Genomic DNA, 143,735 nt, shown 5'->3' with positions numbered 1-143,735 from the left:
CACATTCTCCTTACAGAAGAATTCTAAATAAGCTGTGTATACATCCTTTGGGGGTGTGCATTTCCCTCACTAAGTGTGGGCTCTATTTATTCCCCTGATAGGATCAGGACACAGTGAGCATACAGCCAAGAGGCACAGACACCAGCCAGCCATGTCATTGAGGTCAATGTTCCCTGCAGCAAGCCAAGTGTCCGCAGGAGAGCCTGAGAGCAGAGGACTAGGAGAACGCATTCCCTCTGATACTATTCTCTGGAGCCTGAAACTTTGATCACATCAGGAGAAAAACAACAGATACACCCAGAGATGCCTGAGCATCAGCAGATAGATCATTACCTTGCATATGACTGACCATGGTCTGAAAAAGACAGAAAAGTAGATGAAGGGAGCCAGACAGGGCCCAACCCAGAGGGAAAAGGAGACAATACCACTTTTTCCTGTCCTGACCCGAGCAGGGTACTGTCTGGTCTACAGAGGGGAGAGGAAGGCAAAGGCTCCATTAGGGCAGAGTGTGAAGAGGGGGCAGCTAACCAAGCCAGAGCTGCCCAGGTAGATTTGCCTCCCAGGCCAGAGAAAGGATTAGGGTGTGGGGGTCCTTAGTGACCAGGAGAGAAAGCAATGTGGGTCTCAAGAGTGAGGATTGGAGCAATTTATAGTGGGTAGGAGATTTGCCTTGCAAACAGATGAGCTGGTTTCCATTTCCAGCATCCCTGTGGATTCTGGAATTTGACTTAGTCATTTTTACAGTCCCCCATGCCCTGCCAGAGGCAATCCATGAGCACAGAGCAAGGAGTCAGCCCTAAGTACTGCAGGGTGTGACAAAAACAAAACCAGAACAGTCGAACCAGTACTGACTACAATTCCCCAACACTGTCAAGGTTGTGAAAAATAAAGGAAAGATGAGAAATACTCACAGATCAGAGGAGAGGGAGAAAACTAATTACTATATGCAATAAGGGGCCTGGGGTCTCTGGAAGAGAAAAAGGACAGTGGTGGGAAATTAGTGAAACTCTTATTCATGAACTAGTAATGACCAATTTTGTGTGTGTATGTGCTCTCACACCCCTTATTCTTGTTTGTTTTGGGGTCACACCCAGCTGTGCTCAGAATTTATTCCTGGCCCTATTCAGAGGGATCATTCCTGGTGGATGCTGAGGATTGAACCTAAGTCAGCTGCATGCAAGGCAAACATCCTACCCACTGAACTATCTCTTTGGCACCTCCCTTTTTTCCTTAGTGAAATAAAATCGTTTTATTTAGAGAAATCTGAGAGGAGGGAAAGGGACAGAAAGAGTAGGATGAGAGAGAGAAAGAGGCTTGCAGAGAAAACTTGTGGAGATGCAGATGAATATTCAGTATGGAAAATTCCATCACTTGCCATTACAGGTTAGTTTTATAGTTCTTCCAAGCTGCCTCTGCTTGGGTAAGAATCTGCTGCCAAGGAGTTGTTAAGGGGGAAAGTTTTGAATTCTTTTTTTTTTTTTTTTTGGCCACATCTGTTTGATGCTCAGGAATTACTCCTGGCTAAGCGCTCAGAAATTGCCCCTGGCTTGGGGGACCATATGGGACGCCAGGGGATTGAACCACGGTCCTTCCTTGGCTAGCGCTTGCAAGGCAGACACCTTACCTCTAGCGCCACCTCTCTGGACCCAATTTTGAATTCTTAATGTTCTTTGCATACCTTTTTCATGATCTTTAGATTCTCTTGCTGCTTTTTTTTTTTTTTTTCTGAGGGTTCCACCCTTCTCTAGGAGTGCCTCAGTATCTGCATCACATCTGGATGGAGTCTCATTTTCTCCATATCCAAAGTCAATAGTATCTGAATCTCAGAAAGGATGGGATCATCATAATTGGGTTGTTTTTTTGTTTTTGTTTTTGTTTTGTTTTGTATTAAAGAGTGATTTTCTTTAGGTTTACAGAAAAATTTAGTAGAAAGAATAGAATTTTAATATACCATCCCCATTCACATATTGTTTTTTTTGTTTTGTTTTGTTTTGTTTTGGGTCACACCCGGTAACACTCAGGGGTTACTCCTGGCTATGCGCTCAGAAGTTGCTCCTGGCTTGGGGGACCATATGGGACACCGGGGGATCAACCATGGTCCGTCCAAGGCTAGCACCACCGCCCAGCCCCCACATATTGTTTTCTTTTTGGTTTTGTTTTTGTTTTGGTGGGGGGAAGGTTGAGCCACACCTAGTGGAACTCACTCTTAGTTTTGCATTCAGAAATTACTCCTGACAGGCTGAGGAGGTGGTCATACTAGGGATCGAACCAATATCATCTGCATGCCAGGCAAAATGCCCTATCCACTCTGCTATTATTCCAACCTAGAGCCATCGTGTTTTGGGGTTGTAAAATAAACCCTCTTGTTGTGTAATCACCCTCCACAAACCCCCACACCATATCTCTAACCCCAGACAGATGGGTCTGCAGCAGGTAGGGTAGCCACAAAAAATTAATAAACCAAGCCAGCCAGGAAAGAATCATGGAGTCAGTTTGCTTCTCATGTTGTGGTATCTCTGTGCACCAAAGCCAGGCTGACTTTTCTTTATTAACCCAGTGTAAAATTCAACCAAGTTGGGGAAGGTGGAGTGAGATACAGGTGTCTTTTATATATCAAAGGGATAGGTTTAGAGGAAGATGGGTGACTGCCTTTGTTTTGGGTTAATAGCTGGTGTCATCTTACATGGGGTTATTTGAGGTCTAGTGACTAGACTGCCTCTTCTTTTTTCTTTCTGATTGTTTTTGGGCCACACCCAGTGGTGCTTAGGGGTGACTCCTGACTCTGCACTCAGAAATTGCTCCTGAGTTTGGAAGGTTCAACGTATGCAAATCAATCAACATCATGCATCACATCAACAACAAGAAAATCAAAAATCACATGATCATATCAATTGATGCAGAAAAGGTGTTTGACAAAATCTAACACCCTTTCATGTTGAAGACACTTAGCAAAATAGGGTTAGAAGGAACCTTCCTCAAGATAGTTACAGTAATCTATGAAAAGCCCACAGCCAACATTATCCTTAATGGTGAAAAACTAGAAGCATTTCCATTAAGGTCAGGAACTAGGCAAGGCTGTCCACTCTCTCCACTCTTATTCAATATAATCTTAGAAGTCCTTGCAATAGCAATCAGACAAGAGAAGAGAATCAAAGGGATCCAAATTGGGAAAGAGGAACTCAAACTATCTCTTTTTGCAGATGATATGATGATATACATGGAAAACCCTAAAGAGTCCACAGTAAAACTCCTAGAAACAATTAACCATTACAGCAAAGTGGCTGGTTACAAAGTCAATACACAAAAGACAGTAGCGTTTCTCTATACAAATAACGAAGCTGAGGAGAGAGAGATTAAAAATATAATTCCATTTAAAACAGTTTCAAAAAATATCAAGTACCTAGGAATCAAACTTACAAGGGAAGTGAAGGATTTATACCAGGGAAATTTCAAAACACTTAAGAAAGAAATTGAAGAGGATCTACGGAAATGGAAGAGCACCCCATGCTCATGGATAGGTAGAATCAACATAATCAAAATGATGATCCTACCCAAACTTCTATATAGATTTAATGCAATCCCCATCCAAATCCATGCATCATTCTTTCAAGACTTAGAACAATCAATCATAAAATTCATCTGGAACCACAAAAGACCCAGGATAGGCAAACAGATACTGAAAAACAAGAAGTTGGGTGGCATTTCTTTACCTAATCTGAAGCTATACTATTAAGTCATAGTGATCAAAACAGCATAGTACTGGAACAAAAACAGAGCCTCAAACCAGTGGGTTAGAACAGAATTTCCAGACATAAATCCCCAGATATACAGTCAACTAATATTTGACAATAGAGCCCAGAACTTGAAATGGAACAAAGAAAGTCTCTTCAACAAATGGTGTTGGTACAACTGGAAAACCATCTGTAAGAAACTGGAAATTGACCCATACCTCACTCCTTATACAAAAGTCAACTCAAAATGGATTAAAGACCTTGAACTTAGATCAGAATCTATAAAGTTTATTGACTAAAAAATAGGCAGAACACTCGAAGACCTATATATTAAAAAAGTCTTCGAGGATGGAACACCAATGGCAAGGATTCTAGCATCAAACATAAACAAATGGGATTACATCAAACTAAGAAGCTTCTGCATGGCGAAGGAAATCCAACTTAAGACAAGAAGACAGCTAACTGAATGGGAAAAAATTTTCGCACTCAACACATCAGATAAAGGGCTGATAACCAGAATATACAAAGCACTCAGAAAGCTGAGTCCCCCAAAACCAAATAAAGCCATAGAAAAATGGGGAGATGAAATGAATAGATACTTCTCCAAGGAAGACCAAAAGATGGCCAACAAACACATGAAAACATGCTCACCTTCACTCATCATTAGGAAAATCCAAATTAAGACAACAATGAGGTACCACCTTACACCAGTGAGAATGGCTCACATCAAAAATAATGGGAACAATCTGTGTTGGCAGGGATGTGGTATGAAAGGCACTCTCATCCACTGCTGGTGGGAATGCCCCCTAGTCCAACATCTATGGAGAACAGTCTGGAGAGTGCTCAAGGAACTCAGAATTGAGCTCCCATTTGACCCAGCAATCGCTCTCCTAGGTATCTACCCCCAAGTCGGAGGGACATTCATCCCATAGTATGTGTGCACCCCACTATTTATCGCAGCACTCAGTATAATAGCCAAGTCTTGGAATCAACCTCGATGTCCAACAACAGATGAGTGGATCATTAAGATGTGGTATCTGGGGCCGGAGAGATAGCATGGAGGTAAGGCATTTGCCTTTCATGCAGAAGGTCATCGGTTCGAATCCCGGCGTTCCATATGGTCCCCCGTGCCTGCCAGGAGCAATTTCTGAGCATGGAGCCAGGAATAACCCCTGAGCACTGTCGGGTGTGACCCAAAAACCACAAAAAAAAAAAAAAAAAAAAAAAAGAGGTGGTATCTATACACAATGGAATACTACATGGCAGTCAGAAATTATACAATCACAGAGTTTGCTGCAACGTGGATGGACCTAGAACATATTATGTTAAATGAAGCAAGCCAGAAGACGAAAGATAAACACAGAATGATAGCACTATTCTGAAGTACCTAGAATATATACCAGATATCCAATACCCCATGATTAAATAACAGTGTATAACAGGATAGGAACCTCAAACACAGTAATAATCACCATATCCTGGGGAGTATAGCCCAAAACAAAGGGAGAGAAACAACACAAAGCCTGACTACACATTATATCATAAAGAAACGAGCAACAACAGAAACAGCAGCATAGAGAGAACAGGTATGTAATTATCGTTTTACTACAAAGGCCCATAATAATTTACTAGGGTCATATACAGGATTACAGGTAAAGATTATGACGGGAACTTACTGAGTCCAATGGAAACACTTAAAAATATTATATTTGCGGGGCCGGGAAGGTGGTGCTAGAGGTAAGGTGTCTGCCTTGCAAGCGCTAGCGTAGGACGGACCGTGGTTCGATCCCCCGGCATCCCATATGGTCCCCCCAAGCCAGGCGCGACTTCTGAGCACATAGCCAGGAGTAGCCCCTGAGCATCAAACGGGTGTGGCCCAAAAACCAAAAAAAAAAAAAAATTATATTTGAATGCCTTAACCTTACCACATTTAAAATAACCTCTCAGTTTTTCTGTCCATAGGGGTTCCTGGATACAAAGTGTGAACATCCTATGGTGGTACCTCGGTGCTCAGTCATGCGAGGAACCATACTCTGCTTGAAGCATGAAAATGGCCAGATAAAACTCTTTTTTTTTGGTGGGGGGGCCACACCTGGCGGTGCTCAGGGGTTACTCCTGGCTGTCTGCTCAGAAATAGCTCCTGGCAGGCACAGGGGACCATATGGGACACCGGGATTCGAACCAACCACCTTTGGTCCTGAATCGGCTGCTTGCAAGGCAAACACCCCGCTGTGCTATCTCTTCAGGCCCCAGATAAAACTCTTTAACATATCTTTTATCTCTAGATTATGCCTTCTTTTAGGACCTGAAGCACAGGACTAGCCAGATCACCGAAGCAACAACGGAGACCTACAGATTTTTACCACAGGGCCCAAGCATCGAACCCTTTCAACCAAACTAACATGCCCTTGCTCTTATAGCCTCTCTTCTTATTACTTTGTATTTTTGTTGTTTTTGGTGTTTGATTGTTGGGTTGTTTTTTTTTGTCTTGTTTTTCCTATTCTCTCTTCTTGTCTCCCTCTTCTTCTTCCTCCTCACTATCATCAACTCAATCTATGTCAAATAAAAACCACATGGTTACCTCCTCTATAGGAAAGGAATGCTGACATATAGGGTGCTGTGGACAAAACTGAAAAGGGTAAACATCTATATAGATAGACCTCACTAACATAATGGTCAGTACTCAAGACACGAAACCTATACATACCCAAAAGTTGATCTATTAAATGTTTCCTTTCCTTACAAGTACTATACTTAGTATTCAGCGCACCTCTGCATTCCACACCTCTCTACATTAATATACACCTAAGCTAACTTCTAAATGTTTATATGTGTGCAGGAGCACACAGAGACAGGAATTCTCCTTAAGAGACAAACCTAAACCACAAACAACTCATACCTATACCCTATGTAACCCCTCCTATATACTATCCCCTCTCCCTCCTCCAGAAATCCAACTATTCCTTCACCCCTCAATCCCACCCCTGATAACCCCACCACACTCTAACTCTTCACCCTCAGCTCTTAATCCACTAGGCACCAAGAAAGACCTCCTACCACAACGAGCCAGTACTCACTACCCAAGTGAAGAGACACCCACTCAGGCTCTCACCTCTTTCCCGGCAAGAAAATATAACCAACACCCCAACAGACTCATGCAGTGTGGCCCTCCTAATCACTTCTCCCTAATGTGGACTATGGCTTGATACCGGAACTAGCTCCAAAGGACCCCCACTGCAAGAACTCTACCCAAGACCTCCCTGCCTGGACCCCACACCTCACAAGGAAATCTCAAAAGACAAAGGGGAACCCTATTCTTTCATCATAAGTATAGACCTATATAACACTACCTCTTATCCTGTTTCTTCCCAAATGTAAAGTGATCTCCTGTATCACTTTCTCCCCTTTTTCTTTTCTTTTTTATTCTTCTAAGTTTCTTTCGTTTGTTTGTTTTGTCTTGTTTTAAAGTTTTTTAATTTGATTTGATTTGTTTTTGCTTCTTTTGGGTCACTCCTGACAGCGCTCAGAGGGTGCTCCTGGCTCTATGCTTGGAGAATGTCCCTGGTGGGCATGGGGACCATATGGGATGCCGGGTTCTGAGCCACCGCCCTTCTACAGGAAGGACAGACACCTGATCTCCATGCTATCTCTCCTGGCCCCACTTTATCCCTTTAATTACATCTTTTATTTAATTTTCTTTTTTTTTTAAAGAAACTTTTTTTCTTTTAGATATGTGTGAGCATATATATTCTTAGTTTTTGTTGGGAGTCTGGTTTCTTTTCTCTCCACCCCCCAAATCCACCAGCAATATAATGTAGCACCACTTCCTTCTGCAAAGACATATTAAATAAAGGGGAAATTGTACGTATAAAAACAAGCTCTTATCTACTAGGGATAAGAACTTACACTTGTTTACAACACAGGGACAGCTCCTACCCTGAATGTATGTCATGTGGAAACAACTTAGGCTCCAGGGAACTAGACACTGACCATTCAGCCTTAAGTCCTGGATCCCAGGCATAGATACAACAGAGTTCTGCACAACAGCTCAAGGAACCAAATCCCCTCCAGGGCATTTACAACGCTGCTCTGACACCAACATGAGCCAGTTCTAAATTGATAACCTGACAAGGAGGAAATGGGAACAACTTGTCCTAAGAGCAAATTGTCCTTCCTCATCAGCTATCGATAAGACAAAATCAGAAAACATGTCACCCTTTGATCTGTGCAAATGCCAAGATCGCTATATACAGACGACTGGTTGTTGCAACCAAGACTGGACAGTATGCATCCAGGGACCAACAACAACAACAACAACAACAACAAAAAGCTCTAGCCTAGCTTTTGGTATACGATCTGTTCAACAAACAAGAGCTCCAATTCCAGAAGTCTGACCGAGACAACTGCAACTGAATGGGTCTTCCGGAAACATAACGAAAGACTTTATCCCAGGCTCCATTTAGGAGCAACATAACGACCAAGAACACCAACTACAGAAGATGGATTAAAACGACACTGAAGAAGCATAACTGCTAGAACCACAAAGAAAGACTTCATAAACTCTATTTCCTGAGCTGGACAGCCACCAAGATCTCTAGAAACAGAGGTCTGATTTTACCATCCAAGACAAAGCAGAAGTCTTCCACACACCACAAAAGCAGCAAGGGGAGAGTAAATGATCATTCAAGGAGTCTAGAGTTAATCCCATGACAATATACTTCAGGGGTGGAGAAACCCTGTATCTCCTAGGTCAAGGCAACTCCCTCTACAATATCCCCAATAGTTACTGTGCCTATGCAGGGGGATAAAGAAAAGGAGAAAAAAAAAGCACAAATCATTTTTCCACGTTTATTTATCAATTGATCAATTTTTTTGACGTCTTTATTTTGGTGTGGAGACTACGGTTGATGTCTCCAATATTAATTTATTTTATTTTGTCTTGACTTTCTCTTTCTTTTTGCACTCGAGCATGATTTAATTTCAGAACCGAGACTATTGTGTGGTGCCTGTCTTTATTGCTGTAGTGCTCACCGGTTATTTATTTATTTATTTATTTATTTATTTATTTATTTATTTTTGGTTTTTGGGCCACCCCGGCGGTGCTCAGGGGTTACTCCTGGCTGTCTGCTCAGAAATAGCTCCTGGCAGGCACGGGGGACCATATGGGACACCGGGATTCGAACCAACCACCTTTGGTCCTGGATCGGCTGCTTGCAAGGCAAACGCTGCTGTGCTATCTCTCCGGGCTCCTCACCAGTTATTTAATTCGATGTTTTTTGTTTTTTTTTTTCTGTATTGTTGTGGTATCTCAATTATCTTTTTCACATCCTCTCTCAAACTAAGGTTTGAAGCCTCTAGCAGGGGTCCTCAAACTTTTTAAACAGGGGGCCAGTTCACTGTCTTTCAGACTGTTGGAGGGCCAGATTATAGTAAAAACAAAAATTATGAACAAATTTCTATGCACACTGCATATATCTTATTTAGAAGTGAAGAAACAAAATGGGAATAAATACAATATGTGGCCTGAGGGCCATAGTTTGAAGACCCCTGCTAGGAACTCTGCCCATTTTCAGCGTATTTGACTTTTGACTTCTTTTTTTTTCCTCTTATTTTTTACCCCAATTTATTGCTTTTCTTTCCTTCAAACAAAACCTCGATTTTTCTAGCTCTGCCTCTTAAATAGAGGGGGAAACAAGGGAGGATTTCAGGACCAAACAGATATGTGATCACTAATAGTAAGTCAGACAAAGAGGGGTCCACCTACTCTAGCAGCCCAGGGGATGATGGTGGGGTATATGGGTTGTAGAAAGGGAACTGGAATGGGAGGAGGACATAGTTGGTGATGGGTATTCCCCTGATTCAATGTTACTATGTACCTAAAATACTACTGTGAAAGATATGTAAGCCATTATGGAAAAAAATTGTGTTTTTAATCAGAAACTTTCTTTGACTTACATGTATTATTATATCAATTATATTATATGTTATGTCACTATATTATTTTATGTTAGTTTACCTCATTATGTTAATCAATTTTGTCTCTTGAATAAATTCTTACAATAAAAAAAAAAAGAAAAGAAATTGCTCCTGGCAGGTTCAGGAGACTATATGGGATGCCAATGACTGAATTCAGATCTGTCCCATCTTGCATCTTGCATCCCATCCACATGCAGCTGCATGCAAGACAAATATCCTACTACTGTGCTATCATTCTGGCCCCTGTTTCTTCTTAGTGTTGCTTGTGGCTCAGTAAAGTGGGGATGGAGAGACGTAGACTAGAGAAAATGATGCCTCTACCTCTCTATTCGACTCACCTCAGCCAGCCTATGTCAGTACTAGTAGAGTCTGTTATGAGCTCCTAGTCAGTATGGACACTTATGTCCTGCTAGCCCCACGAAGCAGCTGTCAAGCTGTGCCTGAAACCCACTTGTTTTGCACAGTGTGGAAAATGATCCTGCTATCTAATTACGAGGGGAGTTATGGATTCAGGCAGGAGCAAGGAATTGCTCTTTGCAGGGAAGGAAAATCAGTCTTCACCTCCATTTATACAACCCAGGACATAGATTTCCCTCACTGGAAAGAATTTCAGCAGGAGGCAAAATGCTGAGGCAAAATAGTTTTATTGGGGATCAGAGTGATAGTACAACAGGTAGAGCACTTGCCTTGCATGCAGCTGACTTAGGTTCATTCCCAGCAACCCATATGGTCCCCCAAGCACTGCTAGGAATAATTTCTGGGTAAAGAACTAAGAGTAGAAACCCCTGAGCATCACCAGATATGGCCCCAGAACAAAAAAGAAAAGTTCTTATTAAAAAAAAGAAACTCATAGCCAGGAGTAACCCCTGAGCGTCAAACGGGTGTGGCCCAAAAACCAAAAAAAAAAAAAAAAAAAAAAAAAAAAAAAAAAAAAAAAGAAAAAAAGGGGCCGGGTAGGTGGCGCTGGAGGTAAGGTGTCTGCCTTGCAAGCGCTAGCCAAGGAAGGACCTCGGTTCGATCCCCCGGCGTCCCATATGGTCCACCCAAGCCAGGGGCGATTTCTGAGCACATAGCCAGGAGTAACCCCTGAGCGTCAAACGGGTGTGGCCCAAAAACCAAAAAAAAAAAAAAAAAAATAAAAATAAAAATAAAAAAAAAAATAAAAAAAAGAAACTTACTTAAAAAGATGTGACGGGAAAGAAGGAGGAAATACATGTTCAAGAGAGAACATGGGCTTCCCAGAATGGAAAACTTAAGATGCAGAGACAAGCAAGCGAGAAACATGTTCAAGGGAGAACACGAGCTTGACAAGCAAGCCTCTTTCCCTTTCTATTGTTGCATTGAAAAGACCATACACACTTGGTTGTGGTGCTCCCTAGAGATCCTATACTTTGTTATGACCCGGAGATTGCACTCAATATGTGAAGTGATGCCTGGGATTGAACTCATGACCTTACCAGTCTCAGGTCTGTAAAGCAGACACTTCTGCCACTGAACTATCCCTGACTTAACCCCAAGCCCCAGTTCCAATGTTGATTTTCTGAACCACAGAATGTTAACCGCAGAGACAATGGGGGTGGGGGATGTATGACATTTTCTGTTCAGTCTTTACAACTTCTCTCTAAAAACCTAAATGACTCCAAAGTAAAAGATATATGTGTGTATAGTATATATGTATATATATATACATATATATATATATAGTAATCATATGTCATAAACATGTGAACCAGAGTCAAATTCAAATGTGTGCCTAGCACACTCTATGCACCTTCTCTTACTAAAAAGTCACTCCCGGGGCCGGGCTGTGGCGCTAGAGGTAAGGTGCCTGCCTTGCCTGCACTAGCCTTGGACGGACGACAGTTCAATCCCCCGGTGTCCCATATGGTCCCCCAAGCCAGGAGCAACTTCTGAGTGCATAGCCAGGAGTAACCCCTGAGTGTCACCAGGTGTGGCCCAAAAAAACAAAAACAAAAACAAAAGTCACTCGGGCCCGGAGAGATAGCACAGCGGCGTTTGCCTTGCAAGCAGCTGATTCAGGACCAAAGGTGGTTGGTTCGAATCCCGGTGTCCCATATGGTCCCCCGTGCCTGCCAGGAGCTATTTCTGAGCAGACAGCCAGGAGTAACCCCTGAGCAATGCCGAGTGTGGCCCAAAAACCAAAAAAAAAAAAATTAAATAAATAATAATAATAATAATAATAATAATAATAATAAAAAAAAGTCACTCCCTAAGACTTCTTGTGGCTTGTCTCTCCCCAGATCCTCACACTTGCCCTGACTCTACCCCAACATATTTGTTTTCCTTGTCCCACACCCTCTTTTTGAGGGCTGAAGGATGTCTCTGGCCCCCCACAAGTGCTCCCATCTCCAAACTCATGACTTCCAGGCTCTTCTACTCTTTTGGGAAACTTAGATTTCTTTTTGGTTTTGGGGCCACACCCGGCGGTGTTCAGGGGTTACTCCTGGCTGTCTGCTCAGAAATAGCTCCTGGCAGGCACGGGGGACCACATGGGACACCGGGATTCGAACCAACCACCTTTGGTCCTGGTTCGGCTGCTTGCAAGGCAAACGCTGCTGTGCTATCTCTCCGGGCCCGAAACTTAGATTTCAATAATACTTCGTCTCTCTGCATCTACCCTTCATTTGCAGCAGCCACCATATTCCAATTGAGATTCTAGGAGAAATAACTCCTCAATCTGATCCCAGTGATTCTAGGTCCCAATGACTTCACCCATAGGTCTTGGTGATCACTCAGAGACTGTAAGATGATCCAAGTTAGTCCAATCAGAAAGAATCCTGGGATTCTGACTGAAACCAACTGGGACAATGAATTTCCTTCTTCCATGTTGGATATAAAGGAATAAGTCTCTGGAAGCCTTAGATTGAAGCCAACACCAAGGACATCAAATCATAAAAGCAAAGAGTTGGATCTGTAATGACACCTTGACTGTTGGGTTAAACCTAGCTTGAAGTCCAATCTGCTTCTATAATGAAGTTATGAGGACTGTGGAAGACTAAAAAATGGTCTCCTCGGGGCCGGGCGGTGGCGCTAAAGGTAAGGTGCCTGCCTTGCCTGCGCTAGCCTTGGACGGACCGCGGTTCGATCCCCCGGTGTCCCATATGGTCCCCCAAGCCAGGAGCAACTTCTGAGCACATAGCCAGGAGTAACCCCTGAGCGTTACTGGGTGTGGCCCAAAAACCAAAAAAAAAAAAAAAAAATAAATAAATAAATAAATAAATAAATAATTTAAAAAAAATGGTCTCCTCATAATTCATTCATACCCTAATCACTGGAACCTGTGAATATTTTCTCCCATGACAAAAGGGAAGTGCTTTGCATATAGGTTTAATTTAAGTAAATTATGAGAAGGGAAATTATTTAGGTAGACCCCCTACTGTGATCATTTGTTTCTTCAAAAGGGAGGCAGAAGATCTGACAGATGCATGGAAAAGACATTTCAACCAGGAAGCCATGGATGTGACTGTCACCCAAGGAGTAATCAAGTTGGTACCCTAACCAGAAGCTGAAGAGACAGGATGTAATCTTTCCCCCACATTTCATCTCCACTATAGGACACAGTAAGGCCTGGCAACACGTAGATTTGACCCAATAACAATCTTGGGTTTTGGGTCTCCAGAGCTGTGAAAGAATAACATTCCATTGTTTCAAATCATTTTGCGTCATTTGCTCCAGAAAGCATAAGAAATACCTACAAGCATGAATACATCTCTTTAATTATTAAGCTTATTTACATCTGGTGTTTATTGTCACAAAAAGCGTCTAACTTATGTACAGCCCCTCTCTCCTCCACTAGTTGAAAGGTATGAATGCTCCAGAAGGGCAAGTCCTCATTAGTATGCAGCTGGAAACTTTCTTGATCATTAGCTGGGGAAGGGAATCTGTAGTACAGGCCAATTTAGAGGGTCAAGGACACCGAATAAAGGCATGATGGGAGTTGACTCAAGGCAAGTCATGCAGGTTCTAGCTAGGAGACTATCTCCCAACCACACAGGGCCTACCCAATTAGGCACCTGCCAGAGGGAACCACAATCAGATAGGTTCAAGAACATGCAAGGGAGACAATGCCAGTGTTTGCCTGGTACCATAGGCCACTTGCTATGGCCCCTGTGCCAGAGGAAGACACTGTCCTCAGTCCATTAATAGAATATCGAGAAGTGGGAGGATAGGAGAGACCCTCCAGACCTCTGAAGGCACATCCCCTCCTGTTCCAGCCAGTCTTTTCAACACCCATAAAACAGATATCCAGCAATGCAGACTGTGGCGTGATGAAACAGCAGGCACCTTTAGGAATGTCCGGGAGTCAGGCATAGAACCAAGGTCCCAGACCAAGACTGTCCGTCAGGCAGGGGGCTCCCCACATTTGCTGGTGGCACTGGTGACCCGCTTATTCTCTCGCAGATTCCGAAGGCGTGCGCTAAGGCTGCTGATTTCTTCCACGTAGGCCTGGGGCACCCAGCCCTTCTCCCCATCTGCCAGGCGAACGCCCTCCAGCCAGCCTAGGAACACATAGGCCAGGCCAGGATACCATCAGTGGCATGAAAGGAACAGTAGCCCTGAGGTAACCCTGGCCTACACCCCTAAGACTGAGGTGACATCACCACAGCCTCTCCAGGCTCCAGGAAAGACTCCAGGCCCTCAGTCTTGTTCCACTTTTGAGTCTCAAAGAAGGGAACTTCCCACACACCCCCACCTCATTCCAAGCAGGAAGTTTTCCTTCTTGTCTAACTTGCTTCCTACATGCAACAGTGGAGTCACTTTGCATAACCTTTCCTGGGGATGTCGAAGTCATCCAGCCTTGTTCTGCCCCACCCTAACCCATTCTTTTGGGGAGGTATTCTGAGGAGGCCCCTCTCACCGTCACTGGTCCAGGACCTCACTGCCAAGATGTCTGTCTTCTCCAAGGTCAGCTCATCTGGCTGCAGTGCCTTATATGTCCTTACACACTGAACCTGAGGGCGATCTGACAGCCATGGAGAGGGTGAGGGAATCCCCTCCAGGGCTAGACAGGACAGGGTGAGGCAGAGAAAGGAGCTGAAGGAAGGAGGGGGAAGAAGGGCAGGAAGAGAGGGAAGCCTTGATTTCTTTTTCTCTGTCCTTTCCTCTTAGCCCTCTTCTTTGAGCAATAACACAAGACCTAGGAGAATTCAGCCCTCCTCACTTCAGTTACTGCCACTATATCCAGCACTCTCCTCCCTAGCTTCATGCTCCACCCATCACCTTGCACTAACCTCAGTTCAGTGTCCAACTACCCCAAATAGCCCCTCCAAAATAGCAACATGCCCCCTGACTCTATTCTGGGGCTGTCTCCAATCCCTCCTTTTCAACAGGAATTTAAGTCATACACAGTCTAAAACAAAGAGATCATACTCTCTGCAGGCAGGAGGCCAATTTTCATGTAGGACCCCTTTAAGTATGGTGCCAGGAGAAGTCCCTGAGCATGTACAACCTTTAGAGCACCTATGACCTATGACCCAGGGGATCAGGGAGAAGATTCAATGGGCTTATTCAATCCCTGGCAGCCCACGGCTTCTTTTTTTTTTTTTTTTTTTTTTTTTGGTTTTTGGGCCACACCTGGCGGTGCTCAGGGGTTACTCCTGGCTATCTGCTCAGAAATAGCTCCTGGCAGGCACGGGGGACCATATGGGACACCAGGATTCGAACCAACCACCTTTGGTCCTGGATCAGCTGCTTGCAAGGCAAACGCCGCTGTGCTATCTCTCCGGGCCCAGCCCACGGCTTCTTAAGACCACAGGGTATAGCCCTATTGAGGAGCCACTTCCTAGACTAGAGAAGATCCTCTGCTGTCACCCTATCCCCACTCCCTGGCTATTCCACTTCCTGTCCTTTTTGCAAAGGATACATAAGGCTCCAGGCTATGGCTCCTTTTCTGCTCCTAACAAGCTGAGTATATTTAGATGAGTTATTTCACTTCTCTGTGCCTGTTTTCTAACTTTAAAAGGGGACTTCTGAGGATGCGGGAATCAGAAGGAAATAAAAAGCTTTGTTGGGATTTTAATAATAGTGCAGCAGGTAGGGTAATTGCCTTGCAAGCAGTTGACACTTTCTCAAACCCTGGCATCCCATATGGTTCCACAGCACGATCAAGAGTAATTCCTGAGTACAGAATCAAGAGTAACCCCTGATCACTACTAAATGTGACCCCCCTAATTTTTTTGTCATCTACAGGTGTCCCTGCACTGCTCTACCCTGCCCTGCCCTGCATAAACTCCACCAGATTCTTCTGGGCTTCTGACTGCACCCACCTGTGTGATTTCTTCTCACTCTGCTGGCAACATGATCCCCAGGATAAAGGGAAGGTGGGGAGCAGAAGCTACCCAGACCCAGGAAACAGAGAGGCAGCCTTTACCTTCTCCCTCACTGATGATCTCCTGGTCTTCCTGAGGGCTCGAGGGACACAGGGCTGAAATCCATCGCTGCTTCTCACTTCTAGAAAGAGGGAGGCTGAGCCGTCACACTGCACAGTGCAGCAAGCAGGCTCTGATCCAGAGCCTGGCTTCCAGCTTTCCCAGACCTGCCCACAGCATTGTTCCCAAGCAGAAAGGAGCAGACCCCAAGCTCCTTGGATGCCAGCCCAGCCCAACTCCTGTCTTATGTCTCTGTTCTGAGGCCAAAGAGTAAAAGTGAGTGTCTGCTGGGGTACAGAGGGTTCCCCTCTCCCCAGACCCAGGCCCACTCACTCTGTGCGTGTCCTCAGCAGGAACTGGTGTTTTGCATGTTGCCCGTGGAGGAGCTGCAGGAGGAACACATGGCCAGGGATGCCCTGGAGCTTGAGACTTAGGTCTTTTACCTGCAGCTCTGCCATCTTGGCGTGGACAAACACAGCAAACTTCCCGAGCCTGCAGACCAAGCAGGGAAGGTCAGCCCGGCTCAATCCCTCCTCCCAAGGTAAATTCTGATTAGAGAAAAGATGAAGGGGCCAACTGACCTTTATAGCCTTCTCAAGGACACTTGGCTTCACATAACACTGGCTCTCTGGCAGCCAGAAAAGACCCAAAAGGAAGTGGGAATGAATTCCATCCCTGCCAGTTTACTGACAGGTGGGGGTAACAGAAAACAGTCCCTAAGGAATTCCACTGAAGAGATCTATGGGTTGTTTGGAATCTGGGCTGAACTTTGAATCTTTTCTTTTTTGTTTGTTTGTTTTTGGGTCACACCTGGCAGCACTCAGGTGTTACTCTTGGCTCTATGCTCAGAAATCGCTCCTGGCAGGCTCGGGGGACTATAGGGGATGCTGGGATTCAAACCACCGTCCTTCTGCATGCAATGCAAACACCCTACCTCCATGCTATCTCTCCGGCCCCTGAACTTTGAATCTTGTTGATTCCTGGAGTCCAGATGTTCCCGAGGATCCTTTATATTAGCCCATCAAATCAGAGCCCACTGTCTTCAGCTCCAAACCAGACCCCTTTCACTGTCCATACTCCCACGAGAGGCCCATAACATTCCCCAAAAGGAAACTCAGTGGTCATTCTCATTATTTCTTCCTTCTCCTTCACTCCCCTGGCTATAGCTATGTCCTATTTGTTAATCCCCTTATTGACCACAGAACTCACTTATTTCTGAGATTTTTACCACTTCTGCATCATCTAATTGCACCTGAACAACTGCAAGAACCTCTGACCTTTCCACCTTTCCACCATCTTCCAAACTGACCAAGAGTAAAATGTCACATTAATTCTCCATGTCACCTACTGACCTGCGAAAAAGCCCAAATCTCTACCATGACTTTCATTTTTCTTCCCTTATCCTTTGCAAATACAGATACTTTAGACTTCATCACCCCCAAACACGACTTTACCCTACTGTAACTTTGTTATACTTAACAAACTCTCAGATCCTCTACCTGGAAAACTACTACTCATGTTTCAAAACCCAGTCCAAATGTCCTTTTCTCTGTAAAAGCTCACGAATGTTTATCAAACTACAGAAGATGTTATGGAACCAATTTATCTTTCTATCAAAACCTAAAGAGGTGGTTATTTTTTGTTTGTTTGTTTGTTTGGTTGGTTTTTGGGCCACACCCAGTGTTGCTCAGGGGTTACTCCTGGCTGTCTGCTCAGAAATAGCTCCTGGCAGGCACAGGGGACCATATCGGACACCGGGATTCGAACCAACCACCTTTCGTCCTGGATCGGCTGCTTGCAAGGCAAACGCCGCTGTGCTATCTCTCCTGGCCCAAGAGGTGGTTATTAGGAGGTATATTTACTGGTTTAAGAGCTCCTAAGAACAAAGAACAATGCTCTTCATCACTATGTCCTCAGTACCTATCATAGGACCTGGTATAGAAAAGGAGTTCGGTCACACTTTAATTAGGAATGAAACCTATAGTGTATTCAACCTTTCCCATCAAGTCTAAGGTTTCCCACATACAGCAAATCTTGAAGTCTTTCCTTCATCCCAAATATCTAACAATCACAGCTAATACCGAGTGCTCATTGCCTGGCTCTCCTTTCATTTATTAATATCACACTGAATCTCTCTCCATGGATGTTTCTACTTTACAGACAGACGGTAGAGTAACTAAAAGCTGAAATCTGGCCTCAGACAGATGTGACCTCCTCCTTGCTCCTGTCCTTACTAACTCATTGATCATGAGAACAATGGAACTTATTTCAACAAAGAGTTGAGAGGATTAAAGGGGAGAATTCAGACCTAGGAGACAACTTCAAAGGGATAAGTGCATGCCAGGTATGTGGCAGACCCAGGTTCAATTCCTGGCCTTGCAGCCCCCAACACTGAGCCAGCTCAAACAACACTACTGGGCCAAGTATCATCAAGAGTAACCCCTGGAACCTCTAAGTGTTGCCTGGGAAACCCAAATTTCTTTTTAAAATAAATAAAATAAAGGGTATTGTTGTGTATGTAAATATTTTAGGGGATTACTATGTTACTCACCCTAAACTGATTGGTGATTGTGCCCTACCCTAGGGAGTGACCTGACATTCTGCCCCCACCCTAGGGTAGTACCTGATTCTGCTTCCACCATTGGTTGGTATCTGATCCCACCATTGGGTGGTACCTGATTCTGGGGAATAAAAACAAGGGTCTGTGGAAGGCCAGGGCTTTTTTTGGCTGGAACTGAAGCTGAGTCTTTGGACTTCAGTCTTGTCCACCGAATAAAGCAAATATTTCAACGAGCTGACTGTCTGCGAGCTGTTTACCTGCCGTTTCACCTCAGAACCGTCGGCTAGACAGGGTGGCAGACGCGTGCTCTGAGCTGGAAGGGAAAGACCTCATCCTCCATCCCTCCGTCAGTCAACCTCTTCAGGGGCTGACTTGCTACAGGGTATTAATGCACATAGCTTTCCTTCCAGGTACAGAATAGACACTCAGTAAATGTCCATAACCTTCCTGATCCAGGCCAGAGCTAGGCTCCTGAGTTGTGTTTTTTTGTTTGTTTGTTTGTTTTTTGTTTTGGGGGTTACTCCTGGCTCCACGCTCAGAAATCGCTCCTGGCAGGCTCAGGGACCATATGGGATGCTGGGATTCTTTTTTTTTTTTTTTTTTTTTTTTGGGCCACACCCGGCGCTGCTCAGGGGTTACTCCTGGCTGTCTGCTCAGAAATAGTTCCTGGCAGGCACGGGGGACCATATGGGACACCGGGATTCGAACCAACCACCTTTGGTCCTGGATCGGCTGCTTGCAAAGCAAACACCGCTGTGCTATCTCTCCCGGCCCCGGGATGCTGGGATTCTAACCGCTGACCTTCTGCATGAAAGGCCTTACCTCCATGCTATCTCTCCGGCCCCTGGGTTGTGTTCTTAAGCTCTATCCTGATTGACTTAATTAAGATCAAGAAGACTTTAAGGCCTTTGTACATTATGGCCCTTGAGTTTCAGGTCAGAAGATGAACTTGCCTTATCAGAGTTATCTCTATCTCTCCTTAGGAGCCTCCCAGGCTCATTTGCCCGAATGGGACCACCTGTTATACGCTGCAGCTCTCAGCCTAGGACCAGGTGTGAGCCTGGTAGGGAAGAGGGAGATCCTCTTTTGGGGGGCCATATCCACTAGTGCTCAGGGCTTTTACTCCTGGTTCTGTGCTCAGGGATCACTCCTGATGAGTCTCAGGGACTACGTGGGATGCTAAGTATTAAACCCAGGTCAGTCATAAGTGCCCTACATGCTGTGCTATTTTGCTCTGGCCCCAAGGGAGACCCTTTTCATCTGCCTCCCCCACCTTGCCTCAACTTACTCTTTCCGCCTCGAGAGCAGCAAGCAGTCGTTAAAGAGATGCAGGTATACTGCCTTGCTGGACAGCTTCAGCTTGGCAGGGGGTGCTGCAGGCAGTGGAGCCAGCTCCACCAGCTCCCCATGCCGAACCAGCCAGCGGGCCTGAGAGATCAGCGGAAAAATCTGGAGGACAAGACGAGGAGAATGGGAAGGATTGGTCAGGCCCAGAGGTACTAAAGAAAAGAACAACAGGCAGGGCCTGGAGGATGTGGACAGTGATGGACTAGCATGCAGCCCCAGGGAAGGTGGGGAGAAGAGCCCTTTTGGGTCCTGCCAGCGTGGACACACACCTTGCCCTCAAAGTGGATCTTTTTGCTCAGGTGGATGAGCTCCTCCGTCCTCTTCATGGATTGCACACTGGCGTTGCACTCTTGCACCAGCTGAGGAGGACACAGTGGGTCACCCTGTGACGCCCACCCTGGCCTCCCACAGATTCCCACCTGGGGGCCAGAGACTCCAAAGTGAGGTTCTTTTAGACCAGCTGGGTGGTGGGGTGACCCTTTTGGCCCAGGTGAACTCACCTCCTTGAGTGCATTAAAGGCCTTGGTGGCCATGTCTTCATCTTCAGAGCCCTGTGCTGTCCGCTTCAGAATGTTCTGGAAGATGGGATCAGCACAACGAGGTGGCTGTGGGTTCTACCTGTGACCCTGCCCACCCTGGGATAACTCAAAGTGGTTGTGGATGGCCCCCGGGGATACCTCCACTAGCATCTTGAGGCGGGTGATTCTCTGAAAAGGCAGGATGAGAAAGGAGGTTAGGGGCAGCCTCTGGCACACGGGAGACTCCTCAAGTCGAGCCAGGATGCCAGGAAACTTGGGATTCTCCAAGCTGCAATATAGACAGAGGTCTGGGGTCACAGGAGGGTTCAGGGATTCCCAGAGTTCCTGTCTGCTGGTTTCCTGTTCCCTGGTCCCAGATATTGCATTGAGTCCTGCCGTATATTCTCAGTGTCTCCTTCCCTTATGCTGGGCACAGCCCTTTTCTGTTCTCCCAGGTCCCCCAATGCTCTGTGCCCACTCCTGCCTAAGATCCCCTTTATGCTCTCCCCACTTCCAGGACCCGGCCCTACAGCAGACGCTGGTAGGTGCGCTCCTGGTAGGCCTGGTTGGTGACATAGGGCAGGTAGACTCGACGGAAGGCTGGGCAGTGGTACAGCACGACATCACACACGCTAAAACGCAGGACATCAGCCTCCAGACGCTGCTCCAGGTCCTGCAGGAACCTAGGGGAAGGGGATAAGAGGTCGACGAGGGGTCAGAATCCGGGTGTAGTCCCAGACCTGGACAACCCCTCCAATCACAGGTTCAGTCTTGACCCTGTCCACCCACCCACTCTCACCTCTTGTCCATGCCCTCACCTCTCACTGGTGCTCTTGACCTCGGGTAGTTTGGAAAAAAGCCACTGCTTGTCCTGCGCCCCCAAACACTCACTCAGCTCAGCGGAACCTAAGAAGTGGCCCACGGCCACCGACAGGCTGTGGATGTACGAGGCCTCGGAGGTGATCAGCTCAAACTTGGCCTAGGCAAGGGCAGATGCAGATGCTCAGCCAGCCATGGATTACTCTCGTGTTGCATGTCCTCCCTCCCCAAGCCCTGGACGAGATGTCTTCAGACAAGTCAACAGCCCTTCTTGGGCCCCACCCGTGATCAGGGCTGGGAGTCCCTGCAGCACAGTTCAGATCAGGATTTCACCCCTAGTCCGGCCCATTGTGCCCTACCTTTAACATGGGTGGCCCCCCCACTTGGTTGGTCAAAATCAACAAGGTGGTACCCCCTAACCCCTAAGACTCCACCCTTTCTAGACCTTACTTTTCTTGATTCCCATCTTAGAATCCAGGCTGATTCCCTCCTTTGGCCGGATTTCAACCTAGTCCTGGCCTTGTTGGCTATGCCCATAGCCCCACTCCATCCCCAGCCTCTCCTCGCTCCAGTCCTGCAGCCTGGGGGACCATGACAGATCTGAGCACCCAAGTCACAGATTGGCAGCCTGACATCTCCGCATCCCCCACTGGGTAGCTTGCCCTCGGGAGTTTCGTGATCCCACTTAATCAGGAGACTGGGGCACTTGCCCCGCCCCTTCTACGGCCCCGCCTACGCCAGGGTGGCTACGCCCATTTGGGGCGGTCCCTGTTCCCACCTCCTGCAGCTTGCAGCCCTATTGGTCCCGCCTCTCCTGTGGCCCCGCCCCTTGGATTCCCGAGTTCCTCTTCCCCGCCCACGCTCTGGTGGCCACGCCACTCTGGGGCGGTCCCTGCTCCCACCTCCTGCAGCTTGCAGCCCTATAGGCCCCGCCCCTCCTATGGCCCCTCCCTCAGCCCCACCCCCTTGAGTCTCTGGAACGCCTCCTCCCGCCCATTCCCCTGTGGCCACGCCCTTGGGGCGGTCCCGAGTCCCACCTCCTGCAGCTTGCAGCCCTATTGGCCCTGCCCTTCTTGTGGCCCCGCCCCTGGCTCCACCCTTCGAGTGTCCGGAACGCCTTCTCTCGCCCACTCCCACGTGGCCACGCCCCTCAGGGGCGGTCCCAGCTCCCACCTCCTGCAGCTTGCAGCCCTATTGGCCCGCCCCTCCTGTGCCCCGCCCCTGGCTCCACCCCCATGATTCTCCGCAGCTCCTCCCGCCCACGCCCCTGGGGGCGGTCTCTTCCCCCACCTCCTGCAGCTTGCAGTCGCGCAGGCTCAGCGTGTCGAGGACGCCGCTGCCGCGCACGTCGGGGATGTCCTGCCAGAGCGAGAAGGTGGAGCCCCGGGCCGAGCGCTGCGCGCGGAACGAGCTGCTCGGGGAGAGGTTGGTGCGCGGCGGGCCCGGCCCCTCCTCCGCGCCCTCCGCCTCGTCCGCCGGGCCCTCCTCCTCGCGCTGCTGCCGCCGCAGCTCCCGGGCGCTGGCCACGTCGCTGTACTCCTGGTAGAGGACGGCTGGGAGCGAGCGAGGGAGGGAGAGAAGGAAGAAGTCGCATGGAGCTGTGGGGCGCCTGCCAGCCGACTCACCCCGGGGCCCGCCCCACTTCTTCGCGAGCTTTCCGAAGGTTCCAGGTCGGGACACGTGGAAGTCAGTCATTCATTCACTCACTCACGTGGAAGTCATTCATTCACTCACTCACTGTTCCATCAGCAACCGCTGGAGCATCCTGTCGCATCCCACACCCTGAATTCCACACTGAGATGCAGTGCGCGCTCTCTTTCTCTCCTTCCCTCTCTCTCTCTCTCCTCTTCCCTCTCTCCCTCTCTCTTCTCTTCTCTCTATCTCTCTCACCCTCTCTCTTTTGTCTCTCCCTCTTCCTCTCTTGTCTCCATCTCCTCTCCTCTCCCTCTCCGCTCTTTCCTCTTTCTCCCTCCCCCTCTCTCCTCTCCTTTCCCTCTCCCTCTTTCTCCTATCTCTCTCTCCTGTCTCTCTTCTCTCCTCTCTTTCCTCTCTCCCTCTCCCTCTCTTCTTGCCCCCTCCCTCTTTCTCTTTCTCCTATCTCTCTCACCCTTTCTTCTGTCTCTCTCCTGTCTCTCTCTTCTCTTTCTCCCTCTCCTATCTTCATCTCCCTCCTCTCTTCTCTCTCCCTCTCCCTCTTATCTCTCTTCCTCTCTATCTCTCCTCTCTTCTTCTCTTTCCCTCTCCCTCTATCTCTCTCCCTCCCTCTCCTGTCTCTCTCCTATCTCTCTTATCTCTCCCTCTCTCCTCTCCTATCTCTCTCCCCCTCTCCCTCTCTTCTCTCTCTTTCTCCTATCTCTCTCCTCTCTCTTCTCTCTTTCCCTCTCTCCTCTCTTCTCTCTCTCCCCCCTCTCTCTCTCCACCCCTCTCTCCCACCTTTCCCCAGTGTTGCCCCATCCTCAACCCCAAATCCCCCGCCCCTCCCACCTACAGTTCAGTAGGAACCGGGACTGGCGTCGCTCACGGGCGCTCCTAGAACTCAGAGCCGGCTCTTCCTGCGTGTCCAACCTAGAAAAAAGAGAGTATTAGGGTCCTTCATCGGTGACCCTTCTCCCCCGAGCCTTGCTGGGCTTCATGGTACCTTGGCTCGGGCCAGCCACTGTGGCCCCCGCTCGGGTCAACGGGGACAGGCATTGCTGCACCATCCAGCCTCATGTCAGCACTGCGAGATTCCCTTCCAGATGCTTTTCCTAGGGAGGGAGAGCACTGAAGGTGGTCCCAGAAGTCTCAGAAATGGCCACTCTCCAGCTGACCAGCACCCAATGTGTATCGCTGTCCTTCCCCTCTACTGGCATGTGGGATGCTATGGGCCCAGGAGAGGGTCTGGTACCTTCCCGGGCAGCTCCCGTGCCACTGGCGGCCAGAACTCTGGCTGCTGAGCTTCGGCCCAGACGCAGGGAAGAATGCAGACGGGTCATCAGCTCCGAGGCTGAGAAGCGCCTCCGCTCAGACCCCTCGAGGCCCACTCGGGTGGCCCCGGACAGCTCCAATGGCCTGGGCTCCTCTGTGCTCAGGGCCTGCTGGGAGGCCTGACCCGGCTCGAGGAAAACCGACTGTGCCTCGGAGCTGCAAGGGCCCTCCTCGCGCTGGTACACCCGCATCTTGCGCCCTGCAGAGGATTGCGAGGAGAGCACAGGTTGCAACCTCTGGGGTCCCTCTCCTGCACTTGCCTTCAGCTGCCCTGAGGGTCTGAGCACTGGGCCACATTCCAGGGAAAGAGCTGTGATCTGCCAGGGCTCTGGTGCTTGGCAAAGGGAACAACACGAGGGGTAGAGAGGTCAGACCTGTCCATGGGATGAAAAGGCCCAAGAGAGCCCCTTACTGTGTGATCTTAGAATATTGTAGTCCTGTGTCTGCCATGAATCTTTTTTTTTTTTTTTTCCTTTTTGGATTTAGGGTTATACCTGGAGGTGCTCAGAGGTTTCTCCTGGCTCTGCATTCAGAAATTACTCTTGGTGGTCTCGGAGGACTATATAGGATGCCGAGGATCCAACCTAGGTTTTTGTTTTTGTTTTGTTTTGGTTTTGGTTTTTGGGCCACACCCGGCGGTGCTCAGGGGTTACTCCTGGCTGTCTGCTCAGAAATAGCTTAGCTCCTGGCAGGTACGGGGGACCATATGGGACACCGGGATTCGAACCAACCACCTTTGGTCCTGAATCGGCTGCTTGCAAGGCAAACGCCACTGTGCTATCTCTCCGGGCCCAATTCTTTTTGTTTTGTTTTGGGACCACACCCAGTGACACTCAGTAGTTACTCCAGCCTACGAACTCAGAAATCGCTCATGGCTTAGGGGACCATATAGGATGCTGGAGTTCGGAACCGTGGTCTATCTTAGGTCAGCACATGCAAGGCAACACCCTACCACTTGCGTCACCGCTCTGGCCCTAACATCTTGATCACTAACATTCAATACAAGTCCTGTCTCTTTGGAGAACTAAGAGTCCTGAAAGTCAACAGCCTCTCCCCTCTCCATCTTACTGTCCTTTCCCCCCATGACTTACAGGCTGACTTCTTCTCTGAACCGTGGCTGGCCCGGCGCTGAGGCGGTGGGTGCTGGCTGCTCCAGGGTCCCTCCAGTACTGTGGGCTGGGCGCTAGGGCAGTGCGGCCAGCTGCCAGCCCTGCTGGGCCGCATGCCCCCACTGGTGGTGATCTTAGGGTCTGGGGTTCCTGGGGGTGATGGCCATAGGAGAGGAGCAGGGGTCCCCAGAGACCAGCGGCCTTCGGGAGCCCGCAGCTCCTCTGAGGTGACAGGAAAGAGGTCCAGATGCACAGGGTGAGGGGGCTGCAGGGCAGGCAGCTCCAGAAAGGACAGACTCTCCTGCTGGCACACAGCAACCAAGGGGCAGGAAGCACCGGGTGGTCTTGCCAGGTGGGCCTGGAGGGTAGCAGGAGGGCCACAGTCCATTCCTCTTCCACTCTGCTAACCACTGGATCTGCAGGGAAAAAGAGTCAGAGATGGCATAAGACATCAGGTCTGGACAGTGAGCCATCATGTCTAGAAGCCTGGACGAGCTCTTGTCAATGTTTCTTTGCAAGCGCATACTCAGATCACAACTTATGCAGCACACACTAATTCACTAGATACTAGCTTGAAATCCTGCACATATCTGTCACTCCTCCCAGCATCCCTGACCTGACTTGATACTGATATTCTCCCCCATTGTATAGGTGAGGAAAGTGAGCCCCAGAGAGGTTGTTAGACAGCAAACAGTGGAGCCAAGATGCCAACCCAGGCCTCTAGCTTCAGAGCCTGCATCAGAAACCACTTTGGATATCCAGAATACTCCCAATATCTACCCTTTCACACAAAGCTAGTGACTTTTATTCCATGTACCTCCACATATATTTTCTCCCAAGTACACCCAGGGTCAAACACAGTTGCACAGATACACCCAGACCATTCACAAATTAAGCTCTAATTTGTTTTGTTTGTTTTTGTTTTGGGGCTACAGCTGGTGGTGCTCAGGAGACCTTATGGGATGCTGGGTTTTGAGCCTGGTTCAGCCATATGCAAGGCAAATGTTCTACCCACTATACTATCACTCTGGCCCACACAAGCTCTTTTATACAACTATTCTCTCTTTCTCTCTCTCTCTCTTGCTCTCTGTCTCTGTCTCTCGCTCTCTCTCACATACACACACACACAAACACACACACAAACTCACACTGACCCATCAGATACTGACTTCTCCTTTCAAGCTTCTCAGCCTCTGTCCTTCCACACTCACACACCAGCATGTAGACACAAACCCCAGGCACAGAAGTGCTTGCTTAGATATTACCCAACCTCCCCTCCTGTGGCCTGAGTTACAGCCTTCAGTGCTGAGCAGTGCCCACACCCATGCCAAGCTGGCTGGGAGGATCCCAGACTGGCAGGCAGGCCACACTCCAGATGCAATGGGGCCCTCCCAGGAGGACAGGGAGGTAGCCCAGCTGCCCGCTCCCCTCCTTCTAGGTTCTTGCCAACTCCTGCTCTCAGCCCCAGGCTCTGACCAAGCAGATCAGGTCCTCTTCCAGCAGGAAGTCATTCCCAAGAAGACTGTCAGAGTCTCTGATGGCCAAATAACATGGGGATCTGAACCCCACAGCCCTTGCCCCGGGAGCCCTCTATCAGCCTTCTTCCAGCCTCACCTCTCCAGCAAGCCAGAGGCCAGGCCGCTACTGCTGCTGCTGTTGTGCTGCTCGGTAGGCAGGGAAGCCCTCTCTGCCCAGCTGGCGGGGGAGATCCCACCCAGACAAAGAGTTTGATTCACCAAACCCTGTGGTGAGGCAAGCGGGCAGAGGGAGGGAGCAGGCAGCGGACTGGGCGGGGGCCTACCCTAGGCTGGCCTCGCTGTGGGCAGGCTGGGATCTGTGTGTTTGTGTGTGTGTGTGTCTGTTTGTCTGTGTGTGTCTGTGTCTGTGTGTCTGTGTGCCCAAGGACACCCCCAGCCTCCTCAAGCCAAAGGGGCAGCACTCAACCTGGCAGAACCAGGAGAGCTAAAGACATCAAGAAAAGAAGCCCCCTTTAGACAGCTACTCCAAAACAAGGCCCCAAATACTCAAAACCAGGAAACCACAGGCACGATCTGCCTAAAACTAAACTATCAATAATTTTATAAGCCACGCTTCTTTAATTAAAAATTTCAATTAAAATTAACTGAAAAACAAAACAAAAACAAAGAACACCACAGACCCTGAGACAGACAGAGACCCAAAAATGGAGACAGGAGACAATGGCTCAGAACATTTCAGACAGAGGTGAAACTTGAAACAGATGTGAAGCCCAGAGAAACCCAGGAGACAGGTGGGCATGGTGCCCCACAGGGTTCCCAGCCCAGCAGGGGAGCCAAAAATGAAAACATTTACAATCTAGGTTGGCAAGAGTCAAGCCAGAGGAGCTATCCAAGAATGGTGTGTGGCTCAACTCCACCTGGCATTCCAGAAAGGCTTCCTGGAGGAAGTAACTGCTTACTGTCCTTGACTCAAGGAATTCAAGGAGAAGGTCTTGGCTTGAGAGAGTCAGGGACTCTGAGAGAGGTCAGGTAGAGATATCCAGTGGGGAGCACTAGGTCTCTGCACACACCCCTCACTGTACAACCCCTCCTGCTCTCTTCATCCCTGTCTGGAAAGCTCCCTGCTGCTGATGGTCCCTACCAAGACAGCTTTATTTTGTCCCTTAAGCCCTTCTGTGCCCAGACTGTCCATCTCCAACTTTACTTAGTCTGTTTGCAGGGCCATCTTTACATGAAGACATCCACATACAGGGAGTGGGGAGGCTCTATTTGTAACAGTTACTATCAGGCTTTCTCTAATCAGGGAGAATGGGACTACCACAAAGATGGGGAACAAAGCTGCGAAGTGGCACACCTGCTGGCAGGAGTGCGTGACAGGAGACCCCCTGCCCCTTCTTTTTTGGTTTAGAGCCACCTTCATGATGCTCAGGGCTTACTCCTAGCTCTGTGCTCAGGAATCACTCCTGGTGGAGCTCAGGGGACTATATAGGATGCTAGAGATTGAACCAAGTTGGCTGTATGCAAGGCAAGAGGCCTACCCATTATACTGTTGCTCCTGTCCCTAGACTAGTGTTTTGTGCTTTAGGAATCCAAACACACAGGACTTATTTCTGTGGGCACACTAAACGCATACCATTTCCAGTTGCCTTGCATTCTGGGAAACTCTTCTCTGGAGTTCTAGAAGTTCCTGCAGGGCAGGGAGAGCCTCTTCTACCTGTCAGACTCACAAAAAACAAGCAAAACATGGAGCCCTTAGGGCAGGACACTTCCTGTTAAAGCCTGGAGGGAGAAGGCTGTGTGAATGAGAGGCAGGGGAGAGATGGTAGTGTTCCTGGGGACCGGAGGCAGGCTAGTTGGGGGTGGGGGTGGGCACTGTACTTGACCTGTCTAAGAAGCCAAGTATATAGCTCAAGGGCAGAGCACACACTTTGTATGTAGGAAGCTTGACTTTGATCCTTGGTCCAACAAAAATAAATAAATAAATAAGTGATTAAAAAGAGGAGGACTAGAGGCCAGAGCAATAGTACAGTGGGCACAGTGTTTGACTTACACACAGCTGACCCAGGTACAATCCCCAGTATCCCATATGGTCCCCTGAACACCACTATGAGTTATTCTTGAGTACAGAGTCAGGAGTAACCCTTGATCATCACCAGGTGTGACCCAAAACCCCCTCAAAAAATAAAAGAGAGAAGGTCTGTCTAGCTGGGATGCCAACTCTGTGGCCTTGAATCCTAGTATTGGGGAGCCAAGAAAAGCAGGGTGTATCCATGGTGTGTGTGTGTGTGGCTCATTTGCTAGGAAAAAAGGAAAGAAACTCGGGACAATATTAGCCCAGATCATAGGGACATCATCTGAACAAACATAATCACTGGCTACCCCAGTGCTTGCTAGGTCCTTCTGGAAGAACGCAGGGAAAAACCCAGCTGTGTGGCCATCGGCAAGTCCCAGGATATTTATTTCTGGACCTCAGTGCCCTCATTGGTTAAGTAACCCTTAAGAACCCTCTCTTGGTTTCCCCCTTTCAGAGATTTGGATCCTGCTGTCTCTGTAGACGAAAGAGAATGGTCTGGGAAAAGGGGGGAGGTCCAGTTTGGTGGACATTGCTAATCACAGGAGCAGTGAACCCACTTAATCAGGCTAGGGGGAAGGTCAGATTTAGGCTCCGGTGCCCCGCTCTGCCCTGCTCCCTCTCAAGAGGCCTCTGTCCTGAGAAGAGAAGTGGGGTCCTAGCAGGCCCCCTGAGCCCCTGGGTGGACTGGAAAGGCGTTCCAAGCCATATAGGTTGCAGGACCCACAGAGGCCATGAGTGGGTTGGACAAGTGGGTTGGACAAGTAGGGAGCCAGACAGCACAAAGGACTCCCCTAGAAGACTGTTGGGAGGAGGAGGGGGGGGGCATAGGCAGCCAGGTGGGGCCCTACCTCAGCCAGGGAGCTCAGTCCAGCCTCCAGCGCGATCCAGGGCTCCAAGGCACCCAGGAGGGTCTGGGGGTATATCCAGGTCCTCAGGGGGCCATGCTGACATGGCCCCTGCTCATAGCCAGGAAAACTCCTGGGTATTGTGTGGGGCGGGGAGAGGGGAGGTGAAGGCGGAGGGAGCTGCAGGCGGGCTGGTGGCTGTCTCAACGTGCCTGCTCCCCGCCCCCCCTTTCCCTGAACCGGTTTGGCCAGTCTGGGGTACAGAAGGGGGCTGGAACAATGGAAGTCCTATGCCCTGGAGAGACACTGAAGGACCCCAAAATGTAATCCTAAAGATGGAGGAGATCTGCTTTTCCACCCAAGGAACATGTCACACCCTGCTCCCAGAAGTTCCTCAGGAGCTCCACAGGGACCCTCCTGAACCCTAGGCTCTCCTTCGAGCACCTGAAAACTTGGAGGGGTCAGTTGGGATCCTTTCAGGGCCAACAGCATTGGCAAAGTGAGAACACATACATCTCTGGGGGGATGAGCTAGTGGTCTCTAATGTCATCCTAGCCAGCCCTTCTAGCATCCCATACGAATGGCTCATCCACCCCCTCACCATCTCCAGCAACCTTGTCTACCACGAAGCCTTCCTAGACTCATTGGCACCAAATACACATCAATAAGCCAATTCAAGAGCTCCAGCAGATCAGCCTTCCCCATATGATTGCTCTGTGCCCAGTAGGCAATCATCCCAGTCTGTGAAAGCTGCTTTCTTCCTAATGCTTACTGCCTGTCATTTAAGCTAGCACTCTATAATTGCCAGGTGCTGAGCATGAATACAGGAGTATGGATCCATCACACACTAATACTTCTGCTGCTAATAACTCTTATTGCACACAGATTATGTGCCAGGTGTGGTTCTAAGCACATCACGCCTAGATTCTTCATGTCACCTCCACCACAACCTGAGGCAGTGGCGACTATTGCTGCTCTCACTTAATAGATGAGGACACGGGGCCTGTACAGGTTAAGTCACGGGCATTATCCCATTTAAATCTCTCATCAACTCTATGAATTCCCTATTTTATAGATGATGAAATTGAAGTTCAAGGGATTAAATAACTTGCCTAAGGTGACACAGCTAATTAGAGTCAAGGCTAATATCCAAACCCAGCTCTGACTCCACCACAAACACGTATACTTAACCACTAGTACTGTCTCACCTTAATTTTTAGTATAGATTTTTTTTTTTTTGCCCAGATTTTATTTTTTTATCTTTCAGTTTGAGAGACAATCCTGGTAGTGCTCAAGGACTACTCCCAGCTTGGTCCCTGGTGAGTCACTCTTGGTGTTGTTTGGAGGACCATTACATGCTAGCAATCAAATCCAGACTCTAGCAAGAAAATTATACATTGAGCTATCCCTCCAGTCCATCTAATTTTTAAAGATTTGTTGTTGTTGTTATTGTTGCAGAAGAGGGTTGAGGAACCACATCCAGAGGTGCACTGGGCTTACTCCAGGCTCAGCACTCATGGATCACTCCTGGCAAGGCTTTGAGAGATAATATGTGGTGCCAGGGATCAAAGCTGGATCAGTTGTGTGCAGAGCAAGCGCCCTACCTTCTGTATTGTCACTTTGGCTCCATATATATATTTTGGTTTTTGGATCACACCCGGCGATGCTCAGGGGTTACTCCTGGCTCTGTGTTCAGAAGTCACTACTGGCAGGCTTGGGGAACCATATGGAATGCCAGGATTCAAACTGGGGTCTGTCCTGTATTAGTCATGTGCAAGGCCTTACGGCTGTGCTATTGCTTCTGCCCCTGGCTCCATATTTTTAAGATTTTAGTTTGGGGCCACACCTGGTGGGGCTGAAAGAGGGAAAAGGCAATTTTCAGGATTTCACAGCCAAAGATATGTACTCTAGCTCCTCTTTGAGACATGGCATCTTAACTGATATGGAAATTCATTGAGAGTGATCTCAGTTGACCTAAAGAGATGAAATAATTTTTATTATCTTTAAAATCCTAGCCCAATATGTTATTCTTCTCCTCTGTTTTATTGATATATAGTTGACATAGAGCACAATATACATTTCAGATGTATGGGCCAGAGAGATAGTACAGTGGGCAAAGTGTTTGCCTTGAAGAGGATCAACTTGAGTTTGGCACTCAACATGGTCCCCCAAGCACTGTCAGGAGTGATTATTTACTTATTTTTCTGTTGGGGTTTTGGTCACACCCAGTGACACTCAGGGGTTACTCCTGGCTATACTCTCAGAAATCACTCCTGGCTTGGGGGACTACATAGGACCCGAGAGATCAAACCTCGGTACATCCTAGGCTAGCGTGACACCTTACTGCTTGCGGCACCACTCCAGCCCCCAGGAGTGTTTTTGATTGTTTGTTTGTTTGTTTTGGTTTTTGGGTCACACCTGGCAGCACTCAGGAGTTACTCCTGGCTCTACACTCCAAAATCGCTCCTGGCAGGCTCAGGGGACCATATGGGATGCCGGGATTCCAACCACCGACCTTCTGCATGCAAGGCAAACACCTTACCTCCATGCTATCTCTCCGGCCCCAAGGAGTGTTTTGTTTTCGTTTTTGTTTTTGGGCCACACCCAGCAGTGCTCAGGGGTTACTCCTAGCTCTGCACTCAGAAATAGCTTTTGGGAGGCTCAGGAGACCATATGGGATAAGGGGAATCAAACCTGGGTCTATCCCAGATTGGTTGCATGCAAGACAAATGCCTTACCGCTGTGCTATCTCTCCAGCCCCAAGAGTGATTTCTGAGTGAAGAGAGTTTAGAGGAAGCCTTAAGCACTGCTAGGTGTGTACCCCCCCAAAAAAATTAAGATCTGTAAATAATTATTAACCACCTACATTGTGAAATGATTACCGCAATAAGCTTAACTAATATCCATTATTTCACATTGATAAAAAGAAATAGAAAAAAATAAGATAAACATGCTTGGCAAGTGTGAAACACTGGGTTTAATTCCCTGCCCGCCCCAATGGCTTTATCCTTGTATGATAAATTTTAGATCTACTGTCCCACCTAATAACTTTCAAAATTACCAGAGTAGGGGCCGGAGAGATAGCATGAAGGTAAAGCATTTGCCTTGCATGCAGAAGGACGGTGGTTTGAATCCCGGCATCCCATATGGTCCCCGGAGCCTGCCAGGAGCAATTTCTGAGCATAGAGCCAGGAGGAACCCCTGAGCGCTGCCAGGTGTGACCCAAAAACCAAAAAAAAAAAAAAGGGCCCGGAGAGATAGCACAGTGGCGTTTGCCTTGCAAGCAGCCAATCCAGGACCTAAGGTGGTTGGTTCAAATCCCGGTGTCCCATATGGTCCCCTGTGCCTGCCAGGAACTATTTCTGAGCAGACAGCCAGGAGTAACCCCTGAGCACCGCCGGGTGTGGCCCAAAAACCAAAAAAAAAAAAAAAAAAATTACCAGAGTGTATACCACTAGTATACATTTATCTTATAATTGTAAGTTTTTGCCTTTGTACTATTCTCACCTAATTCCTAGTCTCCTTTTAGCAACTCTGATCTTTTTTCTGAGTTTGCTTTTTCATTATATACTTTTCTTTGTTTGTTTTATTTTATTTTTTTTTTATTTTTATTTTTTTTGGTTTTTGGGCCACACCTGGCGGTGCTCAGGGGTTACTCCTGGCTGTCTGCTCAGAAGTAGCTCCTGGCAGGCACGGGGGACCATATGGGACACCGGGATTCGAACCAACCACCTTTGGTCCTGGATTGGCTGCTTGCAAGGCAAACGCTGCTGTGCTATCTCTCCGGGCCCTGTTTGTTTTATTTTTGGGGGCCACACCCATTTGATGCTCAGGGGTTACTCCTGGCTAAGCACTCAGAAATTGCCCCTGGCTTGGGGGACCATATGGGACGCCGGGGATCGAACCACGGTCCTTCCTTGGCTAGCACTTGCAAGGCAGACACCTTACCTCTAGCGCCACCTCACTGGCCACTTTTTCATTATATTCTCAAGGGGGACTGAGGATCAGAGTGATATGGTAGAGTAATGGGTAAAGCACTGCTTTGCTAGTGGCTGACATTGATTCAATCCTCAGCATCACATATGGTCGTCCCCTGAGCCCCAACAGGACAGATCTCAAGCACAGAACCAAGAGTAAGCTCTAAGCACTTTGGTGGTGGACTCCAAATAAATAAATGAGCTGGAGCAATGTAGGCCCTTTGCCTTGCATGTGGCCAACTTGGGTTCAACCCCAGCATCCCATCAACCCCAAGCACCACCAGATTTCCTTAGAGAAGAACCAGGAGTAACCATTGAGCATCGCCAGGTGTGGCTTTAAAACCAATAAATAGGGGCCGGGTGGTGGCGCTGGAGGTAAGGTGCCTGCCTTGCCTGTGCTAGCCTAGGACGGACCTCGGTTCTATCCCCCGGCGTCCCATATGGTCCCCCAAGAAGCCAGGAGCAACTTCTGAGCGCAGAGCCAGGAGTAACCCCTGAGTGTCACAGGGTGTGGCCCAAAAACCAAAAAAAAAAAAAAAATAATAAGAATAAGAATAAAACCAATAAATAAATAATATATAACAGTGACCCAAGATTGATCAATTTTGCTCTGAGTAGTAGCCTCTTGTTTTTTTTTTTTTCCACTATGAAGTAATATTCTGGTGTGTATACTCTATCTTCTTGTCCGTTCATCAGATAATGGCACCTGTGTTGTAATGAATGCAGTTATGAAGATGGGCGGACAGATATCTCTTTGACATGGTGTTTTTGCTGCTTTTGGATTTAGTCCCAGAGTAATCACACCACCAAAAAGAACCCTCAGCCATTCCTTTCCTTCTGATAACTACCACAGTGTTCTTTAAGCATCAGGGTTAGTTTCTTTTTTTATTTTTGCCAGTTCTTTTGCTTTAGTTATTGATATTCTGAGTGAAACCACCCAGAAATTGTCCAGTTTTGACTAATTTTTTCTTACTTTGCTTAGCATAATCACACATTTTATACATTATGTTCAAAATGGCACAATGCCTTTGTAATGACATAATATTATGTAGAAAATCTATACCATTGCTTTTGTATCCCAACATCTCTACACAAGCAGTTAAGTTGCTTGTATGTTTTAGCTATTGTGAAAAATGCTGCTTGAGCATAAATGTAAGTGGTCTTTGGAATTAATGTCATTTGTGTGCTGTTGAACTTAAAGTAATCCTTTAAATATTTGCCTAGGAGTGGTATGGCTAGATCATATGAAATCTCCACTTTTATATCGTTTTCATTTCTGTGGGAGGACACACCCAGCTGTACTCAGGGCTTACTCCTGGCAGGAATGTGATGCTGGGGATCAAACCTGGGTCAGCCAAGTACAAAGCAAGTGCCTTGCATACTGTACTGTTTCTCTCACCCCTCTATTAAAGGTACTTCATATAGAATTCCATAGAGGCTGAGCCAAATAACATCACCAATTGTATATCAGAGTTGCTTTTTCTCTACATCTTAGGTCATTCTTATTGGTGTTAGGTAATAAATCATTATAGTATTGATTTGAGTTTCTCTCATTATACATGATGCTGGCTTTTTTTTGGGGGGGTGTTTTGGTTTTTGGGTCACACCCAGCAGCAATCAGGGGTTACTCTCAATGCTCAGAAATTGCTCCTGGCAGGCTTGGGCGACCATATAAAATGCCGGGATTCGAAACATGGTCCTTCTGCATACACAGCAAATACCCTACCTCGATGCTATCTCTCAGGCCCATGTTGGCTTTTTTTTTTTTTTAAGGGGTGCACACCTGCGAATAAGCCCTGAGTAAGCACTTATTCTTGGCTCTACACTTAGCGATCAATTCTGGTGGCTCAGGGAACCATTTGGGGGTTGAACCCAGGTTGTGTATGTGCAAAGTAAATGCCCTACTCATTGTACTATCACTCTGGCATGTGTTGGGCATTTCGTTTATTATTGGGTCACATCATTTATACTCAGGGCTTACTTCTGACTCTGTGCTAGGGATCACTCCTAGCAGAACTCAGAAATTGACCCAGGTGGGCTGTATACAAGGTACAAGTCTTACCTCCTACTCTCTCTCTCTCTCTCTCTCTGGCCATGATATTGGGTAATTTTTTTCACGTGTCTGTGATCCATTTTAATGTCTCCTTTGGCAATATGTCTATTTTGATCTATATGTCTATCATGTCTATAATATGACCTGGGGCCGGGAAGGTGGCGTTAGAGGTAAGGTGCCTGCCTTGCAAGCGCTAGCATAGGACGGACTGCGGTTCTATCCCCTGGCGTCCCATATGGTCCCCCCAAGCCAGGGGCAATTTCTGAGTGCATAGCCAGGAGTAATCCCTAAGCATTAAACAAGTGTGGCCCAAACAAAAAAAAAATATGACCCATATTTTAAATTTTGGTTGTTGAGCTTTTTTGCGTGCATTTTAGATATTAACCCCTTATAGATGTAAGATGTACAAATATCCTAATGTGGGTTTTTTATTTGTTTGTTTGTGGTGGTGGGTAGCTACTTTCCACTGTTTAAAAGACTACTAATTTTTTTTTTTTTTTGGATTTTGGGCCACACCCATTTGATGCTCAGGGGTTACTCCTGGCTATGCGCTCAGAAGTCGCTCCTGGCTTGGGGGGACCATATGGGATGCCAGGGGATCAAACCTCAGTCTGTCTTACGATAGCGCTTGCAAGGCAGACACCTTACCTCTAGCGCCACCTTCCTGGCCCCAAGACTACTAATTTAGGGCCAAAGTGATAGCATGGTAGTTGGGCATTTGCCTTGCACGCTGCTGACCTGGGACAGACCAGGGTTCCCCGGCATGCCACATGGTTCCCCTGACCCTGCCAGGAATGATTTATGAGCACAGAGGTAGGAGTATCCCCTGAGCACCACTGGGTGTGGCCCAAAAAACCTAAGTAAACAAAAAACAAATAAATGAAAAATACATAAAAGACTGCTAATTTGATGACATCCCATTATTTTATTCTTCCTTTTTTACTTTTCTATTGGTGCTAAGGCTTCATAAATATCCCTAATATGGTTCTAACAAATTTCAGCTGCTTTCTACATATTTTATTATTTTAAATATAATGTTCAAGTCATTTATTTTGAATTGATATTTTGAATACACTGTTAAATAGTAATATAGAATGTAGTTTGTTTTTTTTTTTTTTTTTTTTTTGGTTTTTGGGCCACACCCAGCGGTGCTCAGGGATTACTCCTGGCTGTCTGCTCAGAAATAGCTCCTGGCAGGCACGGGGGACCATATGGGACACCGGGATTCGAACCAACCACTTTTGGTCCTGAATCGGCTGCTTGCAAGGCAAACACCGCTGTGCTATCTCTCCGGGCCCGTTTGTTTTGTTTTTTTTTTGTTTTGTTTGTTTGTTTGGTTTTGGTTTTTGGGCCACACCCAGCTGTCTGCTCAGAAATAGCTCCTGGCAGGCACGGGGGACCATATGGGACACCGGGATTCGAACCAACCACTTTAGGTCCTGGATCGGCTGCTTGCAAGGCAAATGCCACTGTGCTATCTCTCCGGGCCCTTTGATTCCTTTTTTAATGTAGCTCTACAGTTATCTCAGCTCCATCTGTAAAAAAAAAAAGCTTTTCTTTCTCCATTATATAGTCTTGACTCCTTCATCACAGATTAGTTGTCAAGATAATGCAGTAAAGCCTCATGTCCTTATTTCTACACTACAGACCTTAATGAGCATATCGGGCAGTGGGCCCAGGGCCCAATGTCCAATAGATTTTCCCCTACACTGAATTATATTCAATTCAGAATGATTAAATTCATTCTTTCCCCTGTAACTCCACCCTGGATTTAGGTGTACCTATCTGAGACCCTCCCATTTCTGGGAGGGGTCTTGGGAACTGAATATTAGGTGTGACCTTACCTGCAAGACCCCGCCCATTCCTGGGAGGGGTCTTGGAATAGGTAGATAAACCTTTGAGCCAGGGGATGAGGGCTCTGCCCTGCTAGGCTCTGGGGCTTTTGGGTCTCTGCGTTCTGGTCTTTTGATCAGCATGGAGCCCAAAGGAAAGATGGCTGAAAGGAATTAAGATGCAGGGCTGGGCCGGGCGGTGGCGCTAAAGGTAAGGTGCCTGCCTTGCCTGCTCTAGCCTTGGACAGACCGCGGTTCGATCCCCCGGTTTCCCATATGGTCCCCCAAGCCAGGAGCAACTTCTGAGCACATAGCCAGGAGTAATCCCTGAGCGTTACCGGGTGTGGCCCAAAAACAAAACAAAACAAAACAAAACAAAAAAAAATGCAGGGCTAGCGAAGTATGGCTGTGCTTGAAAGGTTATGAGTAGGCCACACACATGTGGTGAATAGGGCATGAATAAAGTTGATGCTTCCTGATGCCTGCCTGTGAGTGAGTCTTGATTACGCCGATCACCTGAGCCTGGGACCCGCCGGCTGGATGGGGGTTGCGAAGCCACGTGGCCTGAGATGGCATCCACTTCCATCCAGCCCCATCGTTAATTATTTGATTCTACATTCCCCTATATTCATTTTGGTTCCCACAGCGTCATCATATGAATCACTTGTTACACAGAGTAGGCAAGGACTGGTGGCCCATAGACTGGGCATGCTGGGGCACAAATATAGGTTTATTATATTTATTGTACTTTGGATAAAACTTGGAGTATAGGGAGAGAGAGGTAGTGCAGAGAAGTCAGCCTCTCATCTCAATTTCTAATCACTGTGTGGCTGCTGGCCATGGTACTGCCCAGACCCTTGACCAGAAGCAGAGAATCCCAAAGGAAGAAGCATCCAGAGAGATATGTTATTCTGGAAGGTCAGTGCCATCTCACTAGCTCTTTCACCCAGGATTCCAGGCACAGTGTCCCTGATGCAGTGTATAGAAAGTGTGAGTTGGTCAGTCTGGGCAAGCTAGATGGCACCTCTGAAGCAGAAAGGATTAAGAAAGAGAAGCTAAAACAAAACAAAACAAAACAAAAAACCAAAGAGCATGGCCTGGGCAGATTTTGGAGAGTTGCTGGAACCCGGTAGAAAAGAGAGAGAAACCAGTCAATCCTCTCCGTAAGTACAGCTAAGCTGGAGGACAGGGCAGAGAAGGGCTGAACAGGTGAGGGGTGGGTAGAACACAAGGTCAGGATCAAGGCCAGGGTTCAAGGGAATCCCAGTGGTCTGCTAGCACCTGATTGATCAAGTAGCACTTGTACTTTATCTTAGTATCCAGGCTGGGTAGCAGTCAGGCAAAAGCCACACAGTGAAATGCAGGAAGAACACCAGGTACTGGACCTAGATGGGGTCAAACAGAGAATGATTGCCTTCATAACTGTCATTTATAGAGCACTTATTAAGTGCAACACACTATTTTGAATGTTTTCATCACAAGAATTCCTGTAGGTGGGGAAATTCTCATTTTACAGGTGAACATTTAAAAAATATAAAGAAACAAGGGACCAGATAGATAGCATGCCTTGCATGCAGAAGGATGGTGGTTCATATCCTGGCATTCCATATGGTTCCCCAAGCCTGCCAGGAGCGATTTCTGAGTGTAGAGCCAGGAGAAACCCCTGAGTGCTGCCAGGTGTGACCCAAAAACAATAAAAAAATTAGAAAGAAAGAAAGAAAGAAAGAAAGAAAGAAAGAAAGAAAGAAAGAAAGAAAGAAAGAAAGAAAGAAGGAAGGAAGGAAGGAAGGAAGGAAGGAAGGAAGGAAGGAAGGAAGGAAGGAAGGAAGGAAAGAAAGAAAGAAAGAAAGAAAGAAAGAAAGAAAGAAAGAAAGAAAGAAAGAAAGAAAGAAAGAAAGAAAGAAAGAGGAAGGAAGGAGGAAGGAAGGAAGAAGAAAGAAAGAAAGAAAGAAAGAAAGAAAGAAAGAAAGAAAGAAAGAAAGAAAGAAGGATGAGAAAGAAAAGAAAGAAGAAGAAAGGAAAGAAAGAAAGAAAGAAAGAAAAAGAAAGAAAGAAAGAAAGAAAGAAAGAAAAAGAAAGAAGAAAGAGAAAGAAAGAAAGAAAGAAAGAAAGAAAGAAAGAAAGAAAGAAAGAAAGAAAGAAAGAAAGAAAGAAAGAAAGAAAGAAAGAAGGAAGGAAGGAAGGAAGGAAGGAGGAAGGATAAAGAAGAAAGAAGAAAGAAGAAAGAAAGAAAGAAAGAAAGAAAGAAAGAAAGAAAGAAAGAAAGAAAGAAGGAAGGAAGGAAGGAAGAAGAAAGAAAAAGAAAGAAGGAAGGAAGGAAGAAGGAAGAAAGAAGGAAGGAAGAAGAAAGAAAGAAAGAAAGAAAGAAAGAAAGAAAGAAAGAAAGAAAGAAAGAAAAGAAAAGAAAAGAAAGAAAGAAAGAAAGAAAGAAAGAAAGAAAGAAAGAAAGACACCAAGACAGAAAGAGAGAAAGAGAAACTATGAATAAAGAAAGAAGGCAGGACGGAGGAAGGAGGAAGGAAGAAGATAGAAAGAAAGAAAGAAAGAAAGAAAGAAAGAGAGAAAGAGAGAAAGAGAAAGAAAGAAGAAAGAAAGAAAGAAAGAAAGAAAGAAAGAAAAAGAAAGAAGGAAGGAAGGAAGGAAGGAAGAAGGAAGAAAGAAGGAAGAAGAAAGAAAGAAAGAAAGAAAGAAAGAAAGAAAGAAAGAAAGAAAGAAAGAAAGAAAGAAAGAAAGAAAGAAAGAAAGAAAGAAAGAAAGAAAGAAAGAAAGAAAGAAAGAAAGAAAGAAAGAAAGAAAGAAAGAAGACTGGAGTGATAGCACAGTGGGTAGGGCATTGGCCTGCATGTGTCGGACCCAGGTCTGATCTCTGGCATCCCATATGGTCCCTGGAGCCTGCCAGGAATGATTTCTGAGCACAGAGCACCACCAGAAACAAAGAAAAACATAAAGAAAGAAGTTATCATTTGTCAAAGACACAAAGATATCTAGCCCTCAATCCTGGAACCCTGTTTGAGGTAGGGCTGGAGAGAATATTGAACAAATCTAGACAAAAGCATCTTTCTTTCTCAGTCTATTGCCAATCGACAACGGTAATTGTTGTGATCTTATGAATTCATCGATGATCTATGCGTTGTGTGCAAGTGCTTGGCATTGAATTTTCATTAAAGACTCTGTGAAGTAAATCCTGATTTATAATATCACCATAAAATATATACAGTCAAAAGGCAGTAGAGCCAGCACTGTTACCCATGTGTATCCAACATAGATATTGTGCCTACCTTGAATATGCTGACAAAGCCCAAACGTACAGCTAGAAGTTTCCAATAGAAGAAGGTGAGGTTCATAGTATGAGAATAACACCCAAAGACAATAGAAATGGTGCATGGGAAATGCAGTTAAGACAGAAAGGACCTGGGGCTGGAGAGATAGCATGGAGGTAAGGCATTTGCCTTGCATGCAGAAGGATGGTAGTTCGAATCCTGGCATCCCATAAGGTCCCCCGAGTCTGCCAGGAGCAATTTCTGAGCATAGAGCCAGGAGTAACCCCTGAGCGCTGCCGGGTATGATCCCACTCCCCAAAAAAAGACAGGACCACGATGACAATAATAGTTGGAAATGATCACTCTGGACAAGAATTGGGAATTGAAAGCACGTAAAGTGATATGCATGATACTCCTTGAGTAGTAGTATTGCAAACCTGCAAACAAACCACAGTAGGCCGGAGAGATAGCATGAGGTAGGGCTTTGCCTTGCATGCAGAAGAACGGTGGTTCGAAACCCGGCATCCCATATGGTCCCCCGAGTCTGCCAGGGGCGATTTCTGAGCGCAGAGCCAGGAGTAAGCCCTGAGTGCTGCGAGGTATGACCCAAAAACAAAACAAAACAAAACACACAATGCTTAAAAGGAAGGATAAAACGGGAGAGAGGAGAAAAAAGAAGGGAGAGAGAGGGAAGAGAGAGGGAGAGAGAGGGAGGGAGAGAGAGAGAGAGAGAGAGAGAGAGAGAGAGAGAGAGAGCGAGCGAGAGAGAGAGAGCCTGCTGTAGGCTGCTAGAAGGTAGGGTGAGGGTGGCAGGAGAGGAAGGTAAATGGGGAAATTGGTGATGGAAAATGAACAGTGGTGAAGGGATGAGTGTTGAAGCATGGTCAAAACTCTTTAACTATTAACAACTTCTTAACTCTGTATTCACCATGATCTCATTTTTTAAAACATGAGGTTCTCCTGGTACCTGGGCTGTGAGGAGCGTAGGTTCTTAGGATCTCCACTCTGTTGGGGCCCTAGCTGCCCTCTGGCACATTTAGGATTTGCAAGCTTCTAACTGGGCCCCCAAACCCCGCCCAGACTCTGATTCCCGCCCTCCAACGAGGCTACGCCCACCGTAAACCACACCTCTTAGTGGGCGGGACCTTCTTTCACCAGGCCCAGCCATTCGCCCGCCAGTCTACGTCCCGCCCCCCGAGGGCCCTGAGCTTCCCCAGCAGACTTGGTCTCGGGGCCCACCCCGTCTCCCACCTGCTGGGTGTGTGGTTGCCCTGGGCAAGGTTGGCGGGAGGTGCTGGCGCCAGCGTGAAGTTGATGCCGCCTCTGGCTGGCTGGAGGTTCTGTTTGTACCGGTCCTAGAGCCTCCCTTGGCTGGAAGCCCGATGTGAAGGCCATAAGGAAAGCCTACAGATTCTTGGACACTAAACTAAGGCCTGCAGGGGCCAATCTCCTAACTCACCCCACCTGCTGCATCCAAAATTACTCTCCGAATTCCAAGCCCTCTCTCTCTGCCCCTGCTTCTTCGTCTTTGAGCCTAATTTTCTTTTTTTTTTTTTTTTTGGTTTTTGGGTCACACCTGGCAGTGCTCAGGGGTTATTCCTGGCTCCAGGCTCAGAAATTGCTCCTGGCAGGCACAGGGGACCATATGGGGCGCCGGGATTCGAACCGATGACCTCCTGCATGAAAGGCAAACGCCTTACCTCCATGCTATCTCTCCGGCCCCTGAGCCTAATTTTCAACGTTAGCCTTCTTGCATCTGTTCCTGAGCTCCCTTTTGCAGTCTCCAATTCTCCCTTTCGCCCTCCGACCTATACTCCTCTCTTTGGCCCCACACTCATATTCACAGTGATTGACAGGTGGGCTATGAGTTCAAGCAGGAGCCGCCAAATCCAATGCTCTATACCAGCTCAGCCACAGTCACTGGCACCCCAAGCCCCATAGGAACGTGTGGCCATCAGGAGAATTTCCATCCAGTTGTTGAACAGACCAAACATTTGGAGCATTTGGGAAGGCTGCCAGAAGATGTTGATACAGAAAATGCATTCCTGGGAGATGAAGAGCCTGGCCTAGTCACCTCCCCTGTGCTGTGTCAGGTCTCTCTTAAACCAAAAAAAAAAAAAAAAAAGATACTAGTTTCTACCCTATCCAATGTCCTTTACAGGTTGGTACTTTCGCGGTGCTCAGGGGTTACTCCTGGCTCTCTGCTCAGATAATAGCTCCTGCCAGGCACGGGGGACCATATGGGACACCGGGATTCAAACCAACCGATCAGCTGCTGTGCTATCTCTCCGGGCCCTACAGGTTGGTACTTATTCTCACTTCACAGATGAGCAAAACAGCATTTAGAGACCTTGCTTAAGGCAAGGTTCACCAAATGACCAGGGAAATTAGCCAGTAATACCATCTTTAGGAGTCCAGCCCTCTAGGACTTAGAAACTTCATTGAAAATTAGCAGCTTCTCAGGGCCAGAGAGAGAGCATAGCTGTAGGGCATTGACAGATTGTAATTCAATTTCTGGCATCCCATAAGGTCCCTGGTGTCTGCTAGGAGTGATTTTTGGGGAGGGGGGCACACCCTGTGACCCTCAGGCGTTACTCCTGGCTATTCACTCAGAAATCACTCCTATGGCTTAGGGGACCATATGGGAAGCCGGGAGATCATGTGCAAGGCAAACACCCTACCACTTGCGTCACTGCTCTGGCCCCCAGGAGTGATTTTTTTTTTTTTTTTTTGGTTTTTGGGTCACACCTGGCGGCACTCAGGGGCTACTCCTGGCTCTATGCTCAGAAATCGCTCCTGGCAGGCTCAGGGGGCCATATGGGATGCTGGGATTCAAATCCACAGTCCTTCTGCATGCAAGACAAATGCCCTAACTCCAACGCTATTTTTCCGCCCCTGGAGTGATTTCGGAGTGCAAAGCCAGGAGTAATCCAGAGCATCACCAGGTGTGACCCTTACGCCCCTCAGCAAAAAAAAAAAAAAAAAAAAAAAAAATTAGCAGCTTCTGAGGACAGATAGCAGAGCAGGCAATGCACCTGTCTTATGTAGCTGACCTAGGTTTGAATGACCCAATGCGGTTCCCTGAGCCCTGTCAGGAGTGACCCCTGAGTAAAGAGCCAGGATTAAGCCTCAAGCACTGCTGGCTTTTATTTCCATTTCCCTCTACAAGGAAAGAAAATTAGCATATACTGGGGTTGAAGAGGTAAGGTAGCTCAGCAGCGAGGAATCACTTGCCTTGCATGTGTGATACTTGGCAACAAACACACACACACACACACACACACACACACACACGATCTTCTGAAGAAAGGCTTCAACCTGCTTCATCTGTGGCCCCACTTAATACAAGATGCTCACTGTCCTCCACAAAGAGGGCAATGAACCCTAATTGCAGCACTGGGAGGTGGACATGCCTTGGCAACCCTCATAAGAGGCCATTGGCAAATGAATGCAGGTTTCACATCTTCCCTTTGAAGTGCAGAGGAATTACAGTTGAGAACACTGAAGACCGGGGACATCAGAGACCATCTCCAGATTGACAGCAAGACCTTGATGAACACAAATCTGGAGACTCAAATAGTTGCCCCTGTGATGAGTCACTTCCTTAAGAGGCAACCACTTGGGGCCTGAGAGATAGCATGGAGGTAAGGCATTTGCCTTGCATGCAGAAGGATGGTGGTTCAAATCTCGGCATCCCATATGGTCCCCTGCACCTGCCAGGAGTGATTTCTGAGTGTAGAGCCAGGAGTAATCCCTGAGCACTGCCGGGTGTGACCCCAAAACAAAAACAAAACAAAATAAAAAAAGGCAACCACTTTGTGCAGTGAGACACGAGGGGTCCTCACTCACCCTTGAAGAAGGCTACATAGAAGGGAGAGGAATAGAAATTAATAGACTGAAAGATGAAGATTGAGAGTGAAGGAACCTTTGTGGAGGATCTGAGTTCTGTGCATATTTGGGCAGAGGCAGAGCTAGTCATAGGTCTACTGCGTGTTGTGGAGGGCAGGTTAAACTCTTAGGTTTTTGCCTCTCCCCCATCTTCACCTAAGGTCAGTCACAAGTCCCTGGCCATCCTCCCAAGAAGATGGCTGAGCAGGCTGAGAATATCAAGTGAGAGATGCAGACTTGGAGGTGCAACAAGCATCTTTTTTTTTTGGTCACACCCGGCAGCACTCAGGGGTTCCTCCTGGCTCTACACTCAGAAATCGCTCCTGGCAGGCTCGGAGGACCATATGGGATGCTGGGATTCGAACCACCGTCTTTCTGCATGAAAGGCAAAAGCCTTACCTCCATGCTATCTCTCTGGCCCCAACAACAACAAGCATCTATTACAGGGCTCCCAGCTCCCAACTGATGCCAGGACACTCCCATACCCCCTTACCTTCACTCACTTTACTTGGTGAGTTGTTCAGTCAGAGAAACCAACACTTGGTCCAAGAGCAGATCAAAATCATGACTAAGTTAAGCATGGTTCTGCTGATATTGATGATGTTGCCAGTCCAAGTGGTGATAGAAACCATTGAGGCTGGCCCTAAGGAGGGCTGGAAGGAACCTGAGGATGGCTGGGCCTGGAGCAGTGTTTCTACTCTTCTTCCCTGAAGAGGTACTCACCTGGGTCACAAGAACAAGGTTCCCTGACAATGCCACAGTGAATGATAACAGATACCAAGAAGATTATCACCATTCAGAGCTGAAGGCCAGGTAGGGGAACTGTCAGAACTAGAAAAAAGGAACAGATCTCAGGCCACCCTGGAGGGGACAGTCCTGCCAGAGTAAGAGCCCAAAGCTGCCTCACCATGATGAGGATGGTAACAATCAGTGAGCAGGCAGGAGAGCAGGTATGGAGTGAAAAGTTGGGCTTATTCAGCACGGTTACTGTGTTCTGGGCCATCTGTGAAGCCAATATAACAAACTCTGGGCATGAGCATTCCTGTTAAGGGGTAACGGAAGTGTGCTTTCTAAAGTTGAAGTGTCAGACCAGTCAAATGAGAAAGCTCCCTGAGATTTTCTGCCTACGGAGTTCTAGAAGTACAGAAATGAGGGCAGATTCTCCAGTTCCCACCCCTATTGCCCACTATGGTGTCAGAGATTAAATCCAGATTAAATGTGCTCTACCTTTGGGCTTATTCTCATCTCCTGATTCATTTTTTTATTTTGTAGGCAAGGTTTGTTTAAAAGCCTTGAGTGGATAAATGCATAAATGAATGAATGAATGAATGAATGAATGAATGGGGGATAGATGAACAGGTAAAAAATAAAATTGATCTACAGAAGAAAGTTTCCTTTCTAATGGAGGTTCACATCCAGAGAGGAAAAACTGGCTGGGACATCGGGTACTTGGTAGGTCCCCATCAGGCTCAGGATCACCAGATCTCCCTTTTTTTTTTCTGCCTTGGTGAAGTAAGATCTATTAGAGCTAAAAACCAATGAACCAGGCGGATGCTAGCTGTCTAAAAGAAGAGCTGGGCATAGTATGGCACTACCTTGGCATCACATATGGGTCCTAAGCAACAGAGACAGAAGAAAGAAAAGAAAGAAAGGAAAGGAAGGAAGGAAGGAAGGAAGGAAGGAAGAAAGGAGGGAGGGAGGGAGGGAGGGAGGGGGGAGGGAAGGATGGAGGGAGGGAAGGAGGGAGGGAGGAAGGAAGAAAGAAAGAAAGAAAGAAAGAAAGAAAGAAAGAAAGAAAGAAAGAAAGAAAGAAAGAAAGAAAGAAAGAAAGAAAGAAAGAAAGAAAGAAAGAAAGAAAGAAAGAAAGAAAGAAAGAAAGAAAGAAAGAAAGAGGGGCCGGAGAGATAGCATGGAGGGTAAGGCGTTTGCCTTTCATGCAGAAAGTCATCGGTTCAAATCCCGGAGTCCCATATGGTCTCCTGAGCCTGCCAGGAGCGATATTCTGAGCATAGAGTCAGGAGTAACCCCTGAGCGATGCCGGGTGTGACCCAAAAAAAAACAAACAAAAAAAAAAACAAAAAAAGAAAGAAAGAGAGAGAGAGAGAGAGAGAGAGAGAGAGAGAGAGAGAGAGAGGGAGGGAGGAAGGGAGGGAGGAAAGAACGAAAAGAGAAAGAAGGAAGGAAAAGTTTAGCTAGTTAGTTGTTAAGGACACAGGCTGCCATAAGCTTAGTCCTTTGGGCCCTAAAAGGTTTGATGGAGCCTCAGGCTGAACTTAGTAGCCAATCAGGATTCAGGGATGTGAAACAAATTGGGCCCGTGTGTAAGAGCTCCTAGGGGTACCATATGGTACAATAATCTGGGGACACGTACTGGTGTGTGGAAACAGAGGGCTATGCCTAGGAGGTAGGGCAAGAGCTACTAGTGCAGTTTCTCAAGAGGGGTTCCATGGAATAGCTGTCTGTGGGGGGGGGTCTCTGTACCTGGGCTTTCAGAGCCTTTCAACTGGGTCAGACTCCAATCAAGCCGCAGGCTAGGCCTCCTCCTCTGGGGTCAAAGGAGTGTCATTAGAGAGATAGTAAGAGAAAGTACAAGAGGTCACTTTGTCAGCATCACCCCCTTGCTGCTATAGACTGAACTCACCAGTGTCTCCAACTGATGTGGGAGGGATGAAACCCAAGAACAAGCATCCTACTTCATGGCCCTACCCAATGCTGCTTTACAACTTCCCAGGAGGCAGGGTCCTTGTGCTGAGCCTGACAGCTTCAAGCATAGCACTGCAGAAAGAGGGGCTCCCTCTGGGTGGATGCATAGATGCACTACATATCCCAAACTTTCACTCAGCTCCCTATGACCATGTGACTAGCCAATGTTATATCAGGTAGAAATGAGGCCCACCTCCCTAGGCTAGGAGGTGAGAACTAGAGAACCAGCTGAGTGATCTGCCTCCAGTTCTCCCTGTGTGTGAGACGAATGGTGAAGGGTCACTACCAAGGATTGAAAGCCCGGAGAAGGGTCTCCATCCTGATTCTCTGAATGAGTTCTCAGAGTAATTCAATTGCTCTTTCTCTATCCACCTTCCCTTCACTTGAGCCAAGACATGAGTAAACAAAAACAAACAACCTGAGAAACCCAGGGGGGTTAGTTATGGACAATTCAAGATTTATTTGGTACAGCCAGCAGTTTGACTTTCAGTAACATGCAGGCTCTTGGTGGAAGTCACATAAGCTTGAGGGTACAGAAGAAGTACCATCTTCCTAGGTAGCACCTGCGACGTTGCAGAAGGGAGCTGGGAGATATTGAGACCTGGGGTCCTGCCCAATGAGATATGCAAATTCTAGAAGCTTGGCCCACCTAAGGTGAAGAGCCAAGTTCAGAGGGTGCTTAGATGCCCTCAGTTCTCTGCCAAAGAATCTGAGTCCCTGCTTCACAACCATAGACTCTGCCAGAAATATGCTTCTGGGCAGGGCCTTTCCATCTGGTTACACTACCAGACTAGGCCTCATGATAAAATCACTGCTTCTGTCCCAACCTTTGGAACTGGCTCTTGACTTCTGTGCTGGGTCTCCTGAGGGTCAGGAGTGGGGATCACAGGTGATCATTCATGACATCACCAACCCTCAACCAGGGGTGTCCTCCTCTGGGATACTGGGGAGCAGGCCAGCTGCCACTTGGTCCTGATGCCACAGATGCTCTGCAAGGCCATTGAGCACATGGGCAGCGTCGGCCAGCCCAGCCCGCCCATCCAGAGTCCGTCCATCGGCTAGTCGCCGTCCTGGCACGCTCTTCACCCGCAGGAGGGGCAGGTCCCAGGCTTGACGGAAGGCTGTGAGGTCCCGCTCTGGCACATCTGTGTGCATGTACTGGTCAAATCTGGGGGAGGGTCAAGGAACCTGAGAAGTACCATAGGCCAGAGAGGTAGTACAGCAGGTAAGGCACTTGCCTTGCACATGGCTGACTAGGGTTTTATCCACAGCATTCTATATGGTCCCCCAAGTACCACCAGGAGTGATTCTTTTTTTTTTTTTTTTTTTTTTTTAGTTTTTGGGCCACACCCAGCAGTGCTCAGGGGTTACTCCTGACTGTCTGCTCAGAAATAGCTCCTGGCAGGCACGGGGGACTATATGGGACACTGGGATTCGAACCAACCACCTTAGGTCCTGGATTAGCTGCTTGCAAGGCAAACACCACTGTGCTATCTCTCCGGGCCCCAGGAGTGATTCTTGAGTGCAGGTCTAGGAGTAACATCTGAGCATCACTGACCCAAAAACAAAATAAAAAAACTCAGTACCCCATTGAAACCAGCCTTTGATAGGGCCAGAGAACAGCACAGCTGGGAAAGTGTTTCCCTTGCACAAATCCAACCTTGATTCCATCCTGATACCACCACAATACCTGGGCCCTGCCAGGAGTGATGCCAGGAATCACACAGAACACAGAGCTAGGAATAAACCCTGAAAACAGCTGGATGTAGCCATCCCTTGACACATACCTCCATTCTCCACTCAAAAAGAGGAAAAAAAAAAACCAGGCTGCTTCTTCCCTGCAGTACCCCTAACCTCTTTGGTCCTTTTTGCAGCTGTAGTAATCAATCCTGTATGGTGGCTGGAACTCTGGTGGGCCAGAGACCTCCCTGTTCAGTGTGGCCTCTGTGTTCTCGAGGTCACCCAAAGGATACTTAGAGCCAATGACCATCCTGACCACAGCAGGGATTTCACCAGCCACACGGGCAAGCTGTCCAGGGAGGTCTTCAAAAGAGGCACGATCAGTAAAGGAGAAGAGGAAGAGGAAGGCATCGGCATTCTCCTTGCAAGCCTGGAAAGGGAGAACAGATATGAGTCCCTAACCAATGAGATATGTAGATTCTAGAAGCCTGGCCCACCCAAGGTGAAGAGCCAAGTTCAAAAGGCACTTAAGGGCCCAGAGAGATAGCACAGCGGTGTTTGCCTTGCAAGCAGCCGCTCCAGGACCAAAGGTGGTTGGTTCGAATCCCGGTGTCCCATATGGTCCCCCATGCCTAATAGGAGCTATTTCTGAGCAGACAGCCAGGAGTAACCCCTGAGCACCGCCGGGTGTGGCCCAAAAACCAAAAGGCACTTAAATGCCCTAAGTTCTCTGCCACAGAATCTGAGCCCCTACCTCACAACCATATATTCTGCCAGGAATATACTTCCGGGGCAGGGCCTTTCCATTTCATCACCCTCCCAGGCTAAACCTCAGGATAAAATCACTGCTTCTGCCCCAGTCTTTGACTCAGGCTCCTGACTTCTGTTTTGGGGTCAAAAGTGGGGATCACAGGTGCCTGTTCATGACATCATCACCCCTCAATTAGTGGTATCCTCCTCTGGGGAACTAAGGAGCAGACCAGCTGCCACATGGTCCTGATACCACAGATGCTCTGCAAGAGCACTGAGTAAGTACATGATCAGCGTTGACCAGCCCGGTCCACTCATTCAGGGTATGCCCATTGGCCAGTTGCCATCCTGGCATGCTCTTCACCCCAGGAGGGGCAGGTCTCAGGCTTGATGGAAGGCTGTGAGACTGCCCTCTGGGCAATCCTTGTGTCATCCATAGAACCTGAGAAATCTAAGTACCGTCCCTCCTACCTGGAAATGAGGTCCAGGAAGACTGTGGCTAGTCCTTCGGGAAAAGCTTGGGTTGGGTCACAGTCCCCACTGCCAATTCAAAGTGTGCTAATAACATTTGTCTTACATGGAGCCAATTTGGGTTCCATTTCCTGAATCCCATATGGCTCCTCCAAGCACCACCTGGAGTAATTCTTGAGTGCAGAGTCAGGAATAACTCCTGAGCATTACTGCATATGGCAAAAAATAATAAAGTATTCCCACACAAATCTTTTGGGTAACCATTCAATTTCCTGTCACTCAGAGGCCAGCTCGGAGAAGCAGCATCTCTGGACCCACCCAGGCCTTGGCCCTCCTCACCGGCAGCATGTGATCAAACTTTTTGAGGGCAGACTCTCCACAGTCCCAGAATTCAAAGCGGAACATGATGATACGGTCGCTGGCCTTCAGCTTGGCAGGCCAGAAGACCACAGTAGTCTGGATGCCTGGCGAGGGCAGAGGCAGAAAGAAAGAGTGGGACAGGGAAACAAGATGGGGAGAGACATGCCCTGCTGAGTGCCTGGAGTACTGGAGAAGGGACACTGGCTGAGTTGCAAAAATGTTCAGTGGGATGAGTGAACACACCTGTCTGGGAAGCCTCCAGCCTGCAAGAAAAGTATATTCCAGACCTTGACCAGGCAAAGCAGTTCCACTTGGACATCCTGAGTATACCAGATGTCCCAGGATACTATCTACATTCCCTTTAGGGATATGGCTTAAAGGTCTATAGCATAAACTTTGTATAGGGAAGACTCAGGCTACATCTTCTTCAATGCTAGACCCTGAGCATTATCAGAACAACCCCCAACTAACCAACATGCTCTGTGTTAGCATTTTCTGAAGATGGACTTTTGTGCCAGCCTGGTGCTCTGCATGTTACCGCCATATCCCTAGCACCAACTCACTATCATTCCTGGTGAACAAAAGAGCTACTAGAGGCTCAAAGAGGTGAAATGATTTTACAGGGTTGCGAAGTAAACAGGGAGGGTTGCTTACAAATGCCCCATTTGCAGGGTCCATAGCCAGAATCTTTTCTCTATTCTAGGGAAGGCCTCCAAAGACTGGCAAAGGGTTGGGTATCTACTTACCAGTAGTCTCATGGTGTATCACAGGCACCTCCAGACCAGCCAGCTTGGCCACCATCGCTGTCTTGCCCACGCCACTCTTCCCAGACACAAAGATCTTGTAGCTGGCCATGTCAACAGCCACAGATGGGGGCAGCACTGGACGCTCTAGCAGCCCTGAGACAAGGAGGATGTCAGGTAGTTTGGGGGAGCCTGTACATGGCCCCTTACACCTAAGTGGACAGTTTCACCTTTAGGGACTTTCAGTCAACATCTATGGTTCCTGATCCTCAGTACAAAGGTCTGGGACAAGCAGGTTCCCCTGATGAAGCACTGCTCTGTGATGTGAAGATAGGCCCATTCTAACACCAAAATTAGTTTTGTTGTTATATAATTACTATTATTATTTAGGTTTTAGGGCTACATTATCTGTGTGCATGGATTTCTCTTGGCTTTATGTTCAAGGATCACTTCAGGCAGAGGCTTGGGAGATCAAACCTAGGTTAACTATGTGTAATGAAAGTACGTTACATCTGTACTGTCTTTCTATTATTATTATTATTATTATTTTGCTTTTGGGGGCACACCCAACAGTGCTTATGGCTTACTTCTGTCTCTTTGCTCAAGGATCATTCCTGAGAGTGCTCAGAGGATTATATGGTATGCCAGGGATCGAACCAGGGCGTGCCACATGCAAGGCAAGTTCCTTACCTGCTATACTACCGTTTTGGCTCCTTTTTTTTTTTTTTTTTTAGTCACTGTGAATTTATGAAATTATTCATGATTGGGTTTCAGGCATACAATGCTTTACCAATGTCCACTTCTCTCCACCAATGCCCCTCTACCTCATTTGCCTCAATCTGCTTCTATAAGAGACACTCTCCTTTTTTTTCGGTTTTTGCACTGTGGTTCATAGTAGTACTGCTGATAGGGCTTCACATAAAATGCTTTAGCACCTTTTCATATCTCCTCTTTTTCGTCTTCCTCCTCTCTCCTGAGTGCAGATCCTGTGCTATGACTTCAGCCCCCTCTTTAGGAATATTAAAACTTGGGCCCGGAGAGATAGCACAGCGGCGTTTGCCTTGCAAGCAGCCGACCCAGGACCAAAGGTGGTTGGTTCGAATCCTGGTTTCCCATATGGTCCCCCGTGCCTGCCAGGAGCTATTTCTGAGCAGACATCCAGGAGTAACCCCTGAGCACCGCCGGGTGTGGCCCAAAAACCAAAAAAAAAAAAAAAAAAAGAATATTAAAACTTATAACACACACCACAACAATCTAGATGATGACATATCTATATGCTGAGGACATGAGAGTCCTCCTTCTCTGGCCCTAAACCTGTGAATATGTTTCTCCTGCCAGAATTGAACTCTCCCAACATGACCAGGTTTGTCTGTCCACCTGCTTGGGTCATACCTGGCACTGCTGGGGTAAGTTGGTTTCACTATAAGGAACACAGAGTGTCTTATTCTGAAGACAGCAGGGTATGGAAAAAACTTGCTTTCCAGAGCAGGGCCTGCAAGGTGTGTGTTAGGTTGAAAGTTGAAGGTGTTAAGTTGAAGGTGTGTGATTAGGTGAAAGGTGCGTGTGGTTGGTTGGATTAAAAATGTCAGTTGTGCAAGTGCTCAGTAGAGGGCATGTCATGGGGAGAGGCTCTGTGAAGGCATGTCAGCTGATAGAGAGAAGTTCCTGGCATGGCTTCGGGTGTTTCCATGTCCCTGGCTCTGTTGGTGGAATTAGTTCTAAAGTAATTTGGGGGTAGGGGCTGCAGGGATAGAATTGCCAGAGAACTCCAAGGTAGCAGAGTACAATGGAACAGCCCCTCATTCCTCACACCCCCTCATCTATTTGTCCCCCAGGATGTACCAATGACACTGTCCTCCCCAGAGTGGGTGGCGGGAGGGTACACTCACCGAATACTCGCCGTCGGTTCTTGCGCAGGATGCAGGCCAAATATTCCTTGCCTTCTGCGCTCTCGTGCCAATCTGGAACAATTACAGAGCCCGGAGCTGGTGGTCTGGCCATGGCTGGGGGTAGTAGCGCTGGGTAGCAGTACTACCTGACGATGCTCTGGGAATCATATAAGGTGCCTAGGATCAAACCTGGGTCAGTTCTATGCTGGGGTAGAGAGAAGGCAGAATGATAACCTAGGTAGGGGATGACAGAGGGAGGCTGAGGGTAACAGAGGGAAGAGAGAAGATGACTCTGTGGGGGTGGAAAGCAGTCAAGGAACCCTATCCTTCTTATAAACCTGATCAGCATTTGTTTTTTGGATGAGGGGGAAGCCAGGCTTCTTTTCACTGCTCTGGGGGATTACAATCTCATTTCTCCTCTTATTTGGGAGGCTCAATTCCATAGGACCCCCAACCCTTTCTACAAATTGCCCCAAAACATTGATTGGCACAGCCCCTTTCCCTGGGCACCCTGCGCATCTGGGGAAGCATCTGCTTCTCTCCTACCTCCTGGATTCCGACAGCTGGACTTGTCAGCTCTGTACAGTAGCAGCAACAGTAGCAGCAGCAGTAACGGGTTCCGGTGGAGACGGTGTCTTTAAAAGCCGAGCCGGCCTCGGGTTCCCGCCGCTTAGCCCGCCGGGCTCGCTTCCGCCCGAACAGGATCCGGCTTCCAAGTCGGGCGGAAGCGAGCCGAGCGGCGGGAGGCGCTGTGCGGAGGCTGTTGCCATGGAGACGCCGGGGGCGGAGTTGGGATGCAGGGATGGGGAGGGATGGGCGTGTCTTCCAGCTGCTGCTACCTCTGCGCTTGCAGAGGGAGACAGACCGCACATCTCTGTGGCTCCTTTTCTCCCTCCAAAATGTGACCCTTTCACCCCATTTTTAGGAACCTTTCTGGCCTTTCATCTGTCTGCTTGTCTGTCTATCTGTCTGTCTGTCTGTCTGTCTGTCTATCTATCTATCATTAATATATCTTTTTTCTTTCTTCTTTCCTTCCTTCTTCCTTTCTTTTCGTTCTTTCTTTTCCCTTCCTTCCTTTTTCCTTCTTTCTTTACTCTTTCTTTTCTTTCTTTCTTCTTTCTTTCTTTCTTTCTTTCTTTCTTTCTTTCTTTCTTTCTTCTCTTCCTTCTTTTATCCTTCCTTCCTCTCTTCTCTTTCTTCCTTTCTCTCTCCTTTCTCTCTTTCTTCTTTCTTTCTCTCTTTCTTCTTTCTTTCTCTCTTTCTTTTTCTTTCTCTCTTCCTTCCTTCCTTCCTTCCTTCCTTCCTTCCTTCCTTCCTTCCTTCCTTCCTTCCTTCCTTCCTTCCTTCCTTCCTTCCTTCCTTCCTTCTTTCCTTTCTTTCTTTCTTTCTATTCTTTCTTTCTTTTCTTTCTTTCTTTCTTTCTTTCTTTCTTTCTTTCTTTCTTGTATTTTAGGCCACACCCGGTGGTGCTCAGGGGCTACTCCTGGCTGTCTGCTCAGAAATAGCTCCTGGCAGGCACGGGGGACCATACGGGACACCGGGATTCGAACCAACCATCTTTGGTCCTGGATTGGCTGCTTGCAAGGCAAACGCCACTGTGCTTTCTCTCCAGGTATCTTTATTTAATTTTAATCAACGTCATAGACTCAACAAAAAGAATTTGGAGAAATGTGACTCAGGCCTTAAGAGGGCCCACAGACTTCACTAGAAAACTGAAGGAAAAAATTAAAAGAAAAAAGAAAGGGGCCGGAGAGATAGCACAATGGTAGGGCATTTGCCTTGTACATAACCGATTCAGGACGAACGGTGGGTGGTTTGAATCCTGGCATCCCATATGGTCCCCCCATGCCTGCCAGGAGCAATTTCTGAGCACAGCCAGGAATAACCCCTGAGCGCTGCCGGGTATGACCCAACAACCCCCACCCCCAAATCACTATGCTGGGGGCCAGCAGCAGCAGTAGTAACAGAAGTCTATAAATAACCAGTCAGGACTGCACTTTAGGAGAATGCCATGTGCCATCTTGGCCTAGTGAGCCTACTCTCTGTCCCTGTGTCCATAGCTGCCATGGCCCCTCAAGCCAACTGCCTGATCTTACCACTGTTTGTTCTTGGTTCAGCCTCCAGATTGACTGAGAGGCCTTTATCAAGGTGGGACAGTCAGAGCCACCAAATGTCCAGGTGGACAGCCACACACAGACTTGAGAGATAAAAGGACTGGGAGTCCCAGAGAGGATGAATGGAGGAGGTCAGAGTTCATCTGTGTTTCCTCCTTTTACCTGGTAGCTGCTTCCTGATGGATTTCCGTGTTTGTCCTCTGGATTGCTACCAAGGCACCAGAGTGGGCTTTTCTGCAACATAAATCCTATAATTTTGCACCTATGATTATAGTCCTCCAATTGCATTCAATGTTCAGGAAAAAAATCCCAATGCCATGCTTCTAAGGGCTTCTGTGACTGGTCCCTGACCACCTCTGGTTTGTCTTTCAACAGCTACTCACTTCAATTCTCCATCTTCCTGTATCCTGGGATCCTTTTTTTGTATGCCCTCCAAGGGCCTGTGCACTGCGAGTCTACTGGGCACCATTTCCAGCATTTCACAAGGTGACTGTTTCCCCTTAGCAGGTCTTGGGGTGCATGTAATTAGCAATAAAACTGTCCCCCTCCTACAATGCCCCTATACTTAGTCTTTCACATCATCACATTGATAGTGGTTGTGTTGGGCCATACCTGGTGTTTCTGAAAGTTTAGGAGTCACTCCTGGTGGGGCTCAGGGGATCATATTTGATATCAGAGATAGATTTGAGATTAACCACTTACAAAGCAAATACTTAACTCCTGTCCTATCTCTCTGGCGCCACCCCAGTTGATCCTGACATTTTCAGATGTTTAGTCTGCCTTGCCTAGGACGTGAGTTCCTTGAGGACAGTGGCTTTATCTTTTGTTCTTGGGCCACACACAGCTCAGAGCTTACTCCTAAGATCAGAGATATTCTTTTTTTTGTTTGTTTGTTTGTTTTTGAGTCACACCCGGCAATGCTCAGGGGTGATTCCTGGCTCTATGCTAAGGAATTGTTCCTGGCAGGCTCAGGGGACTATATGGAATGCTGGGATTTGAACCACCGACCTTCTGCATGCAAGGCAAACACCTTACCTCCATGCTATCTCTCCGGCCTCAATGATCTTGGGATCATTGAGGAACCACGTGAATTGCCAGGGTCAGCAAGGTACAAAGCAAGAACCTTAGCTACTGTACTGTCTCTCTGCTTCCTGGCCTTGCCTTTTTGTATCATTTCCCGAGATCAGTGTTTGTTGCTCAAGCTGTTGTATCACTTGGGGTGTGTGGCTTAGGTAACATGTGCTTTCTCTGTTCGGGAACTGAGTAAGAGCACTGGCAGGGCTGGTTTCTGCTTCTGGCCACGAGGGGGCGCTCCATTCCAGGCCTCTTTCCTTGGCTTTTCATAATAAAACCATTCAATTTAGACTGGAGCCTATATCCCCAGGCCCTCATTTCAGTGTACCCACCTACACATCCCCATAAAGTGCCTATTTCCAAATATGATACGTTCTGAGGTTTTGAGGGTTAGGACTTGGATATATATATATATAAATATATATAAATATATATATATAATAATGGATATATTATATAATGGATAAATATATATATAAATATATATAAATATATATATAAATTAAGGGGGCCGGAGAGATAGCATGGAGGTAAGGCGTTTGCCTTTCATGCAGGAGGTCATCGGTTCGAATCCCGGCGTCCCATATGGTCCCCTGTGCCTGCCAGGAACAATTTCTGAGCCTGGAGCCAGGAATAATCCCTGAGCACTTCCGGGTGTGACCCAAAAACCACAAAAAAAATAATAATAATGAGGCCAGAGCTATATAATACAGCAAGAAGGGAGCTTGCCTTGCATGCACCTGACTTGGGTTCCATTATTGGCATCCCATATGGTCCCCCAAGCACACCAGGAGTAGTTCCTGAGTGCAGAGCCAGAAGTAACCCATGAGCATCGCCAGATGTGGCTAAAGAAAATTTTTTTTTGGTTTTTGGGCCACACCCGGCGATGCTCAGGGGTTACTCCTGGCTGTCTGCTCAGAAACAGCTCCTGGCAGGCACGGGGGACCATATGGGATACCGGGATTCGAACCAACCACCTTTGGTCCTGGATCGGCTGCTTGTAAGGCAAACACCGCTGTGTTATCTCTCTGGGCCTGGCTAAAAATTTTTTTAAAAGGAAAAAGAAAGGGTCCAGAGAGATAGCATGGAGGTAGAGCATTTGCCTTGCATGCAGATGGACAGTGGTTCGTATCCTGGCGTCCCATATGGTCCCCCGAGCCTGCCAGGAGCAATTTCTGAGCGTAGAGCCAAAGGAGTAACCACTAAGCACTGCTGAGTGTGACCCAAAAAACAAAACAAAACAAAAAAAAATAGACAAATATATATTTAAATAATTACAGTGAGGAGAAAGAATTCATCCTACCACAATCCCTACTCCCTGGAATATGTCTAACCTGCAGTCACACACTGTGACGTGCTTAGACTTACCAACTGTGGCCTATGGCCTGATGCAAGGCCTGAACTGGAAGGAAAAATTAGGAAGCAGAAGTTGATGATGACACAAACTTCTCAAATATTAACAAGCGTCCCTATGCCAAGAGACACTTGGGAAGACAATAGTAAGAAGAGATACAGAACTTGCCCTTGTAGGAGCCAAAATCCCATTAACGTGGCAACTGCACTGATTATCAGGGTGGTTGGCTAGAGGAGCTGTTGATTTACAGACTCCGTTTAAATAGAGCATTGATACTCGAGCTGCCAATTATGCCTAGGGGGTTCATTTTGGCTTGGGAACCACACCAGGAATGCTCAGGGACAACTCCCTGCATGCACGGAACTCAGACGTTGCCCCCTAAGGTACTAGGGATCACAGCCCCTCAATACAAAACCTGTGTATTAGTCCTTTGAGCCCACTCTCCAGCCTACCAGGGGATTATATTTTTGGTTGTGAGGCAGGAGGGAGTTTGGGTCACACCTGGTGGCTCTGAGGGTTTACTTGTGGCTCTGTGCTCAGGGATCACTCCTGACAATGCCGGAGGACCACATATAGTACCAGGGATTGAACCCAGATTGGCAACATGAAAGGTAAATGCTATACGCCCTGGACTATCCAGCCACCTATTTAAATTTTCTTCAGGGTATTCATTTGGAATAATCTCAGTTAGATGTTCACACATTTGTCTGTCCCTTCTACCCCACCCCACAGAAATAAATCCTCCAAAGGGCATGAACAGTGGCTAGCATGGAAGGATTTATTTCCATTGCTTAATCCAGTGCTGGGAATGTAGGTCAGCAATAAAGCACTGTCTTCTACGTGTGAAGCCTTGAGTTTCATCCCTAAGCCTGCTAAAATAAATAAGAAGTAAAATCCTCCTCCCCCAGAGCCAGTGATCAGAGGCTGGATTTTCTTCCTCTACGCTCTGTCCTCTCTTCATTGTCACTGTCTTAGTTCCTGTTTGTGCCTCTAACCGTCTCACCTGCATTCACCAGCTTGGCCCTGTTCAGTCTAGTCACACTAATCTTCATGTAGTCCTGAAGATCCAGTCATATTTAGTTGTCTGTACCTTCTTCATAAAAACAGTGCACTAGAATCCAGAAGTTCTAGGGGGCTATGTGGTGCCCGGTGTTGATTAAACCAGGGGGCTCCGGCCTTTGAGCTAAATCCCCAATTCATAGATTCTTCCATCAACTGCTGTATCCCTTTCCTTCCTTCTTTTCATCCTTGCCATATCCCTCTCATCCTGGGCTCTTGATGTTCAACCACTGACTTCATCTGAGTTCTTTGATTCTAATTGGAGCGAGTACAAATTTGTACTTTCACTGACTCATGTTTGAGAAATAGAGCTTTCTTTCCTCTGACTCAATTTAATCTGTCTCTGCCATGCAGACATTTAATCCAATAATTTCCTGGTAAATTTAAATCAGCGATTTGGCTTTCTCTTCAGCTTCAACCCTCAAATCTCTTGAAGGCTGGTTCTTTTTTTACCTCCCCCCTTTGTGTCTTGGGCTCCAGTCCAGAAAGTCAGGAGGTGACTGGAGACATAGAGCCTGTGTGCCTGTTTTGCATCCAGAAGCCCCGAGTTTCATTCCAGCAAAGTGTGGTCTTCTGGGCATCACTGGGAATTGACCCCCAAGCACTAAGCCTGGAGTAGCCCCCACACAAAGAACTGTGGATATGGTGAGGAAATCTAAAAGAGGGGAGAACCAGGTCTTTGGAAGAGTTTTCCCTTGGCCTCTTTGGGTTCAGGCTCCAGAGAGCTGCTCTTCCTATGCTTGGTCCATCAGTGCTGGCCTCCGCCAGGGTTCTCCCCTTTTACAGTAGCTCATAAGCTTTTTGTTGAATCTGAAGGATGACTTCCAGTCACCAATCCACACAGACCACTTTGAATATGCCAGTCATCTCCCTACACTTTGCAACCTTCTTGAAGCCTGGCAGTCAAGCAGAGGCCTGCAAGGCTATCGTCCAGCATGACTAGCTGCTAGCTTCCAGGCCAGGAACCTATCTGGTTCCTATCCCCAGAAATCTCTCTCTTCATCAACCTGTTTCAAGCTTAATATGGTGAAGGAGGGGCCCAGAGATATAGCACAGCAGCGTTTGCCTTGCAAGCAGCCGATCCAGGACCAAAGGTGGTTGGTTCAAATCCCGGTGTCCCATATGGTCCCTCGTGCCTGCCAGGAGCTATTTTTGAGCAGACAGCCAGGAGTAACCCCAGAGCACTGCCGGGTGTGACCCAAAAACCAAAAACAAACAAACAAACAAACAAATACAAAAATATGGTGAAGGAGGCACAACAATCTACTTCTTAGGATTGGGGCTTTTACAACATCCCCTCTCAATAATTGTGCTAATGTCAGATTGTTCTATTGATTACATCTCTTTTCTCCTATTGAATGTGATACTGATGAGGAAAACAAACCATGTTCCCCCTGAGAATGAGGGAGCTAGACCCTTGTCCCTCCGCATCTATCATGAATAGCCAAACAGTTGAAAAATGAAAATCTGCCAGAAACTAACTGCTACAACGGGATGTATGCAGAACAACCTCGAGATGGTGTTATGAACACAGAATGGATAGAGCATCCTTGAAAATAGTACTGACCCTACTAAGTAAATAAATAACATGCTTAGGAATTTCTACCTCTGTGCTCTCCTCTCCCTGCTGCCTGCACATGCTCCAACCCCACTCCCTAAGATTTTTTTGTTTTTGTTTTTGGGCTGGTGATGCTCAGCGGTTACTTCTGGCTATGTGCTCAGAAATCGCTCCTGGTTTGGAGGACCATATGGAATGCCTGAGATTGAACCCAGGTCCGTCCTGGGCCAGCAGTGTGCAAGGCTAATGCCCTACTGCTGCACTATCACTCTGGCCCCTCCCTTAAGGTATTTTATAGAACTGAGCTCTTCTGGTGCCAGAGTGATAGCACATCTTGTTGTTTTGGGGCCACACCTGGCTGTGTTCAGTGCTTATTCCTCGCTCTGTGCTGGGAGACCATTCCCAATAGAGTTTAGGGGACCATCTGGGTGGGTGCTGGCGATTAAATCCAGCATAGCTGCATGCAAGGTAAGCATCTTCCCTGTTGTACTATCTCTCTGACCCAGGATTTGCCATCTTTGTGGAACTCAATGAAATACCCTATTACTGCCAGCGAGCTCCTTCAGGCTGGGCCTCTTTTTGAGTTGTTATGTTCCACTGCCTCAGGGGTTCAGTGTCTGCTCAGCAATATGGGCAAAGAATGGATATTCCCCAGCGCTGTCTGGGGCTCTCCTGGCCTTGCCAAGTCCCCCAGGCTCCAGGCAGCAGTTTGCTTTCTCCTCTCAGGCTTCTGAGAAGGCAGGCCCAAGTCCTCAGTCCTCCTCCTCCTTGCACAGGGAGGCAGACAGTCTCCTTGGTGGAGGTCTGGCACATTCTGCCAGGCCTCTTAGGCATTTACTTAAAACATTAGTCAGCTTTGTGCATGCTGACAGGGCCTGGGCCCAAAGCCCAGACCCATGGAGAAACATTGGCTTTCCCACAGCTGGGGGCTGGGGTAAAGAAGGCAGGTGGCCAGCCTGAGGATGGTGCTAAGTAGCATGGCAGATACTAGGGAATGGGGTATAACCAATAGAGGGGATAAAAAAGGGCATCTTGCCCCTCCAGTCCTCTGGTTTCCTTTTCAAGAATGCCTGAGAAGGCCCAGAACTCACATAGCCTTTCGCTGGGTGCCACCTGGTGGCTGCTCAGGAAATGACAGCCATCCGTAGATGAAAATATCACTGACTCCAGCTAAATTTGCCAATTTGTGAGGCTGACAATCAGCTTTGGAATCAATGTCCTTTCTGTTCAGACATGTGTGCCTCTGCCTCCAGCCTCTCTAGAAGTTCTTTGAGTCCATAGAACTCACCTTAAAGAGTTGAAGGGTGATGCAGAGGGGATATGATAGCAGAAAAGGCACTTGCATGTGGTTGACCTGGGTTCAATCCCTGGCACCCCATATAATCCCGAGCCCGCCAAGAGTGACATCTGAGTGCAGAGTCAGGAGTAAGCCCTAAGCATATCCATGTATGCTCCCCAAACCAAACCAAAATACAAACAAATCTCTAGCACCTCAACTGCCTGCTCCCTACCAGTATTGCCAAAGGTCACTCCTAGGTAGAATAGCCCCTGAGCACTACAGGGTGTGGCATAAAGAAAAGTTGAAAGGTGGATCAGGAAGATGGTTCAAAGGGCTGGAGTCCACCTTCCTGGAAACTCCAGAACCCTATGGCCCCCTGATTACTGTTGGGAGTGACCCTAGGGCCCAGTGCCAGGAATAACCTGTAAATACTCCTCGCGTAGTCCCATAACAAACAACAAAGAGTTGAGGCCAGAGAAATAATCCAATGGGCCAAGTACATGAATGAGGACTGAGCATAAAGGAAGGACTAGCTTTTCACCCCCCAGTAATGGTCCTGAAACAAAAAAAAGCCAAAAATAAAAAAGTGCTGAAAGGGGATGTAAAGATATGTTGGCCTTTTCTTGATCTGGTGCATAAATCAGCCCTGGCCCCATCTCTCATGCAGACGGTTAGTCTCTACTTAAATAATTTTTTGTTTTGGGTCATACCCAGCAGTACTCGGGTTACTCCTGGCTCTATGCTCAGAAATCACCCCCAGCAGGCTCTGGGGACCATATGGGATGCCGGGATTCGAACCATCAACCCTCTGCATGGAAGGCAAATGCCTTACCTCTATGCTATCTCTCCGGTCCCTACTTAAAAAATTTCAACAATGGCAAAAATCATTACTTCCCAAGCATTTGCAGTCATGCTGGACTGCTTCTACTGGTCACAAATTGTAGGGAAAAGGGAACAGTAATGACCACCAGCAGAGGGCAGAGAAACAAGGGTGAGCCCATCTTGTGAGACACTATTGTTAGCAGATTGCAGGATTTCAGAATGATATCCCCCTCTTGCCTAGACCTGAGGCTGCTGATGCTACTCAAAGACTGAACTTTGCCAGGTTCGTTAGAGGCAGTGAGGTAAGGCAAAGAACTGAGTTGAAGAGTTGGGCAGGATGGCAGCCTTGGTTTCTTCCTGAGTCAGTGATTCCTGCGCTACCATCCACATGCGAAAGAGAGATGCTGGGAAAGAGAGATCAGCTCTGAACTATGCTTTCCCTGGCCAGGCACACGTGCCTCTGGCGCCACAGTACCAAGGGCAGTTGGCCGGGAGGACTATGCTGGGTCTGCATGGGAAGGCTGTCAACTACAGAAAGGCCTGGAGTGAGTCACAGCATTTCTTTAAGCTGTGTTCTCCTTGACATTAAGGCTTTTCCCAATGGGTAACCTCTAGTCTCTGCTCCCACACGTCTGTGACCTGAGGCAAACCTTGGTGCAGTTTTTATGTTCTGCTCGCTCCCAGGAACATGCTAATCGGTGTTCAGTCAGGATGCTGTCAGGGCCTCCCCGAAGATTGGATAAGTGAGGGGTCTTCTCCAGATGCCAAGATCCGGCCCAGGTTTGCCCATCTCTGTTAGCACTGCACAGAGTTTTTGCAACCAAATTTGAGACTTTCTGTCCAGGAGCAGATTTGAATTATTGAATTCTTTCAGGGTCACCAAATTGGCCCAACTGTTAGAGCTCTCACCAGAGCAAAGACCTTCCAGCGACCCTGAAATCACTTTCCTGGAATTTCTTCTCATGGTTTAGTCCCACAAGGACTAAATCCAGTCCTTGCAGATGGACATATCTGAAACTGTCTTTTCCCTCAGTAGCTGCCCGCACAGAGCGGGGAGTCCTTTGTACCCAAGGCCACTCCTGAGACCACACTGTACTAAAACACCTCAAAGTAACAGCAAACTACTGAAAACACACTAGACAATGCTGATAGACAGGTACAGTTCACCCTGCAGCTTGGGAAATACAAATTTGCAGGTGATAGCTGCAGGCTCATAACACCTGAGCTTGGACTAAGGTATGTGCTCTGTATTTATGAGATAGAAAATATGTTAAAGAGACTTAACACACACAGCAAAGGCATAGGAAAATGATAAGATACTTTGCAAATGGTCTTAAGGTGGTTGTCCCTGCCTTTCTGAGGTCTGGTTCTTCCTAGACACCCATAAAAGGGTGGGCAGACTTATGAGCTCAGTTTACAAATAATCTCAGATTGGCAGCCAACAAGGATGTTCTTGAACCCAGGCAGAATACATGCTAAAATATATATATTTTTGGGACCACACCCAGTAAATGCCAAGGAATCACTTCTGGTGCTTGGGGAGCCATAAACAGTCCCAGGGATCAAATCCAGAATAGCCACAAATAAGGCAAGCATTTTACTTGCTGTACTATTGCTCCAGTTCCTGTGCTAGGTTTGATTTTTTGTTTGTTTGTTTTTTGGGTCACACCCAGCGGGCGCTCAGGGGTTATTCCTGGCAGGCACAGGGGACCATATGGGATGCTGGGAATCGAATTGGGGTCCGCCAGGGTTGGCCGTGTGCAAGGCAAATGCCCTACCACTGTGCTATCACTCCAGCCTTGTTTTATTTTGCCAGGGTACACTCTTGAGAGGGTTAAGACTATATAGGGTGCCGGGGATCAAACCCAGGTCAGTCACATGCAAGTCAAGTGCCCTTCCCACTGTACTTTCTCTCCAGTCCCAATAACTTTTATCTTATATTCAAGAAGGTTCAAAAGCTAAAATAGCTAAGATACACAGACCTGATTGGTGGCAGCAGCTACTGCTTTACTGCTCTGGGGAAGCAAAAGCCTCAAGAGGTTCTGTGGGCATGTTTCAAAAGATGAACTAAACACCTCCATAGACATAGAATAGTACAGGTGTTCTTCTAATTATTTATACACAGAACCCAGCCTTTTCATACATATTGCACTTCCTTTAAGGGATAATCATAACCACAATTACTGATCACTTACTGAACACATATGTCAACAGTGGGCTTTTTGTTTTGTTTTTTAGCTTTTGGGCCACACCCGGCATTGCTCAGGGGTTACTCCTGGCTATCTGCTCAGAAATAGCTCCTGGCAGGCACGGGGGACCATATGGAACACTGGGATTCGAACTAACCACCTTTGGTCCTGGATCGGCTGCTTGCAAGGCAAATGCCGCTGTGCTATCTCTCCAGGCCCAACAGTGGGCTTTTTAATAAACAATTTCAAGTAAACCTTGTAATCTTGTAAAAACATGACCTTTAAAAACTGTATTTACGGGCCCGGAGAGATAGCACAGAGACGTTTACCTTGCAAACAGCCGATCCAGGACCAAAGGTGGTTGGTTCGAATCCCGGTGTCCCATATGGTCCGCCATGCCTACCAGGAGCTATTGCTGAGCAGACAGCCAGGAGTAACCCCTGAGCATCGCCGGGTGTGGCCCAAAAAACAAAAAACAAAAAAACAAAAAAAAACTATATTTACAGGGGCTGGAGAGATAGCATGGAGGTAAGGCATTTGCCTTGCAAGCAGGACAGTGGTACCAATCCCAGCATGCCATATGGTCCCCTGAGCATGTCAGGAGCGACTTCTGAGCGCAGAGCCACGAGTAACCCCTGAGCGCTGCTGGGTGTGACCCAAAAACAAAAACAAACAAACAAAAAACAACCAACAACTGTATTTACAGATGAAGACACCTGCATTCATGGTTAACTTATTTTGGGAGAAGTTTTTTGAAGAGACCACATCAGACAGTGCTTACTCCTGGCAGTGCTGGGCCATTATATGTGGCACCAGGGATCAAACTGCTTGAATCCAACTGGGTCAGCTAATTGCAAAGCAAAATTGTCTTACTCACTGTACTATCTCCCCAGCCTCACAAGGTTAAGTACTATGTAGAACAAGTGAACTCAGTACCCATGGTTTGCTAAAGATCAGACTTATTCCCAACTCCAATATGCAATTGTCTTTTCAAGATGCCAGGCCTCTGCTTAGGATGACATAGCCATGGTGAATGTTATCGTGACCTTCTGAGCCTCTGCTCGAAGCTCATTATCTCTTGGGTTACACAGCAGGTGATGCAGAGGTTTTAAAACTTCAACTTTTATTGAAAGAATTATGGAGGGAATGTCTTCATTTAGAAAATGGCTTTTAAGGCGCCAGAGAGATAGCATGGAGGTAGGGCATTTGCCTTACATGCAGAACAATGGTTCGAATCCTGGCATCCCATATGGTCCCGAGCCTGCCAGGTGTGAACAAAAAACAAAAACAAAAAAAGAAAATGGCATTGATCTCTGGGTAGGGCAGTTTTCACTCTGCAGAAATCATAGACCTCCTAGACTGGGAGGATTATCTTTTCAACTATTTTGTGATTTTGGTTTTGGGGTCACATCCAGGGATTACGCCTGGCTCTGAGTTTGGGGGTCACTCCTGATGAGTTCGGGGATCCATACAGGGGATTGAACCCAAGTCAGCTGTGTGCAAGAGCCCTACCTACTGTACTGTCCCTCTGGCTCATCCCATCTACCTCACCTCTTTCATGTTCAACTGCTTTCTACCACGGATTGCCTTGTTCAACTAATGAAACAATTCAGACAATTCTGTGCATTTTGTTTTATTTGTTAAATTGCTAAAAAGTCATCAGGGGAAAACATTAACAAAAAAAATGAAATCGACAGAGATTTAAATATCAATGAAGTCCACTTTTCATTCCTACACTGTTATGTGCCTAAAATGACCACCTCAGGGTAAGTCTCCTGGGACCCAGGAGCTGTAAGGGGAACATCACTCACAGCACCAGCTTCGCCAGGGCACTTGGGTGTGCTCTGACATGGCCCCTGGTTGAGGGGAGAGTGAGGAAAGAATACACACGGAACGGACGTGGGAGGACGGAGCCGCTTCCTGGTGAGCGTGCAGAACATGCCTTCAGCGGTGTGGGGAAGTGCAGGGCAGAGGCCTTAACATTCCATGCCCTTGCACCTGGGTATGTCCAAATCCCCCCACTGACTTGTGCACTGGTAAGAAACCACAGATAATGCGAAGCCGAGCGTTATCACCATGCCAGGATCACCACAAGGACAAGGACAGACAAACAGGAACATCACTTTTAAGGGGAGGGGGGAGGAAAGGAAAGAAGCAAGGCAGAAGGAATTCCAGAAAGATAAAGTGAGAGGAAAGCATCCCTTTGTTCTCCATCAGCGGGTAACTTTCTGTCCTCCGAAGTCAAGACTTCTCAAGGTTTCCTTTCTTCCTCTTCTTTAATATCTTAAGAGTCCCAGCACAGTTCCTACGGTAGGCCATGATTTTGGCTCTTGAGAGAAAACTCAAACACTAAAAGTCAAGTCAATGCACAGAGGACTGGGAGAAGTTAAGCCCAATATTGCCTTATAAAGAATTTTAAGCCTGTTACAATGCTTTATTTGGGGCGAGGGTGGCAGAGACGGCCCCCTACCCCACCTAACTGTAGAAGGGAAGGAATTCAAATGGAAATATAGAACCCTGTGCTGCACAGCCTGCCAAGGGAGTAAACAGGAGGTTCCAGTGAGGGGGAGGGACGTCTATTCTCACATGAGGTCTACAAGGGGGCTGTGAAGTCAGTATGACATGGGGGCTCTCAAAGGCACACTCGCAGGGGCTAATGGAAGGGGTTAAAGCTTCAAGTAGAAACAAAATGCGTTTTGGATACTTAAATACTGATATATATATATATCTGCTTTAGGTGCTCCTGAGGGTTGAAAATAACACATTTTGTCTCATTTCCCCCCACAGTGAATTTTAAGACAAAATTGGCATCATGTCAAAACTGGAGTTGTGGTGGAATTGGCTCTGTCAAAGCATCTGTGGTGCTGGGGGAATGCCCACCTCAGTAGAGGAACCAAAAGGCCCACCCCACCGCTCAAGCTGGGCTGTGCTCTGTTCCTCTTCCAAGGCTCATCATGCCCACAGTATCTGAGAGCCGAAAGACTGACACCACCGGTGCAGACAAGGCAGTTTCCTCGAAGGCCTGTTAGCAGACGGTCTGTTTCTGAGTGGCATGGGCAATACTGGGATTCTGAGGAGCTGGAAACTTGCAAAGAGAATCAGCATCTCTGTGGCCAGCCAACTTGAAGCAAGAAAGAATCCACAAGGTAACAGCTGGCTTATAGAGACCACAGGACAAAGGGAAAGATGAGGCTAAGAGACTGAATTCTCAGGCTTCCAAATACTAAATATACAAACAGGAAGTGAATTTAGAGGCATGGTCCATGCACAAGTGCAATGTCATACATAAAACAGGGTTCATCGAGAGCATTCAGGTTCACACTGCTAATCCTCTGGGCTAGCTTTCTCGTGTGAAAATGGACCCCACATGAGCTAACAGTCTTTGCCAAAGAAGGACTGATGACAGCCCCAGAGCAGGGAATATGGAAACTCAACCACAAGCAGTTGGACACGACAGTAAAGAGGCACATGGCAGTTTATTCAGCTAAGGGAGCATATACAATCGTTGACGGAACACGGATTCCTCCTGTAAGCCGGCACTTCCTGGGCTTGGCACCAGGGTTTTTTTCCCACCAAGACCACATTGTAAAAGCTAACGGCTCAAGGAAAGGATTCAACATGATGTAACAAGAGAAAACATGCTTATCAGACAGCCTGCTAAGAGCTGGCTAAGAGCCAGCACACAGGGCCAGCTGCAGCAAGCTTGTGCTTGGGAAATGCAAGCGGGAAAAATCGGAAGACGGGGTTAAAAACTATGATGTTTTTAAAAATTGAGATCCGTAAGGCAAAATCAAAATCCTCTTTCTACTTATCACCAAAATCCACATTTAAGTGGCACCATTCGACTTCTTCCTACTTTCCTATGCCTAGGCCATAATTTAGACTGGTTAACTTGAAACTTCCTGTGTCAACTCAAGAAATGCTCTAGTTGGCTGCATCTTATCTCAGAAATGATGTGAAAGGAAAAGCCCAAGTCTTGTTTGGGTGACACATGGGGTGGAAATGCTCCCAAGGTTAGCCATGTATCAAAGGGCTATTATGCACATGATTCTCTACCCAACCACCAGTCAATAATGAGCGCCCCCCCAGCCCCCGAAAAAGGATGTCATAAGGAAAAAAGTAATTTCTAGAAGAAAGTGTTACTGGGATTTAATATGAATGAATGTGCCCGATATGCTTTGCAAGTATGAAGAAGCTCACAGAGAATCCTTTGATGTTTCAAGGATTTCTCATCATACTGACATCCCATATTTTCTCCACCAGCCTCCCAGTGACTCTAGAGAAAGGGTTCCAGAAATATTTCAAGAGATTTCTCTGGACACCTGAGATTTATAGAAAAAAAGAAATGAGAACAGTTTAGGGAAGGAGAGTGAAAGAGGGAGAAAGGAGTTAGGGAAGAAGGAAGGATGAAGGGAGGGCGGGAAAGAGGGAGGGAGGAAAGAGAAGAACAGGGGAAGGGAGGGAAAGGGAAGAGAAAAAAGGGAAAGGGAAGAGAAAAAAGAGAAAGGGAAAGGAAAGGAGAGGAAGAAAGGGAAAGAAGGAAGAAAGAAAGGAAGGGAGGGAGGGAGGGAAGAGGAGGGTGGGAGGGAGGGAGGAAGGGAAGGAGGAAGGAAAGAAGGGAAGGAAGAAGGGAGGGAGGAAGGAAGGGAGGGGAGGGAAGAAGGAAGGGAGGGAGGGGAAGGAGGGGAGGGAGGGAAGGAGGAAGGGAGGGAGGGAGGAATGGAGGGAGGGAGGAAGAGAAGGGAAGGAAGAAGGGAGGGAGGAAGGAAGGAAGGGAGGGAAGAAGGGAGGGAGGGAAGGAGGAAGGGGAGGGAGGAAGGGAGGGAGGAAGGGAGGGAGGGAGGAAGAAAGGAAGGAAGGAAGGGAGGAAGGAAGGAAGGATATGTATAAAAAAAAAGGTAGCCTCAGAGGGTCAAGTTTGAAGGGAAGTAAAAAGAGAAGAAAGGTGGGTTTTGGCGATTTGCAACCAAGGTAAGAGCTTTGAGAAAATTCCACAGTAAGGACAAATTGTTTTCTGAGACATGGAGGGTGGACTCAAAAAGACCAAAAAACAATGGGTGGACACGTGTTGCTGTTATCAACAAGGTTCAGATGATCCTGGCACATAAGACATGGAACCACACTCCCTAGTTGGTTAACTTTCTCAAACAGTAAAGGCAGAATGGGCCAGGTTGCGGGCATTACAGCCGAGAGAAGCTTTCACAGGTCCTAGCTTTTGGTGTTTGTTTTTTTTTTGTAGTTTTTGGGTCATACCCGGCAGTGCTCAGGGGTTACTCCTGGCTCCATGCTCAGAAATTGCTCCTGGCAGGCACGGGGGACCATATGGGAGGCTGGGATTCGAACTGATAACCTTCTGCATGAAAGGCAAACGCCTTACCTTCCATGCTATCTCTCTGGCCCCAGAGGTCCTAGTTTTAAGAGAAAGGGAAGAACAGTTTTCTCAAGGTGACTTTTACCCTGCCAGCACCTAAAGCTCATGAAATCGGAATCCTCTACTTGTGCATTTGACACACACATGCCCTTTCCTTTTTCTGACTCTGAGAAGGCCACATAGAGATTTACAGAGGGCTCTTCAGTTTATTTTGGAAAGTTCAGATAGCAATCTGTTCCCTAAAGTCTTGGTCGAGTTACCAGCAAAGTAGAAAAAGGCAGCACAGCCTCTGCTAAAACACAGCAACAGTTTTATCTGAACCAGGACGGAGATCTCTCCTTCTTTGTAAACAGAGTTGGCTATATAATATATATTTATATATAATTTCTTTCTTAAGGGAGATTTGATCTCAGCCTAGAATGAATGAGTTGGGAATTGGGGGTTTTGGTTTATGGGAGTAACTGTGTCCGTTGTTTTCCCCAATTCTCAGTCCGAATGCTTAAGCACTGGAAACTTCAAATTAAACTCCACAAAAAGGGAAAAGGGTTCAAACATATTATCTCTTTGCTCGCACAAAGTACAAGGCGTTTGTTTTTGGATAGTACTTCACATTCTGCTTCTTGTCCATGAGTCCTCCGAAGATGATGAGCTCCCCCCTGCCTTGTACCACTGTGTGCAGGCTGGTTTCGGGCGGTCCAACCACAGAACTGCTATTAAATACTTTCCATTTGACCCTCCCCTTCTCTTTGTGTCTTTAATGTCCAGCACGTACATCTGCATGGGCTTGCAGTTCATACTCTGGTACAAGGGCTTACCAACATTCAGAGACTGCGGAGGGTGGTGGCCCAGGCGGCGGGCAATGGGAGGTAAAGAATGTCCATCTCCTTGGGCAGGCCCTGGGCGGGGAACGGGCACAGTCTCTCCTGCACTCACGTTCTGGCTTCCGGGGAGCCTGGAGAAGACCCCAGTGGAGGGCTCAGAGCTGCAGAGGCCGAAGGGCCTTTGGAGGACATTGACTTAATGGCTTCCAGGCTCCGACGCAAGGCTCCTGGGGAGACAGCACCTGCAAGGGCGCTGGGCCACGTGAGGTGGGGGTATGCACACCATTTGTCTGTTCAGGAGGGTGGCCTCACGCTGCCCCCAACTGTCCTGCTGTCCACGCCATCCGTGTGATTGCTACTGGAAGTGGGTTTCGCATCCCAATTCAGATCTATTGATCCCAATCGCAGGTCTTTCTGATCTGGTAGGGATCCACGTCGGGGGGCCAAAGAAAGGCCCATTTTTAGATCATATCCTTCAGTGGCAGATGGAGTGCTAGGAGAGATGGCCTGCACAGGACTGTCCAGGGAAGAGCCGCCTACCGCTGCAGTTCCTGGAGACAAACTCCCACCATTGAGGACGGGGGGAGCCGTCTCCTCTGGCCGGGGAAAGGCTCCCTTCCCGGGAACTTGAGGGGGTCTGTCTCTGAGCTCTGGGCCTCAGTGTTCCCCAGCGGCCATTAACACAGGGTGCTTCATCCATACTCCTTACTGGAGACTGAGAGCGGTACTCTCGGGTTTCCGGAACCAGGGCTGGAGGAGTGGCACTGATGGGCGATGGGCGCGAGTTCAAACTAGGGCTGAGTGGAGCTCTCCCACTAGGAGCCTGGCTGAAGACCACCACACACTGTCCCACCTGGAAAATAACAAATTCTGTGCTCAGTTCTGATCATTCGTTTCAAAATTTTACTTGCAAGGAGGGTGCCATGCCTAGCAGCGCTCAGAGCTGACCCCTGGCTGTGCTCAGAGATTAGTAGTGCCCAGGGTCTATACCCAGAGCCAGGGACTTACAGGTTCAGTCATAAGGCAAGCTCTGTAACTCCTGTACTATCTCTTTAGTAACCTTTCTTTTTTGATTTTGTTTAAGGGCCGTGCCTAGTGGTGTTCAGTTTTTTTCCCCCTGGTTCTATGCTCAGGGATGAATCCTGGTTGGCCACCTGCAAGGTAAATTTTGCCCCACATGCTAAACTATTGCTCCAACCCCTCATTCCCAAACATTTTATAATGAGCAGCTGGATGTGCCAAGCATGTTGAGAGTACCTGAGATTACACAGATGAAAGTGGTATACTCTGATCATTAAATTAGAAGCAGAGTAGGTTCAGAAATTTTGTTGCTCTAACATGACACATACAATCATTTATAGTAGAAAAAGGAATCAGTGTTTCTTTGGCCCACGTAAGTTTTGCCAGCTAGTGGGAATAGCATGTGAGGAATGTCAAAAAAAGTGAGTTAGGGCATTAAAGACTAGTGCAGGGCTTGGAGAGCCTGCATTTCAAACATTTGGTCGTGAGTGTAAATCCCTAGGGTCCTACATGTGCTGAGCACAGTTCTGAGGGCTCTACTGTTTCTGAACACTGGCACTTCAAGCAATCTCCTGCTGCTCTGTAGCCAGGTGTATGTACACCTCACAAAAATAGGTGCAACTCTCAAAGAACACCATAGCCAGGAAGTTCAACCTGCGGTGAGCACTTGTGTGAACACCTCCCGACCTCGCACACCTTCTTTAAGCAAACAACTACAGCATGTGAACCTCAATTAAGAATGGGCCGGAGGGCTGGAGAGATAGCATGGAGGTAAAGCGTTTGCCTTTCATGCAAGAGGTCATCGGTTCGAATCCCAGCGTCCCATATGGTCCCCTGTGCCTGCCAGGAGCAATTTCTGAGCATGGAGCCAGGAGTAACCCCTGAGCACTGCCAGGTGTGACCCAAAAAACCACAAAAAAAAAAAAAAAAAAAAAAAAAAAAAAAAAAAAAAAAAAGAATGGGGCCGGAGGGGCTGGAGAGAGAGCATGGAGGGAAGGCAATTGACTTTCACGCAGAAGGTCACTGGTTCGAATCCTGGCAACCCATATGGTTCCCCCAAGCCTGTAGGAGCGATTTCTGAGCATAGAGCCAGGGCTGGGTGTGACCAAAAATCAAAAAAGAAAGAAAGAAAAGAAAAGAACGGGGCCGGAGTGGTGGCGCATCGGTAAGGTTTGTCTTGCATGCGGCTGACCTAGGACAGACTGTAGTTCGATCCCCCAGCATCCCATAAGGTCCCCTGAGCCTGCCAGAAACAATTTCTGAGCATATAGCCAGGAATAACTCTGAGCGTCACAGGGTGTGGCCCAAAAACCAAAGAAAAGAAGAAGAGAGAAGGGGGAGGGGGAGGGGAGAAGAGAGGAGAGGAGGGGAGGGGAGGGGAGAGGAGGGGAGAAAAGAAAAGAACATGATCCCTTGGGCCAGAGCAACAACACAGTGGCAGGGAATTTTGTTTGCCTTGCACACAGCCAACCCAGGAAGGATCTGGGTTCAATCCTTGGCATCCCATATGGTCCTCCAAGCCTGCCAGGAACAATTTCTGAGCACAGAGCCAGGAGTAATACCTGAGTACCATCAGGTGTGGACCAAAACCAACCAACAAACAAATAAAAATAAATAAGAATGTGATCCCAACAGCACACATAACAATGTGCCACAACTAAAAATGTGCCAGGGACATAGGTGTGTGTGTGCAAATAACCGTGGTATTACAACAAAGGAAGGATTGGTGACTAATATAGTTAATATTCACTTTTCTTTTTGAGTGGGGGCTCACAACCAAAAGTGCCCAGGGCTAACTCCTGGCAGGCTCGGGGGAACCACAGCATGCTGGGGCTTGAACTTGCAAGGCAACACTATATTATCACTACAGCCCTAATATCTACTACTTGCACATGGCCAACCCCAGACGAATGGTAGTTTGATTCCTGGCATCCCATATAGTCCCCCGAGCCTGCAGGGGTGATTTCTGAGCACAGAGCCAGGAGTAACCCGGGTGCTGCCGAGTGTGGACCCCCCCCCCCAAAAAAAAGGGGAATCTGTGTTAATCTGACACACTCAGAGACCCTCCTCCCCGCCTCTAGTCTGCTACGTACCCGACAAGCTGGATGGCACCAGAGTTCCGGAGCCCCATGATCTTCATTTTCTACCTTGAGAGGCTGCCAGGCCCAGGGGCCCGAGTGCATGTGCAACAACCAAGCATCCTTGAATAGCTGTAAAGAAGAACCATTAACAAAGGGAGGAGAGAAACACACATGAACATGAAACATGAAACACACAAAGATCTGAAATCTCAATGCTATGCTGTCTAGTCTAGAGAGAACGTAGGCTCTTCAGAAAGTCAAGCCAATCTTTGGCTATTTACGCCTATCTTCATCTACTCAGATATTGCCACTGGCTTGGCAAATGCAAACTGTGTTGTGCATATGACACATGAGTCCATTTTAAGTGGTTCTGAAATCTGCCTGTGGTTGGTGTACTATGTATGTGTGTACTGGAGAAGAGCAAGATTTAAAGCAAACTTCCTGTAAAAATAAGAGCCAAGAAAAAGCCCCCTTCCCCCTCAACCTCTCCAGGTGGAAAATGTATTCTCTAAATAAAATACCTACAGAAACAAACTTATAAACCTCGTAAAAATTATAAGCGGCATGTGCATGGGAATGCCACACCACCTATACTCACAGCATTGGGTCCGCCACACAACCCTCCAAGGATTAGGATAGTTGCATCATCTATAACAATCTGGAGAGAGGAGGAAATTTAAAATAAACTAACAAAGACACAAGCATCTGACCTCCCAGCCTACAGCGGAATATGAAAATAGCTTGTCCAGCTCCCAGCTTAAGAATACTTTAGCTTCCCTTCCCGAAGTTCCATTCTCCCAAACCAGGCCAATTCTTATGAACCAGTTGCTGATTCACCTGAATGGATGCATTTTTCTGAATGATCAAATTAGTAACATGTATGCCAACCACATAACATGCAGGGCTCTCTTGAGAAATGAAACAGCAATGTTTTGGGAGAGGCATAATAGAAAGTTACTGTAAATGAACACAATCCATTAGAAGTTTAAACATGGATATCAGAATGAAAAAAAAAAAAAAAAGAATGAAAATCTCTGGTTGGTCCATGCATGATGGCATCTTACCTGACTCACTCCTCCCTTTTGGGCCTTAATAAAGAGATGCTACAGAGTCTACCGAATAGTTATCTTAACGAGTGCGCACCTGCGACTGGCCACCTCGAGGATGAGGACAGGGGCCGGAAAATATTCGGCTTGGACCACGCCCACTGCTCAAGGTCAAGAACCCAGACATCATTACTCCTGTAAGACAAAGATGCTAAATGAAGCTAGGAGGACCTGCCAAACCCGAAGAGCTGATATAAATGAGTCATATTTATTTATTTTTTATTTTTTGGGTTTTTGGGCCACACCTGAGGAGAGCCAGGAATAAGCCCTGAGCACCGCCATGTACCCAAATTCATGCCCCCTCTCCCCAAATGCAAAAATTAAAACAATACAATTTTTTTTTGGTTTTTGGGCCACACCCAGCGGTGCTCAGGGGGTTTACTCCTGGCTGTCTGCTCAGAAATCACTCCTGGCAGGCACGAGGGACCACATGGGATGCTGGGATTCGAACCAACCACCTTAGGACCTGGTCGGCTGCTTGCAAGGCAAATGCCGCTGTGCTATCTCTCCTGCCCCATGGGTCATATTTCTATGGAAGCCCATCAAAGTTCAATGTTCCTTGCTCTTAAACTAAGCTGTTCTTTCCCTTCCTTTCCTGAAATTCATTTTGAGATCTTCAAACCTCTACTCTTTCCACTGATGTATAGGACAATGTCTGTAGCCAACACTACTCACTTAGATAATTAAGTCAGAGTTAGAGAGAGTACAAAAGATAAGGCACTTGCCCTGCAAGTGGACGTTCCTGCTTTTAATCCCTGGTAGCATACAAATTATGGTCCCTTGGGGCACTGTCAGGGATGCCCTGAGCAAGAAGTCAGCAATAGTCCCTGAGTACAGCTGGGTGTGCCCCTGTTCCCAAATTAGTTGGGTGACGAGCAGAAAAGGTTATTGGTGAAGATAATGTCTTTCAAGAGCAAAAACCCTAAGGAAAAAAATTATTCGAAACAATTCCACCATCATCCAGGACATAAAAATTCTAGCCACATTTTTATTTTTTCTTTGTTGTTTTGGGGTCACACCTGGCAGCGATCAGGGGTTACTCCTGGTCTACACTCAGAAATAGCTCCTGGCAGGCTCGGGGACCATATGGGATTGCTGGGATTCGAATCACACATCCTTCTACATGCAAGGCAAATGCTCTACCTACATGCTATCTCTCCGGCCCCACCACAAGTAATTTTATCCATGGCTAATATAAGCTGTAGTTTTATGAAGAAGAAATTGACATTTTTAACCTTTATATGAGCAGTAGAACAAAGACATCCCTGGATGGCAGTTTCTCTTATTTCACGGCCAACACATAACCATTCATTTGCACATCTATCACCTTAAATCCTAAAAACCATCTCATATAGACACGTAACTCACTATGTCATCCATAAGAGTTTTTTTTTCCTTTCATTTTTTGGTCACCCCTAAGGTTTTAACATAGATGGAAAGTTTAATAAGGCAAAGGAGAGACAAAGAGATTTGGGCCTTGAAGGGTTTCTTGCAGAGAGCTCATCTACTTCATTTCAGAGCACAAGGACATAACCTCTATTGCTTCTTTTGCTAAATCAGATAGAGGGTTATCTATTCATTATTCTGGTCCTTGATTCTGGTCTGATCACGTCAACTAGGTCAGAGGATGGGAGAATACTTCACAGAGAAATGTTATACCTAACAGTATTTTTGCTCTGACTCGTGCCCTTATCCTGTCAATTTACCTCTCTACTTCTCTAAAGTTCCAAAAGGGCACAAGCAAGTCAAAATACTCTGCTGCTTAGAAGGTGGCCTTTTGTAAACACTGGTAGAGATAGGAAGTCTCACTGAAAACCACATACCAAACAGATTCTATATAGTCCTGATTTTATGGAGAAAATTGTTCAACTTAATTCTCTAGGGGTTAAAAAATTGGAATGCTAGAATGAGTGGGTAAACTGGATTAATAAAAAGTATCAGGGTTCGGAGCAATAGCACAGTGGTAAGGCATTTGCCTTGCACACAGACAACTCAAAACAGACCCCAGTTTAAATCCTGGCATCCCATATGGTCCTCTAGAGCCTGCCTAGGAGGGACTTCTGAGCGCAGAGCCCAGAAGTAAACTCTGAGCACTACCAGATGTGATCCAAAAACAAACAAAAAAACAAAAAAACAAAACAAAAAAAGTATCTTCAGGAATACAAAACCTGATTAGCTATCTTGTATTCTGCTAGGCATTTTTGGGGGTGGGGGGTGGGGGAGAGTAGGCCATATCCTGTGGATCTGTGCTCAGGAGTGAACTTGGAGGGTTCTCAAGAGGAGCAGAATATAATGCCAGGGATTGAACCAGGGTCATTGGCAAAGTTGGTATCATCAAAGTGGTTGCATGCAAGGAAAATAAATGCCTTCTCTCTAGTATGATTCAGTTCTCTAATATCTATTGTTTTGGGGGCCACACCCAGAGGGTGCTCAGGGATTATTCCTGGCCCTGCATTCATGAATGACTCCTGATATGCAGGGGACCATATAGTATTCTGAGTGTAGGTTGACTGCATGCAAAGCCATTTTGGGGATTCTTTGCCTATTGAGTCATTGGTGCAATATATAGGTCCAACATTATTCAAGTCCAGAGACTCTACTCAGAGCGCATGCATGCGACGGTGCCTTCTCTCTCTCTAGTATCATATTCAACAGGTACTTGGGATCTCATATTGCAGTGCCTGGAAAACGATAGGGTGGTGCGTAGGCTCAGGCCCCCCAATGTGCAGCAACATTTAGTCCTATGTGCTAGCATCTCAGCCCTATAGCCATTATTTATATCATATAAAAGGGTCCTACTCAGCTGAGCTGGGGGGTAAGACTGGAGGTTTGGTGCTCAGGTTCAGCAGTGAAGGTATTCAGGCCTAGGTGGGTACTTTGGGGCACTGCAATAACAGAAATGAACTCAAGGTATCTCGAAACTATCTCCCCACCCCTTACTCAAATTTATACCCGTTATTTTCAGGATTATGGAGCTTCAGGGTAATAAAGACACAAGAAACCAAGATACACTTACATTGCCGAGATCCTAGGAGCCTCCAAAGCCGATCATTTTATCATCTATCACACAGGAGGAATGGCCAGCCATGGGAGGTGGCCCGTGTGTGGTCACAATACAGTTCCACCTAACAGGAAAAGACAAGAGGAAACAAGAAGTCAGCAAAAAAAAAAAAAAAAATCATGTGTGTGTTTATGTATAAATACACACATTTTTTTTATGTGTGTGGGAAAAAAAACTCACCAATACTTCAGGGGTTACTCCTAATATAATCGGGGATCACTCCTCCTGGCAGTGCTGCTAATATGAACCCCTGAGGTGATCCAACCAGGATCAGCTGCATGCAAGGCAAGTGCCTTACTCACTGTACCAATTCTTTGGTCTATTTGTCTATTTAAGATAGGCATCCATTTATTTTTTACTGGGGCGAGAAAGTCATGATAGAACTTGTGTCGGCTGCATGCAAGGCAAGCATCTTACTGGTTGTACTATCTCTCTAGCATAGGCATCCATTCAAAATGATAATCTTATCACATTCTTTTTTTTTCTTTTTTTTTTTTGGGGGGGGTCACAACCAGTGACATTCAGGGGATTACTCCTGGCTCTGTGCTCAGAAATCACTCCTGGGAGGCTTGGGAACCACACGAGGTGCCGGAAATCAAACTGGGGTCCGTCCAGGGTTGGCCACATGCAACGCAAACAACCTACTGCTGTGCTATCACTCCGGCCCATCTTATCACCTTTCTATAGGGACACTGCTAATGAAATAATATAAAAGGACAAAGGTGAGAGAAATATTACAGTGACTCAAGTTCTTGCTTTGAATGTGGCAACCTGGGTTTGATACTCCAGCACAATATATGGTCCCCCAATGCCACACAAGAATAACTCTTGAGAGTAGAAAAGTAAGCCTGAAGCACATGGAGCTGTGACTCAAAAACTAGAAAAAGAAAAAAAGTGATTTAAGGTTTTCATGACTTTTCCTATAATACTGTTCAAATTATATTTTCACTTTTTGGGGCCAGAGAGATAGTTCGAGGGAGAAGGTTAAGGCACTTGCCTTGCATGAAGGGTACGAGTCCTGTCATATGTAAAATATTATTTCTTCTTGGGGGAAATAATCGTTCATAATTTTCTTCAATCAAATTGTCATAATGGGATAGGAGAGATAGTACAGAGGGTAGGGTGCTTGCATGCGCTGACCTGGGTTTGATTCCTGCATCCCATATTGTCCCCTGAGCAGTCTCAGGAATAATTCCAGGGGTCAGAGAGATAACACAGCAGTAGGGCGTTTGCCTTGCATGGTGGCCAACCCAGGACTGACTGTGGTTCGATTCCAAGCATCCCATATGGTTTCCCCCAAGAGGCGATTTCTGAGCACAGAGCCAGGACTAACCCCTGAGTAATTACCAGGGTGTGACCCAAAAACAAAAAAAAAAAAGGGAATGATTCAAAAGTACAGAGCCAGGAGTAACCCCTGAGCATTGCCATTTATGGCCCTGCCACTCTCCTCCCCCCTCAAATGTCAGAGTCCTGACACACACACAAAAAGTAAGGAATCTACTAACTTAAGATATTTATTTCTGGGGCCCGGAGAGATAGCACAGCGTGTTTGCCTTGCAAGCAGCCGATCCAGGACCAAAGGTGGTTGGTTCGAATCCCGGTGTCCCATATGGTCCCCCGTGCCTGCCAGGAGCTATTGCTGAGCATAACAGCCAGGAGTAACCCCTGAGCACCCACCTGGGTGGCCCAAAAAACCAAAAAAAGAAAAAAAAAAAAAAAAGATATTTATTTCTGGGGCCAGAAAATAGTACAGCTATCTGGTTTGATTCCAGCACCCACTGGGAGCACTTCCTGGCCAGAACCACAGCCTTGGACTCTTACACTGAACCAACCGGTTGGCTGAGATTCACTGGTAGGGGGCCCCAGGGCCTCCCGAACACTATTTGAAGTTCTTGCCGCCTAAATAAAGAAAAATGTAATAAAAGCAAATATTTTATTTCAGAGTTAAAGATCTTATCTTATAGCTTACCAGTTTTTCGAGGGCGAGTAAGTATGTATTTCATCAAAGAATCTCTCTGGTTGGTGCAGGGGATAAGGCTTGGCCGCGTCCAGCCACCAAACAGCACCAGCAGATCTTTGTAGACAACCAGAGTCGCTCCCAGCTTTGGGGGAAGGATAGGACCCTGAGGAATCATTACCATGGTTAGGACTCAAGGTCTCATCACGCCATAGGTAGGCTGTCTACAATCTCAGAGTCACAAAACACTTGGAAACTATACTATAAAGACAGAATAAGAGAAGATAAATCTTAGTATAGGGGCCGGGCGGTGGCGCTAAAGGTAAGGTGCCTGCCTTGCCTGCGCTAGCCTTGGACGGACCGCGGTTCGATCCCCCGGCGTCCCATATTGGTCCCCCAAGCCAGGAGCGACTTCTGAGCGCATAGCCAGGAGTAACCCTTGAGCGTCAAACGGGTGTGGCCCAAAAACCAAAAATAAATAAATAAATAAATAAATAGATAAATCTTAGTATAAAATCTGAGAGGGGAAATCAAATGTATACATCTATTGTGAGTACAACAGAGAAACCTGAGTTTAGAGGAAAGTTATTTCATCTCTCTCGGGGCTTAGTTTGTTCTTCAAGAATAAGATATGAGTGGGCTGGAGAGAGTAGCATGGAGTAAAGCGTTTGCCTTTCATGCAAGAGGTCATCGGTTCGAATCCAGCATCCCATATGGTCCCCTGTGCCTGCCAGTAGCAATTTCTGAGCATGGAGCCAGGAGTAACCCCTGAGCACTAGCCGGGTGTGACCCAAAAACCACAAAAAAAAAAAAAAAAAAAAAAAAAAGAATAAGATATATGAGGGGCTGGGAAGGTGGTGCTAGAGGTATGGTGTCCTGCCTTTGCAAGCGCTAGCATAGGGATTGACCGCGGTTCGATCCCCCGGCATCCCATATGGTCCCTCCCAAGCCAGGGGCAATTTCTGAGTGCATAGCCAGGAGTAACCCCTGAGTGTCAAACAGGTGTGGCCCAAAAAACCAAAAAAAAAAAAAAAAAAGAAAAAGAATAGATATGAGAGTATTTATCTCATACAGCTTGTATGAGTATTTAATAAAAACTTTGAAGCATCTTGTCCAATACAGTTTCTAGTTCAAAGCAGATGCTCAATAAATGTGGCACTCATTACCATTCCCTTTAATAAGCTTAAAAGAATGGACACAAAGAACACAGTGGCAAGAAGTCCACAGAGAAGGAAGATTCCTGGATGCAGCTTAAAGAGCTGTCAACAACCATATGGGGATCAGAGAAAGGGAGCAGATACAATTTTTGTTTGTCCTAAAAATCAAGGTAACTTAGTTGTCTCCAGGTGCTTAGCTATGGCCTCCCTAGCAAAAGTGGGATGCATTTGTTTTGTTTTGAAGGCTTAATATAAGGTATTTCAATGAAACTATGAATCTTATACCAAAAGTTACAACTAGAGTCCCTATTTGGGGACCTTGAGTTATGCTGACCATATTTTACAAGTACAGAAAATGACAGAATAACAAATATCCCATAGGAACTATTATTTACACAGCTGCTTGTCTCTGAAATAACAATGTTATTTGCTCCCAATCCTGAATTCCACATGCTACATTTAGTTTTCTCAAGATCAGAATAAAGTCTAGTTAAAAGGAGGTCATTCTAAGACCTGAATATTTAGGCATGAGTAAGTACTAGGAATACTAATCTTATGTGTTTGTTTTTTTTAAATCTTTCAATTATTTGGTGTTTGCTACACCTAGCAGTGCTCAGATTTATTCTTGGCTCTCTGCTCAGGGATCACTAGAGATAGGAGGAGGAGATGAAGGTGGAGGGGAGGAGGAGCAGGTCAGAGGATGATTCAGGATGTAGGGATTGAACCCAGGTCAGCTGTGTGTGCAGACACAAGTGCTCTTACATGATATACTATCTCTCCAGCTCCATAAACTGCTCCAATTTAAACAGACAGCATTGCCTCCCCCTTCTACCAAAGGTTAAGGTAAGTCATTTTGTTTTGTTGTTTTTGTTTTTGGGTCACACCCGGCAGTGCTCAGGGGTGGCTCTATGCTCAGAAATCGCCCCTGGCAGGCTTGGGGGACCATATGGGATGTCCGGATTTGAACTGATGTCCTTTTGCATGCAAGGCAAACACCTTACCTCCATGCTATCTCTCCGGCTCCAAGGGAAGTCATTTTCAAAAGCTTTGCAGAGAAATAGCACAATAGGCTTTTGTGTGTGCAGGAGTACCTGGGTTTGATCCCTGATACTACATGGTAGGTACCCTGAGCACTGCCAGGAATAGACCCCAAGCATGAAGCTGAGAGTTGCATCATACCCCAAAACGCCTGCATAGTCAGAGTGCTCACCAAAAGTCACCACCCACCAAAAAGACGACAGGTTCTGAAGCCAATCTGCAAGGGGTGAGATTCTAGCCCTGCCAAATAATAAGCCGTGAAACTCAGGCCCGGTTACCACATCTCTTCTGTCTCAGTTTTCCATATCTGTAATATGAAACAGAAATAGTGCCCGCCAAAGGTAATCAAAAATAGTGGTTTTGGGAAAAAAGAAAACTAACTGTGGGTTAAGGTATTCCATATAGTCCCTTGACTTCCAGCAGGCTTTGCCCTGAGCATACAGCCAGGAGTAAGTCCTGAGCACCACTAGGTGTGTGTCTTCTCTCCAAAACAAACAACAAAAAGAATTCAACATATTACTTCTAGACAGTTTGGTAATGAGAGGTCAAGACATTGGTATGTCAAAATTTCTATGGCCCATAAAATAAAATGTGGCAGTGTGTTATAATTTAGGATACATTTTAGGAATCAGAATGGCTCGAGAATATGACATAGTGTCAGCCCTGCCTCCTAAGTTTGATCCCTAGTACTCACGTCAACAAATGTAACAGTAGTAAATAAATAAGAGAGGCCTGGGGATATAGCTTAAGTGGTAGCACTGCCTCAAATGCATGAAGCCTTGTTTGATTCCTCGTTCTACATAGTTTCTGTAGGGCTCAGGGTTCAGGCATGCTGCACAACTGAATCTGGGTCGCCACTTGCAAGGCAAGTTTCTACCCACAGAACTATCAACTTACCAATTACAGCTGGACATAAGTACTCAAACATATTCCCCTGACTCAGTTACTATCTTCATATATTTCAGTACCCAAAAACACCAAAGGCCACCTAATTACATAATAGATATGATCACTGGAACAAATTTCAAAACAAGGCATGAGCCAAAGGACAGCTTTGGGAAAATGGATAATCAGACAGGATCCCATACACGCAGAATTAACATTCCTTAATGTTGCTAATTGGTTCAGATATTTCCCAAGGTCTCTATGAAATTAGAAATTTCACATGTGAAAGACAGTGACAGAATTACAAGTGCATTCATGTTTACACTTTTACTATAGATAGATAAAGAGTGAAGTAATTTTCAAAATTCCTAGTTTGTTTTTTTATGCCATTCCAACAATTCTGATTTCCTATCACAGAGAACCCAGGGAAAAGGAGAACACAACTGATTCAAGATAAAGCAAGCACCTAGTTTTAATTTTATTTTTGTGGTTTTTGGGTCACACCTGGCAGTGCTCAGGGGTTATTCCAGGCTCAGAAATTGCTCCTGGCAGGCACGGGGGACCATATGGGGACGCCGGGATTCGAACCGATGACCTCCTGCATGAAAGGCAAATGCCTTACCTCCATGCTATCTCTCCAGCCCAACAAACACCTATTTTAAGGAGGAATACCTATATTTTATGTCTGATTAGAAATTATTTTTACATTTCCATACTATTGCTATTAGTAATTAATATTGTTAGTTTTTTTACTACGGTGTTATAAACAGTTATTATTCTCCTAGAACTATAATTTTCAAATTTTAGATACATGAGAAATAGCTAGAGAACTTGTTACCACACATTATGAGGCTCCAATTCTGAGTTTCCAAGTTACTAGAGTGTATGGGGTATTTCTGTGAAGTTGCACTTCTAACAAGTTCCCAAGTTATCTTGATGTCGGGGAACTAGACTCTGAGAATCATGTTGTAGAAAGTTAAAGAATGAATCTTTGGGTAATCCTGGTAAGCAATGTTTCAATATATCAAAAGGGTATGCGGCCAATCTCACTTCTAAGTTTATTTTTTTAACAGCAACTCTAACCACTTTTCCCTGTACCTACATTATATAAAACTTTTATTTGGGGGGGCTGGGAGTGGTAGCACTGTGGTAGGTCATTTGCCTTGCACATGGCTGATCCAGGATAGATCTTGGTTCGATCCCCAGCGTCCCATATGGTCTGTCAAGCCAGGAGAGATTTCTGAGCACACAGCAGGAAAAAACCCTGAACGTCACCCGGGTGTGGTCCCCCAAAATACAAACAAAAAAACTTTTTTTGGGGGGGCTGGAGAGATAGCACAGCAGTAGGGCGTTTGCTTTGGAAAGCAGCCAACCCAGGACTGATGTTGGTTCGAATCCTGGCATCCCACATGGTCCCTTGTGTCTGCCCAGGAGCGATTTCTGAACAAAGAGCCAGAAGTAACCCCTGAGCACCGGACAGGTGTGGGCCCCCCTCCCTCCAAAAAAAAAAAAAAAAAAAAAAAAACTTACTTTATAGAGCTGGAGTGACCACAGTGGTAGGTTGTTTGCTTTGCACAAAGCCAACCTGGGACAAACCCGGATTTGATCCCCGGCATCCCATATGGTCCCTTGAGCCTGTCAGGAGCAATTTCTGAATGTAGAGCCAGGAGTAAGCCTTGAGTGCCGCTGTGTGTGGCCCAAAAACCAACCCACCCAAATAAAAAGACCACCAAGTTCAATGAGCTTAGTCAGTAACACAGAAGGCTCAACTAGCATACTCAACACAATAGATCCTCAGATAATGACTTCAGTAACACCACTGAGAAAATCTAACAATTTACCACAAATGGACTCTTTTTTTTTTTTTTTTTTGGTTTTTTGGCCACACCCGGTGACGCTCAGGGGTTACTCCTGGCTATGTGCTCAGAAGTTGCTCCTGGCTTGGGGGACCATATGGTGACACCGGGGATCGAAACCGCGTCCGTCCAAGGCAAGCGCAGGCAAGGCATGGCACCTTACCTTTTAGCGCCACACCTGCCCGCCCACACAAATGGACTCTTATTGACCTAAGTTTTGATAATTCAATTTGCCTTTGTGTGGAAACAAACAATATTAAGTAAATTTACTTGTGTTTGCAAGGAGGGCCGGGATGGTGGGTGGGAAACTAAGGACTGGTGAGGGAAGTTACCTTAGTGGTGGGATTGGCTACTGGATCATTTTAATGACTGAAAAACTGGAAAAAAAAAAAAAAAAGGGTAAATCTTCAGGCTCCAGAGTATAAATGAGGCAAAGAAAATAAATTGAATGGAGGGGAAAGAAAAATAATGACAAGGGACAGGGGACCAAGGGGTTTCAAGTGCATTTGGTGGTTTTAAGAAAGGGCAGAATAAAAATGTCCAAGCCAGAGTCAATAAAAATGAAATCAAGAGATGCAACTACAACCACCCAAGATTAAAAAATGGGGTCTGTATGAGGCCGGAGAGATAGCATGGAGTAAGGCATTTGCTTTGCATGCAGAAGGACAGTGGTTTCAAATCCCAGTATCCCAGATGGTCCACCGAGCCTGCCAGGAGTGATTTCTGAGCACAGAGCCAGGGGTAACTCCTGAGCACCTCTGGGTGGTGACTCCCCCCCCCAAATGGGTCTGTTCTGATGATAGGATGGGATGTGGGGTGATAGTGGCGTGGGATGGACTCTGGGAACACTGGAGATGGAAGATTGATACTGGTGGTGGGATTGATCCTGAAACATTGTATGTATAAAAACCCAACTATGTATAACTTTGTAAATAACAATGGTTTTAAGTAAAACAATTTTTTAAGAAGTTTGGTTTCATGGTATTATAATAACAAATAATTTTAAATAAATAAAACATGAAAGGGAAAATTTAACCAGGAAAATTATTAGTGTGCCAATGATTCCAGCAGAAAATCATTGAACAAACTCTCTAGTTAGCTCACGGAATTCTATCATATTTTGGTGCGTGATTACTTTTTAAAGGGACATGATCTAAATTGCTGAACTGGCAACAAAATTAGTAAAAAGAAAATTCTTAGATGTTTCGACTAATCTTATTTTGTACGTAATGATGCAAGTGGGACATTACAGAAATTGAATTGACGGCACAGAGTTTTCATGACATTCTATCTTCCCAGATCAACTTCTTCACAGGCACTCACTTTCTCAAGTCCATAGAAAGGCAGGAACAGTAGCACCGTGCAGGTCCTTCCCATACAAAACTAGCCTTGAGGGCAAAATTCCATCAGATAGACCAGGTCAACCAACAAACCCACTTCATAGTTTCTTTTGTGGTGGGTACTTTTTCTTGATAGTGGGGGAGCTTTGAGCTGGTGTGGCGTACAGGTGGGTGGGGTGGGGTGTGATCATTTTGCTGATAGGATCCATGCTGGGTCTTGGGAAACTGACCAAGCCATTCGGCTAGATAGAGCTGTCATTATGGTAGTGTGTGAAGTGACTGGCTTTGAAAGGGGAGAGTTCAGAGGTCGGGAGAAGAATAATTTGGAGAGACATTATCCCAGAATACTACATTAACATCTGAATCAGAAGAGCCCTTAAGGAGCAAAGGAGGACAGGCTGGCACTTCTAGACTCAGGAGAACCAAAGACCTTGGAAAGAAAAACAGCTGGAGTTAAAATTTAATTTTTTTGATCTGGTTTAATTTTTTAAATACTATTTTGTATTAGAAACAAGAAAAGCATATTTCATAGACCTATGGTTGGAAAATGTAGAATCAAAAAGAAATCTGAAAATTTTGAAAAAAGAAAGCAAAAAATCTGAAGAAAAAAAAATCCGAAAATCTCATAAATCACACTTTTTGAGGGGAGGGTTACACCTGGTTATGCTCAGGGGTTTACTCTTGGCCCTGTGCTCAGAAATCGTTCCTTGCAGGCACGGGGGGACCATATGAATGCTGGGATTCAAACCACCGTTGGTCCTGGGTTTGCTGCTTGCAAGGCAAAAAACACCCTACTGCTGTGCTATCTCTAACCCCTCACTTTATGAATATAAAGTCTATCTTGAACTAAAAACACCTTAAAGAAAAATAGTTATTCAAAATTGTTTCAAGGAGCTGGGGAATGGATCTCAACAACAGAAATGCTTCGTATTATAAGAATAAAGCTCTGGGGCTGAAGAGATAGCATGGAGATAGGGCATTTGCCTTGCATGCAGGACAGGTGAGTGGTTCGAATCCCAGCATCCCATATAGTCCCCTGAGCCTTCCGGAAGCGATTTCTGAGCCTAGAGCCAGGAGTAACCCCTGAGCACTGCCTGATGTGACCAAAAACAAAACAAACAAATAAATAAACAAAAAGAAAAAACTCAGGCATTAGGGGGGGAAAATCCAAAATGGGTCTCCAAATTCTAATTAAGAACCACTTGGATTCTACTTGAAACAGACTGTTTTCTTTTTCCTCTTTTCTTTTCTTTTTTTTTGGTTTTTTGGGGTCAACCCGGCAGCGCTTAGGGGTTACTCCTGGCTCTATGCTCAGAAATGGCTCCTGGCAGACTCAGGGGATAATATGGGATGCTGGGATTCGAACCAATGATCTTCTGCATGAAAGGCAAATGCCTTACCTCCATGCTATCTCTCCGGCCCCCTGATTTCTTTTCTAATGAGGAAAATATTTTCTTTTTCTTTTTTTCTTTTTGGGTTACACCCAGTGATGCTCAAGGGTTTACTCCTGGCTCTGCACTCAGGAATCACTCTTGGCCAGAAGATGGCTAAAGGAGCTGGAGCAGAAGATTTGCATGTGGGAGTCCCAGATTTAAAACCTGGCATTGCCACTGCATAGTGACCCCGACAAAAGAACCACCAAGCATTTAAGTACTTAGCACCAAGCCAAGAATAACTCTCAAGCACACTGTGAGTAGACCCAAAACAACAACAAAAAAAAAACATCATTGCTCCTTGAGTCAATTATAAAATACTCAAAACAACTTGGAATTTTGTAATGAGCATGAGAATTTTACAGGTGAATCAAAAGGTGGGGCTGGAGAGATCGTATAGCAAGGTAGGGGCACTTCCTTGTACTGGGTCATACTGGGATTCAATCCGAAGCAATCCATATGGTTCCCTGAGCCCCAGTGAGGACTGACCCCCTGAATACAGAGCCAGGAATAAGCCCTGGTGTACAGCAAGATGTAGCAATGTTGGCAGCAGCAACAACAACAAATTCCCTTGTCAACTAGTCCAGGCTTTTGGGAAACAATACAAACATTCCTCAAAAAAACTAGAAATTGAGCTTTCAGGTGACCCCAGCAGTACCACTCCTAGGAATATATCCGAGGGGGTCCAAAAACTTAATACAGAAAAGCTCTTTGCATTCCTATGTTCATTGAAACACTATTCACAATAGCCAGAATCTAGAAACAACCCAAATCCCCAAGAACAGGTGAGTGAATTAAAAACTGTGTACATCTACTCAGTGGGAATACTATGCAGTACGCCTTCAGGAATATTGCAAACCATATGCCTAAAAACCAAAAAAAAAAAAAAAAAAGAGAGAGAGAGTCAGAAAATCAGAGAAAAAACAGCAGGCCACAAAAAGAGGCATGGAGGTCAGGAGGGAAACTAGGGACATTGGTGGTGAGAAAAGTGCACTGGTGAAGGTATTATACACTGTATGATTGAAATGTACAACTTTGTGAAGGAAAAAACCTGTATTATGAACACACTTTGTAAACTAGTGTTTAGACAGAACGTAATTTTTTTAAAAATCGGAAAAAAATTCATGGGGCTGATAGATAGTACAGGGGTTAAGGTGTGTCTGTCCTGTATGTGGCCAACCTGCGGTTCGATCCCAGTACTCCAATGTGTCTCCTGAGCACCACCAGGAATCATTCCTGAGCATAGACAGACTTAATATTGAGCATGGCTAGGTGTGGCACGACCCTGTCCCCACAAGAACCCTATAGTCACTACGTTTTTTTTTTTTTTTTGGGGGGGGGCTATACCCAGTGAAGCTCAGGGTTTATTCCTGGCTATGCACTCATGGCTTAAGGGACCATATGAGACGCCAGGGATTGAACTGAGGTCTGTCCTGGATCGGCTGCTTGCAAGGCAAACACCCTACCGCTGTGCTATTGCTTTGGCCCATATAGTCACTACTTTTAATTCTTTGTTTGCTTGTTTGTTTGTTTGGGTCACACTCAGTGGTGCTAAGGAGTTACTCCTGACTCTGTGTTCAGAAATAGCTCCTGGCATGTTCAGGGGACCATATGGGATGCCAGGATTCAAACCATCATCCATTCTGAATTGGCTGCTTGCAAGAAGCAAACACCCTACTGCTGTACTATCTCTCTGGCCCCACTACTTTTAATTTTAAACAGATATGTGTAAGACTACTTGATGAATGTAGTACAGCTTTTATTAGATAAAAAGAAACCGTTTGAAAACTCGTAATTGTTTTCTTGACATTTCAAGTAGTCTTTTTTTTTTTCTTGGTTTTTGGGCCACACCCGGCAGCGCTCAGGGGTTACTCCTGGCTGTCTGCTCAGAAATAGCTCCTGGCAGGCACGGGGACCATATGGGACACCGGGATTTGAACCAATCACCTTTGGTCCTGGATCGGCTGCTTGCAAGGCAAACGCTGCTGTGTTCTCTCTCCAGGCCCTCAAGTAGTCTTTTGACTGAGTTCTGGGAAAGGGGCAGAGAGATAGCATGGAAGTAAGGCATTTGCCTCGCATGCAGAAGGACGATGGTTTGAATCCCAGCATCCCATATGGTCCCCCGAGCCTGCCAGGTACAATTTTCTGAGTGTAGTGCCAGGAGTAACCCTGAGCACTGCTGGGTGTGACCCCCCCCCCAAAAAAAAAAAAAGAGAGAAGAGGGAATGGCAGATAAGAGGGGGAGGGACAGGGCAACAGCACAGCCTTGCATGCGGCCAACCTATCACAGACCCTGATTGGATCCCTGGTATCCAATATGGTTCCCCGAGCCTGTCAGGAGTAACCCTGAGTGCTGCTGCCAGGTGTGACCCAAAGACCAAAAATAAATAAATAAATAAAAAAAGAAGGAAAAGATCTGGATCAGAACTTGCTAATAGACAAAGGATTCCTTCCTTTCCTAGGTGAACCACTGGTTCTGCTCTCATTAACATCTCTGGAAACCAACAGATCCAGACTGCACTCAGATTATAAAAGGTCAGAGGACACAAAGAAAATCAACTTTAAAGGAGGAGCCGCCCCCCACACGATGATATGATAGAAGGGACTGGGGTGTGGGCTGGAGAGATAGGACAGAGATCCCAGAGATTCACCTTGTACACAGCTGACCCTAGTTTTAACCCCAGCACTGCATATTGCTGCTCTGCTCATGCACTGCCAAGAGTGATCCCTGAGCACAGAACCAGAGGTAACCAACCCGAGAACCACTGGGTGTAGCCTAAAAGCAGAAACAAAACAGTAATAGGAAGAGAAGGGAAAGAGAGGAAGGGCAGTAGTTAGGGCAGAAGTGATTGCACATGGCCAGTGGGTACAATCCTGACAATGTATCCCCAGCACATTAGGAATAATCCCTGAGTACAGAGCCAGGAATAAACCCTAACCTAAGCATTGCTGTGTGGGAAGGGAAGTCTAAGATTGGAAAAGGAGCTAATATAACAAAGACCTTTTTCTGTCTTGAGAAGTGGCATAGAGATTAAAAAGTGCTCGCCTTATATACAGGTGGCCCAACTTTGATCCCTGGCACCACATATGGTCTCTGAGCAGCAAGGAGTAAGCATTATCAGGTGTGGTCAAAAAGCCAAAAAAAAAAAAAAAACACCTTGGGGCTGGTGAGGTGGCGCTAGAGGTAAGGTGTCTGCCTTGCAAGCGCTAGCCAAGGAAGGACTGCGGTTCGATCCCCCCGCATCCCATATAGTCCCCCCAAGCCAGGGGCAATTTCTGAATGCTTAGGCAGCAGTAACCCCTGAGCATCAAATGGGTGTGGCTGAAAAAAAACAAAAAACAAACAAACAACTTATAATAGTCATTTAAGTAACATCTATGCCATTCTCGTAGAGACTTCTACATACAAGTAATGTCTGGGATCGAACCTGGGTCAGCTGCTTGCAAGGTAAATGCCCTTCCCAATAACAAATTCTTTTTTCTTTTTTGTTTTTGGGCTACACCCAGCGTTGCTAAGGGGTTACTCCTGGCTGTCTGCTCAGAAATAGCTCCTGGCAGGCATGAGGGACCATATGGGACGCCAGGATTTGAACCAACCACCTTTGGTCCTAAATCAGCTGCTTGCAAGGCAAACACCGCTGTGATATCTCTCTGGGCCCCCAATAACAAATTCTGTATAAATCCCAAATCATTTCCTTCTTTCTCTCTTTCTCTCTTCCTTCCTTCCTTCCTTCCTCCCTCCCTCCCTCCCTCCCTTCCTTCCTTCCTTCCTTCCTCCCTCCCTCCCTCCCTCCCTCCCTCCCTCCCTTCCTTCCTTCCTTCCTTCCTTTCTTTTTTTGTATCCCAAATCATTTCTTTGTTACTTTGTCCACTAGGTCTAGCCATCCAATTTTTTTTTTGGGGGGGTCACACCTGGCAGTACTCAGGAGTTACTCCTGGCTCCATGCTCAGAAATCACTCCTGCAGGCACGGAGGACCATATGGGATCCCGGGATTTGAACCAAAGACCTTCTGCATGAAAGGCAAATGCCTTACCTCCATGCTATCTCTCTGGACCCTAGCCATCCAAATCTTTTCCCATGTATCGCATAATTTATTCTACACACTCCCATATAGTATCTTTCATCACCAGTTATTTAGTTCTTAATACTATTTTTTGTTTAATTACATGTCTTTGCTGATCCTTATTCATATACACATCTGTAGCAACTAGAATAGCATTAATAAAAAAATTAATGGAGGAGCTTGAGCCATGGCACAGTGGTAGGGCATATGCCTTGCATGCGGCTGACCAAGAGAGACAGGATTTGATCCACAGAATCAAATCTGCCAGGAGCGATTTCTGAGTGCAGAACCAGGAGTAAATCCTGAGCGCCACTGGGTGTGACCCAAAAACCTATATGGATGGATGGATGGTGCAGAACCAGGAGTAAATCCTGAGCGCCACTGGGTGTGACCCAAAAACCTATATGGATGGATGGATGGATGGATGGATGGATGGATGGATGGATAGATAGATAGATAGATAGATAGATAGATAGATAGATAGATAGATAGATAGAGACATAAAACTGAATAAACAAATGAATAAATGTAGTAACTTTGCATGTTTTGGAAACTCAAAGATAACTAAGCTCATTTAAGATCATTCCCAACTCCTAACCAGTACACCATCAATGTATACAGAAGTGTTGATTTAATTTCCATATCCTTGATCCAAGAGACTACTGTATATAATGAATCAACCTCTATCTAACCACCCATTAAACCAAAAAATTCATGTCTTGTAAGAAAAATATCAGCAAACCTAAACTGAATAGTCCACAAAATACCTGACAGTACTCCTCAAAATTGTTGAGCTCATCAAAAGTCAGAAATTGTCACAGTCATCAAAGAAATCTGAGACATAAAGACTAAACATAATGTGCCCTGCTTGGGATCTCGGAATAGATCTTGGAATATCCTAAGGAGGATATTAGTTGTTTTTTTTTTAAAGGGAAATCTGAATAAAGCATGAACTTTAGTTATCAATATAGGTTCATAAATTGTCATAAAAGAACTATACTAAAACAAGATGCTAATACAGAAAACTGAATATGGAGTATATGAAAACTGTTCTATTCTAAAATTAAAGTCTATATATATCTATATATAGAGATACATACATATATATATATTTTTTGGGGGGGTGTTTTGGGCCATACCTGTTTGATGCTCAGGGGTTACTCCTGGCTAAACGCCCAGAAATTGCCCCTGGCTTGGGGGGACCATATGGGATGCCGGGGGATCGAACCTCAGTCCTTCCTTGGCTAGCGCTTGCAAGGCAGACACCTTACCTCTAGTGCCACCTTACTGGCCCCTATTTTTATATTTTTAAATTGATAATATAAAATAAATTATAGGAAAAATATATAACTACTCACAGAACAGAAAGTAGTCTCACTCATCTATGGGTTTTAAGAAAAATAAAAGATGGGGCCAGAGAGATAGCATGGAGGTAAGACGTTTGACTTTCATGCAGAAGGTCATTGGTTCGAGTCCCGGCATTCCATATGGTACCCCATGCCTGCCAGGAGTGATTTCTGAGCCTGGAGCCAGGAGTAACCTCTGATGTGGCAGGGTGTGACCCAAAAAAAACAAAAGACAAAAAAAAGAAAAGACATTATTGAAATAATTCTGAGATGAGAGCCGGAAGGACTGGCTCACCATAAGAAGTTCACCACAAACAGTGGTAAGTGCAGTTAGAGAAATAACTGCGCTGAGAATTATCATAACAATGTCAATGAGTGAGGTAAGTAGAAAGCTTGTCTCGAATACAGGTGGGTAGGGGGAGGAGATAGGGACATTGGTGATGGGAATGTTGCACTGGTGAAGGGCGGTGTTTTTTTATGACTGAAACCCCACTACAATCATGTTTGTAATTATGGTGTTTAAATAAAGATATAATTTTTTTTTTTTTTTTTTTTTTTTTTTTTTTTTTTTTTTTTTTTTGGTTTTGGTTTTTGGGCCACACCCAGTAACGCTCGGGGTTACTCCTGGCTATGCGCTCAGAAGTTGCTCCTGGCTTGGGGGACCATATGGGACACCGGGGGATCGAACCTCGGTCCGTCCAAGGCTAGCGCAGGCAAGGCAGGCACCTTACCTTTAGCGCCACCGCCCGGCCCCTAAGATATAATTTTTTAAAAAAAAACTACTCACAGACAACACAGTAGACAGAACATAGATTTTATTTTTTTTTTTTTTTTGGTTTTTGGGCCACACCCGGTAACGCTCAGGGGTTACTCCTGGCTATGCGCTCAGAAGTCGCTCCTGGCTTGGGGGACCATATGGGACGCCTGGGGATCGAACCGCGGTCCGTCTCCTTAGGCTAGCGCAGGTAAGGCAGGCACCTTACCTCCAGCGCCACCGCCCGGCCCCAGAACATAGATTTTAAAGACAAATCTTTACAGACAAAATCTTTCAATCTCTGCTCCATCATTTATTAGTTGTATGATCTTAGGTAAATTACTAGATGTTTTTCTGAGCTTCAATTTCTTCATCTGCAAAATGGATATTATACTAGTGCCAACCTAATTGGGTTGGTATGAAAGCTAGATAGTAGGTATAAAGAATATGGGACAACCCTAAAACTCATCCCTAAAATCCTCTCAAGGCACACAGGCAACTCTCAATCACAGGCCACTCCTTAAGAACGAAGGTAAAATGGGAGATACAGCTATAAAGAGCAGCCAAGATAGCATAGACCGGTAACTTTCCCTTCTAACAGTTTAGGGGTCCAGTAACAACAAAATGTACTGTGAAAAAAAAACAAAATCTAAAACAAAATAAAATCCTAGGAGTCAGGATGTTCAATTTTGGCTGTTTGTTTTGGAAGCACACATTGAACCCAGGGCCTTCGATATAGATCTGTCACTCTCCTCTTCCCTTGAGATTAGTGAGTGAGTGTGCTATGAGGATTCTGCATCTGAGTAAGCTTCTGAGATGATACAAATCAAAATCATCTACTATGTGGTTTTCAGGAATAGCAGTCTTGTCCTTTCCTCTCCACAGAGATGGAAATTAGAAAGAGAAAAACAAAATTCTTAAAAAAAATTCTTTGTTTTAGTTTTTTTTAGTTTTTTTTTGTTTGTTTGTTTTTGGTTTTTTGTTTTTTGGGTCACACCCAGCATCGCTCAAGGTTACTACTGGTTCTACGCTCAGAAATCGCTCCTGGGGCCCGGAGAGATAGCACAGTGGCGTTTGCCTTGCAAGCAGCCGATCCAGGACCGAAGGTGGTTGGTTCAAATCCCGGTGTCCCATATGGTCCCCCGTGCCTGCCAGGAGCTATTTCTGAGCAGACAGCCAGGAGTAACCCCTGAGCACCGCTGGGTGTGGCCCAAAAACAAACAAAAAAAAAAAAAAAAAAAAGAAGAAGAAATCGCTCCTGGCAGGCTCAGGGGACCATATGGGATGCCAGGATTCGAACCACCAATCTTCTACATGCAAGGCAAACGACTTACCTCCATGCCATCTCTCCGGCCCCAGTTTTAGCATTTTTTTAAATTTAATTTTTTTGGGGGCCACACACCCGTTGATGCTCAGGGGTGACTCCTGGCTATGCACTCAGAAACTTGGAGGGACCATATGGGATGCCAGGAGATCGAACCACAGTTCGTCCTACGCTAGCTCTTGCAAGGCAGATGCCTTACACCTCTAGCGTCACTGCTCTGGCCCCTAAATTTAATTTTTGATTGGGGCTCCTCACCTTGCAATGTTCAGGGCTTACCTCACTTAGCTCAGGAGCTCACTCCTGGTAAGCTTAGGGGATAGATAATATGGGGTGCCTGGGATCAAACTGAAACAGCCGTATGCCAGGCAAGCACACTACTCACTGTAGTATCCTTCCAGATCTACAAAACTCTTGATTAAGTAGATCTGAATGGGAGAAAGGGGTAGGAAAATAAACTGTTCTAGTGTTGCTGAATAGAGATATGAGCTGTACTCTGAACTTGGAGATAGCAAAAAAAGAGCCTGGAACACATATCTTGCATGTGTAAGAGTCTTTTCTCCCCCCTTCTTTTTGGGTTTTTGGGTCACACCCAGCAGCGCTCAGGGGTTACTCCTGGCAGACTCAGGGGACTATATGGGATGCTGGTATTCAAACCACCATCCTTCTGCATGCAAGGTAAACGCCCTACCTCCATGCTATCTCTTCAGCCCGCATGTGTGAGATTCTTAATTACATTCCTGGCAACACACAAGTTTCCCTAATCTCTCCTCCCTGTGGTCTTGGTGGACCCAATACAACTATTACTTCCACAAGAAGAGGGAGGAAGGTGGAAGAAGGAGAGAGGAAGGAGGAAAGAAGGGAGGAAGTGGGGGGAGGAGGAGGAGAAGGGGCGAAATGAAGGGGGAGAGGAAGAGAGGAAGAATAGAGGAGGAAGGAGGAAATGAGTGGAGGGGGAAGGAAGAGGAGGAGGAGAAGGAGGAACCAGAACAATACAGAAAAATATCTCAAACAATTTACTCAACATTTCTGGACTCCCAATATTTATAGACTCTTTTTTTTTTTTCCTACGCCTGTTCCCGGGCAGTTCCGGGCCCGTGACCTCTGGCAGGTCTTGGGCAGGTGGACCTACCCGGGACTTTTCTTTCTGCCTCGTTTGACACCGAGTCCACCACTTGCAAGGCAGACTGGCAACACAGAGGCGGATTTATAGACTCTTTTGTACAAAGTCTTATTTATTTTTTGTTATTGGGCCACACCTTGTGGCACTAAGGGTTTATTCCTGTGCTGTGGGGACCATATGGGATACCCGGAGTGGAGCCCAGATTGGCCATGTGCAAGGCAAATGCCCTACATGCTATACTATCACTCTGCCCTCTTGAGGAAAAGAAACTGCTCTTCTTTTGTAAATGGAGTTGGGTTAATGGTCAAGAAGTTTTGAAAGTTAAAATGCTGAAAGTTTATTTATGTAACTTATTTCATTTGGGGCCACACATGGTGGCACTCAAAGGTTACTCCTGACTCTGTTGCTTATGGACTGTTTCTGGCAATGCTCAAGGTACAATATGTGGTGCTGGGAATCAAATCTGGGTCAGTCATGTAAGAAGAATAAATATGCCTTGCCAGCTGTATTATCTCTCTGATCTCTTATGATATTAAATATTAAACAGATGCTTTTTAAAAAAGACCGGTATAAAGGGTAATTAAATTTATGAGTTTTTGGCTGGAGGGGGCCCACACACAGCGATGCTTCAAGGTTACTCCTTGCTCTGCATTCAGGATTTATTCCTGGCAGTGCTTGGGGGACCATAGACTGTTGAAGCTCAAACACAGATCCACTTCGTGCAAGAAATGCGCCTTACCCATTATACAAGTGCCACCTCCTGTTTTGGTCTTGTGCTCATTGGAAGCTGTTGTCTGACCTTTATACAAGCGCCCAGGGTAATTCATTTTAGAAAGTGGTTTCAATTTTAGTGTTCTGTCCCCAAAATTTTTTAATTTATTTTGGGTGCTAACACAGGCTAGATTAAAGACATGTGATTAAGGATTAAGTTGTGGGGCCGGAGAGATAGCACAGCAGTAGGGCCTTTGCCTTGCACGCAGCCAACATTGGACGGACCCTGTTTTGATTCCTGGCATCCCATATGGTCCCCAGAGGCTGCCAGGAGTGATTGCTGGGTGCCACCGGGTGTGGACCTCCTCCAAAAAAACCCCTCAAAAAAAAAAAAAAAAACTATGGGGGCCGGAAAGATAGCATGGAGGTAAGGCATTTGCCTTTCATGCAGAAGGTCATTGGTTCGAATCCCAGCATCCCATATGGTCCAGGAGCTATTTCTCAGCCTGGAGCCAGGAGTAACCCCTGAGCACTGCCCAGTGTGACCCAAAAAACAAACAAACAAAAACACTATGAACAATAGTGGGCCCATGGACCATAGTCTGAGGACCCCTGCCCAAGACTGAGAGGAGGAGCTGAGAAACAGAGAGAAAGAGGAGTGTCAAGAGAGTGTGGTACACATCCCACATATTCACACTTTGGCTCAGAACAAGTTGGCTGCTAAGCAGGACAAGCAGCAGTCGAAAAAAGCCAGGTGGAAGGCCAGAGTGATAGCACAGTAGGTAGGGTGTTTGCCCACATACATCCCAGAGGGTCCCCTGAGCCTGCCAGGATTAATTTCTGAGTGCAGAGCCAGGAGTAACTCCTGGACACTGCCAGATGTGGCAGTATTTGAGGACCCCTGCCTTAGTAAAATACCAGAAGCTGAAACATTCAACTTCCTAGAATCACCTGGCAAAGAAACAATGATGTTTAGTATTGCATAGTCATTATCACTGGCCAGAATTTCATCAGCTTCCTTTTTACCCTCAATTATCAGTAATGAACTTCCCACCAGTTCCACATCTGCTTGTTTACGAGCATCCAAAGTCATTTTCCCTTACTCATTTGATAAACATGCAAGAGTTTCTATACACAGCCATCTCCTTTGCATGTATAACAGATTCTGCCTTTCCCACTTCTTGAAAACACTATCCTTACACTATCTTCTATCCAACTCAATTCATTCCCCTAGGCCATCACAAATAATGCTATGAAATCTGCATCTTAAAAAATAAACGTGGGGGGGGCCAGAGTGTTAATACAGCAGACAGGGCACTTGCCTTGCATACTATAGCTGATCCAGGTTGGATCCCCAGCATCCCATATGCTCCCCAGAGCCCTTCCAGGAGTGATCCTTGAGCAGAGAGCCAGGAGTAATCCTGAAACATCATCAGTTGGGGTGACCAAATTGAAAAAAGAAAAAAAATCTACACTCAGTACCTCACTGTTGGATCCCCTCTGTGACACTGTTCTTGAACCCATCTAGCAAAAGGAACCCCAAAGAGCTATTGTTCCCAAGATTCCCCTTGAGGCTGATACTATTCTAGAGATGGGGAAGGACAGCACAAAGAGAGGCACCATCCTCCCCATGAAGTTACTACTGTGCTTGACTTCAAGCAGTTCCTCCTCCCTCACAGAGAGCTCTGATTAAAGGAGACACTACCTATCAATATTGTGTTGTTCCTGAGGCATTCCTAAGCCTCAAAATTCATGCTCTCTTCTCCTGGTGTCTCAATTGGCCCCTGGCTATGCTTCTACTGTTTCCTCTGTGCCCTACATGTATTCCAGTCACTCTCTGGTCCTATATAAGCATTATTGGAATAGAATAAATCGTCTCTGGTTATCTGCCTGAGATCCATTTTTTTCCAGTCATCAGCTGGGGGAAACATCCCTCAGCCCCAAACACACTGAGGAGACAGAAATTGTCTTTGCTGGCTAATGGGGTCAGCACATCTCACCTTTCTGTTTTCACAGAAAAACTCAAAAAAAAAAAATCCACCCCAAAACAGACAAAAACAACCTTTAAACAAACAATTGTTTGTCTTCCACTTCTTTCTCTTAAAATCATTCAAACAAGTGTTAGTTCTTATTACTCCCTGAAAATACTCTCCGCTAAAGGCAGAGTCAATCCTGTCCTTACCTGGCAAGACTCTTGGTTTTACCAAGAGTAAGTAATTATTTTAATTACTTCCTTCCCACCTAAAAACATTTTTTTTTAAGTTTTGGGTTTTTTTTTTGGGGGGGGGTCCACACCCGGCAGTGCTCAGGGGTTACTCCTGGCTCTACGCTCTGAAATCGCCCCTGGCAGGCTCAAGCGTCCACATGGATGCCGGGATTTGAACCACTATCCTTCTGCATGCAAGGCAAACGCCTTACCTCCATGTTATCTCACCAGCCCCCTAAAAACATTTTCATGTGTGGTGACTGTCAACATTCTCCTGCTTTTCTCCTCCCACCCCAGGTGCTCCTTTTCTATTCATCTATTTCCTCTTTTCTCCCTGATCTGGAGTATTTCCCACAGCCTTTATTTTCTCTTGGTAAACTCATCCAATCTCATGGTTTCAAAGCTACCACTCTGCTAATAGCTCCAGTTAGCTCTTTAGTCCTACTGTCTAAAGCCTGCATGCCTTTCCTGAACTCCAGACCTGCTTGATCTAACATACATTTCAAATTTAACATTTCCCAAGCTTATTTTCTCATCTCTCCTGAACTGTAGCCTGGCCACCAATGCAACGTAAAGGTTTCGATGAATATATCTCTATTCAAATCCTTCCCTTTGGTTGAATGTTCTCTCCCCTTCAGATTTTTCTTTTCTTTTCTTTTCTTCCTTCTTTCCTTTCTCTTTCTTTCTTTCTCTCTCTCTCTCTCTTTCTTTCTCTTTTTTTTTTTTTTTGGATTTTGGGTTATACCAGGCAGCGCTCAGCGGTTACTCCTGGCTCTATGCTCAGAAATCGCTCCTGGCAGGCTCGGGGGACCATATGAGATGCCGGGATTAGAACCACCATCCTTCTGCACACAAGGCAAATGCCTTACCTCCATGCTATCTCTCCAGCCCCCAGAAGTATAATTTTTACCTATTTTATTCATTCATGTATCCTTAGCACTTAGAACAATATCAGACACAGAATAGGCAATTCACAAATACTTTTAACATGAGCAAATACAGAGTATAAAAGGAATTCAACTGAACAAAAGGAAGGCCTGCGCTGTCATGTAAGGGAAGGCCAATCCTCTATTTTAAATGCCAAACTCTTGTAAGAACTCATTATATGAGATCACCATCTACAAAGACGCAAAAACTAAGTAGTTCTTTCAAATAGTTATTCTCCATTTCAGCAAATGGCGCTGCTATCTACCTTGCTGTACAAACCTGAAACAGCTTTGGTTAAACCTGTGCTTCAATATCCAACTCAACTCAGGAGGCTGGAGCTCACATGCTTTGTTTGTCAAACACAGTTTGATCCTGGGTACCACAATGTTCCCCTAAGCACTGCTGGGTGCAGCATTGGAGATCCCTCCCCTAAATTCTTGGTGTGGTTCAAGGGGGCCCCCAAACATTGTTAGGATGACAGCTAATCCCTGACACTGCTAGGTCCTTACAATCCCCAGTGTTCCTTCCACATGATCCCCCAAGCACCACCAGTAATTAGTGATCTTGGAACTATGAGTAAGCTCTGAGCACCAGAAGGTGTGGCCCAAAGACCAAAACTTAAAAAGAAAGGGCCCGGAGAGATAGCATGGAGGTAAGGCGTTTGCCTTTCATGCAGAAGGTCATTGGTTCGAATCCAAGCATCCCATATGGTCCTCCGAGCCTGCCAGGAGTGATTTCTGAGCATGGAGCCAGGAGTATCCCCTAAGCGCTGCTGGGTGTGAGCCCCCCACCCCAAAAAAAAGAAAGAAAGGAAAAAAAAAAGGCAGGGCCAGAAAGCGGTAGGGCGTTTGCCTTGCAAGCAGTGGACCCAGGACCAAAGGTAGCAACGGTGATTCGAATCCCGGCATCCCATATGTCCCTTGTGCCTACCAGGAGCGATTTCTGAGCACAGAGTCAGGTAACCCCCGAGCACTACCGGGTGTGGCCCAAAACCAAAAAGAAGAAAAGGGAAGGGGAAGAAAAATAGGATGACCAGCTCAAACTTCTCTTTACCTCAACTACTAGGATTGTAGTCCAAATCAGCAATCTCCCACTATATATATATATATATATATATATATATATAGCCTCCTACCTGTTCTCTCTGCTTTGTTTTTTCGGATCTGCTTCTTTTTATTTCCTAATAGTAATGAAAATGATTTTTTAAAAAGTAAGCTGGAAGCAGGGGAGATAGTTCAAAATTGGAACTGAAATGCACACTTTGTTCCCAGATACCATGTGCTCTCCCTGCAGCACCAGGAACGTCAGACAGGTTAAGTATTACCTGGAGAGGCCCCAGACTCCAGAGCACTCTTGGAGACCCCCATTAAAAAATGTCTCACAGGGGCCGGGCGGTGGCGCTAGAGGTAAGGTGCCTGCCTTGCCTGCGCTAGCCTTGGACGGACTGCCAAGCCAGGAGCAACTTCTGAGCGTCACCGTCACCGGGTGTGGCCCAAAAACCAAAAAAAAAAAGTCTCACAGACTTTGCTCCTGCCTACACCTCAACTCTACATATACCAGCCACTCTATTCCTTCCTGAACTCCGTTCACAAAGAGATCTAGTCTCAGGTTCATTACAATGAAGAGGTCAAGCCCCCAACTCAAATAACTGGCTTGGCTCAGATACTATTAAAGGCTTCAACTTACAGAAAGATTCTGGGAGTCTTCAGCTTAACCATTCCAAAAAGAACTAAAATTAAGTTGGCAGAAGTTCACCATTCAGTTAGCTGATGGCAGCAAAATCTCAGGTACATGCCACACCAGCAACAGGCTCCTGCTTACTTGGTGGTTGATGGCACAATCCTAAAATATGACATTTCTAACATGAAACTGCAAACTTATGATATTACTCTTTTTTCTTTAATTAAACCACCATGAGATACAGAATTAAAAGGTTGTTGATGGTTGAGTTTCAGTCATACAATGTTCCAATACCTGTATGTTTCCTGCCACCAGTATCCCCAGTTACCCTCCTGTCTCCATCTGTCCCTCACTCTGGTTGACACTTTGCTCTCTTTTTCCCTTTTTGGAAACTCATGGTATTCTTAAAATTTCTTCAAAAGAGATAATAAAACACTCCAAAGAAAGGGTTCCCTTTTCTAGAAGTACCTTCACTGAGTCTCATGAACAGTATAGTATCTTCTTCCCTTTTTTTCTTTTTTTGAGAGGGGTGTTGATATTGGAGGTAGGACATATCCAGTAGTGCTCAAGAGACCATATATGATACTAGGGATGGAACCATAGCACCTTAACCCCTAAAGTTCTCCGTTTTTTTTTTTTTTTTTTTTTTTTGGTTTTTGGGCCACACCCAGTGACACACATATGGAACACCAAAAGATCAAACTTCGGTCTGTCCTAGGTCAGCCTCCTGCAAGGCAAGCGCCCTACCACTGTGTCACTGTTCCGGCTCCCAACCCCTAAATTTCTATTGTTTAAGCAATCCAGTCTCTATGGTATTTTGGTATAGCAGCCTAAACTCATTAAGACATCAACTAAATTGAGTGATTTAGTCTCATTTGCAATAAAATCAAATAAATATGTAAACAGACAGGGATGCAGTAGCATTCTCTCACTACTCTCTGTTCCCAGTCCAAACTATTTTGCTGCCTGTTTAATGCTCTTCAAATAACTACACTTGAAAACCGAGCACTCTTCAAAGCTAATAACATCACTAGTAAATTTTAAAACAGCAGACGAATATCTCATAACTGCACTAAATGGGTGGTATGAAGCACCTTCCCCCATAGCCAACCACCAACAACTAAAATGGGCGAGTCAAGTGCACCAAGACACATCAACAACTGTGTTCTGTTCAGAAAAGCCTCATTGATGTTTCAGTTAGGAAGCAATTTTAGTTGGGACTCATGACAGATTATAGAAACATTTCCTCAGGCAATCTTCCCATGGGATTTCTGCCTAAATGAGACCTTCAGAGAACTCTATAAAACTATTGTTTGTTTTTCTTTTTTTTAGAAGATACATTAAAAGGGCTCAGTTTTCCCTTCTAAAACTAAGTGTTATAGATGAGACTAAATCAGCAACTCGATCATTTGAAACACTTTAAAAATTAAACATTCACTTACATTTCATAAAAGGGAATAGATTAAACATTTTTTTTGTTTTGTTTTTGTTTTGGTTTGGTTTTTGGGTCACACCCGGTTGCACTCAGGGATTACTCCTGGCTCTATGCTCAGAAGTCACTCCTGGCAGGCTCAGGGGACCATATGGGATGCCGGGATTTGAACCACCGACCTTCTGCATGCAAGGCAAATGCCTTACCTCCATGCCATCTCTCCGGTCCCAGATTAAACATGTTTTTGCATGCCTTTTTTCGTTGTTTTGTTTTGGGGTCACACCTGACTACTGGGTCTGTGCTCAGGAATCACTCCTGGCAGGCTTGGAGGACTTTATGGGATACCAGGGATCAAACAAGGGTAGGCTGCATGCAAGGCTAATGCCCTACCAGCCTTAACTATCACTATGGCCCTGAATCATGTATTTTTTAAAACTTCGATACTCTGTAATTTTTGGAAGTCTTAATTACCAAGTCACTGGTTTCTCTATACCACCAGAGGGAACTTAAAAACATAGCTTTTAAACTTGATGGTTAAAAAGAAGTTGACAACAGGTTATAAAGGTCCCATTAATCCAAGAAGGAGCAATCAAATGACCAATAACCAAACTATGGTCACAGGGGCTGGAGAGATAGCATGGAGGTAGGGAGTTTGCCTTGCATGCAGAAGAATGGTGGTTCAAATTCCGGCATCCCATATAGTCCCCTGAACCTGCCACAAGCGATTTCTGAGCCAGGAGTAACCCCTAAGCGCTGCCAGGTGTGACCCAAAAGCCAAACAAACAAACAAACAAAACCCTAGGGTTACAGTAGAGTACAAAAGGCAGTGTTTGTGCTTTAAGAATGGAGCAATCAAAAACTACTCTGAATACCAGCACAGTAGCAGTGAATTCTAAAATTAAGAAAGCTAGGTGCAGGCCCAGAGAGATAGCACAGCAGTTTGCCTTGCAAGCAGCCGATCTAGGACCAAAGGTGGTTGGTTCGAATCCCGGTGTCCCATATGGTCCCCCGTGCCTGCCAGGAGCTATTTCTGAGCAGACAGCCAGGAGTAACCCCTGAGCACCACCGGGTGTGCCCCCCCCCAAAAAAAAACAAAAAAAAAAAAAAGCTAGGTGCTGGAGAGATAGCACAGCAGTAGGGCATTTGCCTTACATGCAGCCAACCCAGGAGGGACCCGGTTCAATTCCCAGCATCCCATATGAGCCCCTCAGCCTGCCAGAAGTGATTTCTGAGTGCAAAGCCAGGAGTAACCCCTGAGCACTGCTGGGTGTGGCCCAACCAACCAATCAATCAATAAATAAATAAAATTTAAAAGGGGGGGACAGAGAGATAGCATGGAGGTAAGTTGTTTGCCTTTCATGCAGAAGAACAGTGGTTTGAATCCTGGCATCCCATATGAATCCCTAGCATCCTATATGGTCCCCAGATCCTGCCAGGAGTAATGCCTAAGTGCAGAGCCACAAAAGTAGGCCAGTAGTACAACAGGTAGGGTGTTTACCTTGCAAACAGCCAACCCAATCCCGGTTCAAATCCCAGCATTCTGTATGGTCCCTCAAGCCTACCAAGAGTGATTCCTGAATACAGAGCCAAGAGTAGGCCTTAAGCACCACAAGGTATGGCTCAAGAAAACAAAAATTAGGAGCAGAAGCTATAGCACAGCAGTAGGGCATTTGCCTTGCACGCTGCTGACCCAGGATTGACCTGGTTTTGATCCCTGGTGTCCCATATGGTCCCCCTTGCCAGGAGTAATTTCTGAGGGCAGAGCCAGGAGTAACTCCTGAGTGTCACCAGGTGTGACCAAAAATAACCAAAAAAAAAACAACCAAACGAAAAAGAAAACAAAAATTTAAAAAAAAAAAAAAAAAAAGAGTACAAAATTCTGAGACCTGTACTAACCCTCAAAATTAAAAATATTAAAGGGCTTCAGTGATTAGCACAAAGGGTAGGGCATTTGCTTTGCATGCTCCCAACCTGGAGCTGATGCCAGGTTCAATCCCTATATGGTCCCCATATGGTTCGCTGGCCTGCCAGGAACAATCGATTTCTTTTTTTTTCTTTTCTTTTCCTTTTTTTGGTTTTTAGTTTTTGGGTCACACCTGGCAGCGCTCAGGGATTTCTCCTGGTTCTACGCTCAGAAATCGCTCCTGGCAGGCTTGGGGGAACATATGGGATGCCAGGATTCGAACCACCGACCATCTGCATGAAAGGCAAATGTCTTACCTTCATGCTATCTCTCCGGCCCCGAATAATTGATTTCTGAGCACTGGGCCAGGAGTAACCCTTTAGCACCTCTGGTCATGCCCCCAAACCAAAAAACACAGATAAACAAACAAGTAAAGATATTAAGATAAGGGGTGTGACCCAAAAACAAACAAACTAAAATATTAAGATAAAAAATTAACATTTCTCCATCTGTCCAATCATTAACAAATAAATTCTTTTTTTTTTTTTTTTTTTTTTTTTTTGTGATTTTTGGGTCACACCCGGCAGTGCTCAGGGGTTATTCCTGGCTCCATACTCAGAAATTGCTCCTGGCAGGCACGGGGGACCATATGGGACGCCGGGATTTGAACCGATGACCTTCTGCATGAAAGGCAAACGCCTTACCTCCATGCTATCTCTCCGGCCCCAACAAATAAATTCTTCTGTACGAAACCTATTCCCTGCTGTTAAGAATTCACTGTCGGGGGCCGGGCGGTGGCGCTGAAGGTAAGGTGCCTGCCTTGCCTGCGCTAGCCTTGGACAGACCGAGATTCGATCCCCCGGTGTCCCATATGGTCCCCCAAGCCAGGAGCAACTTCTGAGCACATAGCCAGGAGTAACCCCTGAGCGTTACCGGGTGTGGCCCAAAAACCCAAAAACCCAAAAAAAAAAAAAAAAAAAAAAAAGAATTCACTGTCAGGGACTGGAGAGGTAACACAGCCGTGTTTGCCTTGCAAGCAGCCGATCCAGGACTTAAGGTGGTTGGTTCGAATCCCGACGTCCCATATGGTCCCCCAAGCCTGCCAGGAGCTATTTCTGAGCAGATAACCAGAAGTAACCCCTGAGCACCATCGGGTGTAGCCCAAAAACAAAAACAAAAACAAAAAAAAAAGAACTCACTATCAGTATGCTTCTCCCTCCTATGTTTGCCTACTACAGGGGAAAGAAACAGAATTTTATATTTTGGGTAAACAAAACTTATTAGTTTATGTTCCTATGAATAAGACATTCATAGCAGTAGTTACAGAAATAAAAGAAAATATAAACTAGCTTTTCCAATCCATTTAAAAACAGAATCTGGCTTTACTCCATATTTCTCCCAGAGAAATGAAGTAACTTTTTCAGTCACAAGGAGGACAGATGATTATGCAAGGAAATGAAACTCTTTTCTCCTCACCCTTAGTCCAGTGCCCTTTTGAATACATCATATTGCCTTCTATTTAGTAATCAGAGTAGTAAATCAAGAACTAAATAAATAATGAATCTGGCAATGGAAAACACAAGTATCCTTGGTCCTAAAGTGAATTTCAACCTTGAAAAGTCAAATGAAGAATATTCAAGGAAAGTCTGCCAATAAATCCAGTGAAATACTTTATACTTGTTGGACTCAATTACGCCATCAACCAGTGAAAAGGGAAAGAATAATCTAGTTTTTTTTTTTTTTTTTTTTTTTTTTTTGGGCCACACCCGGTAACGCTCAGGGGTTACTCCTGGCTATGCGCTCAGAAGTCGCTCCTGGCTTGGGGGACCATATGGGACGCCGGGGGATCGAACCGCGGTCCGTCTCCTAGGCTAGCGCAGGTAAGGCAGGCACCTTACCTCCAGCGCCACCGCCCGGCCCCGAATAATCTAGTTTTTGTCTGCCTCTTTTGGCACAGTGGAATTGCACAGGAATACACCTACTGTGGAATCTTCTCACACTTCTGAATTAAAAGTAACCAGCACAGGCATGTTTCATACACTCCCCAAATATCTGAACTGGAAACAACAAACCATATTCTGAGATCTTAGTCCTGAGACAATAGATTCTGTCAGTCAGCCACAAATTCTCACAACTTTGTTTCTGCTCCTTAAAGTTCATACCAAAAAAATAGCACACCTATACCAGTACTTGAGAAAACCGTGAAAAATACATTGACACAGTAATATAACAATTTTGACAAAGGCACATCAATGAGAAAGAGAAAAAAAGAGAAGAGAAGAGAAGAGGAGAGAGAGAGAGTGAGAGAGAGAGAGAGACTTCCATGTCCCCAACACCAGAATTTAAAAAAGACATAAAAAAGACATTTAAAAGGATAAAATGAGGGACCAGAGAGATAGAATGGAGGTAAGGATGGTAGTTCGAATCCCGGCATCCCATATGGTCTCCCTGTGCCTGCCAGGGGTGACTTCTGAGCATAGAGCCAGGAGTAACCCTGAGCACTGCCAGGTGTGACCCAAAAACCAAAAAAAAAAAAAAAAAAAAAAAAAAAGGATATAATGAGAAAAGGGCAGAAAATGGCACAGTAAGAAAGGATCTCAGAAGCAAGTTGAAAGATCTTAAAAAATATATTATTCAGTTCATCTAAGAAAGGACCTTTGGCCCCAATGATCTGTCCTTGAATCCAACACCAAAGAATCAATCAAGCAGGATTTCCACATAAAAACAGTTACCACCTAAGTAGGCAAAGGTCAGCATTTTCTCTCTTACCTGAAGCCAAAGGTCGAATCCACTCTTTGCTATTTAGGTCTAGTCTCCAAAGATCATTGAAGGCAGCATTGCAGCTACTCTGAGTACAGCCTCCAAACACATACATAGACTGATTAGCATCATAATAGCATGCACCTAGGAAAAAAATTAATAAGAAAACATTTTAGAGCCATATAGCATCTCAACAACTCAACTGTTCAGAGATGACTTATTTCACACATTTTGCAACAGCTACCAGATACTGACAATCCAATCTCAAGTCTTTTTTGGGGGGGGGGATTTGTTTTTTGTTTTTTTGTTGTTTTGGGCCACACCCATTTAATGCTCAGGGGTTACTCCTGGCTAAGTGCTCAGAAATTGCCCCTGGCTTGGGGGGAACCATATGGGACGCCAGGGGATCGAACTGCGGTCCTTCCTTGGCTAGCCTCAGTCTCAAGTCTTTATGTTGATAAGTAAAGCACTGACCTTTAAAATAAAGCCCAGGGGCTAGAGAAATAGTATGGCAGGTAGGGACAGTGCAAAGCACATAGCCGTCCCCATTAGATCCCTGGGAGCCCATACAGTCCCACCAGGAGTGATTCCTGACTACAGAACTAGGAATAAGCCCTCAGCACTGCTGGTGTGGCCCCCAAACAAACAAACAAACAAAAAAGAATTAATTAAAGCCCAGACAAGAGACAGCTCAGAGGGCTGAAATGCATATCTCTGGATCCATTACTGGATTGGAAGAGCCTCCAGAGCACTACCAGTGTAATTCTGATGGATTCTATTAATACTGGGGAGGCTCTCCTATAAAAAAAAAAAAATAAAAGACAATCTGGAGAAAAGCTACGGAAACTACTTGTAAACACATCAAACAAATTGGCAATGTGATTAAATAAGACAGTATAATTCTAGTAAGAGCACACATGAATTCAGATTAAGGATATTCAATGAATAAAATTTCAGCACAGCTGCACGATTAATCTAAATTTGCTTCATTGTCCCCTCAGAGTAGACAAAGCTACTCAATGCTAACAGATGCATAGTATACTCTCATTTTTCTCCTTAGTCCTACTCAATGTTTTGCTTTCAAATGAAACCTACATCACAAATCAACAAACAAATCTGTACAGCAAAGAAAATGTCAGGAAACCATTTGAATCAATGTAATAAAGTAAACATACAAAAAGACTAAAGCTTAGAAAATACAGAAGTGGTGTGGTCACAAAGTAACAGAGAAAAAAACATGAAGCTATTAAAAACACATATTTATCCAAAAATTGGGGGGCCAGCGTGACAGTACAGGGGGTAGAGTGTGTGCTTTGCATGAAGCCAACCTGATTTCAATGCCCTAAATCCCATATAATCTTCCAAGCACTGCCAACTGGTGAGGGCATAGCCAAAAGTAAACTCGAAGCACAGCTGGGTATGAAGCAGAAAACAAAAAGCATTAAATTAGGGCCGGAGAGATAGTATGGAGATAAGGTGTACTCCTTGCATGCAGAAGGACAGTGGTTCGAATCCCAGCATCCCAAATGGTCCCCCAAGCCTGTCAGGAGTAATTTCTGAGCGTAAAGCCAGGAGTAACGCCTGAGCACTGGCAGGTGTGACCCAAAAACAACAACAAAAAAAATTAGAGATCAGAGAGTATGGAACTTGCTTTGTAACAATGCAGTGGATCCCTGGCATCAAACCCTGGTCAGCTATGTGCAAGGTAAGCAAGAGCCTTAACTGTTGTACTATTTCTCCAGTCTAAGAGTTTTTTTGTTTTTGTTTGTTTGTTTGTTTTTGGTTTCTTTGGGATCACACCCAGCATCTCAGGGTTATTCCTGGCTCTACGCTCAGAAATCGCTCCTGGCAGGCTTGGGGGACCATATGAGAAGCCAGGATTCGAACCAACATTCTTCTGCATACAAGGTAAATGCTATCTCTCCGGCTCCAAGTCTAAGTGGTTTGTTTGTTTGTTTGGTTTGGTTTTTGGGCCACACCCGGTGATGCGCAGGGGTTACTCTTGGCTATGCGCTCAGGAGTCGCTCCTGGCTTGGGGGACTATATGGGACGACAGGGGATCGAACCTCGGTCCGTCCTAGGCTAGCACTGGCAAGGCATACACCTTACCTGCAGCACCACTGCACCAGCCCCAAGTCTAAGAGGTTTTATAGTTTTATTGTTTGGTTTTGGGGCCACATTTGGGATGTCAAGGATTAGAACTGAAGTCCACCCTGTATTGGCCACATGCAAGGCAAACAACATAACACTGTGCTATCACTCCAGCCCCAGAAAAAGTATTTTCTTCTTGGTAATTCATGACTTCTAACATAATTAGTATCTATTATTAATATTTCATAAAGCAAACTCATGAATTTACAACTAAAAGAGGCCAAGGACACATTGGAATCTCAATATCCTCAAAGATAACCTGTAAGCAGCTTGGTCTTGAAGCAAGGGTCTAGTGCCTTTACAATAAAGAGCAAACATTCTTCTGCTCTGCTGAACTGAAAAACAATCTAGCAACTGTGCCCCATGGGGTCCTTACCACATGTATTTTAATCCTACACTAAAATAAGGCAAGCAGTATTTTCCTGCTTCTTTTTGAGCAAATAAAAATTTCTGGAAGACGAAGGCACAGCCCTAACTACACAAAGCTAATGGAACTAAAAGGAAAAGTTACCAAAAAGGCCTAAAAAAAGTTCTGTTTAGGGGCCGGAGAGATAGCACGGAGGTAAGGCGTTTGCCTTTCATGCAGAAGGTCATTGGTTCGAATCCTGGCATCCCATATGGTCCCCCTTGCCTGCCAGGAGCAATTTCTGAGCATGGAACCAGGAGTAACCCCTGAGCACTGCCAGGTGTGACCCAAAAACCACAAAAAAAAAAGTTCTGTTTAAAACTCTGATATAGGGGCCGAAGTGGTCCCCCAAGCCTGCCAGGAGCAATTTCTGAGCATAGAGCCAGAAGTAACCCCTGAGCGCTGCCGGGCGTGACCCAAAAACAAACAAACAAAAAATAAATAAAACTCTGATATAATAGTATAAGAAAAAAATCAATAACACACACAAATAAGGACCAGAAGAGATAGAACAACAAGCAGGGTGCTTGCCTTGCACATGGCCAACCGAATTTGATCCCTGGAACCCCGTGGAACCCCGTACAGTCACCTAAGAGATCAGGACTGATACCTAAGCACAGAGCCAGGAGTAAGCTCTGAGCACTGCTGGATGTGGACACACACAGAGACAACCAAAAATAATATACACACAAGTATTTTAAGTGTCCTAGTAAACTTCCTTTTCTTATTTTGGGGGTGGGCTCCCAAATGATATATAAAAGGCTGACTAACCAGGAATTCAGTGCAAGAGCCTAAGATTGTAGAGCTACCTGGGCCCTGAAATGCAGGGGAATCACCTGAGTCATCCCAGTAGAACTCGGGGAACATAAACAGGGTTGGGTGTATACAAAACATAAGCTTTTGGGGAGGGGGTTGTTACGGTGGGGATGGGATCACACCCAGCAATTCTAGGGCTTATGTCCAGTTCAGTGCTCAGAGATCACTTGGATGAACTTGGGTTGGTTACATACAAGGCAAGTGCCCTCCCCACTGTATTATCTCTCCAATTTCTTCAAAAAATATGACCTTAGCCCCTGTACTATCTATCTCTTCACCTGTATTTAAGAAAACTATATGTTAGTATGAGGTGAACATGACAAATTCAATAGGTCTTTAAGAAAAAACTAAGAAAAACTGGAGAGATAACACAGCGGTAAGGTGTTTGCCTTAGGCACAGAAGAATGGTGGTTCAAATCCCAGCATCCCATATGGTCCTCAGAGCCTGCCAAGAGCGATTTCTGAGCATGGAGCCAGAAGTAACCCCTGAGCACTGCCGGATGTGACTCAAAAACCAAAAACCAAAACAAAACTAAGAATATGAGCAAGTGCAAGCATTGGTGTGGTACACAATCATTTCCCAAAAACCAACCCAGGTTCGATTCTCAACATCGGTCAGATCAGGTCCCCCAAGCCTGCCAGCAGTGATTCCTGAGCACAGAGCCAGGAGTAACCCCTGAGTGCCACAGGTCATGGCCCAAAAAACTAATAAAAAAAAGAAAAGAACTTTCAGTTGTTTCTTATTTTCCAAGAAACCCAATAGTCCCTCAATAAATGATTACTGATCCCTAACTTCTGTACTCTGAGAAGTTTAACTCTCTTTTGCTTCCTTTCTTGTCTCCAGGGAAAGGTCCTGAGGCTTTTATCCCATGCTCAAAGAAACTATGCTGTCATTTGTCTCACATCTACAAGCTAGGACATATTTGATAAGGCCTTTAATTACATAACAATGGAACAAGCAAGGCTGGTTATCCAGTCTGGGCCTGCTAGCTACTGCAAGAACTGGGATTAGCATGTGTGTGTGGAATGATCCGACCATATTTGGAGCCTAAGCAGCACGTTTTACAAAGCATGATGCTGGGATTCAATACACCCCTGTATCCAACTGGAAATAGACATCCTACATTAATCAAGTCTCGCATAATTGGCCATTTTAAAAATCCAGAAGTGGCTTTAATTCCCCTACCTTTGGTGTCTTACACTTTTACAGAGGAGAGCTATAATGTTGATTTCTCTTTGTTAATTCCACAGAATTCATAGATGCCAACTTTGAACCAGGTATCATGGAAGGCACACATGACATGATCTAAGTAAGGCATGGAATCTATCCTCAAGGAGTCCCTCATCTTTGGGAGGTGACATTATCATCATTCTATGAGTATTAGGTACAAAACATTTTTTTTTTTTTTTTGGATTTTGGGCCACCGGCAGCGCTCAGGGGTTACTCCTGGCTATCTGCTCAGAAATAGCTCTTGGCAGGCATGAAAGACCATGTGGGACGCCGGACTCGAACCAACCACCTTAGGATCTGGATCGGCTGCTTGCAAGGCAAACGCCGCTGTGCTATCTTCTCCAGCCCCGGTACAAAACATTTTTACAAGAGATTTCTAGTTAAATTTTCCAGAAACCCTGTGGTATAAATAGAATCCGTCACATACATTCGACGGAGAAGTAAATTGTGGGTTAGAAGAGCCAAAAAACTTGATTCCCACATCTGAAGCTCTCTGCATGCAGATTCTCCTACACAGATATATGATTAAAGCTAGGAATACACAATAAGGGGAAGGCATTAGGGGAGTACAGAGGAAGGTAAAAAGAATTTGAGAGCAGTTCACAAGAAAGGTGACATCTGCTTTGTCTTTGAGCTAAGAATATTTTTTTTTTAATTTTGGGTTTTGGGGTCACACCTGACAGTGCTCAGGGGTTATTTCTGGCTTTGTACTCAGAAGTGATCCTTGAAGGTACTCAAGGGACCAAATAATGTGCCAGAGATTCAAACTGGGATCAGATGCATGCAAGGAAAGTGCTATCTATATGTCCTATACTATTTGTCCAACCTGAGCTAGGTTTAAAAGGAGCCAACTTTGGGTTGGCTCAAAGATCTGTTATATAGGTTTTGTTTGCAAAATTCTTTGGGTTCAGTCTCTGGCACTACATGGAGTGATCTTGGAGCACTAAGCTAGGAGTAACCCTTTATGACTGCTAAAAAAGAGGGGTGAAAAAAAGATATAGTATAGCAGGCAGGGTGCTTGCCTTGCATTCAGCCAATCCAGATTCAAACCCTTGTACCCCATATGGTTCATTGAGCACCACCAGGAGTAATTCCTGAGTGCAAAGCCAGGAGTAACACCACGTGTCACAAAAACAAAAACAAAAACAATAAAAAAGAGGGAATGAAGACCAAAGGTGGTTGGTTCGAATCCCGGTATCCCATATGGTCCCCCATGCCTGCCAGGAGCTATTTCTAGCAGACAGCCAGGAGTAACCCCTGAGCACCGCCGGGTGTGGCCCAAAAACCAAAAAAAAAAAAAAAAAAGAGGGAATGAAGGAAGTAGAAAAAATTAGAAAGTGAAATGCTTGCCTTGCACACATTTGGCCCTGATTTAATCCCTGACCCTAATATGATCCCAAATTCCAAGTGTGATCCAGAACACAGAGAAGCTCTAAGCACTGAGAGGGAGAGGGAGAAGAAGGGAAAGGGGATGGGAAGAGGGGGAGGGAAAGGGCTATGAGGGAGGGGAGAGGATTAGGGAAGGGGAGGGGGAGAAAGGATGAAGGGAGGGGATTGGTAGGGAGAGGAGAAAGGAGGGGAGGGGAGGGGAGGGGAGGGTGGAAAGGGAAGGGGATGAGAGAGGGAAAGGTGAAGGGAAGAGGGGGGGAGGAGAGGTGAGCGTGTCATAAATAAGCAAAGACTAACTCTAGGGATGAACATGAAAATAGAGTACAGCGAAGCCTTGCACAAAGAGGATAAAGAATTCACAGAATCTCAGGTGAGGGAAGTCTGCCTATGAAGACTGTCAGTAAATTGAGCTAAAGAGGTGTCGTCCTGAAAGTCAAGTTAAGTGGGAATTTCTACACAACAGAAAAAGGCTTTACACAGAGGAATGACAAGGCTGTTTGTTTAGACTTGCAGTGATTCCCAAAAGGAGCTCTTGTCATTTTAGGTAGAACAACTACCTAATCTTAATGTAGACTTCTTCCTCACACTGCAGGATATTTAGCATTCTTGGTGCAATCAAAACAATGAACAATGATCTTACATATTTCCAAATGCCCTAGGAGGTGACAATGTCCCCAATTATAGAGATGGTTGCCAACATTAAATTTAGTATAGGCTCACATGAAGAGAGGAAAGGCAAAAACATAATCTTTAAGATAGTTATGGAGAAAAAAAATACTTACGGAGGTGTGGAAAAAAAATAAATAAAATACTTATGGAAAATCAAATAATTAGATCATAAATTTGAGCAATGGAAAAAGACATCAGATTACAGGTATAAATACAAATTTTAATTTTTATTGCAATGAAATGGAATTGAGGAAAAGCCCAAGATTTCAAGTTTTTGTAATTGAGAATAATACCATTAACTGATTTAAAAAGAATAAAAAGTATCAATAAAGGATTTACACATATTTTTTTTTATTTTAAAGCTTGTTTTCCCCAAGCTCATATTCTCTCTTGAATATGTATCTCTCCTCTCCATTTCCCCTCTGGAAAAACCCAGTGTTCTTACCTGCCCCCACAGCAATTTTTTTAAATTGAATCATCAGGAGATATAGTTACAAAGCTGTTCATAATTGAGTTTCAGTCATACAATATTCCAAAATCCATCCTTCACTCATGTACCAAGTTTTTCTCATCTAGGTGCAACCTTCCCTGCATGGCAGACACTGTTGCAATCACTCTCTCTCCAAACCTTCTAGGCACTATAGTTTACAATAATTTATTAAGGAGTAAAATTATCATTGATATCACTTTACTCGTTTCAGCACCCAGTTCTTGTCCAGATCACTTTCAAATATCATTGCCATAGTGGTCCCTTCTCTGCCCTAACTGAACTCCTCACCACTTCTTGTGGCAAGCTTCCTACCATGGACTAGTCCTCCTGACCCTCATTTCTATTGTCTTTGTGTATTACTCTCAGGGTATTTTTTATATTCCACATATGATCATTCCATATTTGTCCCTCTGCTCACTCAGTATGAACTCTCCATGTCCATCCATGTACAACCAAATTTCATTGTTCCTAACAGCTGCATAGTATTCCATTGCATACATGTACCACAATTTCTTTACCCACTCATCTGTTTTGAAGCTGGTAGTTGTACTATCTAGTTACCCCACCTACCAAATCTATTTCCAAATTCTAGCTACTGTGAATAGTGCAGCAAGAACATAAAAGTGAAACACCATTTTTGCATGGTGTTTTGAGGCCTCTAGGGTATAATCCCAGGAGCAGTATTGTTGGGTTCTATGAAAATTCATTTTTCCTTCCTTCCTTCCTTCTTTCCTTCCTTCCTTCCTTCCTTCCTTCCTTCCTTCCTTCCTTCCTTCCTTCCTTTCCTTTCTTCTTTCTCTCTCCCTTCCTTCTTCTTTCTCTTTCCTTCCTTCCTTCTTCCCTCTCCTTCCTTCGCTTTCTTTCTTTCTTTTTCTTTCTTTCTTTCTTTCTTCTTTCTTTTTTCTTTCTTTCTTTTTCTTTCTTTTTCCTTTCTTTCTTTCTTCTTTCTTTCTTTCATTCTTTTCTTTCTCTTTCTTCTTTCTTTCTTCTTTCTTCTTTCTTTTCTTTCTTTCTTTCTTTTCTTTCTTCTTCTTTCTCTTCTCTTTTCTTTCTTTCTTTTTCTTTCTTTCTTTCTTTCTTTCTTCCTTCCTTTCTTTTTTTTCTTTTGGTTTTCTGAGCCATATGTGGCAGTGCTCAGGGGTTACTCCTGGCTCTGAGCTCAGAAATCGCCCTGGTTCAGGGAACCATATGGCATGACAGGGATTGAACTGTGTCCATCCTGTCGGCTGTGTGCAAGGCCACTGTTCTACCACCCATTCCGGCCCCCTTTTTTTCCTTTGAGGAATCTCCAAATTGTTTTCTAAATGGACTGGGTTAGTTGACATTCCTACCAGCAGTGAATGAGTCTTTCTCCCCAAACCCATACTAGTCGGTTATTCTTGTTTTTTTGTTTTGTTTTGAGCCCACACCCTGCGCTCAGGGATTACTCCGGCTCTGTGCTCAGAAATTACTCCTGCAGGCTCAAGACCTTATGGGATGCTGGGGATAGAACCTGGGTCAGCCACAATACAAAAAAATAAATGCCCTCCCCTCTGTGCTATGCACTCCAGTCCCAGCCCTATTTATTCTTGTTTTCTTTTGGTGTGTGCCAATCTCTATAGTTTGAGGTGAATATTATTATTGCTTTGACTTGAATCTCCCAGACACCACAGAAACAACAGGAAAGTTATCATACCTTTTCTGAATTTCAAATGGAAATATAAAAAAAAAATAAAAAAATAAAAAACAGTATCAAAGCACACCAATTTGAACCTGGAGAGAGAGCACAGCGGCTTTTGCTTGCAAGCAGCCGATCCAGGACCAAAGTGGTTGTTCGAATCCCGGTATCCCATATGGTCCCCCGTGCCTGCCAGGAGCTATTTCTGAGCAGACAGCCAGAAGTACCCCTGAGCACTGCCAGTGTGGCCCAAAAACCAAAAAAAAAAAAAAAAAAAAAAAAAACCACCAATTTCTGTACTAACAGCTTATCACTGAACAATAATAAATAGCCTTATTAGTTCCACTTCAAGTTACTACCTCTATTTTCAGCAGTAGTCTTTTCAAAAGCTAATTGCCAAATAAATTTGTTTTCGGACCAGAGTGGTGGTACAAGGGGTAAGGTGTCTGCCTTGCCCGAGCTAGTCTAGGATGGACCACAGTTCAATCCTCTGGCATCCCATATGGTCCACCAAGCCAGGAGCAATTTCTGAGCGCATAGCCAGAAGTAACCCCTGAGGGTCACCTGGTATGGCCCAAAAAGTTACCAAAAAATGTTCAATCTCTAAAAATTTGTTTCTGAGTCATACTCAGAGATGCTCAGTACTTATTCTTCTAATTTTTTTTTTGTTTGTTTTTTGTTTTTTGTTTTTGGGCCACACCCGGCGGTGCTCAGGGGTTACTCCTGGCTGTCTGCTCAGAAAATAGCTCCTGGCAGCACGGGGGACCATATGGGACACCGGGATTCGAACCAGCCACCTTTGGTCCTGGATTGGCTGCTTGCAAGGAAAACACCGCTGTGCTATCTCTCCGGGCCCCAGTACTATTCTTGGCTCTGTACTCCAGGATCACTCCTTACAGTATTCAGGGAACTATCTGGAAAGTCAGGGATGAAGCTGCATCAGTCCCAGGCGAGGCAGCATCCTACCCACTGCATTTATTACCACTCAGGTTCTCTCTAGTCCCTTTCTTTAAAAATCTTTCTCTATAGAAAATCCACGAATAACATTTCACTCAGTGTAATTTGGGTTACAGATTGATGAGAGACAGATTGTCTCCTTCCACACTATGAGTTATTTGAAAACCTACTTTTATTTCATGCTTTCTCAGTTAATTGTTTAAGAGCCTGTCGACAGCATTTAATAAGGTAGTACAGATAACGAGAGATAATGAAAATTATTTGCCTCCTTCAACAATAGTGGATCCAATATAGATTTTTCAATTAATTTGATTAAAAATTCTCAACAATAATTTATTTATAGTCTGTATTTATTTATATTTATTTATAGAGATTATGTCAAATATGGTCTGAGATGCCTTGAAAACATTCAAGACTCTTTCAAAGCCATTTTTAGAATAACGAGACTACTATTACTGCTTCACCAAATCACCACCACCACTACCACTATGACAACTACCAAACCATCACAACTACTACAGCTACTGCAGCTCCTGCCAACACCAGGTCCACTACTTCTAGTGCGCAGCAATGTTGGGTAAAACTATTGCAGCTTACGAATACATCGGGCAGGCGGGAGGTGGGGGAGACACTACTAATTCTAATGATAAGTGTTCCTTACTATCACATATGTACTCACAGTTTAAAACAAATAAAATCAGTTCTGACTTCTCAGATCTGAAAGGGTCTCAGAGATGCTCTCTTCACCAGAGGCCCAGGAATCACACTTGAGATTTACTCCTCTAGGAGTTTTACTCTAGCATAAATAAAAATAGCTGCATGAAAGAACTGAAAATATAGCAGTTCCTTTGAATTGAATCTACTTAGATTCAGAGACAATAATCAGTCAACTCTCCTCTAAATGCAAGTGTGAATATAACGAGTATAATATATAATCCAAGGTATGGCACCTAAGTGATAGTACAGGAAGTAGAGAGTTTGCCTGACCTGGAACTAAATCAGGTTCAATCTCCAGCACAACATAGAATCTCCTGAGTCTACCAGGAATCATCCCTTAGCAGGAATAAACCCTGAGCATTGCTGGATGTAGGTCTTTCCCCTCCAAAAAAATCTAGAGTAGCCAAGCTTCAAGAGAGTGCCCAATGAGCCTCACTTTCTAGTACATACCGTATTTTCCAGCGTATAAGACGACCCCCTAATTTTGCAGTTAAAACATAGGTTTAGGCCTATGTTCGCTGTATCAGACAGAATGTTCCTGTGCTGCACTGTATGTACCACAGTGAGCCAATCACAACAAGCAAAGGTTCAAAGGTTATACTGTAACAGACTTCCTCTGTTGACTCTGGCCAATCTGAGCAGGCTTTTTACAGTGGAGATTCGGGTCCAGAACATTGTCTAACTTGCATGCATCAAAAGCCTGCTTGGATTGGCTGAGTTAGAGAGGCGGTCTGAGCAGCCTTGCAGTGACTGGTGCAGGATCCAGTTGCAAAATTCATTTTGTGGCAATATTCAGACAATTTTTGTTTAGCGGCATATTGAAACATTTTTCGGGATATACTCGGCGTATAAGACGACCCCCGATTTTCGGTTGACTCTTTTTTGTTTCAAAAGTCGTCTTATACACCAGAAAATATGGTAGTTGATCAATTCATGTGGAACTAATAGAATAGATAAGATGGGGGCGGGAGCAGTGGAGTGAGTGGTACGGCATCTGCCTTGCATGTGCTAATCTAAGTCGAACCACAGATGATCCCCAGGGTCTCAAATGGTCCCCCAAGCCAGGAGCAATTTCTGAGCACATAGCCAGGAATAAACCCTGAGTGTCACCAGGTGTGGCAAAAAAAAAAAGATAAGATGGTATTAAGACACTATGGCTTGAATTTTAGTGTATCTCTGGCTTGTCATATAATATAGGGGTCACTTGCTTGCATGAGACTGACCCCGATATAAATATAATCCTCAAAGCACCAACAGAAGTGATTTCTGAGCAATGCTGGTGTGTCCCACCCTTGCTCCTGTTGCCCCTCAAAAACAGAGGTGGGGGGGACGGAGCAATATCACAGTGCTAGGGCATTTGTGTTGCTTGTAGCCAACCCCAGATGGACCCCAGTTTGATTCCCAGCATCCCATATGGTCCCCTCAGCCTGGCAGGAGCAATTTCTGGGTATGATTCAAAAACCAAAAATAAAAAAGATAGCTCTGTCTGTTTCTCTCTCTGATCCTTCATTTTGAGGAAGGCCAGATACTAAGCTATAGGTTGTGAGCAGCTTAATGGAAAGATTCAAGTAGTGGAGAAATGAAGTCCAAGTCTCCAGCTAACAGTTACTTGAATGAGCCTGAAAGCAAATCCCTCAGAGGCCCTAGTTCAGTTCTCAGATTATAGTTCTGACTGACAAACTGACTGCAAATTTGAGAGATCCTGAGTAAGCTCTATCTACATCACTCCCAAATTCCTAACCCTCAAAAACTCTGTAAGATAGAACATGTTTGGGGCCAGCAAGGTGGCACTAGAGGTAAGGTGTCTGCCTTGCAAGCGCTAGCCAAGGAAGGACTATGGTTCGATCCCCCGGCATCCCACATGGTCCCCCCAAGCCAGGGGCAATTTCTGAGCACTTACCAGAGAGTAATCCCTGAGCATCAAACGGGTGTGACCCCAAAAACAAATAAACAAAAAAGTTCAATATATGGCTTAGGGCCGGAGAAATAGCATGGAAGTAAGGCATTTGCCTTGCATACAGAAGGTCAGTGGTTCAAATCCCGGCATCCCATATGGTCCCCTGAGCCTGCCAGGAGCAATTAATGAGCGTAGAGCCAGGAGTAACCCCTGAGCACTGCCGCCAATAAGTTCTATTGTTAAAGACAGTTCTGGTGATTGGAATGCCCAAGAAAAAAAGCCTGGAAGATGGCTCAGTGACTCAGAAAGTATCCAGGACAAGTGTGAAGTCCTGAGTTCAAGCCTCAACATTGTACACTCACCTAGGCCATACTTGGGTGAGAAAGAGAAAGACAGATACATATGCTGAAAAGAAAATATTGTGAGTTAAGTGCCAAATTAAGAGTCCAAGATAAATATTCAGTACATTTTCTGTAAACTAGAAGACTGAGAAAAGGTTTCATGAGAGTTAGATCTTCAACTGAGTCCTCAAGAAGAGTGAGTTTCTGCTAAGTGCTCCAGGGAGAAAGAAACTAGTATGGCAAAGGTTAAGTGAAAATGTTATAAAGAGACCTCTTGAGAAAAGTTGGGAGATGAAGTAAATTTAGACACAGGTCAAATATGGAGGGTTTTGAATATTAGGCTAAGTTTAGATGTCATTTTGTAGAGAAAAGAAAAACACTGAAGACTTCTGAATGGGAACATAATACACAATTAAAGCAGTAATTATGAGAACTTTCCCTTTTTTAGGAGAAAGGGAGGGCTTGGTCAGGTGCTACTCCTTGTTCAATTCAGTGATCACTTTTGGAGGTGCTCAAGGGACCATGTGGTGTCAGGGACGAAAACCAGACACGTAGGATGTGAGGCACATGGAGCTATCTTATCTAGCTCAATGTTTTTGCATCTATCTAGCTCTAGTTCTTGTATTTGTATGTAGCCAAAAATAGAGCCAAGATCTCAAGCAAGTAACACATGCTTTAGCTAATCCACATTCCCCAGCCAATAATGAATACATTCTAAATGGCTATGATAGCTATTCCTTTCCTTTAATGAGCTTTCTTTCTGAAAAACATCTTTACTGGCCTCACATATACATCTCGAATTTTCTTTGCTGAACAACCATGAAACTGGCCCTGGTAGGCCATCATTGGGTTAAATACTGAAGCTTCTAGCCAGCACAGCTTGACCAAGTATTGCTTGGAGTGGCTCCCAGGTCCTCTGGAAATGCTCAACATACTCATTTTGATAAAAGAATATACTAACAGAGTATCATCGAATAAAATATTGTCTATAAAAATTCATTGTAGACAGGGGCCAGATAGATAGCACAGTGTTAGGGAATTTGCCTTGCATGTGGTTGACTCAGGATGGACCCAGGTTCAATTCCTGGCATTCCATATGGTCCCCCAAGCCTGCCAGGAGTGATGGTTCTGAGAACCAGGAGTAACTGCTGAGCACCTCCTAGTGTGGCCAAAAAAACCCAAACAAACAAACAAAAAAATTCATTGTTGACAATAGTAGCTTTTATGATTTCTTTTTTTCTTTTTTCTTTTTTTGTTGATATATAAATTTATTTAAGTACCATGATTACAAGCATGTTATGTTCTAAATTTCTGTGAACAGTCAAACTGAATTTGAATATATGATAGAACAGTTATTTTAAAACTTAGTGCTACTACTACTACTTCCTAAGGTGGTTATCAGAAATATCCTTATGCGGGCCCGGAGAGATAGCACAGCGGAGTTTGCCTTGCAAGCAGCCGATCCAGGACCAAAGGTGGTTGGTTCGAATCCCAGTGTCCCATATGGTCCCCCGTGCCTGCCAGGAGCTATTTCTGAGCAGACAGCCAGGAGTAACCCCTGAGCAATGCCGGGTGTGGCTCAAAAACCAAAATCAAAAAAAAAAAAAAAAAAAGAAATATCCTTATGCAGGCCTTTCCTTTGTTTTCCTCTCATATGCAGGCCTTTCCTTTGTTTTCCTCTCACATGTTTCAGATTGTTTAAGCACAAAACAGACCTCATTGGAACAGAATTTTAAAGTTATTTTTTTAATAATACACCCAAAAAAGAAGAATATAAAGTAACACCAAAGTGTCTACAATTATTTATGTTCTTGTACCTCCATAATTTTTATTGTAAGATGAATATTAAAGCATCATTTACATTCTTTTCATGAAAAGTTCAGAATACATGCATCCAAAGCAATTTTTGGAAACATAAGCACAGGCAGGTGGGGTCTCCTTGCACAATAGATACTTACTGTGTGAAAACCGCTGAGTGATCGGGGTTCCAGGATAGGGGTAAGTCCGACTCTCCCACTGAATATTTCCTTCCTGTACAGCTTTTATGAAACCATGGTAACACTGGTGGGCTACACCTAAAGACAAGAATAGTAACTGTTTCAGCCTAGAGAATTCACTTGTAGGTCAAGCTATTAAACCTGTATCTGAGTCAATAAAGCAAGTTCCTTTGAAGAGCTCCAAATGCCTTTGATTTCTCAAAGTGAAAGAATTTTGTCATTCAAAAGTCGCAGAGCCAATTCTTTCATTTTACCAAGTTTCGGGAAGATTAATCGATTCCATCAAAGTTAACAAAATTAGCCCACATTACACCCGGTCCCCTTCCCATCAGACCAAGAGGAAACCAAGCAAATGGCATTATTTACTTCAAACCAAACAAGCAGGAGGAAAATTTACATTTGCGTGAGAGATTATGATTATATCTGGGATATAACAGCTATTCAGTAAACATCTATGTCTAGACCACAGAAACCAAGCATTTTCCATCATTCCCAACAATATTTAAGGAACCAGGTACCCAGTCTCTGGCATGCAAGGCACACACTTTACCACTCAACCGCTCCCCTGGCCCCTGACACAATTTAATGCGCTGCAGTACTGCCAATTCTTTTCTGATAAAGTAGTTTCTTTATAAATGCAGCAACTACTACACAGTTGCAAATACAGAAGAGAACTGGAGGTTGGCAAGCATATAACAATTTAAAAAATTAGAAGCTGCCTTGGCAGTAATTTCTCCCAGAAGATCTAAGACTATGAATCTAGCTTAGGGCTCTTCTTTCATTCAAAACAGAAAGAATACCAATAAGGAAAAAGTTATGTTTGATTAGATCAGAGCATCTCAACTGTTGATTCTTCAAATTATACTGTACAGGTGAAATCCACAGTTGGGGAACCAGTATCTCCCGAAGAGTCCATTAACTCTGCAAACAAATAGGCTGGCATACCAGATTTACCAGTTATGATCACAGGCAGAGGCCGGCAAACAGTTTCAATACAATTGGCTCTTAACCCTCCAGGCTGGGATTTGGGTAGTTGACTGACAAGCACCCCTACTTCAATGAGAACCAACCTGAAGCAAGGAAAAGATTTCAAACCTAATTCAGATCTAAAATGGCTGCCTTGGGGCCAAAGCAATAGCACAGCGGGTAGGGCATTTACTTCACCCCTGACTTCAATCCCCTGCTTTGATCCCTGGCATCCCATATGTCACTTGAGCCTACCAGGAGTAAAACCTGATTGAAGAGCCAGGGGTAACACATGAGCATCGCCACATGTGGCCCAACATCCAGAATGAATCAAACAAATAAAATCGCTGCCTTATAGTCACTTGTAAAGAGAAAATGAATCAAATAACCATTACTTTTTTTTTTTTTTGTATTTTAGGCCACACCCATTTGATGCTCAGGGGTTACTCCTGGCTAAGCGCTGAGAAATCACCCCTGGCTTGGGGGGACCATATGGGACGCTGGGGGATCGAACCACAGTCCTTCCTTGGCTAGCGCTTGCAAGGCAGGCACCTTACCTCTAGCGCCTCCTCACCATTATTAAACAACTAGTCAATAATCAAAATTACTCGACTGTCCTGGTTATCTTCATTTAAGAAAAGGGATCCTGCAGCCAGGGTGATAGTACAGTGGGTAAGGCGTTTACCTTGCATGTGGCCACCCCTGTTTCGAATCCCTGCATCCCATATGGTCCCCCAAGTCTGCCAAGAGTAATTTCTGAGTGTAGAGTCAAAAGTAACTTGAGTGCCACTATGTGTGGCCCAAAAACAAAACAAAGAAAAGTAAACTAGTCAGGAGTCTGGAGATACTACAATGGGGAAGGTACCTTAAATGCGGCTGACTGGTTGTTTGATCACTAGAATCCTATAAGGTCCCCAGAGTCCTACCGAAAATAATCCCTGGAGGACTAAAGTGAGAGTACAGTGGGTAAGGTGCTCGCCTTGCAGCAACCAACCATAGACTGATCCCCAGCATACCATATGGTCCCCTGTGCACCCCTAGGAATGATCCTGCGCACAGAGGCCGAAGTAACACCTAAGTATTGCCAGGAATGTCCCCCAAAAAGTGATTCCTGGGCCCGGAGAGATAGCACAGCGGCGTTTGCCTTGCAAGCAGCTGATCCAGGACCAAAGGTGGTTGGTTCGAATCCTGGTGTCCCATATGGTCCCCCGTGCCTATTTCTGAGCTATTTCTGAGCAGACCGCCAGGAGTAACCCCTAAGCACCACCGGGTGTGGCCCAAAAACAAAACAAAACAAAACAAGATACACAATAAAACATCCTAGTAATAGGGAAACATTCACTAAGATAGCTGAGAACTTTTAAAAATCTAACACATTATGCATTTCCACAGAATTGTACAAACTAACTAAATCACTAAAGTTGGATACAAATTTTCTGTGTGTGGTGAGACATAAAACAAAACAATAAGGTCCACACAGATAAAACACAATTTAACCAGCAATATAGTAACAGATGCAAATAGGGTCAAGAGATTAGCCTCGGAGAAAGTTATAAGAGGTTCTGAAAGCAGCTTCTCTATTGGGTTTTGACAAGTCTTGGGTCCTTCATCTTCTCCATCTTCACCTGAGAAAGTGGTATAGAAACCAACTAAATTCAATAAGCGAAAACAGTTAATACAGAGGGCTCAACTAGAAACAAAACACCTCAGTAAACTCTCCAAATAGGACTTTAGTAATCCTTTGTGAGATAACAATTTTCACAAACTTTCTTTTAAAAAACTTTTTTTTATTATTTATTTATTTTTTTTTGGTTTTTGGGTCACACCTGGTAGCACTTAGGAGTTACTCCTGGCTCTATGCTCAGAAATCGCTCCTAGCAGGCTTGGGGGGGACCAAAACTAATTTTTTAATCATTTCACTTACCATTTTGTTGTAACAAGCAATATAAATAGTTTGTACCTGCTAAGGGGGCAAACTTGGAGGGAAGGATGGGAAATGGGGCAAAGGGATGGTCACACTAGTGGTGGGATTGCTATTGGAAATTGAATGGTTTTGTAAATCACAGTGTTTAAATAAAGTAAAAAAAAAAAGATTTCTGGGGAGAGATAGCATGGAGGTAAGGCGTTTGCCTTGCGTACAGAAGGACAGGGGAGATTTTTTGTGGGGGTTATTGGGTCACACCCAGCAGCGCTCAGGGGTTACTCCTGGCTCTATGCTCAGAAATGTCTCCTGGTAGGCTCTGGGGACCATATGGGATGCCGGGATTCGAACCACCAACCTTCTGGGTGAAAGGTGAATTCCGTATGTCCATTCTATCTCTCCAGCCCCGCCAGGGGCGATTCTGAGCATAGAGCCAGGAGTAACCCCTGAGCGCGCTGCTGGGTGTGACCCAAAAACCAAAAACAAAACAAAAAAAAAAGAAGTGATTCCTGAACACCACTGGATGTATCCCAAAACAAAAAAAAAAGTAAGGGATTGGAGCATATTACAGTGGGTACGGTGTTTGCCTTGCATTCAGCTAGTCCAGGTTCAACCCCTGGCATCTTTTATAACTACCCCCCCACCCCACCCCATGAAAACCACTAGGAGAGAATCCTGGGTACAGAGTCAGATGTAACCCCTAAACACAGCTGAATATGGAAAAAAAAAAAAAAAAGGTAAACTGTTCAGGGCGTAGGACTAGAATGTGGCTCAGTGACTGAGTGGCTGTCATGTATATGTAAATCCTAAGGTTGATCCCCTGTACCCCAAAAGAAAAAGTAAACCATTCAAATAAATACTAATAGACTGTTCAATAATTCCATCGTACCTTTGATAAGTCGATACCACTGTTTGCAGACAAGAGCTGCAGTTTTGTGTTCTTGATATGGTGAAAGAAAAGACAGTATATACTCTAAGACCTCTTCAGGCAGCTCAGACATGGACCTATTATGTCTGGTCTCATCAACCTCTAATACTGGATGGGGCTCGTCATCTTGCTCCATTGTCCCTTCCAGCACAGTTTCTTCTTGGTCCACAGCCATAAAACTGTCATCTTCACTGTCTGAGGAGCTGGCCATGACATTCCACTTGTTAGCTATAGTGAGAAAGAAAAAAACATCAGCACGCATGGTGAGAAGCCATGCAACAACCCAAGCATATGCATCTAAGCAGTAACACCCTCAATATAAAATCTATTCTTTTGCACTTCCCATATTAGTTGTGAGTGACCTGCATTTGACAAGTACATCAGAAATGCCAGCTCGTTGTTAATGTCTGACCAATTCTTTTTTTTTTTTTTTTGGTTTTTGGGCCACACCCTGTGCCGCTCAGGGGTTACTCCTGGCTATGCGCTCAGAAGTTGCTCCTGGTTTCTTCGGGGACCATATGGGACACCGGGGGATCGAACCGAGGTCCGTCCTAGGCTAGCGCAGGAAAGGCAGGCACCTTACCTCCAGCGCCACCGCCCGGCCCAACCAATTCTTAAAGGCACGGTCTTATTCCTCTCTACTCAAAGTTAAATTTCAGTCTGAAACAGTCTGCAAGTCAAATTCTATAACCAGGGGACTAGAGAGATAGAGCAGTGGGTAAAACACTTGCAGACAATTGACTGCCTTGCAGGCAGCTGACCCAGGTTCGACCAGAGGCATGGTCCCCCAAACCCATCCTAAGTGATCTCTGGGCATAAAACCAGAAGTAAGCCCTTAGTAACATTAACTGGTTAAGGTCCTGACCTTGCAAGCAATCAACCCTGGCATAATAGGTTTGCTAGAAATGGTATTAGATAAAAGATCCTAAATAGGTTTTTGTTGTTGCTGGTTTTGTTTTTGGGTCACATCTAGAGGCACTCAGGGGTTACTCCTGGCTTGGGGGACCATATGGGACACCAGGGGATCAAACCATGGCCCGTCCCAGGTCAGCCTGTGCAAGGCAAATGCTCTACTGCTGTGCCACGCTTCAGCCCCCAGAAGTGATTGTTAAGTTTGCTTTTGGGCCACACCCGGTGACGCTCAGGGGTTACTCCTGGCTATGGGCTCAGAAATCGGCCCTGGCTTGGGGGACTATACCATACCACCTGTGCCACCGCTCTGACCCCCAGAAGTGATTCTTTTTTTTTGGTTTTTGGGCCACACCCGGTGGTGTAGCTCAGGGGTTACTCCTGGCTATGTGCTCAGAAGTCGCTCCTGGCTTGGGGGACCATATGGGACGCCGGGGGATCGAACCGCGGTCCTGTCCAAGGCTAGCACAGGTAAGGCAGGCACCTTACCTCTTGCGCCACCGCCCGGCCCCCAGAAGTGATTCTTGAGTGCAATGCCAAAAGTAATCTTTTTGTGCCACCGGTGTGCCCCCCCAAAAAAATAATTATTAAGTCTTTGGGAGAAACAATAAACTGATGGCAGTTCATTGAGCTCCTTTCCTAATGAACAGAAACCATTTGACTTGACTAGGCATCTAATTTTCCCAGCACTTGACATTCAACTGAGGCTAAGATTTTCTGACATTTTTACTCAGAACACCTTTGTGCTGAGATCACATTATTTTATAGTAGATGACATCATTAGAGGCAGGAAATAAACACTACCTTAAATGTCATTGGACCCTGTCAAGATTTTTTTTTCTTTTTGGTTCTTTTTTGGGCCACACCTGGTGGCGCTCAGAGGTTGCCCCAGGCTCGGGGGACCATATGGGATACCAGGGATCGAACCCACATCCATCCTGGGTCAGCTGCATGCAAGGTAAATGTCCTACCACTGTGCTACCATTCTGGCCCCAAAATCTTTTTTTGGTCTGGAATTAATAAAACTCTTGGGGCCGGGCGGTGGCACTAGAGGTAAGGTGCCTGCCTTGCCTGCGCTAGCCTAGGACGGACCTAGTTCCCATATGGTCCCCCAAGCCAGGAGCGACTTCTGAGTGCATAGCCAGGAGTAACCCCTGAGCGTCACCGGGTGTGGCCCAAAAACAAAAACACACAAACAAAAAATAAATAAAACTCTTGAGTTCTTGAATTTTAACTTCCTTAAGTACACTGTTTTTTTTTTGGTTTTTTTTGTTTGTTTGTTTGTTTGTTTTTGGGGGGGTTACTCCTGGCTTCACACTCAGAAATCGCTCCTGGCAGGCTCGGGAGACCATATGGGATGCCGGGATTCGAACCGATGACCTTCTATATGAAAGGCAAACGCCTTACCTCCATGCTATCTCTCTGGCCCCCCTTAAGTACATTGTGACTTTAGAACTACCAGGCTGCTGGGCCACACCCAAGAACAATTGCTGGGTTAGGCTGGTGGAAGGTACTGACTAATTTGGTAACTATTTTTTTCTTTTTTGCTTTTGTTTTTGGATCACACCCAACAATACTCAGAGGTTACTCCTGGCTCTGCACTCAGGAATTACTTCTGGCAGTGCTTGGAGCACCATATGGAACACTGAGGATTAAACTAGATTGGCTGCACTTGGATAGGTATCCTACCCACAGTTCTATTGCTCCAGCCCAGTCATTGGCAGTAATTTGCCTTTGGAAACATACTGTTCTCGATACAACTAAAAATAAACTGAATTTCTAAAATTCAGAAACCTTGCTCTTCTAAAAAGAAATCAAGAAGCACAGGAGAAATGGCTGTTTCCAACTATAATTGTTTATGACACAGAGTAACTTATTCAGCATAAGATTTCTAGAAAAGTCATGCTCAAGTAGTAAAGCACATGCTTGACATGTGCAAGGCCTAAGTTTCAAGCATTCCTGGTAATATGTGGTAGTCCCACAACTGATGGGCGCAGCCATTGTGGTCCTGAGAAGCAGTGGTCTGAGTCTGACATGTGCCAAGAGTGATCCTAGACTCCCAGCACTACCAGATGTGGCCCCTAAGTGAAAAATCCTTATCCTCCTTAACAGAATTTCTCCAACTATAAAATCATATGGATTTTATAATGTCGGGAGGTATGAACAAGTCTTCTAAATGATCTGGCAAGGAATGATACATCTGTAAAGAATTAAAAAACATTCACAGGGAGGAGACAATACAGCGGGTAGGGAGCTTGCACTGCATTCAGCTTGTCTGAGTTCAATCCCCAGAACCCCATATGGTCCACTGATCACAACCAGGAGTAATTCCTGAAGGTAGAACCAGGAGTAATCAACCCCCAAGCATTGCTGGATATGATAAACCCCCACTGAAGGACAGAGTTCAAATAGCCCCTGAGCACTGCTAAATATGGCCCCAAAACTGAATTAATACATCTAGAAATAAAATATAAAGCTTATTCTTCACAATTTCAAATAGTTAAAAACTACAGTTAGGAGTTGGAGTGATAGTACAGCAAACAGGGGGCTTTCATTGCATGCAATGGAACTGAGTTCGATCCTCAGCATCCCATTATGGTCCCAGATCTCAACATTGAACTCAGAGTCCTGATTGCCACTGGGTATGGCACAAGAATAAACCAAAAATTGCAATTAATGAGCTGAAAAGTAGAGCAAGTAGCCTTCCAAGTGGCTGACCCGATTTTGATGATACCAGCATTCTATATGAGCACCACCAAGAATGACTTCTGAGCTAAGAGTAAGACCAAAGCACAGCAAGGTCTGGTTCAATACTTCCCCTCCCAAACTTCTTATTGATAGTTTTTTTTGGGGGGGTCACACCCGGCAGCGCTCAGGGGTTACTCTTGGCACTATGCTCAGAAATCGCCCCTGGCAGGCGTGGAGGATCATATGGGATGCCGGATTCGAACCACCATTCTTCTGCATGAAAGGCAAACGCCTTACCTCCACGCTATCTCTCCTGCCCCTGGCCCCCTTCTTTTTGTTTTGTTTTGTTTTTGGGCCATACCCGGCTGTGCTCAGGAGTTACTCCTGGCTATCTGTTCAGAAATAGCTCCTGGCAGGCAGGGGGGCCATATGGGACGCCCCGGGATTCAAACCAACCACCTTAGGTCCTGGGTCAGCTGCTTGCAAGGCAAACGCTGCTGTGCTATCTCTCCAGCCCCGTTGACAGTTTAACTTTAAAAAAAAAAAAAAAGGGGGTTACTGGGGCCAGATAAGACATCTAGACACCTTGCAAGCGCTAGCCTAGGCAGGATCACAGTTCTATCCTCCAGCATCCCATATGGTCCCCCCAAGGCAGGAGCGATTTCTGAGCACATAGCCAGGAATAACCTCTGAGCGTCAATGGGGGTGACCCAAAAAGAAAAACAAAAGGGAGGGGTACTAAGATTTAAATAAAGAATGTGTGGTTGAGAGCTCAGTAGCAAAACTCTTGCCATGCAAATGTGTGGTCTGATAGCACATGTCTGGTGTCTGATCTCAAATGTTAAGTTTGATCCTGACACTGTCTCACACATGCTGACCTTGGGGGGCCAGAGAGATAGCACAGCAGTAGTGTGTTTGCCTTGCATACAGCCAATCCAGGAAGAATGATGTTCAAATCCCAGCATCCTATAAGATTCCCCCGTGCCTGCCAGAAGCAATTTCTGAGCACAGAACCAGAAATAAACCCTGATCGCCAGCGGGTGTGACCCAAAAAACAAAAAAAGAAAACAAAAAACAAAACTCTAGCACAGGGGCCAGAGTGATAGCACAGCAGTAGGATGTTCACCTTGCACACATCCGACCTGGGATGGACCCAGGTTCAACCCCGTATCCCATATGGTCCCTGAGCATTGACGGATATGCCCTGCCACCCCCCCAAAAAAAACCCTAGCACCACAAGTGTTTAAGTACTATAACCAAGTGTGTAGCCTCCAGCAGGAAGCAAAACCAAGTGTATGAGGACTACAACCAAGTGTGTGCAACTTCTGGTCATCACTACTACAAAAGAGCAAGGTAATGGAAATCAATTTTTTTAACTTTTGAAAGATAAAGATTGTATGGCTGAAGGGAATGAGAACGTACCTACCCTACCCACTGTACTAGTGCTCCAGCCTCATTAAATGCTATTCTTGAAAACTTAAAATAATGCTAAATGGGGATCTACCAAAGACCACAATATGACTAAATTGAAGGTGATAATAAGCCTTATTAATATATTATTATTTGGGTCAGAGAGATAGTATAGTGGGTAGGTGAGGCACTTGCTTTGCATAAAGACAACCAGGATTCAATACCTAGCATGAATGTGTGTGTAGGTGTGTATTTGTTTTTGGTATGGGTTGGTTTTATTGTTTGTTTATTTGTTTTGGTTTTTGGGTCATACCCCATGGTGCTTAGGGGTTATTCCTGGCTCTGCAATCAGAAACTGCTCCTGGCATGGGGGACCATATAGGATGCTGGAATCAAACCGGGGTCCATTCAGGGTTGGCTCTGTGCAAGGCACACACCTTACCACCGTGCTATCACTCTGATGTATTTCTTTTTTTTTTTTTGGGTCACACCCGGCGGCACTCAGGGGTTACTCCTGGCTGTCTGCTCAGAAATAGCTCCTGGCAGGCACGGGGGACCATATGGGACACCAAGATTTGGACCAACCACCTTTGGTCCATGCTTGCAAGGCAAACGACGCTGTGCTATCTCTCCGGGCCCTCTGATGTATTTCTTCTCTCTCTCTCTCTCTCTCTCTCTCTCTCTCTCTCTCTCTTTCTCTCTCTCTCTCTCTCTCTCTCTCTCTCTCTCTCTCTCTCTCTCTCTCTCTCTCTCTCTCCCTCCCTCCTTCCTACCCTCCCTCCCTCCCCAAATAAAGGTTTTTCAAACCTACTGTCTCTAAATTTATATTCTTTGCTAGTTACAAAATATGTGTAGGATATAAGGGTAAAAACTCTTCTTTCAATAGTCTTTTAGCACATACACATATTATTGTAGATACCTTATCAACAATAACAGAAGCTATAATCTGGAGACTCCTGAGTTCCTGACAGTCAATGTTTTGCTAAAAAAATCTAGAAATGGAAAATGTGGCATAACTATTGTTGCTATTAGCAAACTGTTAGCTGTTTTGACAAGAAAATTCAGAGAGCTGTTTCTGTAAAGCATTCCAAATCTAATGAGCAGCAGCAGTGAATCTTTCAAGTGGCTAATTCATCAAGAGTGTTATCCAGTTCTTGGGACCAGAGAGATAGCATGGAGGTAAGGCGTTTGCCTTACATGCAGAAGGATGGCGGTTCAAATCCCGGCATCCCATATGGTCCCCGAGCCTGCCAGGAGCGATTTCTGAGTGTAGAGCCAGGAGTAACCCCTGAGCGCTGTCAGGTGTGACCCAAAAATCAAAAACCAAAAAAAAAAAAAAAAAGAGTGTTATCCAGTTCTTAATTCCCCTTAAGGTTTCAGAGAAAGGGCGCAGTGGCTTCTAGTACCTATCTTGCGAGTGCACATCCCTGCTGCTCTGCAAGTGCTACTATTCTTAGACCTGGCAGCACTGTTGTCTGTGATCCCCAGGTCCAGCTCCACTGCACCCAAGTATGTGGGAGGACACAAAAAGAAGTACAGCCCCCACGAGAACCATAACTAAAGAAGCCTGAGCATCATAGCCAGTGAATCCAACGACTGGCAAATAAATGTGGAAACAGTGTAGCTGGTGTGCTCCCACACACAGGACTTGTGTGACTGCGGGAAAAGCTCAAAGACCACAGTTTGCTCACTGCAAACAAGATTTCATTGACGAGTAATATGGCTGGTGTGAGCCCCAAATTCTTATGTATAAAGGATCGAAGAGATAGTACAGGAGGGAAGGCACTTGCCTTGTACATGATCAATTTAGGTTTGATCCTTGGCACCCCAGATAGACACTTGAGCATAAGGAAGAGTGAGCCAGGTGTGGCCCAAAAGCAAAACCAACAAGATGCATTTTATTTTGGGGCCAAGAGAGATCACCAGATTGGAGTACATGCTTTGCGGGTGGTAGTTCTGGCCTGTATTCCCACCTGGATACCACATGATCATCCAATCGCACCAGAATATTGCTGGGTTTGGCTCAAGGCTCACTCTTAACTCTAGGCTCAAGGATCATTCCTTGCAGGGCTCAGAGGATCATATGAAGTGCCAGAGATCGAACTCAGGTTGGCTGTGTAAAAGACAAGTGCATGTCTACTGCTCCAGCTGGTACATTTTTAATGGTGGTGCCCACCAGGGATCACATGTCAGGGATTACATCCCCAAGGTACTTGCACATTTGGCCAGTGTTCACCCAGACTGGCACATGCTCACCCAGAGTTGCACTGTTAGCTAAAATATAGTTTTGGATGTGGAGTTCACTAGGGAATCACTGCTCACACGCTCACACATGTGCTCAGTGGGGGGAGGAGTCACATTTCTCTTTTTGGGGGGGTTGGTTTTTGGGTCACACCCGGCGGCGCTAAGGGTGCACTCCTGGCTCTGCACTCTGAAGTCACTCCTGGCAGGCACAGGGGGACCATATGGGATGCCGGGATTAGAACCACCATCTATTCAAATCAGCTGTGTACAATGCAAACAGCCAACCACTGTGCTATCTCTCCAGCCTCAACACATTTCTTTTTGTTTTGTTTTTGTTTTTGGGTCACACCCAGCAGCGCTCAGGGGTTACTCCTGGCACTATGCTCAGAAATCGCCCCTGGCAGGCTCGGGGGACCATATGGGAATGCCGGGATTCAAACCACAGTCCTTCAGCATGCAAGGCAAACGCCCTACTGCTATGCTATCTCTCCAGCCCCTCCAACATGTTTCTAAGCCATAGCACTTGTACATCTTTCCAGTACTCAAGGGTGGGGGTGTCATAACACACCTTGGTGGTACTCACATACGCCTGACTGCAGTATGGCCAAATATAACACAGTGTAGGGACTGAGACAGCTGAGCTGCCAAACTCAAATATCACAGCTGCCAGGATTGAATTTAGGGCTATAGAACACCAGGTATTTGAATTCAAGAACAGATGTATGCAGGTGATCTAAGCATGTGTAACAACTGGGGCTCTATCTCCCAATCCATCATTTAGGGGAAATTCCAAGGAACCAATTGCAAATTGCAAGGCAAGTGCTTTACTGATGAGTTACATGCTCAGCTCACAATCCTTTAAACTGTTTATATTTTATACACTTTTCTTAATTTCTCACAATACAAAAAAACCAAAATCTTTGAATACTATTTAATAATATGTAAAGGGGACAAAGCGATAGCACAGCAGTAAGGCATTTGCCTTGCACTCAGCCAACTCCAGATGGGCTTCTATTCGATTCCTGACATCCCATATGGTCCCCCTGAACCTGCCAGAGTCAGGAGTAATCCGAGCACTGCCGGATATGACCCAAAAAACAAAAATAATAATAATAATATGTAAAGATTTATTAACTTAAACTTTGATTCTAATCCCCTTTACTTAATTTTTATTTAAACCATTGTGATTTAAAAAGTTATTCATTGTTGTGTTTTAGGCATACAATGTTTCAGGAAAAATATTCCCATAGTCCATCCATGCCACCACAATCCACCCCAGCCTGCCATCATTAACAGGTACTTTTTTAAGTTTGATTGCTAAAGTTTGAGTCTCAAGATTTCATTGTTAACTCTGATTTGAATATTTACTTCTGTCCTTTCTTTTTTTTTTTTTTTTTTTTTTTTTTTTTTTTTTTTTTTTTTTTTTTGGTTTTTGGGCCACACCCGTTTGACAGCTCAGGGGTTACTCCTGGCTATGTGCTCAGAAATCGCCCCTGGCTTGGGGGGACCATATGGGATGCCGGGGATCGAACCGCGGTCCGTTCCTTGGTAGCGCTTACAAGGCAGACACCTTATCTCTAGCGCCACCTTCCCGGCCCACTTCTGTCCTTTCTTAACACCACCAATATACATGAGACCCCTTAGCCATTGTTCCCTGTCACTTCATGTGTCTTTCTCCTCCTCCACTCAATTTCTTTCCTTCTCCTCACTTTAATCTGGGGCCTAAAGTGTCTCAACAACCCCACTTTTAAGTCATTGCATTTATTCATGCAGTTAGTTTAAATACCACATAAGTGATTATGTATTTATTAAACCCATTATGAATAACTTTGTAAAGCACATTGTCGTAAATGTCTTTAATTTTTTTTAAGAGTATAATACATTTTAGTGAGATGCTGTAAAAAAAATAGAAAATTTTCATTCCTGGTTGTAGTTTTAGCAGTGGTCTATCCAAAGGTACGTAATATCTTGACAGCTTCATATCCCCAAGAAGCCTGAAGGGCAGTGCATGTTCTTAAAGAGTAATGTTTGGGCCCTCATGATAGCTTAAATAAAAAGACAAAAAGTGTTCAGGCCAGAGCAATAGAACAATGGGTAGGGCATTTGCCTTGCATGCGGCTGACCCAGGTTTGATCCCCAGCATCCCATGTGGTCCCCCAAGCCTGCCAGAAGGAGTGATCTAATCGCAGTGCCTCCAAGTGTGACACGAAAACAAAACAAAAAAATTGGTTGCTGAAAGAAAATAAAATGATATACATGGTACCCTTCATTAGCAATAGTGAAAACCAAAGTATCAGAGAGAGAAAGAAAGAGAGAGAAAGGGGAGTAAAAAAAATGCCTGGGGCCGGAGAGATAGCATGGAGGTAAGGCGTTTGCCTTTCATGCAGGAGGTCATCGGTTCGAATCCCGGTGTCCCATATGGTCCCCCGTGCCTGCCAGGAACAATTTCTGAGCCTGGAGCCAGGAATAATCCCTGAGCACTGCCAGGTGTGACCCAAAAACCACAAAAAAAAAAAAAAAAAAGCCTGCCCCAGAGAAAGGCGGGGGAGGGGTGAGAGGGAACCTGGGACATCGGTGGCAGGAATTGTGCATTGCCCAAGGGTGGTGTACATTCTATGACTGAAAATCATGAACAATTTTGTATCCATGGTGCTTAAATAAAGAAATCATAAAAATAAAAAGAAAGAAACAAAAAGAGAAAAAGTGTTGAACAATATACTTAAGATTACTACCTCTGGGGCCGGAGCTACTGCACATAGGTAAGGCATTTACCTTGCTCATGGCCAATACAGGACGGACCACATTTTAAATCCCAGCATCCCATATGGTCCCCCGAGCCTGCCAAGAGTGACTTCTGAGCGAAGAGCCAGGAGTAACCACTGACCATCACCCGGTGTGACCCAAACCCCCCCCCCAAGAAAATGACTACCTTTATTTAAAAAGGAAGAGATAAAGAATATATGTATATATTTATTTTTGCAAAATAAACAGTGAAACCAGAAACTAGTAAGAGATGATGATTCCAATCACCAGCCATGACGCACATCTAAACATTTCCCTGTCCAGAGGGAGACAAGGTCCTTTGCCCTGCATCCAATTGATCATGGATCTAATTCTTTTTTATTTTTTGGGGTTCTAATTCTTGAGAACACTGTTGTGCCCCAAACAATAACAGGGGTCACTTCCAAACAGAGGCAGCAAGTGCAGAGACTGGAGTAACAACACTTGAGCAACACTGGATGTGGCCCAAAAGGAGAAAAATAGTGAAATTGAGTTCTATCGAAATGAACTTGAAAATCCTGATTAGATCCTGGTACCTACTTTAGTTGTTTACACTTGCTATTTCCTCTTCCTCAAAACGTTTTGCTTTGTTTCGTTTTGTTTTGTTTTTGGGTCACACCTGGCATCGCTCAGGGGTTACTCCTGGCTCTACGCTCAGAAATCGCTCCTGGCAGGCACAGGGGACCATATGGGAAGCCAGGATTCGAACCACTGTCCTTCTGCATGAAAGGCAAACGCCTTACCTCCATGCTATCTTTCCGGCCCCTTCCTCAAAACTTAGCATTAAACATTCTGCCTTGTTCTTTCAATTAGTTTTTTTTTTTTTTTTGAGGGGGGAGGGTCCACACCCAATGGTACTCAGGGGTTGGTTCCTGTCGCCTCTGTGCTCAGAAAAACACCCCTGGCAGGCTTGTGGGACCATATGGGATTCCAGGGATCAAACCCAGGTCAGCTACGTGCAAGACAAAAGCCCTACCCACTATATACTATGGCTCCAGCCCCTAGTCTTTCAATCTTTTTATTTTATTTATTTTATTTTATTTTATGTTTTTTGGGTCACACCGGAAGAGCTCACGGGTTACTTCTGGTAACTCCTACTCTATGCTCAGTAATCGATCCTGGCAGGCACAGGGGACCATATGGGATGCTGGGATTCAAATCACCAACCTTCTGCATGAAAGGCAAACGCCTTACCTTCATGCTATCTCTCCGGCCCCGGTCTTCTCTATTTTTTTTTATTTTTTTTTATTATTATTATTTTTTGGTTTTTTTTGGGGGGGGGCCACACCCGGTAACGCTCAGGGGTTACTTCTGGCTATGGGTTCAGAAGTTGCTCCTGGCTTGGGGGACCATATGGGACACCGGGGGATCAAACCAAGGTCCGTCCAAGGCTAGCACAGGCAAGGCAGGCACCTTACCTTTAGCGCCACCGCCCGCCCCGGTTTTCTCTATTTTTAATAAAATCTTTATTTAAGCACCATGATTACAAGCATGATTGTAGTTGAGTTTGTCATAAACATACTGTCTTCTCTAAACCATACAATCTGAACCTGTCTCCCCTTTCCTACAAGTCAATTGTTCCTTATTAGTTACTTTCTCTGATTTCAAATGTATGACTCAATAATTAGGGACCTTTTATCTATTTTATCCACTGTATTTCTATTTTTGGGGGGGGTTGGGCCACACCCAGTGATGCTCAGGGGTTACTCCTGGCTATGCGCTCAGAAATCGCTCCTGGCTTGGGGGACCATATGGGACGCCAGAGGATCAAATTGCAGTCCATCCTAGGTCAGTCTCGTGCAAGGCAAACGCCATACCGCTGTGCCACCGCTCCAGTCCCAATGTATTTCTAATATCTTTTTTTATTTATTTATTTTATTTCTAATATCTTGACCCATATATAGCACTTAGTATAACATTCAATAAATGTTGAGCAATGGGCCAATGAACAAAATAGCGAGAAGATTTAACAGATACTTGTGATCACACAGAAAGATCATGTGGAAAAATTAACCTTTAAGAATCAAAAATAGGGGGCCCGGAGAGATAGCACAGCGGCGTTTGCCTTGCAAGCAGCCGATCCAGGACCAAAGGTGGTTGGTTCGAATCCCGGTGTCCCATATGGTCCCCCGTGCCTGCCAGGAGTTATTTCTGAGCAGACAGCCAGGAGTAACCCCTGAGCACTGCCGGGTGTGGCCCAAAAAAAAAAAAAAAAAAAGAATCAAAAGTAGGTAGCAGGCCAGGAGAGATAGCACAGCTCTGGCAAGCAGCCTTGCAAGTAGCTGATCCAGGACCAAAGATGGTTGGTTCGAATCCCAGTGTCCCATATGGTCCCCCGTGCCTGCCAGGAGCTATTTCTGAGCAGACAGCCAGGAGTAACTCCTGAGCATCGCTGGGTGTGGGCACCCCCCCAAAAAAAAAGAATCAAAATTAGGGGCTGGAGAGATAGCACAGCAGTAGAGCATTTGCTTTGCTTATAGCCTACCCAGGAGGGACTCAGTTCTATTCCCAGTATCCCATATGAGTCCCCAGCCTGCCAGAAGCGATTTCTCTTTTTTTTTTTTTTTTTTTTGGTTTTTGGGCCACACCCGGTAATGCTCAGGGGTTACTCCTGGCTATGCGCTCAGAAGTTGCTCCTGGTTTGGGAGACCATATGGGACACCGGGGGATCGAACCGCGGTCCATCCAAGGCTAGCGCAGGCAAGGCAGGCACCTTACCTTTAGCGCCACCGCCCGGCCCCCAGAAGCAATTTCTGAGCACAGAGCCAGGAGTAAACCCCTGAGTGCTGCCAGGTATGGCCCAAAAACCAATCAATCAATCAATCAATAAAGTTTAAAAAAAAAAAAAAAGAAATCAGGGGCCGTGTGGGGAGCCTAGCTGATGAAACCTGGGACATAGGACACCTCAGTAATTCCTAATCTGGTCACCCACGTGACCAAAAGGCCCATGCCTTGAGAACAAAGGAAATAGACAAAAATAAAGTAATTCAGAGCAGCCCAATATATCCAGCCAGAAAGAAAAATATAGAGTTTGCCTTTGTGTTAGCAAACATTATTAAAAACTTTGTTTGAATCTTATGCCTTTTAGTAAAACGTGCTCAGGTCTACCTCTGCCCCTCCCTACTACCTGCCCCAATTTATGCTAATGAATGCTTGTAACTGTGATTGGTGTAAAATTTGTAACACCCCTGACGTGTTTCAGCCCTTAAAAGCTGATCCCCCAACAATAAACTCCCCTTTTTGAACAGCATGTGTTGTCTTGAAGGCTTCTTTTACTAATCTCTCTAGTTCTTCTTTACAGGTCGGTTCTGCTCGAGTGAACCCACTAATAACTAGCAACTTTCATTTCCACACCCCCGCGGGTCGGGGGACTCCCACGAAAGTTGCAGGGCCGGAGAGATAGCACAGCAATAGGGCATTTGCCTTGCAAGTAGCCAACCCAGGACCAACGGTGGTTCGAATCCCGGCATCCCATATGGTCCCCCCATGCCTGCCAAGAGTAATTTCTGAGCAGAAAGCCAGGAGTAACCCCTGGGCACCGCTGGGTGTGGCCCAAAAACCAAAAAAAATAAATAAAAGAATCAAAAGTAGATACATGTGTTGCCTGGGTACATGGTATCCAAGCACATGTCATCTGCATATCCCTTCTTAAATGTGTGCTTTACTACTTTCATGCTAGGTTGACAAGGGCCTTCTCCATATCTGGAGGAGCCTGTACCCTCTTTTAACCACATTACTCATTTCTCTTTCTTATCCTCTCCCTCCCCTTCCTCAGAACCTCCAAATAGGGCTGGAGAGATAACACAGTGGTAGGGCGTTTGCTTTGTAGACAACTGACCCAGGACAGACGGATGGACGGACAGTGGTTCAAATCCCAGCATCCCATTTCGTCCCCTGTGCCTGACAAAACAATTTCTGAGTGCAGATGAGGAGTAACTCCTGAACACCACCAGGTGTGACCAAAAAAAAACAAAAAAAAAAAAAAAAAAAGAGAGAACCTCCAAATAAAATCAGTTTTTACTTTAAAAAAAAATCAAACATATACACTGAGACTCATTCTTTACCTACATTAGCCACATCTCAACCCAAGATGTGTAACTCCTTTCTTTTGCTTTATAGTTCATTCTCCACTTTGGCAATGAGCCCACCTATCAACCTGAAATGCCCCTTCTGGTGAAGCCTGCGTTCTCTGTTGAACATTTCCCTCTTTCTCTCCCCTTAATTTCTCAAAGTAAAAGAAAATAAAATTTGGCCACATCCAGTGGTGCTCAGGGATTACTCCTGGTGGAACTGGAGTGCCATATGTGATTCTAGGGATCAATCAAGCCAAGCATCCTGCCCACTGTGCTAACTCTCCAGGCAAGTAAATTTCTTTAAATAAAATTACTTCGCATCATAAAAAATGTACAAACCAAATGAATATTTGGATGCATAATACATAAACAGTAAATACACACCTGGCAGGGTACCAAAATATAACATTATATTCTACATACAATTCTAGCCTTACATTTATCCATAGATAATTTAAGATAAAGCTAAATGGGATAAGCTACTTATTGAGAAATAAAATGACACGTTGAACTGAGCTTTCTAAAAAAAAGTGCAAATATTAAGAATATAAATTTTTGGGGCCCAGAGAGATAGCACAGCGGTGTTTGCCTTGCAAGCAGCCGATCCAGGACCAAAGGTGGTTGGCTCGAATCCCGGTGTCCCATATGGTCCCCCGTGCCTGCCAGGAGCTATTTCTGAGCAGACAGCCAGGAGTAACCCCTGAGCACCGCTGGGTGTGGCCCAAAAACAAACAAAAAAAAAGAATATAAAGTTTTGGGCCTGGAGAGATAGCACAGCGGCGTTTGCCTTGCAAGCAGCCGATCCAGGACCAAAGGTGGTTGGTTCGAATCCCGGTGTCCCATATGGTCCCCCGTGCCTGCCAGGAGCTATTTCTGAGCAGACAGCCAGGAGTAACCCCTGAACACCGCCGGGTATGACCAAAAAAAAACAAAAAACAAAAAAACAAAAACAAAAAACAAGAATATGAATTTTCAAAAAAAAAGGAATATAAATTTTCAGATTTTTTTTTCTTTTTTTTTTTTTGGTGTCTGAGCCATATCCAACAGCGCTCAGGGGTTATTCTTGTCTCTGCACTCAGAAATGGCTCCTGGCAGTCTCAGAGGACCATATGGATGCCAGGAATTGAGCCAGGGTTAGTCTTGTGTTGGTCGTGTGCAAGGCAAACATTCTACCACTGTGCTATCGCTACAGCCCAACAAAAATTAATTTGAAGTGGCATGAAACTGTAAAACACAAGCAGTCTTATAAACAAATGGTATTAAGTGTAAAAATAAAATACCCCGGGGCCGGCGAGGTGGCGCTAGAGGTAAGGTGTCTGCCTTGCAAGCGCTAGCCAAGGAAGGACCGCGGTTCGATCACCCGGCGTCCCATATGGTCCCCCCAAGCCAGGGGCAATTTCTGAGTGCTTAGCCAAGAGTAACCCCTGAGCACCAAACGGGTGTGGCCTGAAAAACCAAAAAAAGAAAAAAATACCCAGAAAAATTTTAATGAATTATATGATGCATGTCTTTTTAGTTATTGAACAGAAATTTAAAAGCACAGTAATTTTCTTTTTTTTTTCCCCTTTCCCATGGTAATTTTCTTTTCTTATTTTGTTTTTTGTTTTGGGGCCACACTCAGTGATGCTCAGGGGTTACTCCTGGGTTTGCACTCGGAAATCACTCCTAGCAGGCTCAGGGAACCATATGGGATGGATGCCAGGGATTGAACCCGGGTTGGCTGCATGCAAGGCAAACACAATACCCACTTTGCTATCACTGTAGCCTCAACTTTCTTTTTTAATATTAAAAAAAATTGGGGGGGGTTGGGCCACACCCAGTGATGCTCAGGGGTTACTACTTCCTGGCTATGCGCTCAGAAATCACTCCTGGCTTGGGGGACCATATGGGATGCCAAGGGATCAAACCGTAGTCCGTCCTAGGCTAGCGCAGGCAAGACAGTTGCCTTACTCCTTGCGCCACCGCTCTGGCCCATTATTATAAAAAAGTTTTTTTGGGGGGTCACTCCTGGCTCTACACTGTGACCATAGTTTGGTTATTGGTCATTTGGTTGCTCCTTCTTGGATTAATGGGACCTTTATAACCTGTTGTCAACTTCTTTTTAACCATCAAGTTTAAAATCTATGTTTTTAAGTTCCCTCTGGTAGTATAGAGAAATGAGTGATTGGTAATTAAGACTTCCAAAAATTACAAAGTATCAAAGTTTTGAAAATACATGATTCAGGGTCATAGCGATAGTTAAGGCTGGTAGGGCATTAGCCTTGGATGCAGCCTACCCTTGTAGGCTGGCCCATAGGGGCCAGAGAGATAGCATGGAGGTAAGGCGTTTGCCTTGCATGCAGAAGGTCGGTGGTTCAAATCCCGGCATCCCATATGGTCCCCTGAGCCTGCAGGAGCGATTTCTGAGTGTAGAGCCAGTAGTGACCCTGAGCCCTGCTGGGTGTGACCCAAAACCAAAACCAAAAAAAAAAAAAAAATTTGTTTTTTTGAGGAAGTCCTACACCTGGCCCTATGCATAGGGATCACTCCTGTCAGGGCTCAGCTCACAAAATAAGCGCCTTACCCACTGTACTATCTCTCCAGCCCCTTGAATATTAACTTTAACCTAATTGTGAAAGAACAACGATAGATAAATATACACACGAAATACTCTAAAAAGCTGAAATGATCCAAATGTATAAACAAAAATGATACACATGAGAGGAAGTGAAATTAGCTGAAGTGGAAATCAAACAGATGAGATGTCATCTGAAACATGCTAAAAAGTTACAAAGACCATTATGGAGAACTTCAAAGATTAAAAAAAGGGAGCTCAAAAAAAAAAAAAAAGGGAGCTCAGAGGGGCTGGAACTGCCTTGCGCGTGCTAGCCTAGGA

General features: G+C 45.4%; 3 protein-coding genes and 1 non-coding gene across 4 annotated transcripts; all 4 read right to left on the bottom strand.

The window, feature by feature from the left end:
- Nucleotides 1–14,013: 14,013 nt before the first annotated feature.
- ARHGEF19 (Rho guanine nucleotide exchange factor 19) lies at nt 14,014–27,081 on the bottom strand. The gene is made up of 16 exons (XM_049771994.1): nt 27,031–27,081; nt 25,399–25,832; nt 24,228–24,506; nt 23,979–24,087; nt 23,829–23,905; nt 22,631–22,893; nt 21,340–21,500; nt 21,052–21,204; nt 20,681–20,810; nt 20,504–20,578; nt 20,273–20,362; nt 19,945–20,105; nt 16,430–16,588; nt 16,099–16,178; nt 14,587–14,691; nt 14,014–14,227 (listed from the first exon to the last, which is right to left on the bottom strand). The coding sequence occupies exons 2-16, from the start codon at nt 25,802–25,804 to the stop codon at nt 14,070–14,072; spliced, it is 2,406 nt and encodes an 801-aa protein (XP_049627951.1). The 5' UTR covers nt 25,805–25,832; nt 27,031–27,081; the 3' UTR covers nt 14,014–14,069.
- Nucleotides 27,082–47,962: 20,881 nt separating this feature from the next.
- On the bottom strand, nt 47,963–54,042 carry CPLANE2 (ciliogenesis and planar polarity effector complex subunit 2). Its single transcript, XM_049772109.1, has 6 exons — nt 53,966–54,042; nt 53,420–53,576; nt 51,534–51,686; nt 50,767–50,891; nt 49,500–49,636; nt 47,963–48,694 (listed from the first exon to the last, which is right to left on the bottom strand). Exons 2-6 carry the CDS (start codon nt 53,529–53,531, stop codon nt 48,442–48,444), a joined length of 780 nt encoding a protein of 259 aa, XP_049628066.1. The 5' UTR covers nt 53,532–53,576; nt 53,966–54,042; the 3' UTR covers nt 47,963–48,441.
- Nucleotides 54,043–70,425: 16,383 nt separating this feature from the next.
- FBXO42 (F-box protein 42) lies at nt 70,426–126,979 on the bottom strand. The gene is given in 18 exon segments (XM_049772531.1): nt 70,426–70,989; nt 70,992–71,189; nt 71,192–71,315; nt 71,318–71,365; nt 71,367–71,642; nt 71,644–71,913; nt 74,174–74,290; nt 74,760–74,819; nt 75,305–75,343; nt 75,345–75,402; nt 78,144–78,152; nt 78,297–78,392; nt 80,298–80,367; nt 80,370–80,427; nt 80,429–80,451; nt 108,232–108,366; nt 122,902–123,018; nt 126,717–126,979. Coding segments are annotated over 18 exon segments (2,142 nt in total). The 5' UTR covers nt 126,967–126,979; the 3' UTR covers nt 70,426–70,795.
- Nucleotides 96,552–96,684, bottom strand: LOC126007720 (small nucleolar RNA SNORA13). Its single transcript, XR_007495212.1, has one exon. It is a non-coding gene; the product is annotated as a small nucleolar RNA SNORA13 (small nucleolar RNA).
- Nucleotides 126,980–143,735: the final 16,756 nt, after the last annotated feature.

Source organism: Suncus etruscus, chromosome 4, assembly GCF_024139225.1.
Source record: "Suncus etruscus isolate mSunEtr1 chromosome 4, mSunEtr1.pri.cur, whole genome shotgun sequence".
Taxonomy (NCBI): Eukaryota; Metazoa; Chordata; class Mammalia; order Eulipotyphla; family Soricidae; genus Suncus; species Suncus etruscus.
Note: the sequence above shows the minus strand (reverse complement) of the source record. Positions and strands in the feature narration are given on the sequence as shown.

What these genes read in the sequence shown, in the direction of transcription:
- ARHGEF19 (XM_049771994.1), bottom strand. Translation starts at nt 25,804, where the DNA reads ATGGACTGTGGCCCTCCTGCTACCCTCCAGGCCCACCTGGCAAGACCA. An exon ending in CACGGGAGCTGCCCGGGAAG is followed by an intron (nt 24,088 to 24,227) that starts GTACCAGACCCT and finishes CTCCCTCCCTAG; the next exon opens with GAAAAGCATCTGGAAGGGAA. An exon ending in CGCACCTACCAGCGTCTGCT is followed by an intron (nt 20,811 to 21,051) that starts GTAGGGCCGGGT and finishes TCTATATTGCAG; the next exon opens with CTTGGAGAATCCCAAGTTTC.
- CPLANE2 (XM_049772109.1), bottom strand. Translation starts at nt 53,531, where the DNA reads ATGGCCAGACCACCAGCTCCGGGCTCTGTAATTGTTCCAGATTGGCAC. An exon ending in GAACCGACGGCGAGTATTCG is followed by an intron (nt 51,687 to 53,419) that starts GTGAGTGTACCC and finishes TCCTTGTCTCAG; the next exon opens with GGCTGCTAGAGCGTCCAGTG. An exon ending in AGTTTGATCACATGCTGCCG is followed by an intron (nt 49,637 to 50,766) that starts GTGAGGAGGGCC and finishes CTCCCTTTCCAG; the next exon opens with GCTTGCAAGGAGAATGCCGA.